The sequence below is a fragment of the Phacochoerus africanus genome, chromosome X (genome assembly GCF_016906955.1).
Source record: "Phacochoerus africanus isolate WHEZ1 chromosome X, ROS_Pafr_v1, whole genome shotgun sequence".
Lineage (NCBI taxonomy): Eukaryota > Metazoa > Chordata > Mammalia > Artiodactyla > Suidae > Phacochoerus > Phacochoerus africanus.
Window position 1 is genome coordinate 21,863,763 of NC_062560.1, and position 144,179 is coordinate 22,007,941.

The window sequence follows — 144,179 nt, forward strand, 5'->3', positions numbered from 1 at the left end:
ACTATGCTAAGTACCACTCCAAAACTGCAGCCACCCAAATATCTTTTGTAGGATCCTGCTATGCACAGTTCATGACTGACATAGAAAAGTCTAGATTTAAGAGATATGCATGAAAACATGTTGTTTCTCAGGCAGAAATGGTGATGTGATTATTGAAAGCTAAAGCTTGACATACTTGCTAGACCAGAGAAGACCTTTGTTTCTAGTCTTTTCAAACCAAATAAGCTTTTCTTTGGGGTCCACACTCTTTCCACACCATGATCAATCCCTTGGGCATCTCTGAGCAATGCTGAGCTAAGAGACTGATTCCAAGTGTAACAGATGATAGAAATTCCCCCCAGGTGGGAATATTTCATTTATTTGACCAAGAAATTAAATCTCTGCAAAGGAATGCCCTTGTCCCTTCCAATTTAACAATAACTAGAAAGGCATCTCTTAGGAGCTATCCACTTAAAATGTAGCGATGGATATTTGACCCTAAGAAAATAGAGGTGCAGTCTGAGATTTACCTACAGGATGTTCATCTCAGTGCTATTTACAAAAGCAAACGTTTTAGAAACCTAAATGTCCAGCAATGTGGTGTAAGCTAAAGTTTCAGCCATATGATGAATCCTATGCAGCCATTAAAATGTTTTATAGCAATAGTGACGTGAGAAAATGCTCATAATCTATTTGATGGAAAAAATGGTTATCAAACAATGTTTATTATGACTTTCTTATTTTAGAAAATAAGAGTGTATAAACATTGTATATGCATTGCCAAAGCCCTCTTGCCAAAGATCACCAGGAATATGACAGTAATTGGACAAGCTGGCTTTATTTTTCATTGCAGCAAGGGAGAAGATGCACTATGGAGAAGTGAGGGGTGTCTCAATAAGAAGGTGCTGGAAAAGATTTGTAGGATTTGGGCTTGTGTTAATGATTTGGGGTAAAGTTTAGGGCAGTGGGGCTTGTTCTGGTTTGGGTTCTGACAGGAAGCAGGTGTAGTTTCAGGACTGGGTGTCTTACTAAAATTTTTATTTCGAGAGAGAAAAGACTAGATCAAGGCTAAAGCTGCAATTTGGTTTTTTTTTATTTGGTTTTGTTTTTTGCTTTTTTGTTGTTGCTTTTTGCTTTTTAGGGCCCTAAGTGTGGCATATGGAAGTTCCCAGGCTAGGGGTTGAATCAGAGCTGCAGCTGCCGGTATACCACAGCCACAGCAATGCAGGATCCAAGCGGCATCTGATCCTACACCACAGCTCAGGGCAATGCCAGATCCTCAACCCACTGAGCAAAGCCAGGGATCGAACCCACATCCTCATAGATACTAGTCGGGTTTGGTACCACTGAGCCGCAGTGGGAACTCCCTGCAATTTGTTTTTAACACACCACAACAGCCACTCATATTGCCCAAGGTAGGAACATATTTGATCATTTTTGTGATTTGGACGGGGTTCCTGTTTTATCTTTGTTCGGACATGATTTTGGAGTGTTCCTAATTTTGTCTGGATCCATCACAGTCACACAAAAATGACCTTATCCACCATGTATTTGGGGGAATGATTTTTTGCTCAACAGAACACCAAAGCTTAGCTGTGAGTTACCAGGGCAGGTCCTAGCAATGCCAAGTCCCAGCTGATTATACCAGGAAAGCTTCTGGATGGCAGAGACTACCTAGTTCACATACATGTATTCATCCAGAGCAGACCAGAATTGTAACAAATATCATTCACTATGTGTTTGTGATATCCCAGGCACTGTTTTAAGTGCCTTATATTTTCAATTTAAGGAACTCTGTGGAGTAAACACAATTAAAATGCCCATTTTCCAGAATAGAAAAGTGTGGCATAAAGAGATTAAGTTACTCACCAAACATAAGTAACAGACAACTTAATTCAACTTAGTGGCTATAGACCAATAGTCTTAACCTCTCTGTTATATTATCTGTGTGTACAATAAATTATCAACAGAGGTTATCTTTGAAAGGTGGTGAAAGTACAGGGATATAGGCATCTTTGGGTTTCCTTTTCCTTGTACTTATTTTCTAGATTTTCTACAATTAATATGTATTAATTTTTAATCAGAAAAAGGAATAATTTACGAAGGTACTTATGGAAGCTCTGTGCCCAAGGTCACTGTCCTAAATGCCGCTCTTTGTTAGCCTCAATGCTCCCCTGAACATCTGAATCTAAAGAGAAGAAAAATCAAATGGGAAGAAGCAATGCCCTCTCTGTGTGCCTTCCTGCTCTAGCTCTCGCTCTCTCTCTCTCTCTCTCTCTCTCTCTCTCTCTCTCAATCTCTCTGTCTCTCCAACTCAATTTAGACGATACTAACTGGATTTCCCGCATTTAAAAGTGGCATGAAGACCAACTCTCAGGTAATACAGTCTCTGAATTAAAGCCAGTAGGATGGAAGTCTCTCCCCCCTCCCCAGTATACATAAGAACTGGGAACAAAGATGGGAGGGCTAGAAGCAAATGCCTAGTCTCAAAGGAAAGGCCTTTTCCTTGTTGGAGAAAAACACTCCCACCGGCCAGCTGAGCACTGCAGGGTTTGTCCCGCTCTAGGACTCAGCTCAGGCACCGAGCGAGAGAGGGGACGCCTTGCTCTTCAGCCTGCGTGAGGGCTTACATTAAAAGGCCGAAAATTCTAGGGGCAAGAGCGAACCAAGATTAGGAGGGAGCCATTTAGAGGGACAAAGACCTCAGCATGAAAAGAGCTTTGCCAAAATGTTAAAGCCTCCCCAGCCGACCTGCCGGCTAGTTTCCTTTTACTTCTGTCGCTGCTCTGGCATCTGGGCACAGGAAACATCTGTTTGCTCCCCGCCCAGAGACGGACTTTAGACCTCCTGAGAGGTGCCCACCCACCAGCTGCCGCCGGCTCGGCCGCGAAGAACTGGGCTCGCAGTAATTCCCACTGCCACCGCACCCCCCGCCCCCTTTCCTCCCCCGGCCCTTTCCCTCTTTCTATCTGCCCCGGCCGAGAGCCACGCAAGGGATCCACCCTGCCATTTAGCACCTCGACTGCGCAGTGGTGGGTGGTTTCCCAAAGCGTGTGCCCTCGCAGCCGCTCGCGCTCCCGTCGCCGCTTGCAGGGGCACAAGTCAATGAGGCTTTTCCCTCCTCGATCATCGTGAATCAGCAAAGCGCTGCAGAGCAGCGGCGTCTCCGAGAGCAGAAATTAAGATGATGGGGGAAGGGCAGGAGTGGAGTGTTGCGGGGGAACTCCTAGTCCCTCCCAAGGTGTTCCTCCCGAGAAAGGCAATTCGGGGAGGGGGGCGGGAGGGGGCGATGTTGACTGGAAGCAGCTGGTGAACCAGAGGGAGGCTTTGGAAACAGAGTGGTGTGGGAATAGCGAGGGTGAGCTGAGAAAGTAGACGAGAGTACGGCTGGGTCGAAGGATCTAGGGAGCGCAGACAGAGCTGAGCGGGTGCGCCCCCGGGGTGGGCAGCGCCGCAGTTGCAGGTATTGCTGAGGGAATACAGGGTGGAGGGTCTGGTGGGGGGGAAGGGAAGAGAGGAACCAAAAAAAGGAGGATTTCCCGTCCCACGACTTCCTGTTTCGAATGTGCAAGTTCCCAAGTTCAGTTTGAGAAGTGGAGGGCTTGGCATTAGGGAATCTGTGACGGGAACATTAGGGAACTACCTCCCTTAGCCGCGTTCTCCCACCCATTTCCCTCTCCCTCTCCTTCCCTCTCTTCATCCTCTCTCTCCTCCTGCTTTTCTTCTTCCTCCTCCTCCTCTCCCTACCCTGTCTACCTTCAGCTTTGATTAATATGCATGTCCATGCTCAGTAGTGCGGGCCACACTCCAAGAGCCGCGCCTCCTGTCACCGCCGCCTCTCGCTTGACCCTTGGCATTAAGAGGCCAAGCAAGAGCGACCCGAGGCATGGGATGGGAAGGCCAAGCGCTCGGAGCGCGAAACCTAGGGACCCCTCTCCGCGCCCCATTCCCCGCCACCCTGGCCGGACAAGAGCGCCTCAGTGGCCCAGACTCCGAGATCCCGCTCGGTCGGTGTTGCAATGGATAAACCCCGGGGCTTGGAGCGCGCAACGAACCGCGCCAAATTGTACCTGTGCGTGGCCGTTCCCGCCGCCGCAGGTCTATCCCGGGCCCAAAGCCGGCGCCCGCCTTCTCGGGGAATTCTCTGGAGGGGGTGTGCGAGGGGAACCACGGTGGCTGCCAGCTAGCTCACGGCTGGCGCGCACAAGCACACGCCCAACTTTGCCGAGCCGTCGGCGCCCCCCGGGTTCCCCCGCGCCCCCTGCGGCTCGACACTCTCGGAGACCATATCTCTCTCCAGGTCTGAGATAATGTGTCCCCCACTCCCACACTCGAGCATTTGAGGAGGAGAGGGCGGGGTGGAGGAGAGAAGGGGAGTAACGCTACTGTCTCCCTGACCAGCTGTTCGCAAACACTCTACGCCCGCAGGGGCGCCCGCTCCAGCCCCGCCGCACCAGGTCCCCCAGACCCGCCAGTGACGACAGAGAGAGGAGGAGGAGAAGGAGGAGGAGGCAGTGCGGAGAGGCGGGAGTCCGGGAGCACCAGAGCCCTGGCGAACAGCGGCTCTACCGACTAAGCATCATTATCAGCACTTTTATTACCGGGGGACCGAGTGGGGAGGTTGAGGGGCGCACATCAGAACTGTCCAACCCAGTTCGGAGCGACCCTAAATGAGAGCGAGAAGAAAGATTCTCCACAGGCGCCTTCGGAGTGGACGTGCCCCAGACGCACACCCGGACTCTGTGGTCCCGAGGAAGCTGCAGTGTTGGGGATATTTTAAATGGCTCTTACTTGAGAGGAGGCGTGATTTCCACGTTCGAGCGTCTTCGCTCCCCACCCCCTCTCCGCACCAGCCAGTGCGCGCCACCACCTGAGCCTGGCGAGAGCCGGGGCGCACGCAGTCCTCGGCCTCCTCCTTTCCGCCTCTGGGGGGACTCGGCTCTGAGTGGGTCCGCCCGACGCCCCCCGGGAAAACTCTTTACTTTTTGTTTGGAAAATCGGGGCCGTTTCTCTATTCATCTCTGGGTCTCCCCGGAGGAGGACAGGGGAGGGAAGGGGAGGGCGTGCGTGGCGGGCCGGGCCGGGGGAGGGGAGTGCGGGGAGGGGAGGGGACTGGGTGTAGCCTGGAATTCTCCGTCCTCGTGTTCCTAGGCTGGCGCGCAGAGTCTCCCCGCGATAGCGCCGCCGCCGCTCCCCGCGCCACCCCGTCGTTGGCCTCGGGGGTCGGGTGAGTGGGGTCATGACGCGCCGCGGGGGCTGCCCCGGGCCCCTCCCGCGCTGAGCCGGGACACTGCCCCGCCGCGCGGAGCCCCTCGGGCGGGGAGGCGGCGGGGGGTGGGGAGGGCGCACGGGGTAGGGCGGGGTGGGGGCGGCGCGGAGGCCGCCAAGCTGGGGGGCTCTCCGGGCCGGCGCGGCCGCGGGCAGGAGGGCGTGTCTCCGGCCCGAGGGGACCCTCCCGAGGCGCGGCGCGGGACTCCCCGATGGTGGTGCCGCGGCTCCGGGAGAGCACCGGGTCTCGCCTCCGCCGCCGCCGCCGCCGCCGCCGTCGCCGCCGCGGGCGCCACCACCGCCGCCGCCGCCGCCGCCGCCGCCCGAGCCCGCGCCGAGCGTGCGCCTCGCCCTCCTCCCGCGCCCGCTCTGCTCTAGGATGCTGCGGCAGGTTCTGCACAGGGGCTTGAGGACGTGTTTCTCCCGGCTCGGCCACTTCATTGCCAGTCACCCTGTCTTCTTCGCCTCGGCGCCGGTGCTCATCTCCATCCTGCTCGGCGCCAGCTTCAGCCGCTACCAGGTCGAGGAGAGCGTGGAGCACCTGCTGGCGCCCCAGCACAGCCTCGCCAAGATCGAGCGCAACCTCGTCAACAGCCTCTTCCCGGTCAACCGCTCCAAACACCGGCTCTACTCAGACCTGCAGACCCCTGGGCGCTACGGCCGGGTCATCGTCACCTCCTTCCAGAAAGCCAACATGCTGGACCAGCATCACACCGACCTGATCTTAAAGGTGAGAGGGGGGCGGGCGCGGCAGCCTCTGCGGGCGCCGCTGCCGCGGTTGGGCGGGCTGTGCGCGGGGGTCCGGGTTGAGAGCGCCGCCTCTCCCATCCCAGGCAACTGCCGCAGGGGCTCCGCTGCACCGCGCGCCCCTCGAAGGCCACCCAGAGCCGCCTAGCCTCCTGGGCGGGGAGCGTCCGGGTCCGGGGCCCGGCCCTGCCCTGGCCGCCGTCTCCGCCACCCCGGCAGCCGCTGCAACAGTTGGGGCGGCGGCGGCCACCGTGCCGTGGTCGGTGCGCTTGTTTTGGTTGCAGTGGTCTGGGGGGCGGGGAGGCTTTGGGGTAACTGGGCCAGAAGGAGCCGAACTACAGAAGACATTCTAGAAAGTCCTACTACTTGGAAACAAAATACTATGTTGGAGGGATCCCGAGCCCCCTCTCCCCTGTCCTCCTTTTTTCTCACTTCCTCTGGCCCCGGAGTGTTTGGAGAAAGGCTGCTCAAGGGGGCTGCGAGGGGGCAGAGGAATGTGAAGTGGGCTGGTGAAGAAAATGCCTCCCACCCCCAGAAAGCAGTGCGGTCCTGGCGAGGACAGGGGCTGCCCTGATGCCCTCGTCCCCGGGGCGAGGTAGCCATCTCTGTCTCCTAGGGTGGGAAATGATGTCTGTCATTTGCAGTTGTTTCATCTTTCACAGCACCTCCTCTCCTCCGAAATGCAAAAACTTGTTTGGGAAATGGGGGATTCGACTGATCCACTTTTGCATCTGGGCGAGAGGGTGCATCTGGGCGAGAGGGTGAGGGGCAGAGCCAGAAAGGTGAGGACAGAAGCTAGGCTGTGTGGCCCTGAGGGGAGCAGCTGCTTGGAGGGTGACACTCGGACAAACAGGTTGTGCCATCAGCCTGAGGTGGCAGTTTGATGTAAGCAGTGAGGTTAATGGTGATAACTTTCAGGAAGTTCCTAAGAAAAGCAGAGGAGTGAGGACTAGAGATGGAAAAGTGGGGACCTTGGGAGAGAAAAGCAAAAAATAGGTGAGAATGTTCCATCCAAGTCCTGGTGGGGATTATGGGTCTTGTTTACTTAAGATTCTCCTCTGGGGAGGGTGGATGGGAACCAGTCCCAGCTGGAGCCCTCGGGCAGAGGGATGGAAGGTGCTGGTTTTGTGTGGGTCTCTGGACCAGTTCTGGCATTGGAGGCTGGTGAGATTTCTCATCTGTTTACCCAACAAGCAGCCAGTGAACCTGAGGGATGCCTTCCTTCTCTTTTTGTCTACAGGTAACCCTTTATCCTTAGAGACAAGCTAATTTCCCTCTATTATTTTCCTCTCTCTATTTGTGGACATGTTGTCAATTAGCAATTAGTACTGAGGGGAATCTGACTAGGGACTCAGTAGAATTAGGACCTCCCCCATTGGGCGGCCCATGATATTTTTGATGGCACACACATCATCACACACACTCATCACAGATCCTTAGTAACATTAATCCCGAGTTGCTTGCTTTTCTCAGGACTATGCTTCCAACATCGAAGTGGTTTTTTTCCCCCCAGTAATGTTAGTTAATGTCTTTTGACACACAGATAAATACTGCTCCAAAGGCTTTCCTAAAAAAACAAGTAGTAGTTTCATCACAGGCTTAAGGAAACTGTAATTTAGCCAGTCCTGACAGTTAGAAAGCTGCCCCATCTTTTGATAGATGGTCTACTAAATGATGTTTCTCTTTGTATTTTCTGAAGTGATGTTTCCACTGGCTTTTTTTCTCCTAACAAACTGTCACGCCACTGTGACGGGCAGTCACCGGTTACATTCACTTTCAAGGTTAATGAGACATCAACAGGCACATCAGATCTCTTTTCAACTGGATTGTTTATCTCCTATTGGATTTTGATCTGTTCAGGACAGAAAACCATATTAGAAGAGAAAGTTGGGGCTGGAGAGAGAGGGAGGCTGGGCTTTGCCTCCATATCTAAAGGGCAACTTTAAAGGACGGCGGTCTTGTGAATGAATTGTTTTAAGGGACGGGATGTGTTTTCATGTTCCAGGTGTCTGGGGGAAATCAAAATCAAGTGTAATAGTGGTCAGAACTCATTGCTAGCTGATGGCTCTCCGGTGAGATGAATTCATAGAGCTTATGAAAAGCCAGACTCATGAAACTGAGGGAATTGCCTTCAATTGTATATATCCATTTTTCCTTCTTATATCCAACCCCTATTTTGGGGAGGTATGAAGCTGGGGAACAGAAAAATGGGTCCTCGGTCGTCATGGTAATATTAAGTGTGGGAACAAGCACTTACTGTTTTTTCTCTCTCTTTTTTTTTTTTTTCCTATTGGAGACATGAAAGATTTGTCCTCTACAAAAGGTACTAGGAGTGAGAGTGTCACTGTTTCTGCCCTTACTACATTATTCTGATACTTTGTTGCTGGCATCAAGGAAGGATAGCACTGACAGTTAACACTGTCCATAACACCAACCAGCCCTTGCCTGTTTTACAGCATTGCATTGGAAGTAAAGTGGAGGAAGCATAACCAGGGTTTGGGGCTTTCTCCGGCCACACTATAAAACTAAAGGAAGTAACTGGCAGTACTTACTCCTCATGGTGCTCTGAGGTGGAACCTGTTCAGGGAAAGAGATCCCTCCTGGGATATTAGTCTAGCTACTTTCTGATCAAAAATAGACTGGGAAGGGATTATGACAACAAATGAAAATTCAGGTTGCTTTTTTAAAATATAAGTGAGCGTATCACAGAAAAAAAAAATGATCCATGTTTGAAAATCCAGCTGATCTGCTTTGGAGGTGCTTTCTCAAATTAATGCCAGTGACATGATTGCCATACTCTGACCTCTGCAGCCTAGGATTTGACCACAATATGCGAGAGGGGTGACTCTCCCTAACAGTGGTTTCCTCTGAGGGCTGCGGGGCAAAGATGTAATTTGGGGTAAAAGTGGGTGGGGCCTGATGGTGCTGGTAATGGATCAGCCATTAATTTCTGAACACCTTTAAATACACGTTGATCTTCAAAAGTTTTCGTTTCTCCAGAAGATTAAATTTAAGTCATTGTTATATTTTAACAAAAAATCCATGATGCAAATTTCAGAATAGTGCCCTCACAAGCTTTTATGGACATATTTCTTCTTGATCACCTACAATGAAGTGTAAGCAGGTCTTCGTTGATAACTGATCTGCCTGTGATGGAGACAATACTTGCTTTATTCCAGAATTATCTCTGTAAAGAACAAGTTTAGCTCACTTCTTATAATTATGATATCATCTTTATAACAGCTTCTAAGCTATAAACATGTAGTATGTTTAAATACAGTAAACACCTCAGGGTAGGCAGGAAAAGTGGTGTTAATTCCATTTTATAGCTGTGAAAGCTGCTCCTTAGAAATTAACTGACTTGTCCACAGAAAGAAAGACAAAGACAGAACCAGGACTGTGACCCAGGGTTTTGACTCCCAGCCCAGTACTCTTTTCACTATCATTTACTGCCTCCCAAATGAAAAACTACTTGAATGATTTAATATGTGCATTTCTTCTATCCAAATAAAGTCTATTTGACTGACACCCCCATCCCATACCATTGTTTAACAGTGACTATTGGATCTTAAGGACATTCTCTTGACTGATACTGCTTGGTGTCAATGGAAATCCACATATAGAAACTCTACACGCCCAACGTGAAGACACTTGTAATTAGCAATATACAGAAATAGAAAGAATATTTTCCGGGAAAAGAAAAAATCTCTGCATGATTGAATGCAGCGATTTCCTGTCTGAGTGCTGTTCATTGGCCGGGTCCAGGTGGATTTGACTCCATTGCCTCACACCATCCGTGGCGCATAGTAGACCTTCGGAAACTATCTGCCTAGCGACCCAGCCCTAGTTTGCTCAGATGTTTACCACTTTAAAGGCAGGTCGTAGGCTTCTTTTTTTCCAAGACGCCATTCTTCCTTCCTTGATCACCTCTGTCGTCACATCAAGACACATTTCCGTTTTCAAATTGGGTAGGAGCATCTCCTTTGCACAGCATCCTCTTCTCCAGAGGAACATCATAGGACACTTTATGCCAAACCAAGGGAAGGACACATCCTCACTCTGCAGGTCGTCTTCCTCTTACTTACAGGGGTATCCCGTTTTGTGCAGATATTGAGTTTCTATTTTATTTCATCTTTTGGTGTTTAAACATATTAAGGAGAATTAAGCTGCAAATGAGATTGAGAGAATTTAACTCGGAGTTGTTTAATTCAAGCTTTCCACGAAGGGCAGCATAACTGCTAGCTCAGGGTCACAAAGACCTGGTAGCTGGCTCTAGATCCCAGTTTTTCAAATACTGTCTCAGCACTTTCAGTCCTTACAGGAATCGCCATCATTTCTTTCTCTATAGTCTAAGGATTGGCAAATTCCAGCCTAGTTTTGAGCTTAGGAGTTTCTACATTTTTAGAAGGGTATAACAAAACAAAATAAAAACAAAGAATGTGAGATAAGAGATGACTTCTGAAAGTCTAAAATATTTACTCTTTGTCTTTTAGTAAAGAAGTTCCTATATGCCAAATTCCCTTCCTGTATTCCAAAACTCCCTTCCTGGAGCAATTTCCAGAGGTTAATGCTGTTAAATAACCTCTAAGGCAGTGGTTCTCAACCAGGGGGTGACTGTGCCCTGAAGGAGACATTTAGCAGTGGCTGAGGGATGAGTTGCCCCTGGCATCTAGTGGGTGGAGGGTATAGATGCCGTTAAATATCCTCAGTGTGCAGGACAGCCCTCAACAGCAAAGAATTATCTGGCCCCAAATCCTGCTTAAAAGGCTTCATTTGTGAATTTCTTCTGTTGTGTGAGGATTGCTTTTTATCTGCATTGGTTATGTCAAATGAAAAAAATGCCAAAGAGAAGTTCACATCCAAAAACCTTTGAGAACTTTGAGGACAAGTACTGTGACCTCTGAGGAGATGCTCATTTGGGCATTCGAGCAAAGACCAGATTTTCAAGTGTCACCTTTCCTAAGAGGCAGGAATCTTGCCCTCCCTTAGCTCTGTCCCAGGGTAGAGGAACCCAGGACACTGGGGAAGGTCTAACTGCTTGAATGGCGAAGCTGCTGAATTGGCTCTGGCCTCGAGGCTTGTCGGACTACCCATTACTGGCAGGCTGACCCTCAATCTGAAGCAGTCACCCACTAAGCCAGGCTTCTCCTAACAGCACATGACCGCCCACTGTGAGCAGTGACCCGCCGAGGAGGCAGGAGGCAGCGCTTTGTTGCCTAGTCCAGCTGCTCTGCCTTTCTGAACAGAAAATGACAAAAGAAGAGCTTGCATCCAAAGAACAGGAGCTCAAAGACCCTTGGGTTTGGAAGGCACCTTAAAGGTCATCTCCACAAACACTGAAATCTGCTCTTCGCCTCTCAGGGCGCTTTGTCTGGTGACAGGTGCTATGATGCCTTGGGCAGTCCAGTCCCGTGGATGACTCATGCAAGTGGCAGGTACTTTTAGAAAAGACTGAGGCCAGGCCTGAAAGGGCAGCCGTTGTGCATCTGCTGGACCAACCATTTCTTTGCACTTAATTTTTGCACTAGGAGCAAAGTAAGGAGTGACATTGTGTTCCACTGTTCCTGCCTTTCAGAAGAGGTGCATCCAAAGGTGCATCCAAGTATCCAACCCTAGTATCATTCTAGGGTTGTCTGATTTCTAAGCACCTTTCATTTGTATGACTAGTACCCCCAAATGCCCACTGTTTTTCTCATTTAGACTGGGGGAGCCATCTTTTACTTCCCCTTGTAGATAAGCATTTGGGCCAAACTTCGGGTAAACTGCTCATTTAAACTGAAATTTCAACAGAAAGCTGAGGTGTAAGATGAAGCCCACCTTTTTAATGACTCCAAGAATCTTGAGAGATGCCAAATTAGAGTTAGAGAAGGATGATTATTTTTTAAACAAACCAAAAGACCGAACATCTCAGGATTCACCAGACTTGTAAGCCTCATACAATAGCTGAGCTTTTAACTAGTAACTTCTTGTGTAAACTAAAGAGAAGGAGAAGCAAGCTGAAAGGATCTCTTTGTTTCCTGCCTGAGAGGTTGCAATATTCCTTGGCCCGGGAGCGAGGGGATCTGAACAACTCTGACTTTGTGGTATATGCCATCTGGTACCTGACTTTGGGGCTCAGTGTGAGCCCCAAGTGATCCCTGAGATAGGCTTGAAGCAGACCTTTGAAGTCACCTGCTTGGTAGCACATCACAGCAAGCAGGCCTGTCTGCAGCACTGCCTGTGCTGCCGCCACACGCCCGGAAGGCCACAGAACTTCCGAGGAATCCTGCCAGACTGATTTAATGACCAGCAGGGGAGGTGAGTAATCTCTAACCTTTAAAAGACAAAAAAAAAAAAAAAAGGAAATCAACACTAGTTGTTACTTCATATGGGGAGCCCTGAATAATATGTTGTGCCTTCAACATCAGAATTCCTATTTTGACCAAAAGAAGGCAATGAAGGAAGAGGGAAGCTATTTTTATCTTCTCGCTCTCTAAGAAATGCTCTTGAGAATACTGTTCCTGGTATTGTGAAAGATCCCCATTGTCAGGTCTTCCACTTTAGGTTTAATGTGTGGCCTTGAAGTACGGTCAAGATGCGGATTTGAGTTCAAGCAGTTACCTTGGGAGGTGATATCTGAAAACATCGGTAGGGAAGTGAGGATGTGAAACAGGGAGTGGCAGGAGGCCAGTTCGGGGAGTGTTCTCAAGCAAGCATCCAGGGTGGCACCCGAGGCTCAGTCTCACTGGGGACCTCTGGGAGACACCGGAGAACATGTGTCCAGGTTATCCCAACTGTGGGTGACAGAGCGGATTTTCATTCCCCTACTCTCCAGCCATCATTCATTGATTCATCTGCATCCTGGGACATTAAGCAAATCTCTAGCAAATCTAGATGCCGTGTGTGTCTCTATAATCAGAACTGGTTTTTGTCATTGCTGTTGTTTTATAAAAGCCACAGGCAGAGAGGTGTAGGTGTTGGCAGTGAGTGGCCTTGACATGTCAAGCTGAGTGTGAGCTGAGAGAATATGGGTGGGACCCTGAGAGCATCTGCACTAAGGGTCTTACAGCGTCTGGAGAAAGACATCTAGGAGTTCTTTCTCAGGGGGCACATAGCTCAGAGATGTTCATCCCTTCATTCAACAAGATGGCTATGACCCAGGTAAGAATGATCCAGCGTAGCTGTTAAGTTATTCTTGAATTTGATAAGTAACTGCCGTTTTCAGTTTTGCCACTGGATAGTGGGAAAGATGATTCCAAACTGGGCCTGGTCTGCACCCGGATTTGTGGTTTGATAGGCCAGAGCCCCACGTCTTAGTGGCCTGCTTCCAGCCCGACTTCCCTTTATGAAGACAAGAGGGGTCTGCAGGCCCTCATTTCACAGCCCCCGTCTTCACACATCTTCTTGTGTTGCTCTCCTCTCCAGAAATGCACCCACCCCTTACAATGAAACGCATAAGCTCATAGGTCTCCTAATTTATAAGGCCTTCCCAAATTCATGGCCCCCTCCCTCCTTTATCTAGTTTGCAGTTGCATCCACAGTCTTTAATGCTTAACTAGATACTGTTATATAATTTGCTGTATTGTGACATAAGTTTCTCTTAAGCAAGACCATAATCTCTTCAAGGGCAAGAACAATGTTTTATACTCCCACATCTTTTCTAGAAACTAGTATAATGTGGACTGTGCAGCAGGTGCTTAATAAATTGTTGCTAGTTGATGGCTTGTAGAAAGCAAATTGTGCCCTCCCTTCCCTATTGATTTATTTCAGTCAAACATAATTTTGCCAGGTAGGATGACCATGGGATTTCTTTAGATGAGTCTTCATTTCTCATCCTTGACAAATTTTGGTTTCAAACTTGGTAACAAGCAAGAAGCACCCATTCTTCCTCAGGATCTGCTGGCACTTACTTTATATGAGGAGAAAATCTTAGAAAACCAAACACCTGATCACCTTTTTGGTTCAAGTACAGTTTGGAAAGGTATAAACTTGACCTCAGTCTCCAGAGGTCCATTCCCATTTGGGAGGGCAGAGCACTCTGCAGGTCCTAGCAAGTACCTTCAAAGTCAGCTCTGTACTACACATGTCCTTATTTATATGAAGTAAGGTCTCAAAACATTGACCAAACCGATACTCAAATGTAAACATGAAAAACATTTTTTTCAAAAAAGGACAAGTGATTTTCCCATCCGTAGCATCAGTGTCCAAGAGATCATCAACCTGATGTTACTCAGCCTTGCATTTCATTTCTTTTTTTTTTTTTTTTTTTGTCTTTTTGCCATTTCTAGGGCCGCTCCCACAGCATATGGAGGTTCCCAGGCTAGGGGTCCAATCGGAGCTGCAGCCGCGGCCTACGCCAGAGCCACAGCAATGAGGGATCTGAGCCGCACCTGCGACCTACACCACAGCTCACGGCAACACCGGATCGTTAACCCACTGAGCAAGGCCAGGGATCGAACCCGCAACCTCATGGTTCCTAGTAGGATTTGTTAACCACTGAGCCACAACGGGAACTCCAGCCTTGCATTTCTTAAGAGGGAGCCCAGGATAACGGAAAGACTTGTTCTAAGAGGTAAAATTTTAAAACGATGCCAGTACTAAATCACTGTACCTCTGGTGAGTTTCACGGAAACACTAGAACAGTTAATTTCTCAGCAGTAAAGGTGAGATTCCTTTGCCTGTTTGTCCTTGTGCTCCATGAATTTGTCAAATATTATGGCTTTTTCAGTTCCTTCTAATTGTCTCAATAAAAACTGCATCTCTGCTATAGAACTATCATAAGTGCTCAAAAAAGTATCTTTGTGATATGCAATACCTTAATTTTGTGAGTTTTGCATTGCTGCCTTTTTTTATTCCGGCTTTGGTATAGCGTATAAGCAAGTGGGCACAGTGAGTAAAGACTGCCTGCTCTTAGACTCTTTATGCCCATACATCACCTGGGCATCTCATCAAAATACAGCTTCTGGTTCAGCTTGGGGTGAGACCTGCAATTCTGAATTCCTGACAAGCTCTCAGATGATGATGATAGTGCTAGTCAGTGAAGCACACTTTGAGTGGCAAGGCTCAAATTTGGCTCTTGTGAACAGAACACCGGATCTGGAGCCAGGAAAGCCAAGCTCAGATCCCAATTCTCCAAAGTATGTGACTTTGCGTAAGTCACCTAACCTCCCTGAGAAGCAGGTTCCTACCTGCACTGAGTTTAACAGCATCCCCCACGCCCACTCATGGTAAGGGTGCAGTGAAGGAAGGTGTGTGAAGGCTTGGCGTAGCCATACCCTTCTGTAAGGTGTGTTATCGTTATTGCTATTTGCTTTGAAAAATGACTGTTATCTCCTCATACGTGCCAGCTCTTGCAGAGCCATGATTGCTTGTGGAGTAAATACTCATAGGCATTTTTTTCCCTCTGATCCAAGAGGCAATAATGGGTGCTCAATCTACATTCTCAGTACTCAGGTTGGCAATTTGTTGGTCTTTAATGACCCCATCTGAGTCATTACAGACAATTGGATTCATCGTATGCTGAGCATACAGCTCTTAAGTTCTGAGGTAGGCAGAGCTGTCCGTATAGACAGGCAGACTGCATTCCAGCTCATCAAGGTGGTTTCTTGGGGCTCAGAAGCACATCTTCATGCTTGACAGGGCTCTGCACACAAAGGAAGCATTCACTTCCTGTCCATAAGTGTCTTTGGAAGGAAAAGCTCTGGGAGGCTGTGGGTTCCTGTTTCAAGGTTCTCTTCATGGCTCCTCACAGCCTGACAAGCCAGAAAGGGATTCTCTCACAATTTAGGTGAGACGGTTGATAACTCTCCTCTCTCACTTAATTTACATGACTGCGGCATTTCCCTGGGAAATCTTGCCAACATAAGTAGATCTGCAAGCACTTCAAAGGGAAGAGTGTGTCGGAATTGCCAGTGATCAGGAGAACCAGGCAGAGTGATAATTGTAAAGCCCTTTGAAACTATGAAGTGTACGATTTTGCTGACTAGGGGGGTTTAATCATGTAGGTCAGTGCATTTCCCCACCTTTCCTTTTCTCAAATTTCTTTTTTTCATGGGGTTATGAAAGAACTCTGTAATTATTCAAGATCAAAATCAAATCCACCAAAGAAAATGCCTCTGCCTCCCTGGCTCTCTATGTCTAAACTCTTCAGACAAAACTAACTTCGGTTTAAGCGAAGATTAGCACGTCTTCTCAAATGCAAGTACTTTCAAATTTCCCTACGAATTCTTATTAACGTTCATATTCTGATTCGATAGGTCTGGGACAGCAGGCCTGAGCTTCTCCAATTCTAACAAGCTCCCAGGGCGGCGGCTGCTGCTGCTGCTGCTGCTGCTGGTCAGAGAACCACACTGACTACATCAGTGGACTGGTAGACCTAAGAAACCTTTGTATTTCCTGGCTACTTAGGGCCATCTAACTGCCCCCATACTCTAAAGCAGTGGATCTCCACCTTGAGTGGATGCCGCAGCCTGGAGGGCTTGTCCAAACACGGATGACGGATTGCATCCCAGACTTTCCAGTTCTGAAGGTCTGAGGCAGGGCCTGAGAGTGTGCATTTCAGACAGGTTCCCAAGGGGATACTCTTTCCACTGGTCCAGGGACCACAGATTGAGAGCTACAACTATAAAGCCTCCTAGTAATTAGCTGCCAGAACTAATTCTAAAAATGTGGGTTTTCTTCCTCTTTGTAGAAACCTGGCCGCCAGATGCAGCAGGGTGAAAAAGTTGTTAGTTTAGCCATTAATTTTGAATGATGCTGTCATGGCTACTGTGCTAAAGGTACCACATAAGCCGGAACCTCTAAGTTGGCAGTTCAAGGCAAGCCCTGCCCCTGCTGCCCGTCTCCAGGTGCTAGAGTGTATGAGAAAGGGGCTTACTAGAGAAAAGGACACTCCTAGGTGAGGGGGACAGAGAGAGCCCCACCCCACATGCATACATGGTGGTGGTCCTGCTACCATCACCATGTGATTGCCAGCATGTCCTTTCTTCCCAAGACTTCCCACACAGGCTTACCTGCCACTGGCCTTTGCAGAAGCATTCTTTACATCAGACCAGAAGGCACAGCAGGTACAAATAGGAGCTACACGTTGTGTTGCTGAGATGAGGACCCAGCTCTGTGGTTGACAGAGGTGAGGTGTCCGTGAGCACAGGGCCCTAATGTTCAGTTTCAGCCACTGACTGTGTCCGTGCTAAACAGAACGAGATGAAGGAAACTGGAGTGGAGTTCAGCGCGCACTGGTTTTGTGGAATTAGCCTTGTTGCAGAGCCCCAAAGTTCCGTGTTGGAGACTGTGAACCATGAATGTGTCCGTGATCAGGTCATTTAACTCTGGGGTCTTCATTTCGTCACCCATAAAATGGGATCAGCGATATCATCATCACGGCATTGGAAGACAGGAGAGAACATGTGTAAACGAACCTTATCAAGCACAGTGTGCCAGAAGCCCCGCAAATCTCACAATATCTGCACTGAATGCACACGTGGTTGTCTGGACAAAAGAACAAACCCCTGGAGATTTCCAGGGGAGCAGACTAAATATTTCAGGCACTCAGTTGATACATTTTGCATCACCATCTCCTTTTATAAAAAGTGCCTCTATAGTCAGTGACTACCTTTTACTAAGCAGATGCTGTGCTACATGGCCTCTTGCTCCCAGATGATGTAATATCACGTCAGTCTGTATTTTTACTTTGAATCACCCAAGGAGAATTTCAAAATAGCATATCTGATCATCCATCATCTACACTTGTAAAGCCTTGACCTGCACTGTCCAATTCAGATGCCACTAGCCACTTGTGGCTATTTGAGTTAAATTTAAATTAATTAAAACAAGAAATCAATTTCCTTACTTGCACCAACCACTTTTCAAGTGCTCAAAAGCCACATGTGCCTGTGATAGAATAGATTACATTTTCATCATCACAAAAGTTCTATTCGGTCGTGCTGCTTTTCACAAATAAATAACTGAAACATCATACAGCTTAACTAATATGCAGAAGAAGGACGGTTCAAACACAGATCTGGCTTCTCAAGCATCATTTAAAAAGTAACGACACCACATTGCCCCCATGAAATACAAAAATAGATGAGTAAGGCATGGCCCCTGGTGTCTGATGGCCTTGAAGGAGTATTTCAGTCAGTAACAGGATAGGGAGAAGAAGCTTTCAGTCTCAGTGTTGACATGTAAAGAGCTTGGAAGTTGTCACTCCCATCCCTACAACAGGAAAAACCTAGACAAACTGGAAATCAATGGCTTTCCTTGGACACAGCATATAACTGAGGCCAGAAGCTAAACTGCCATCCCCAAATCCATAGAGGTGCGCACATCCATTGAAACATGGACACAATCTGCTTACCTGGAGAAGCAGCCACTGGTAGAAACACTTAAATGGTAATTCTGACAAATTTCTGGAAGCTCAGTGTGGAGTAACAGGAATGTGAGAGACTCCCGGGGGCTGCAGTCACCGTCTTTGCGATGAGGGATGACGCAGCTCATACTTTCTTAAGCTTCCCTCCAGAAATCCCATCAGAAACCCAAGGTAAGGACCTGGCAGGGAGTAGAAAAAGGGTAATCCTCCTGAAATTCACCCATTCTTCTCCATAACAAAGCACTACTCTCAGAGAAGAGGACTTGGCCAGAGCACAGTTCTGAAACTTTATCCTAGGTTCTTCCTTCCCACTGAAGGCCCCTTCAGCGTTTCTGTCTCACATAAGTTGGAGAAGGAGTCCACAGGCATCAGGGCTTCGAGGAAATAGATTAGAAGTGCCATAGCCAAGGAAGGGAGTGGGGGAAGAAAACTATAACCACTGGGGAAATATTGTGAGGGTCATAGCCCCAAGGCACAGGCCCACTTAAAGACTGATTTCTGGAGTTCCTGTCATAGCTCAGCGGTAATGAACCCAACTAGTATCCATGAGGACATGGGTTCGATCCCTGGCCTGGCTCAGTGGATTAAGGATCCCATGTTGCCATAAGCTGTGGATGTGCCTTGGGTCCTGCATTGCTGTGGCTGCGGTGCAGGCCAGCAGCGACCACTGTGATTTGACCCCTAGCCTGGGAATTGTCATATGCTGCAGGTGTGGCCCTAAAAAGACAAAAACAAAACAAAACAAAAGACTGATATTTCTTCAGAAGATTATATAGCATTTCCTCTCCTTATACCTTACCACCACCCCAACAGGGATCCAGCATAATAATAGTGGATTACAACTGAAGAGCTGCAAGACAGACTCTTTCTATGGACGATGATTTAGGGAAGTGAAAGTTATTAGGAGAGACAAAAACAGTGACAACAGAGATTATTGATGCTTCTGGTACCTATAGCCACAGCAAATATTAAATATATCCAAACTCCTGGATTAACATAAGTCCTTATTACCATAAAATTCTATTTATCTCCATTCCTACTAACTGACACACATGTCCAGCTTTGGGGAAAAAATTACAAGGCATGCAAAAAAGAAAAAAAAAATGGCCTGAAAAGACAAAGAAAGCATCAGAACAATGCTCAGATATGACATAGATGTTAGCATTATCAGACATGAAGTTTAAAGTAACTATGATTCATATGTTATGGGCTTTAATGTAAAAAGTAGACAACATAAAGAACAGATAATATAAGTATTGCAATGAAAATTCTCAGCATAAATCAAAATGAAATGTTAGAAATCAACACTGGAGCAGAAATGAAGAACAGCTTTGATGGACCATCATTAGTCAACAGAGCCCAGGAAAGAATCAGTGAGCTTAAATACAGGATAAAAGAAACCTCACAAATTGAAACACAAAGAAAGAGAACATCCAAGAATTGTGGGACAATATCAACATAACATACAAAATAATTAAAATGTCAGAAGAAGAGAGAAAACAACAGAAGAAATACCTGAAATAATAATGGCCAGGAATTTTCTAAGAGTAATGACAGACCCCAAACTACAGATCCAGGTACATCAAGGAGGATGAATACCCATAAAATTAAACTTAGATATATCATAGTCAAACTACAGAAAACTAAAGACAAAGAGAAAATCTTGAAAGACGCCAGGAGATTGAGGTGGGAGGACACCTTACGTATAGAAACAGGGGTAAGAATTACATCAGACTTCTCATCAAAAACCACACAGGGGGAGTTCCCATCGTGGCGCAGTGGTTAACGAATCCGACTAGGAACCATGAGGTTGCGGGTTCAGTCCCTGCCCTTGCTCAGTGGGTTAAGGGTCTGGCGTTGCGGTGAGCTGTGGTGTAGGTCGCAGACGCGGCTCGGATCCCTCGTTGCTGTGGCTCTGGCGTAGGCCGGTGGCTACAGCTCCAATTCGACCCCTAGCCTGGGAACCTCCATATGCCGCGGGAGCGGCCCAAGAAATAGCAAAAAAAAAGACCAAAAAAAAACAAAAACAAACAAACAAAAAAAACCCCACACAGGCAGGAATAGCAGAATGAAATGTTTAAAGAGTTGAGGAGAAAACCTACCATCCTAAAATTCTATATCCAGTAAAATTAGGCTTCAAAGGGAAGGAGATATAAAAACATCCTCAGACAAACAAAAACTGAGACACTTCATAGACCTGTTCTGTCAGAAATTCTCTTCAGCAGAAGGAAAACTACAAAGATAAAAAACTCAGATCCATGTAAGAAGAGTGTTAGAGAAAGAATAACAGGTAAAATAAAATCTGTTTTATTTTCTTGTTTTTGATCTAAAAGATAGCTGTTTGTTTACAGAAATAATAGTAACACTATACTGATTGATTATAACAGATGGATAAGTAGAATGAACGTCAGTCATGTCACCAGGGGAAGGAGTGAGGAATTGGGACTACTCTGTTATAACTGTACTACAAATGAAGCATTACAGTATTATCTGAAGGTGAACTTTAGATTAGTTATAAATATATATTGTAGATGCTAGGGCAGCCTCTAAAGTTTTTTTGGAAAGCTGTGTTATACCAAGAGAGGCTATAAAAGGGAGTAATATAAATTTTCAATTAAAACCAGACAAGACAAAAAATGAATGGAAAAAATAAAGAACAAATGCAACAAATGGAGAATAGTTACAACCATGGTAGACATTAATCCAGCCATGTCAATAAATACTTTAAACATGAATGGCATAAATATACCAATAAGGCAGTGACTATCAGAGTGGATCAAGAGTAAGCAAGATTCAACTCTGTGTTGTCTGTCAGAAACTCACTTCAGGAGTTCCCTGGTAGCCTAGTGGTTAAGTATGTGGCATTATCACTGCTGTGTTGCAGGTTCAGTCCCTGGCCCAGGAACCTCTGCATGCCATAGGCACAGCCAAAAAAGAAAAAAAGAAAGAAACTCACTCAAAATATAAAGACACAGGTTGAAAATGAAGGGAAAGGGGAAAATATACTATGCTAATACTAATCAAAAGAAAGCTTAAGTAGCTGTATTAGTTTCAGATATGGCTGACTTCAGAACAAGGGAAATTATCAAGAATAAAGAGAGGCATTACATAATGATAAAGGGAGTAATTCTCCAAGAAGACATAACAATCCTAAATATATATACACCTAAGAGAGTATTAAAATACATGAGGCAAAACTGATACAACAAACTTAAAGGAATAATAGACAAACCCGCTATTATAGCTGGAGACTTCAACATTCCTGTTAATAATTGATAGAGCAAGCAGGCAGAAAATCAGTAAGGACTTGGGTGACTTGGACAAGAGTAATAAGGGCCAGGATGTCTAATACTCCAGGAAGAGTCATGACCCAAAATTTCTAAGGATAGTTCTTATAGAGTATAGAGGTTACATTGGAGAAGCAAGATACTGGAGAGGAGAGATCCCCTCTTCCGCCTAGGAAACTGATAGGAGTTTGTAAGCAAGAGGCTTTGAGTAGGATAGCTGCAGAAGTATAAAAAATGGGGCTAGATTACATCACCATTTTCCAAAATGTGTTTTAGTAAAATTTCCTCTGATACTGCAAAGGAAATTGGTTCTGTGACCAAATAACTTCGGAAAATAATAAATGTGGTATCCTCATATCAGAGCCCCATATTTAATGCATATTAGCATATCAAAGCCTTTTTAAAGTCCCTCTGTAAAGAAATCTAATTCTGTCCAGTTCTGCATTTCTCAAATTTATTTGATCATGGATACGTTTTACCTTTTTGGTAACCCCTATTAACATCCCAAGGAACTAAAGGTGCTTTAGAACATACATTAAAAATACAACCTCCAAATTAGGGAGTTGGAACCAACAGGACTTGAGGTTCACTGGATCTGTGAGTAAATAAAGAGAAAAGGATGATTCTGGCTTAGAAGCTTCCCACCTGGGTAAGCAGAAAGAGAAGGAGGATGTTAACCATAACAGGAAACAGGTGGAAGAACAAATTTGGAGGAAAAGATTCAGCTGTTGGATATACACCAGTTGAAATATTGCCAAAATTGATATTTGCAAACTTTCAGGAGGCAGATGGGAGTCCAGATTTGGAGTTTGGAAGGGAGGTGAGGTATTGATGTGAACGGGGGATTGGTTAGCATTAAGATGATGAGCCAGACCATGAAGGTGGAACTCAGGGCTCAAGAAGATTTTATGTCTGTTGACAAGATCAGAAGTGCCAGACGGAATCTTGAGTAATATCAAATTTACAAGGTAGGTAAAGGTAGAGCCGTCAGTGAGATACATATTGGAAAGCCCCGTCGAGAGGCAGGAGGAGAGGAGAAAGTTGTGTCACAGAATTCACCATGGGAAACAGGGAGGGTTTAAGTCACGCTACACAAATTGAGCATCTTTGTTTATGAGGCTCATAGTTAGGGATGCAGCAGTAAAGAAGCCATGCCCATGCCTTAACCGAGCCTACTTCATTCCCATGAAAATCTCAAAATGCTTAACAATCATAGATATTTTTAAAGTACTATTTTGACCCTGCATTATTGATCTAAGTGTGTATCTCTGCTGGGAGTTTAGGAATATGAGGGCTGAAAAGTAGTCGTTGGATTTACCTGCTTAGAAGTCATTGTGGAGTTTTGGTTGAGTGCTGGGATGAAGTCCAGAATGGAGTGGTTTGAGAAGCGAGTGGGAGGTGAGGAAATGAAGTTAGCGAGAATGAATCACTCTTTGAAGTGTACTTGGAGAAAGCAAATGTAAAGAGCTCCTTAAAGAAGGGGAGATGTGGCAGAAGTTGGAAGGAAAGTAGGGTCAATGAGGCCTTTTTTAATCGAGGAAAGACAGCATATTTCAAAGCTCATGAGAAGGAACTAGTAGAAAATCATTGAGGACATGGGAGAAGAGGGAATAAACAACACCAGGAAGGAGGGAAAGAAAGCCAGAACCCAATGGAAGGAGTGATCTTAGAGAGAAGGCAGGGTCATGACCTTGATTTTTCAAAGGAAGGGAGTATAGAGATGGATGGATGTGGGTGTTTTTATAGATAGGGTGGCAGCAAGTTGAGGGCAATTTTCATCTGATCGCTTGGGGTTTTCTCCTGTAAGAGAAAACAGGGTCAGTAGCTGAAAGTCTTGTTAAGTGCTGAAAAAAGTAAGCATTTGTCATTATAGTATATATGGGCTTAGAGGCCAATTGACAAGAGCAATCTCTCAGCATCTGGGTGTGAAAGCCAAGAGCCAGTCTCTTCCTCTCTTTTGTCTCAAGATGAGCAAAAGTACAGAGAAGCAATTAAAGTGGAAGTGAGAAAGTGAGAAGGAAGTTGAAAGAGCTCACATGCTGGATATGTTTACATTTCAGAAGAATATGGACTATATATAAGCAAAGATTTCTTTCTTGTTTTGTTTTGCCTTTTAGAGCCACACCCGTGGCATATGGAAGTTCCCAAGCTAGGGGTCAAATCACAGCTGTTGCTGCCAGCCTACACCGCAGCCACAGCAACGAGGGATCTAAGCCATGTCTGCGAGCAACATCACAGCTCACGGCAACACCGGATCCTTAACCCACTGAGCAAGGCCAGGGATCAAACCTGCATCCTCATGAATACTCATCAGGTTTGTTACTGCTGAACCACAAAGGGAACTCCAAGGATTTCTTAACTCCAAGAGTTATTTAGCATTTGAATGGCTCATCGGAGGAGGCTGAAATGACCTAGAATGGTTCAAACAGAGGTTGAGATGGTGTGATCTCCACGGGTGACACAGTCTTGGAATTCCATCCTGCCTCTCAGTGGTTCTCAACCCTGGCTACCTGGTAGACTCCGTGGAGGAATTCCAACATACCATGCCAAGTCTCATACCCATCGATACTCATTCCATTGGTCTAAAAACAGGGTTGTCTACTCCAAATCTTGTCCTCACGCTGGCAGCAGCAGCCCCTGGGACCTTGTTAGGACTGCAGGCTTCCCCCAGGCCTACCAGATCTGAATCTGCATTTTTACAAGATTCCCACTTGATCTGTGTACAAATTAAAGTCTGAGAAACACTGGATTAAAGATGGTCTAGAGCAGATCCAGTCATGGGTACTTTTTAAAATCTCCCCCAATAAATTCTAAGTCTTGAGAACCACTGCTCCAAAGAAAATAAGATCCTTTTGAAATTGTATTAATTAAGCTCATGTGATAAAATGTCGTAGCATTACACACACACACACACACACACACACAGAGTGTATGTAAAAATGGCCTGTAGTTGAGTTAATAGTATTGTACCAATCAGCTTCGTGGTTTTTATCATGAATTATGGTTATGTAAGATGTTATTACGTCAGGGGGAAGCTGAGTTGACAAATACACGGGAACTCTGAACTGCATCTACAACTTCTTGTGAGTCCCAAATTGCTTTAAAAAGTTAAAAAGAGGAGTTCCCCTCGTGGTGCAGTGGAAACAAATCTAAGAACCATGAGCTTACGGATTTGATCCCTGGTCTCGCTCAGTGGGTTAAGGATCCAGCATTGCTGTGAGCTGTGGTGGAGGTCACAGACGTGGCTCGGATCCCGCGTTGCTGCGGCTGTGCTGTAGGCCGGCAGCTGTCGCTCTGATTCGACCCCTGGCCTGGGAACCTCCATCTGCCATGTTTTAGGCCAAGAGAATGCCTGCCCAGGATGAGGAGCAGCTGTCCTCCATCCTCATCTAAGAAATAAACAGGCTCCATCATTCATTCGGAGCAGAGCCATTGGACGATTTAAAGCAGAGGGATGACAGGTTTGGATTTGTGTTCTAGAAAAATAAATCTGGTGGCAGTTTGGAGGATTGACTAAAAGCAAAAAAGATGAGTTAGGAACCTGTTTCTGTCATCCAGATAGATTATAAGGGCCAGAACCAAATCAGGAGCAATGGAAACGGAGCACGAGAGGATTCGTTTGAGAAACTTTGGAGGCAAAATCAACAGGATTTGATGAATGATTCCAGGATTGTCAACCTTGGCTCTGTGCATGGGCCCCTGGGAAGCTTTTTCAAATACAGATACCTGAGTGCTTGCCAAGGGATCCTGATTTAAAAGTGTGGGGGCGAGCTCAGGCATCTGAGTTCCCAGAGTTCCACAGGTGGTTCAAATGGGCAGGGCCGAGAGCAGCTGGCTCCAACTGAGGGGGTGGGACGCTCAGGGTAAACCTCACAGGTTTTCAATCCGGTCTCGGTCTCGCAGAACCAACAGAGGAGGAGGAGGAGGCAGCACAGAGAAAGCCAGGATAAATTAAGGAGGTAGCCCTTCCTCTTCCGTTTGTTTTATGTGGAGCAGAACTGTAAGGCGCTGCGTTAAAATGTGTAAAGCCATTATCCTTGCCACCTAGCTATCTTCCCATGGATTATCTAAACATGTATTTTTAAATGAAAATAAAACCTTAGTTCAGTTGTTTGTGCCATCCAAACATAACTTCAGCTTATTTCAAAACAACAACAGCAACTTCGTTAACCTCAAATTTTGAAGGATTTGTACAAACCAGTGTTCAGGAAGCTAGGCTAAATGCTTTGAGAGCAAGGTGAAATACTTTGTTTTTACTGCTGTTTAGTCCCACTGCACATTCTGGAAAGCCCCTCCCAACTTTTCTCCTAAATCCACTCAGACAGCCCTCCCGTTTTCCTCTAAGCAAGGCTTTCATTTTGGCTGGGTGAGGCTGTTCTGTGGAATCCATTCGGATGCTCGCTCCAGTCCCCACTCTCTTGGGTCAGCAGGGCTGCAGACGAAGTGAAGCCTTTGCAAGTCAGCACCCATTGCTAATAAATCCCCAGATGCCACGGAAGGGGTTCGGGGGCCGTGAACCATACCCTCAGAGCTTCAGGTGAGAGGCGGCCAGTAGCTAATGGCTTGCCTTTTTTAGGGTGACCCACCAAAGTCACCAGTCTCCCCCTCCTGAAAACGGTCTTGGGTTTCCCCACTGAGAGCTCTCCTTTAGCCTTTCAATTTTCCTCCATGAATGACATTTTGCCCCCCATTTTTAACTTAAAAAGAGAAGTTACAAAGCCTAGTAGTATCCATGATAATAACGCAGAAGCACCTCTGAACATATAATAAGCACACTGCAGTTGAACAATTATTTAAATGGTTCATGTGATAGAAAACACTAAGGTGGCATTTACAGGGATACTTCTGTGTTTATGTCTCAGCTTTCTACCAGCTCTCTTCTTCGCAAGGTAGCAGAGTAACGCCTAAGCCCATTCCGTTCTTAAACGAACCCAAACTTAGTTTGAGATCTGAAGGCTGGTTTATATTGATTCTGATAAAGCTACTTCGGCTTGGAAAAGGAAAGAGGAAATGACAGACTGAGAATTTAAAAGTCTCTTTTTTCCTAATTCCAATGTCCTCTTCTTTCTAGAACCGCATATATTAATATCTGCCTGTATATTCTCTTGAGAGCTGGGCTAGGAAGACATTCCAGTGCTGTTTCGTTTTGATTTGAGTTTAAATTGTCACAGCATCTTTGCTTTTAGACATAAAAGTACATATATTCATTGTAACAATCATCTTTCCCCACATGTTCTGGTTCCTCTTGCTTCTTTGGTTTTTTGTTTGTTTTGCTTTTTTCCCCCGAGTCTTTGAGAACCAGCTAGCTCTTTCATTTGATCACTTCTCAATATTTAGCTAGGTTTCAGGCCATACAAGTGCAAGTTTTTTAATGCGTGCTAGTGATGCCAAGGCGACAGGGCAAGAGCGTGTTCGCTTGTCCAGAACGTTTCTGTCTCAAGTCTTGTGTGTATGTGCCTGCACTGGGTTGGGGGTGGGGATATAACAAAGAGTAAGACTCAAAGAGCTGAAAGAAGATGTCTGTACAATATGACAAGTGATGAGACAGATGTGTCCACACACAGGGGACCAGAGAGGACCTCATCTGCATGGCAGGCTTCCTGGAGGAGGTGATGCCTGAGCTGAGCCCATCCCCACTCACGAGTCCAAACTCCTAGAAGGGAGGGCTGAGGGCCGCAACTGGGCTGCTCCCTTTGCAGCCCTTTCTGAAGCAGCCCTACTTTATTATTCCTGATCTGCAAAAGCTTCTCCCCCTAAACAGGGAACAGGGCTTTAAAAAGGCCTTGCAGATGCCCCCACCTCACAGCAAATAAGGAACTCCAGAATGGCACGTTTAATAAACCCTGCCATCGTGCCTCCCACAGAAAGAGAATGCTGCTTCTCACAAAGAAGGAAACCCTCCCATCATGAGACAGGCGGTAGCTCCATGATGAGAACACCACTAGAGAGCCAGCAAGAAGCTAGGACTTCCAGGCGTTAAATTAAAACCATTGAGTGCCTCATGAATAGAAACTCATAGGTGAAGATGCCAGCTACACTTGCTGACTGAGATGGGGAGAGGTTCCAACACTGACCAAGGACCTGGGACGTGTTCCTCTGCCAGGCACTCTACACTGTCTCATTCAGAAATCACCAGCTCTCTAGACAGTAATCCAATTTTGATGCCGTGGAAACCGAGGCTCGAAGGGAATCTGCTCTAGGAGTTCCCATTGTGGCTCAGCAGAAAGGAACCCAACTAGGATCCATGAGGATGTGGGTTCAATCTCTGGCCTCGCTCAGTGGGTTAAGGATCTGGCGCTGTCGTGAGCCGTGGTGTAGGTCACAGACACGACTTGGATCCTGCGTTGCTGTGGCTGTGGTGTAGGCCGGCAGCTGCAGCTCTGACTGGACCCCTAGCCTGGGAACTTCCATATGCTGAATGTGCAGCCCTAAAAAGCAAAAAAGCAAACAAAAAAAAAAGAGAGAGAAAGGGATCTGCTCAACATCATCGAGTGGTCACTAATTTGGCTGGCTATGAACACAAGTCTGTGCGACCCAGTGTCAGGCTCTTTTCAGCCTCCAGAGCTCTTTTTTTTTTTTTTTTTTTTGGCATTCTCTACAACCAGCCCCACTTGTCTTGAACTTAGATATTCCCTTACAAATCAATAAAGAAAGGACACAACAACTCAGTAACCAAAGGGAGGAACTGCTTTGATAGACACCAGGAAAAGAGAATAACCACATGGCCAGTGAGCCTGTGCAACGGTGCTAAGCTGCAGGCGTCATGGAAATGCACATTAAACCAAAATGAGATACCAGGACACACCCACCAGAATGGTAAATATTTAAAAGACTGATGACACCAAGTGCTGCTGAGGATATGGGGCAACTGGAACTCACACACTGCTGGTGGGAATGTAAAAATGGACAATCACTTTGGAAAGCTCAAATTAAATCTATGCCAACTCTCTGATTCTGAAATGCCATTCCTAGGTCTCTATCTCCAGTGGTCTGCTGAGGCTGGCTCGGCTCCCACAGGCTCCTGAAAGCTAACTGGGCACAGCTCCTCCTACCTCACATCCCCTTGGTAGCTTGAAATGGCCATGGTTGGAGTATTTACAAACTCTTACAAGTCAGAGCTATTTTTGTTAGAGAGCACACTATTAAGGATTTACCCACACACCACTATATATTCCTGAGAGAAATGAGTGCAGATGTTCACAAAAGGATTTGTACAAGAATGTCCACTGCAGTTTTCTGGATAAAAATTCCAAACTGAAACACACCAAAAGATCCACCAACAAGAGAATGAAAAAAAAATACCCCATGGTATCTTCATGCAACGAAATACTGTGCAGCGAAAATAAAAAGAACAAGCTACGGATAACACAGCATGGATGAATCTCACAAATCATGGGTTGATTCAAAGAGGCAGACGTAAGAGAGTACAGTTGAACTTTAAATAATATGGTCATTAGGGCTGCTGACCCTCTGCATGATGGAAAATCCATATATAACTTTACAATTTGGCCCCCCAAATCCAAGGTTCTACATCGATAGATTCAACCAACTGCGGATCATGTAGGTCCGTAGAATGTATTTACTGGGAAAAACCCAAATATAAGTGGACCCATGCAGTTCAAATCTGTGTTGTTCAAGGCTCAGCTGTATATATGGCATGATGCCATTTATTGGAAACGCAAGAATAAGCAAAATTAATCAACGTTGATAGGAGTGAGAATAATTTTCTCCTGGGGGTGGTGGGGGTACTGACTGGAAGGGACACGAGGGGGCCTTCTGGGTGCCATAGATGTTCTATGTCTAGCTCCAAGCAATGCTTATATAGGTATATACCTACAAATTCGCTGAGCTGTACACTGACGATTTGTGCACTTTACTGTATATATATTATTCCTCGATGATGAATACTGTACACACCCATACATTTCTGTTCCATAACCCACTTAATAAGGCGACAGAGACTACTATCCCAGCAGGGCAGTGCATCCAGCTGCAGTGAATACTGACATGAAGAAAAGCAGTCTGCGTCTTGGCAGACAAATCAGCTCAGTTTTACTGACATCCGACACACCGCCATCATGGAGACTGTCAACACCTGGCCTGGCAGCACTGCCGATGCCTGAAGACTTTGCCTCCACCAGCACATACTCCCCAGGCACATCACTGCCTGGGAAGGGATCCAGTGAACACATCAGCTGTCTCTCCCACACACCTACCACCGTAACAGCAGAAATCCAGAAATGTAAAGATAGGGACTCCCATCCAAATTGGGCAGGATTCCAGCACTTGCTGTCAACAGAGAACACTGAAGCCCAGGACCTTACCTGCTGAGATGTTCCAGAAGGATGCAAAGAGGCTGCTAACTCTGTGAGCATTTTTTCCTTTCCAATAAAGAAAAGCCAAAGAAATGCCTGTTTCCTGTAGCATCAGCAGAAAGACAAATGAGACATCATATCACCTCACAGTTTCCCATTCCTGGCAGGATGCAGGCTTCATTCTTTCTGGAGGAGCTATAGTGCACTCTTCTCATCAGTATACCCTGGGCCCAAAATGTGATTTGTTTTAAACCTTAAAGACAAGACTGGACTGTGCCCCAAATGGAGGAGAAATGCCATTGATAGCATCTGGACATTTACATTCATGAGCATATCAGAGCCACATAAAAAATATTTGCTGCAAACATACTGCATGCAAGTTGGCAACATCAAAGAAACGTGTCCACCATCAAAAAAACTAAATATAAAGAGACACTCGAAAGATCATAACTTTACTCCCAAAGGGGTGAGTTTTGACATTACCATTATCTGAACACGCAAGAAAGTGGGGGATTGGTTTTAGAATGACTTAGTGTCTTGAGGATACCAGGAAACTCTAATTCCAGGGGCTTTGAGCATTATTAGACATCTTAGTTTGGGTTCCCCCAGAAGCAGACTTTAAAATAAGAAATCAAGAAAAAGTAGTTTATGTGGGCAGTGAGATAAAGAGGAAGGAGCCTCAAAGGGTATGTCATCAAGCAAGCCATGGCTGTGGGCAACTAGAGCCAAACCATGCAGAAGCACTGAGAACCAGTTTAAAACACTCATCTATGAGTAATACCACCCATGGGGAGAGAGCTGGGTATTTCTATGCCAGCTCCCATCTGCCCTTGGTTGAGGTCTGTTCCTAGGGGGTATTCATTCCCCAGTACTTCTGGCCTGCCAAGCAGATGGCAAAGTGGGCTCTCTGACAAAAGGGGGTGGGTGCTGGCATTCGAAGTTAGGCAGGTGTATTCTCAAGAGGTAAGGGCTGGAGAATATGAACAAGGTGCCAACCACATCTGCTACTGAGGAACTTGAAGCACTTGGCCAAGAACGTCTTACCTGTATGGTCTATGACTGCACATTAGAATCATACATTCCAAAAAATGAAAGCCCACACCTAGATCAGTATCTCTATAAATCTGCAATTACAGATGCCACATTAAGACCAAACCTGGCAAATGCCGTTCAAATTTTTAATCAGTATTGCAGATTTAAAAGTGGTCATCAAATTCTACCATCTGGCTTACTCCCTGGGTGAAGCTGTCCAGATCTGTAAAAAGGTAGATATGCCAACCCTCTGCCTCCTTTATGCCAGTATGACCACTCACCATAGTTCAGATCTTCATTTCACCAATGGGCTAGTTATGGCATTAATGTTTTAGTCCATTTCCCTGCCTCCACACTCCAGCCTTCCCATTCCAGCTACCACATTGCAGACACAGCGATCCTTCCAAGAAACAGTTCTGGTCATCTCAAATGCTGTGTGAAACTCTTCATTGGCCCCCAGTTTCCCACAGGACAGAGTCTGTCTTCCAGGTTTAGCAGACAAGGATTCCTGTGGCTTGGACCCTGCTTGCCTCTTCAGCTTTCCTCTTAGTGCCCCGACCAGCTTGAATCACTCCCTTTCCCCCTGACATCCCATTCTGTGCCTCGACATGGCCTATGCTGTAGCCTCCACCTGATATACAATCCCCAGCAGCTTCATTCCCCCATGCCAAGCCTCTGCCTGGGGTTAATTTCTTCTCATGCTTCAGGTGCTAATTTAGAAGTCACTTGCTCAAGAAGTCTTCCCTGGTGCCAGCGAGACTGGTGTAGGTGCCCTTCCCTTAATATCCAGTAATTCTCCCATCCTAGAACTCCATGCAGATTCTGTAATTGCCTCACTTCCTATTTGTACCCCCCACAGTTTGAATGCTCTGTGAAGGCAGAGCCGTATCTATCTTGTTCACATAGTTTGTCACAAGATTTACTGGTAGTTGCTAATATACATTCAGTGAATGGTTGAACGTGAAGATTCTCCCTCATCTGGCCCCCATCCCCTCTTCAACTTGGTATTTAATTGTGCTCCCCCCACTGCTAAAGACACACATATGCCCCAACATACTAGACCCCATGTATCCTCATTACATCCTTTAGCTACTCATATCATAGAACCGTAACCCTTGACTTCACTTTGTGGTTCGCCTGTGCTAACCAATTCTGAGAATCTGGCTAAAGTCCCCCACTAGACTCTCTTAAGTTTATTGAGGACAAGACCACATCATAATATTCTGTATATACCCAGAGCTTATATTAGTGTCCAACATAGTGTAGACACTTAGTTCATAGTGAATAGATGGTTCGTTGCTATAACTGGTGAGGAAATGTCTAAGACTTTCTCTAAGTCATAGCAAAGCAAAAACGCTCTGGCCTCCCACCTGCCACCATGAGACCCATCACGACATCATATCTGAGACCTTGAAAAATGTCATCAGCCAAGTCTGTGAGCCACTATGGACATCAAAGCAAGATAGAATCACCCAGGGTGACATCCTCAGCCATAAAAGCAATCTCTGCTCCTAACTGGACAAAATCACATGCCAGTGAGAGAGCCAAGTTGCAGCAAGGCCAGTGTTCCCAGTGCAGGTAGATGCAGTGTTCTGAGGGTGCTATGGATGCCCTCCACTGGGCTATATAAGAGCTGAATCCTGCAAAACCTCAGAGCCTTGGCATAGGAGGAAATTGTGATGGTGGGAGGGTAGGTGTGCTTGGAATAGTTGGGGATGGAAGGAGTTTCTCCAGATTCCTTTCCCAGAGGCCTGACTGATGAGAGGAAAGTATCACCTGCAATAGTCTAGGTGCCATCAGCAGTGAAGGGTCTGCAAACCAAGGGACTGCCATCTCATGTCCATTGTGAGGCCCAAATGGATGAAGTCACATCAGTGCTCACATCCTCTGATCATAGACTGGGAGAACTTCCTGCTTTGCTCGCAATGGTCCCACTTAATGCCTGGTGTTCCTGTGAAATTACTAGTGCCCTCTTGCACTCTCATAAGGGTTCCAGTCTGGTTGATAAAAATTACATGGTCACCTTACACACTGACAACATTAACGGCAGGGGCAGAATCTTCCAATAGACCTGACGTTGGACACAGGTACATGGGGGATTTTATATTAAACTTTTATGTATTTTAAAGAAACTTTTCCCCTCCAAAAAAAGAAATCCAACAAACAAATATACTAGAAAAAATTCCAACTACTCTATAATTAAGCATAACACATTATTATTTCAGTACCCAATCTCCTACCTAAATTGTTTCTCTGCTCTTATATTTTTTTAGATTACAGTGTAACCATAGCCATTTGTCTAATGAGGTCAGCCATTTGTCTGCAGTGTGTAAGCGACAGGACTAAATTCAATGTCATCTGTTTATTTAAGATGGAAATGATATGCATGTAGCACAGTAGCCTTTGGGTACAAATGAAGTATCATTCAATGTCACCAGAGAAAATATAAATCAGCAAGAAGGAACAAACACTGAAGGTTCAGTCAGCACAGCTGGGTTGGGCTTCCACTATGTGCCAGAGGTACAGGACGGGGTGAAACAGTTCCCGCCCTCATGGAGCACATATATTCTGATGTTAAATTGCCTTTGGACAGGACTCATACCCAAGACCTGTAGCACCCCCAACTTCAATCCGATGTTTTGCAAAAAATCCCCAAATTGACAGCCATTTTCACAGATACATTCTATAAAGTATTTTTTTTTTCTTCTCTTTCTGTGGACGTGGGGTCAAGGGAGAGTCACATAGAAAACATACAAGATGCAAAGGATGCTCTTTGGACTGATGAAAGTCTGGTCTCTTCACACATCTGTTTTCCTCATCTCCAGTTTGTGGAACAGAATTGTAGCTTTGCTCTGAGGTCTCTGCCATAGATATCTGACATTTTGCAGGGCCGAACTGTTCAGGCCAGGTCAGAGTCTTGCTGCTTCCCCTAGGCTGCTCTGTCATGTGTGACTCCCTACAACATCGCCACTTTTAGTTCATAACTGCTGCCTAACCATGTCCTTCGGTGGCTTGACCCAATACCTCAAAACAAGTTTCTCTACATCCAAATGGCCCAAGCAGAGAGAGTAGGGGGTAAAGTCTTTACTTTGTCAAAGGAACTCTTATTAGGGGACAATCTTAGGAACCTAGGGTTTAAATCTGGGATGATCCACTTACTGAATGTGTTGACCATGGGCAAGTTATTGAAGTTCCTTGAGGTTCAGTTTCCTCACCTGTAAATGCAATATAACATCTACCTCTCTGAACTGCTGTGAGGATTGAATGAGATGAGATGGCAGCATGCTTTGCACAAAGCCCAATACTTTGTAGGCAATTAACACCTTTCGGTTTCCTTCGTTCATCCCCACCATAGTTTCCTTCCTGTCACTCAGATGTGCAGGTAATCTAACTGGGCAGCTAACCTGAAAAGGTGGAACAGTTTCAGGCTGGTCCATTATTTTGGAATTAGGGAGTGTCAACTTGTAAACATACACCATCCAGGAGTTCCCTTGTGGCCCAGCAGGTTAAGGATTCAGCATTGTCACTGCAAAGGCTTGGGATGCTACTGTGGCTCAGATTCAATCTCTGCTCCAGGAACTTCCATACCATGCAGGTGCAGCTAGAAAACAAACAAACAAACAAACAAAATCAAATAAACAAAACCCACATACCTTCCAGCTCTTCTCTTCAAATATTTGTATTGATGCATGCTATATTAACCCTGTTTACACTTTAGTCTCTCAGTAAAGATGTGAGCAAAAATCTGCCCCCTTTACATGTCATTGGATATACCTTTCAAGAACAACCGAGGAAGTTCAAGAACAAGGCAAAGGGACTCATGGCCACAGAATCCGCAAGTCTTACTTTTTGCTTCTGGAAAAGGGATTAAGTGGATACGTGAGATCTTTCCCAACTCCAGACGGCTGTCTTTTCCCAAAAAGCCTGTCCTGCTACCACCAAACTGGCCCTTGGCGAGCAAATCAAATTGTCTGTTACCCTCCTGCACCTGCTGAGGGGAGCTCTGGTTCTGACAGGACTCTTTCGAGGAGGAGGAGGAGGAGCTACAAGAGGAAAGAGCTGAAGTCATTTAGGTGACCCATCTAAACCCACCAATACTGAACCACTTTTTAACCTAGAGAAACGGCAATTTCATATGGTTTAACCCAATGTTAAATGCCAAACCAGATATATGTTATCACACTTCATCTTCATAATGACCCTATGAGGTCAGGCTTATCCACATTTTACAGATGATGAGGCAGAATTAAATGCCTAAAGTCAATGTCTTAGTTTGCACTCCCCCCTCAGTTGACTCGGAGTCAAGAAATTGAAGCGACTGGTATAACTGGAAGACAGGCCCGGGAAGCACTAGTGAGAGAATGGCAACACAAGAGGCGGAAGGGAAGATGTGAGTTACAGGGACACTGTCAAGCCTGTTATCTGTAAGCAACTGGAGCCTAACCCCACAGGGGAACTCTGGGAGACAGCAACACGTGCGCGGAGGCAGCCCACCTTGGGACAAGGGAGCTGGGCTATTTATACACACATTGTTTTTAGTCATCGGTCCAGGTCGCTTGGGATTGAGATCGTATGTTAATGCCTCACTGTTTCCACATCAGGCTGGAAATAGGGCTGGTGTGCGCTCAAGTGGGAAGGAGCCGGGGCAGCTCTCTGTGTCTGCGACACAGCCAGCTGCACCTGCCGCAGTCCCACAGTGGGAACGAAGAGGCAGCACGTGAACTGGTGGCATTTTGACCTCGTAACCCATGTATTTCCCACTAAAGCAGAAGACGTTATCAAATCCTGGGAAAGATCGGGAGAACTCTCCAGGAGAATTGGGAATCAATTCTGCAGTTGTGTCTGGACAGCTGTAAGGCACTTACTGAAGAAGATACCACTCCATGCTTCCCTGCTGAGTAAGAACTGCGTGTGGGGAGCCCTCTGGAGTTTATGATGCACTGCATGTCCATCAGTTCATTGGCGCTCATCATGCCCATGAGGCATGCTAAATTCTGTTCACTTACAAGATTACTGTATTCATGTGTTCACACCATAACTACTGAGAACACATTCTAGGAACTCTTCTAGGTAATGGAGATGTAGAAGTAGACCAGACAAACACTCCAGTGTGGTAAAACACATATTCAGGTGGAGGCAGCAAAACAAAGAGCCCAAAGAGACGTAGAATGTAATGCCATTATCATCATTGGTGCCATGAAGAACTTCAAACAAGCAAAGATGACGGTGATGCTCCGGGTGCTGTTTTTTAATTGGGAGTGGGGTTAGGGGAAATGATTACCTTTGATCAGGGGAGTGAAGCAAGTGAGGCTATGCGAAGGAAAGGTGGTCCAGGCAGAATCAAGAGAAAGACGGGCAGTGCAACTAGGGCACCGTAAGATCTGAATCCAGAGGGGTCTGCAAGGGCAGTATGCCATCTTATTGGCTACAGTCAGGAGTTGGATTTCTCCTCTCAGCACAATAAGGAACCATTGGAGAACTTAAAGCAGGGAAGTAGCATGATATATGTTTTCAGTTCATTTTTTTATATATATATATCTCTAAATCACGTGGCCAGCAAGACCCAGAACCAGGACTCAAATTGAAGTCTTCTGACTTGTGACCCAGTGTTTTTGTCACTCAGGTCCACCGTTGTTCTGTGGACCTTGATGTCTGCTCCTTGGGACTTCTCTTCGCCTCTTAGCCAATCAGCTTGAACATTCTCCCATTTCTGAGAGCATCCTGTTCTCTTAGAGTTACCCCGCAAAACTCATGACCCACAAACTTGCTCAAGCAGAGTTTAAAATTGACCGTGAAAGTCAAGTGAGGGCAGCAGTATTCAAAAATAACCATTCTAATCAAAAAGTTTAACTTTACGGATTTCCAGGGGTCTTCATATCAAGGAATTATTTTTGTAAAAAGAACAAGGCAAATTTTCTCCCAGACCCTGGAGGAAAAAAGACAGTATTGGACCTGTGGTTCACTGCCTTCTTTCTCATCTAGACCAACGTGGAATCAGGCAAAAGTTGCAATGAGATTTTGCAATTTTGCCTTTGCCTTCGTCATTCCTATTTTTTGTTTCAAAATCTCAGATTTATGTGCTTCATATCCAAAGCTGCAGTGTCTTTTCAGTCAAAGCCACAAAGACAAACAACCTGTTTGGGGAATTATAATGTGGGGTTTTCAGGGTCAACTACACACAATATAGTGTTTACCCCCTGGTAAAGCAAGGAGAAAAACAGAACCATTCCACTCTCCCATCCCTGCGCTGGCACTACAGTCCTGACAAAGGCGACCATTTGTCTTTTGTCACTGGAGCCGGTCAGCATGACAACAGGCCCACGTGTGTAGAGGGAGCGTGTGTAGAGATAGTTACTTGTTTAGTCCACAGCTTAAATGTGGTGCCCTCTGAACATGTTATGTTTCAAAGGCAGAATGATATTTCTGTTCACTTATTAAGGGATGACTAACTTGCTTTTGGCTGCACTACAAATGAATCACGGTAACAATCCCCAACTTGCGACTGATGTTCTGATGTAATGCATTTCTATTAAAAGAAGAGGAAAGAGAGTGGGTGAGAGTGAGATCATGCAGAGACAGAACATAACGCCGAGGGAGCTAGCGTAATTGATGAACTGCAGAGACCACATCCATCCCCATCAAGGTATTTTCTTGTGTCCTGGGTGAGGATACCTTGCCAGACGGTTCCTACCCACTTACAGTGGCAGAACACCGACCCTAGTCAAGGCCTGGAATTTGGAAGGATTCAGTGAAGAGAAGATTTCATTTGGGAGTGAAAACCAGATATTCCTTGAAAGCATTTTTTTTTTAAGCCATTTTGATTTAGTGTCACTTTGAAGGTAATACTCGGGGGCAGATGATCTGGATTAGAAAGGCAAACCAACAACCTCCTTTTTTCAGTTGTTTTCGTGTGTGCAGTTTATTTGGTGGCAGAAGGAGGGGGCGGGAAGGAGAGATCAGAAAGGAAGGCAGCCTGTTAAGGTGGTGTCAACAGAGTGGTCCCCCCTGGGGAACCAGGAACCCTGCCCCCTCCTCTGAGCCTCCCCTCCCAGCTGAGCTTGCTGGGGGCAGCTTGAGGTGTTAATTGCCCTGCCTGGTAGAATGGCCTTTCCGCCTTCTCTCCCCCGCTTTGCAGCAAGAAACAAATATAGAAAGAGCTGGAAGGTACTGGAAAAGATCTTCTTCGGAACCCACAGGTATTATCCCCATGTTAATTACCACTCCGGAGCAGACACTTCCTCCCCCCGCCCCAATCCCTTCTGTACTCTCCTCTACAAGGTGCCCTGCTGTCTTCTGAGGAAGATCTGAGTGTGCCAAGGAGAGGCAGAGAGGAAATTAGACTCTGGCCTGTCGTGACCGGCAGCCCACACTGGCTTTGTCCCAGGCTCTGGCAGAAGGGGATTATAAGAGCCAGTGCCTCCCCAGAAGGGGAAATCACCCAGAGAAGGGACTCTTTTTTTTCTTTTTTCTAGTAAACCTATTTTCCTACCCTATGGCATTCTTTTGGGGTTTCATCTACTATCGGATCTGTCATTGACCTAAAAAGAACTTCGATGTGATGGAAAAGCATACTTCAAGCAGCTGCAAGAAATCTCCAATTGCTGTTTATGAAGTTAACTTTCTCTCCCCGAGGATCTGATTGTTTATTTTGTGAATGTCACTCATCTTAGAATTTTGCCATGTTAGGACCAAGTGGTCTGTCTGTAAAGATTAGCTAGACCAACCTCCTTTTCTACTGTAAAATCTGAGACCTGAAGAAGTCGAGTGACATTCCAAGGGTCTTTGGCACTTCTACTTCAGCAGCAAAAGCCAGACTTGAAGTCCGGACTTATTACTGGATTCCATTACACCCCACGGCCTTTTTCCTTAGTAAGCCTGTTTCACAAGTTTTATTTGGCAACTAAAGAACCTGGACGTAGGATAAGAAAAGTCAGTAAGTTCAAAGCCTACCCCTCGTTCGCTGTGAACATTACCATGTACTGCTGCTGTCTAAAGATGAAGTTCAGCTACTTGGATTCTTTCTGGTCTCTCTTAATGGACCTCAGATCCCCAAGTGTGGCCATCCCATAGCTCAGTCACATCAAGACCAGTCGTTTTAACCAGGTGAGCTGACAGTTCTCCATTCTTCCCCATGTCCTCTTCATCCTCACTAAAGTTCTAAAGTTGTCCTAGTCTAGATTCTCTAGGCCTCAATTGCTTCAGCTATAAAATGGGAATGATGTTTTCACCATTTTCAGAGAGCCTTGTATTGAATAAAGTCTTAGGAAAACGGTACAGACAGTATCAGCAGACTAGTTACTGTTACTATCATCATTCTTAACCTGAAGGGTGATGAGAGTAAGGAATCTAGCAATATAAACACAGTATGTTCAAAGCCTTAGGATGCATCACAATTTAACATTGTGATTGAAATTGACATTGGGTTAGGCCCTGCCAGAGCACTCAGCATTGTCTACTGCTAGGATCTTTCCCTTGTTTTGGATGTCAGATGTCTTGTGTGATTTTCCATGTCTAAGTGTGAGCACACTAAATTCAGGGAAATTATCCTATCCTTGAGAACACATTAGATTGGATGAGCACTTACTGAATGTGTGTTGAGTGAATGATCCAAAATCTACACATAATTAGAGAACTGTGGATGATACGTTGATTCACGTGATTCATTCTGACTATATTAAGGGTCAAGTGTCATTTCCCTCTCCTTTCCTTTTCTGAGGGTCTCTGACTAATAATCAGCCTGTGTGTGGATGGAGACTCTCCATTCTGTGGACTGAGGTGTCTTGGTCACCATTTCACGGTCATGCTTTAATGTTTTCCCATCTTTCTGTGCCCCTTCTGTCCCCAAGAGCAAAGATTAATTTAAAGGCAAAGATGAAGTCACTGTAAACTCACATTGTTTTTACCTTCCTCTTCTTTTTCAGTGCAGAAATTAAAAGTAAGTAAAAAGGGGGAAAAAAAAAAAGCACATAGCTTCCATCTCTTGCTTCTGCTTTCCCCTGTGAATATAGTCTACGAACACTTTCTAATGTCTCTACTGTCCTGAGTCGGGATTCTTCAGGAGAGTAAGTCAAGGCATCCAAAAACCCTATCCAGGTAGATGTGCAAGTGGCATGTGCAGCGTGTCTGCCTGTGGCTCTGTGGACAGCCAAGAGTAAACTGTGTGTGCACTTGATGTGGAGGCGTGAGAACCAAGTACTGGCAGCAGTCACGAAAGCGAGTCTTGATTTTCCTTTCCCCTGCCTCTTATTCCCATGCCTCTTATTCCCCACAGTAGAAGCCCACACACTCCCACTGCTAGGTGGGTAGCTTCAACCAACACCCCCTCTCTGGCTGCTTTGTCACTCAGCATTTCCCTGCCACTGAGAAGCAAGAGTGACACATGTTCTACCCACCTCTCCTTCGGAAATTCAAAACAGGTGAATCTCACAGCAGCTTCCATGCTCACAGTTCAGAAATCTTCCCTCTTAAACTTCAGCAAGGTTCTCATTTTCTAAGCCTCCCTCCTATGATCTGGGGGTACAGGGGTTAACATAGTGTCTGCTTTCTTTGGTCTGCGGTCCCAGGGGTCATGGCAGTAGATCTGCAGAGTTGGCAGATCACTACATAGTTTACAACTCCCCACGCAGCATGGCATGGTCGCCTTAGAGAATGGATGGAAAATATCCCCTTGCTATAATTGGGTTCAGCCCTGTGGCTTAACACCATCTTATTTGGCAATCTTTTTCTCTTGACATATTTAGTAATCACTCTAAGGGAGATTTATTAGACTGTTCATGGGAACAAACAATGCACTAAATATTACACATATGCATGCTTTCAATACCACTCCTTTTCTAGCCTATTCTCCATCTTTCCCACAAAGTCTTTCTTTTAACTCTTATCACAACTCTCTCGTCTTTCAATTCCTCTTGGTTCTTCTCTCCTCCAAAGGAACCTTTCATATTTTGGAATTTTTTAATAGTTCTTTTAATCAAAATTCTCTGGGCCAAGCTTAGAGAAGAATGGATGAAAACACACTCCAAGAGTTCAAAACCATTGAAGACATTTTGCTCATCATCAATCCCTATGCATCAAAACAAAAATTTAGCATATGGTTAGAGTTTTGTGAAAAATGGTCTCCTAGGCGTCTCTGGGAGATCAGCTGTGTGTGTGTGTGTGTGTGTGTGTGTGTGTGTGTGTGTGTGTAGGAAAGAACTCAAAATATTTCAGCCAAATGTAGTTCAATGAAGTGCATCCTGAACCTCAGGGGTGAGAATTAGGATTAACAACTCACACTCTGTGCTAACTAAAGAACTTGGACAGCTGGTGCCCCTCAGACATTTTCAAAATAACATAATAAATATCCCACTCACCTGGGCATGTGCATGCACAGCAAAATGTCTTAGCGAATAGTCCATGTACAGCAGATTTAAGAGAAAATCTTATCAGGGTCATGGAACCGCTGAGAAGGTTATAGGTGCATTGGCACAAGACCGTATGGCAACTGTGGATGGGAGGCTTTTATTCCCTTCACATAGGAGATCTCTTCTTCGTTCATCAGGTATGTGGTAACGGGAGAGCCCACTCAGTGTCAGGCACAGTCCTAGACGTTCATTTAACACTCAATTACATGTCCACCACTGGCCGAGTTTCACAGAGAGGAGGCCTTCTTTTCTCACTGGATTACATGTGCTCCTACATATCTGAACTTGAGCACCTGTCATTTTCTAGGGGTGGGGCAGTGAAAGCACAAATTCAGGATTGAATTGCTAGCAAGAACCTTTATTCAGCTGCTGGCACTGCCAACCTAGAGGTGTATGGTGAGAGGCTAGGAGCACAGGCTCTGGAGCCAGACTGCCTGGAATAGCCCAGCTCTCTCTCTTACTAAGTGGGTGACCTTAGGCAAAGTCACTTTGCTTTTCTCTATCTCAGTTTCCTCATTACACTGTCTTCATTTCTGTAAAATGAGGCTAGTACTTGGACCTACTTCAGAGGCTCTTATAAGGATGAAATGACTTAGTCCGTATAAAGGGCCTAGAATTGTGCCTGGCATGTAGTGGGGATGATAAATGGGCATCTCTATTCCCATGTGCACTTCAATCACAGGCATACAGAACCTGGGCACAGCAACTTTGATTTAGGGCAAGGTGTGCAGAACAAATGCTGCTGTGCTCCTTTGGCATAATGGCAGCCCAGCTTTGCACTTACAGCTCCTTTACCGCATAGGCAGAGAACACGAGGGCCCTCAACGTGAATGCCTTATCTTCTGTGTCACAGAGCAATTGAATAGAATTGAATGGTGGTGCAATTCCAAGTGCAGAGGTCCCCTGGAGGCACGTGGAACTGCACTTGAGTTCACTTTTTGCATTACATTTTCAAGGCAGAGACTGAACGGTGGACCTCTATAAGATTTTTCAGACAGACCAACTGAAGTACAAGAACACATGTGGAAATAATGCTGGTGCTTCTCAAACTTCAGCTCTATCAGAATCCCCTAGAGGGCTTGTGAAAACCCAGAATCCTAGGCCCCATCCCAGAGACTGTGACTTACCAGGTCTGAGGTGGGTGTGAGAATTTTCACTTCTGACAAGTTCCCAGGTTGTGCTGCTACTGCTGGTCCAGGGGCCACACCATGGGGACCCCTAGTCCAGGGTGTGCTTCACATCCTTACTACCTATTTCTGATGTAAGGTTATATAACATTTAATTTGACCTCTTTAGTTTAGAGATGGTCTGACTCCCTTTCCCCTCCCCCTCCCCCCAAAACAGAGATATTTGAATTCCCAGAGCAAATGTCACTTATTAATGTCTTGTTTTTGGTAATCAACACTGACTTTCATTTTTTTTTTTTTTTTCCCCACAGTTGCATGCTGCTGTGACCAGGATCCAGGTTCCAAGGCCTGGATTTAATTACACATTTGCTCACATATGTATCCTGAATAACGATAAGACTTGCATCGTGGATGACATAGTGCATGTTCTGGAGGAGCTAAAGAACGCTCGGGCCACCAACCGGACCAATTTTGCTATCACGTACCCGATCACTCACTTAAAGGACGGGAGGGCAGTTTACAACGGGCACCAGCTCGGAGGCGTCACCGTACACAGCAAGGACCGAGTAAAATCCGCAGAGGCCGTCCAGCTCACCTACTACCTGCAGTCAATCAACAGTCTCAACGACATGGTGGCAGAGAGGTGGGAGTCCAGCTTCTGCGACACCGTCCGAATGTTCCAGAAGTCTAACAGCAAAGTCAAAATGTACCCTTACACGTCCTCCTCACTGAGGGAAGATTTCCAGAAGACCAGCCGCGTCTCGGAACGTTACCTGGTCACCAGCCTGATCCTGGTGGTCACCATGGCCATCCTCTGCTGCTCTATGCAGGACTGCGTCCGCAGCAAACCCTGGCTGGGCCTGCTCGGGTTGGTGACCATAAGCCTGGCCACCCTCACCGCGGCCGGGATCATCAATCTTACTGGTGGGAAATACAATTCCACCTTCCTGGGAGTCCCTTTCGTCATGCTAGGTAATTACTGCCCTGTTTTTCCGTTTCCTCCTTCTAGTGGTGGCGACTGGGTCCTAACACGCAAAAAGTAGCTAACAACTGTCTCATTTATAGCATCTTCATTTTGCACAGAAGCCCTGGGACTGATTCTGTAAGGTGGCGGTGGTTCACAAGAAGTAACCTGATTTGGCAAATGGGCTGGAAGTCTCAAAGTCCTGGGTTCTAGCCCTGGTTCTCCATTAAGTAACTGCGTGGTATTTAGCAGGTATTAATCTTCTCTGTGCCCCAGTGTCTTAGGCTGCGCTTCCCCAGAAACAGACCCTGAGAAAAGGCTGTAGACACGAGTAGTTTATTTGGGAGGTGAGGACACGAGATGGGGAAGGAAGGCCATGCAAGGCCCATTAATAAGCAGGTTACCTCGGTGGGCACCTGTGGCTCAGTCCCACTGGGGACCTTTGAGAGACGTCAGGTCTCCTGGCACGGTGAGGAAGCTGCGAGCTGTGTGGTGAATCCAGGAGCCCTATATATGATTCGGTGAGGGCTCCCCCCAGGGTCCTTAACTCCTGGGGAAGAGGGAGCACATTCCTGCAGGTGACCAGTGTTGGAGGTAAGAAGCCTTCAGTAAGTGCAAGGATGGTGAATGGGTGGGCACACAGGCCGGGCAAAGACGCATCCGCTACCTTCGGTTTCCCTCCCTGGTGGACAGAGTAGACGTGCACATTCACTCTGACAGAAGGGTCTGGTCAATGCACCAGAACTGTGAAGGCATAGTGAGACAGAAATAGGAAGGGGACTTTTTCCTGTTCTTGTTTTGAAATGACAGTGTGAGAATCCCACCAGATTCTCTCTGGGGGGCTGCAGAGATTTCCCAGTACCGATAATGGTCAAAAAATTAAGCCATAGTGGTCATAATGTAACCCCAATTGCCCTATCCTTCTGGTTCTGAAAATGGCATGCCCGGCAAGCCTGATGGCAGGGTTCTCACGGGCCAAGGACTCACACCGTTAGCTTTCCCCCTTTTCTTTGGCAACTTCTCATCAATTCCTTTAGCAAAATTAAAATGTCATTTGGAATCAGATAGTGACATGACAAATGAAGTGGCATTTCTCATTGGCTGGGAAATAACTACAGTTGAGTTCATTAGTATGCCTCATGCCCTCTTTGGGGGCAGCAGAAAAGAAAAGAATTTCCTCTGGAAATCTCAGCTGCGGGGCTGACGGGGGGTGGGGTGGGGGGGCATGGGTGGCAAAGAGGGAGCCAGGGTGCCAAGTGCTGCCTTCCCTCCTGGCCTGCAGGCTACGGGCATTGAGACTCAGGCAATAAACACACATTCGCAGCTTTTGTGGAAAAGTGGGGCACTGTGCAGAGATTGAGCATGCTGCGAATTTACCAGCTCTGTTTACTCATCACTGCTGAACACAACAGAGAAGGAGGCTGCCTCCTGAATTCAGTGTTTTAAGATGGCAGCAGAACCTGCCTCTTTAAAATACCCGCAAGGCGATGTGGGTCTGGAATACAGGGCAGCTCCTTGAAGAGTGAGTAAGGACTGGGTGTGAGTAGCTTCCACGGAGGCTTGAGTCAAGATTTAAATTAAGATGTTTTGCTCATGATTAGTCACATACTTGGGTTTTTCTTTTTTTTTTTTTTTAAGCTTTTCATTTCAAAAATACAGTGTTTTTTGTTGTAATGGTTTTTTTGGGAGGAAGATAAACATGGATAAGGGTTTATGGGAAACTGAAGGGAGACAGTTAAGATGCTTAAGGTAAGAAAAAAAAAAAAGATGTTGGGGCTAGAAAAAGGACTACCACTCCTGGTTTTATGACACTATTCAGTACTCCAAGAATGATAACAATGTTGAAAACTTTCTAAAAACTAATTGCTTTCAGTAAAATCCAATTATAATATTTAGAGCTTAAAATTAATTTCTATGTAAAACATTAATATTCAAGACCTCTTAAAATTAATTTCCTAAAAAAATCTATTTCACTATAAGTAAAATGAAAGTAAATACTCCAAACTTCTTAAATTTTATTAAATATAATAAGCCACAGTATTTGAAATTTCTTAAAACTGCTTCGGATACTTTTTACAGAAACTTTAAAATATTGTAAGTAAAAGTCAACAACCCGTCAACCCCAAAAGGAACACACCAGTACTATCTGGGGTGGGGAGGGATGTAAGCCATGAAAACATGGTGTTAGCAAGGGAGCGTCTTTAAAAGACAAATCCAGAAAGCCTAGCACCACAACTCTACAGAGACCGAGCCTCACTGAACTTGAATTTTTTCTGAATTCAATTCAGAAAAAGCTGGCACTTGTAGCAAAAAAAGATCAAGCGCTGCAGTGCCCAATACACCCTTGTTTGTAATTTGTGAGGAATGTTATATGCATTGATTTGATGGCAGTTTTCCCTGCTGACAGTCAGTAGGCAACCTTTCTGTATGTTTTCAGCTCAAAGAGATCTCAAATTACTTAGTCACAACATGAAAGGAAGCTACGCATTTTAGTAGTGAAGGCCCCTTTGCAATAAATACTTTGCACCATGTAATGGGTGCTTAATAAGCTCGTACAGCCAACAGTGTCTGGATTTAGGATGGTTGCCCTTCTGTATTGCTCAGATAAACTCTTCATTCTCGGAGTGTGATTGTAAAATGAAGTATAAGCAAGAGCATGTTCATAAATGTTGCATTTAGGGCCAATGTTTAATTCTGGTTTTTTGATGACCAATCCTAAAATGCCAATAAATATTTCAAAGGACCAAGAAGAAATGCGGTGCTGAGGGTTTTGCCCTACGAGTCAGTAAACTGTTTGTCCACTTTCTAAATGTGCCTGTCTATAAGATAAAATGGCTGGGCTTAGTTTAAGCAAAACTTCTTGATTTTCTATGATATTAATATACTATTGAATTAAACCTTAAAAATAAATGGTCTCCTTTAGAAGGAAAAGAATCTTAGAAAAAGGCTCTTTTTCCTTTCCAGACATTTCCTTGGCCAACGATAGGTCTATAATGTGATAAACATTATAGACTTAAAATTCAACCAACTAAATATTCTCAGTGTGATGCCGGTCGCATAAGGCCAGATCCAGCCAAATGCCAAAATGACAGAAGATTTAGAATGGAAAATTTTAATACCATGTGTGTCAGGCAGTATTAACCTGACAAAATTCCAGAATAGGAAAGAATTTGGATAAACTCTGAGAGTTCACCATAATGGGATGTGACTGGGTGTTTCTAGCGAAGACGATACATGACATCTCTGGCTTAATAAGAATATATCCTACACAGATGAATCATTTTGGCAATGATGTAAGCATAGCTACATCAGGATTTAGAGTGTTTTTAATCAGTGTCATGCATATTAGACAACTACACTTCTGCCAAAACCCCTGTCCATATGAGTCACATCAGCTTATTTAGAGCTGAAATTCTTAAAGGTCTACAGTATCATAAATGCTCATTGACATTTTTTAGTTATTATAATTTCAAGAGGAGTTTATTTCATCTGTACCCCTTATATGTAAAGTAGTAGCCTTTCTTTCCAAACTACATTAATGCCCAGGTATTGAGGTCCTTGAACTGCCGTTTGTTAACATTTGACAGTCATCGTGTTAATCCGTTACGGAATTTCCTTTAAAGGATGAGGGTTTACAACGTCGTCCTGCAGTTGGGTATGACTTAAGAAACTGGCATAAGTTTTGTACATGCAGGCTCTCCTTACAGGCTTAATATTGCCATGGCTTTGCTGACCAGACACAAATCCGAAAAGGAATGGAATCTTGGAGAATACAAAAGGGAACAGAAAGAAGGGTTTTTTTCCTTCTTCATATGACGGGTTTGGCGCTTCATGTACATTCTGTACAGCTAAAAGGGGAGAAGTGAAGTTGTAGTGAAAGATATGTGGGATATTAGTTTACATGTGGTTATCTAATGTATAAGGGTTTCTTTGCACTTACCAAGATACAAAAGCTTCAGAGATTTGAGTGAGACAAAAAATACTCTTCAAGAAAAATATTCTTCAAGCCCTTTCAAGTGTTTGAGATGTTGAGGTCAATGTCAGATTTAGGTTCCCTCTTCCTTCTAAATTATCTAGCCAGGCCACTCAAATTCAAGCATGAGAAGAGAAGAATGGATGTGATTAAGTGCCAGGAGGAGACTAAGAACAGGTATGTTTGGCTTCATTCAGGTGTATATTCTAAGATTACCTGTAGTTGGCAGAAACCAGAAGACCAGGTTCAGTTCTCTGAGAAATTGTTCTCATTTGCTGCCACCTGGAATCTGATGTGGTGTGTGGAGCTCAGGCTCATAAAGAGGTAAAAAGTTCTTGCATAAGAAATTTAGTTCTAAATGACAAATTGGAACTCTTATTTATCTTTGCTCTGAACTTAAGCAAACCTGGAAAGTTTTGCTTTCCTAATGAGTATTCTGGTATATTTCTAGTCATGAGAAATGGGGAGGGGGCATCAGCCAGATGATAATAAAGTTCAAACCATACAAAATCGTCAATATCCAACCATTTTTGACCCACAAAATTGGTACAAATATCTGACCCTTTTTAAACTACAAAAGTGGTAATTTCTTATAGTTCAACCTACTACATTATTGTAGAAGTCCATTATTTGCAACAATATGACAATCTACGTGATGGAGTAGAAGTGTTAGAATGCTGTGGAAATATTCTGCTTAGATATCACTTACTAAAAGGTTCAGTAGTTTCTAGAAAAAAAAATGATTTATAGGGGTTTTGTTCTTCTCATTTTTGTTTACATCTGATTTGAAATAAGATCGTAGTAATTCCATATACTATTTTCAGAGTTTTCTTCCTGAATATCCTTTTTGCAATGGCCTATGGTCATTGTGGGGCTAATATGCAAATATACTGTGTAATCAAGTTTTGTGGATAGTTGTTACCTTTTCATTCTTATGCTCCATCAGTCATATTACAGTAAGGCGGGGGGGGGGGGGGGGACCCGGTTGGCAAGAAATAGGTTTGAGGGGATGGATCAAACATGTTTCATTGTTTTATTCTTAACCACAAGGGAAGACAAGAGTGGAACTAGGGGCACAGGTACAGGAAGGCAGAGCTCAATTAGACAGAAGAATATCAGGGTGCTCGGCCTTTGACCCAGGTCTCCTGGGTATCCCCTGGGTGGTATAGCCAACTAGTCTAGGGAATAGGGGAGTGGCAGATTCCATGAAGGTTGGGCAGCAGGAAGCAACCTCAGGACACTGAGCTAGTTTAAAAAAAAAAAAAAAAAAAAAGACCATAAGGAGAAACACCTAGTTCGTTGTTGCATTTGAATTAGTATCTCAGAAAGTCACTGCTAGGCCAGGTAGCGCTGACCAGATGGGTCTATAGGAGCTCCCGAGGCAAGCAGATTCATAGTTATTGTCAAGGAGACCCTGCATTTCACCTAGGCTACTTCACCAGCCAAGAAGCAAAATGTAGATGGAACCTAAGGGATGGGTTCTAGCAGCTTCTTTGCACTGATTGGTGTAGCAGCACTAACATTTCTCTTTCTCACCAGTAAAATAAATTTCACATCAACCTCCTATTCATTGTGTGTGCGTGTGTGTGTGTGTGTGTGTGTGTGTGTGTACAAACTGAGTGAATAATATATATTACCTACATTATATATCATAATATATTACATAATATATATTACATAATTTCATATTTTGTTTATAACATATTGTGTACTGATATTGCTTGAATATAAATACTATACATTTCTCTCTATATTATATAGTGTATATTCACGCATTTTATATGTAAATATATAAAATCTGTTTGAATAAGATACACCATAGATACACATATTTATATATTGCATATGCCTTCTATATAAAAAGATACCACACAATCACACAATAACCACAGCATATATTATGGGACACAGGTGTACACACTGATTTTACATAGTGCACCCACACACAGTATCTGAATACCTTATCTTTAAACAAGAAAGAGCTTTTAGCAAAATCATTTCTTAGACTCTTATTTGTAGTTCTTTAGTGAAGGAAAATCGTTTCTCAGATTAAAACCCAACGCTGTGGAGTTCCCGTCGTGGCACAGTGGTTAACAAATCCGACTAGGAACCATGAGGTTGCGGGTTCGGTCCCTGCCCTTGCTCAGTGGGTTCACGATCCGGCGTTGCCGTGAGCTGTGGTGTAGGTTGCAGACGCGGCTCGGATCCTGCCTTGCTGTGGCTCTGGCGTAGGCCGGTGGCTACAGCTCTGATTCGACCCCTAGCCTGGGAACCTCCATATGCCGCGGGAGCGGCCCAAAGAAATAGCAAAAAGACAAAAAAAAAAAAAAAAAAACCAACACTGTGATTAGAGTTAGCAAAATGTGACAAGCCTCTGGTGGAAAGGCTAAGGCGTGTGTATTTGCCCTGATGTACAAATCCATCTTAAGTTAAGCAGAGTACACCTTTCCTCTCACTCTTAACTGTGAGACAAAACAGGCCATGATAAACCAAACAATTCGGCACAGAAAGTAAATGTTTATAACTGGCAAAGTATAAATGTAACCCAATTAATGAATGTCTCCCTGAAAACAGATGTTACTCAACCCAGACATATATACACTTTCGATTTCTTCTCAAAAAAACAAAAATCATGAATTTATGTCAATGTCATCGAAAGAAAAGCTTTTTATAAACACAAGCTACTTAGTGCAGCTCGTCTAAGAATAAAATGTTTTAAGCAGATTTTGCTCATGCGTTCATTACACTCGATGGATTTTCTAGAAGAATATAGTAACTTTATTCCCATATATGAAATTTGGCATTACCCAGGCATGCTCTAGATGGCTGCGTTGTCTCCTGATAGGAAAGATTTTCACACTGAAACTGAAAGATCATCCATCCGCAAGCCATCCCATTTCACCTCCTCATCTTCTCAGTTATTCCTTACTTTTAGGAACTCAGGATGAGGAAATCCTGCTAGGATTAAAGGATTAAAATGTGAGGAGTGCCCGAAGGCATTAGCCTCTGTGCTGGGGCCCTGTATGCCGGGGAAGGCAGTCTTGCAACATCCAAACGTACAGAGTAGATCAGTGTGCCTGTGATGCTCATTGACAAACAGATAAACAAACCACCCAGCCTGCCTCTGATAGCAAAACCATTCCATACATTGAAAAACATAATAGACTTTATGAACAACTTTCCAGAAGTGCATCTACTAGGTAAAGTTAGGTTAACTCTCAACTATTCATCTATGGATTCCTACATTAGTGCAGTGTAAACAACCCTGAAGGCTTTGGTCAGGTCCCAGGAAACAGTCTGGGTGAGAGTGAGATTTAATCTGTGAGTGTTCCCGAGACTCAGCCTAAGTGACTGGAGGATTAGCCAGTTGAGGGAGGTTTTTCCACCATTAGTGTTATTTATCGTCTGGGCTGCCTTTTCTCTTCATTGGCTCCAAAGTCTGAAAGTTAAGTGAACATAAAGATATAAAATTCTTTGGAAAAGAAGAAAAATTATTAGCCTGAATCCTTTAATATTTGATTTTTTTTAGCTGACGAGCCCAAAGTCTACTGCCAATAAAATTTAAATTGCATTCCTGGTACAAACTGTGTCTGAACATTGGTGAGGAGCTCTACTGTCCTTACCCCAGGGCCTGGCTAAAAGCTCGTGCTGCAGTCACTCAGGAATAATGAGAACTTGGACTTTGTGTGTGTGTTGACACATGCTGGGATGCGTGTGTTTTTATGCATGTAACTCTACGGCTCTGCAATGAGCCCAAACAGAAACAAACATCTTGGATGTGCTTTTAAAAGACACGTGAATACTCTAAAAGCTTCTTTTTCTTCAGAATCTGATTGAATCCATGTATGTTGTTTAACAGTTCCCTCTGGCAACTCTTCAGCCTTACATACGGGGACTGTAAGAGAGGGACCGCCCTGGGAGGTCACTTGGTTCCCGGCACGCTCACTATGACGCAGTCTTTTACTTTCAGGCATCGGGCTGCCCCAGGTCTTGGCACTGCCCATCCGATGATGAGCCCTGTTACCTGCAGGGCCCTGGCCACAGAGGGCCAAGTCTGTTTGGTGATGCTAAAGAAAGGAGGCAGCTGATGAGAGAGGAAAGTGGAGAGGAGCTGAACCTACCAAAATCTCTCTTCTCTGCCTTGCCTTGGTTTTCATTGGCCCAGCTTCTGCAATGGATATAAAAAGTAAGACCAGGGCTGGCTGGAGGAAAAACTGTGAAGGAGTGAGTCTCTGGGAACTCCTCCTACCTAGGATTTCCTCTGCCCTCCCTCCCCGTCCCCATGCCCTGTCCATTCCCCAGACCTAAAGGAGCTGCTTCAGTAGACAAACTGTTCCTGAGGGGGCTGCAGTGAAAAGAATACCCTTGAAGGCCAAACCAAAGGGAATTCAGCTGTGATTGTGGGCAGAGCAGACATTCTTGCGGGGTGGGGGGGGTGGGGACAGGGCTTTCCTCATGTCCTAGAGATCTTAGAACATGTCTCCCCTTGGGTCCAGGCCAGGACCCAGGGGCCTCATGGGTCAACTGTCCTTGAAGGTAACAGACCAACCTCTTCAACATAAATACCCCGCTGTGAATGAGGTCTGGTGCCAGGCAGGCACTCCAGGCTGCACACCCAGGGAAGGCAGGTGCAGCTATGGCGGCGCTCATCCCTCCCTTGACTGACAGCAGTAAGCAGGCCCAGGTACGGTGTCGGCAGTCGTCCTTGAAACCCAGAGAGCCCCTGGAAGGCAGTGCACAACTGCAATGTGGAGTTTATGGTGGAGGCAGCTGATAGGGAGGTGTGGCTTGAGAAATAAGAAGCTGGCCTTTCAGGAATAACGGCGGGGGCCATTGCAGGCAAGGCCTACAGTGACTAGCAACAAACACTGAGTGACCAGGTAAAACAGAGTCTTTCTCAAGGCCTCTTCTTCTGGCCTCTGTGTGTGTCTGCCTGCACTCCCGTGGCAAGAAGAATGAAGGAGAAGCAGAGTTTCCAAAAGCCCCTGTGAATAAAATTAGAAAACTCTGTGGAACTGCATCCAGGATCAAGAACAGGTGATGTGCAAACAGAGTCAGGACTCGATAAAAACCATCAAATTCCAGAAGACAAGCCATTTAAAGTGTGGCAACAGAACTCAAGAGACAAGCTAACAGCCTACTCCCACCTTTCCTTGAGTTTGATCATTTTCATTCTGGACCCTCAAGCTTGACCCTTTCTACCTAATAGCTCTGGTAAATTCAAATCCCTCTTCTCAATTAGCTTCTAAGATTATGCAACAGCAGGGTAAGAAATGGCTTCTTACTGTATTTTCCAACAAGAGTCAGGGGCAGAGCCTGTCGTTATAAAATATCATATCAATTTTGTCAAAGGACTGCAAAGCAGATTTAATTTAAATCCTACTATATGACTCATTCTAACCCTGCTCTATGTATCTTTATTTTCTTACCATATTCAATGACTAAGTACTAAAGCCCTGTTTTAAAAGTTTTGTGTTTCCATTGCTGTGACTGTGGCATAGGCCGGCAGCTGTAGCTCCAATTAGACCCCTAGCCTGGGAACCTCCATATGCTGTGGGTGTGGCCCTCAAAAGCAAATAAAATAGAAGTTTCGTGTGTCTATCAAGAAAACACTATTATACAATTCCATTGTTCTTTTCAGTGAAATTCTGAAGTACGTCTTGCCCACCAAAACTTATTCTACATGGCCACAGATGAAATGGTCAGTATTGTTTCCGTAAGGTCCAGATGCCTCAGAGGGACATTTTTGCCCTCATTTCCAGGAATCAATCACTTTTAATCAAAGGTCGGTTGGTCCTTCCTAAGAACACAGTGGAAACAGACTTAATAAATAGTTTTCCCTCACAAGAGTAGACGTTAACTACCTAAAACCTAATTAACAACAGTCTGCCAGTCAACAAGTGTGCTTTTTACTTCATGTCTGGGGAGTTTAGGTGCCTCCAATTTAATAGGGGCCATGGTACTAGTTATCAAATTGACAGTCTTGACCTGACCTCTAGAAGTAGCTGTAAAACGATGCCTACTAAATTGAGATGAATGCCAAATCCCTCTGAGGAAACAGGCCTATATCATGACTATGAAATGGGCCTTCGGGTTGGAGGCCAAGACTTCACAATAAGTATATAAATACCAGCCTGTGCATGAGGGAAGACAAGCGCTCAGTTATTGTACACACAAGGTAACAGTGACTCACTTCACTCAGCATTGTGCTTGGCTGGATATTTTAAATTCCTTTCTAGAAACAAGACTATCGTACCACAGGGGAAAGATTTTATTATCCTCAATGATGGGGTTGAATATACCAAGGTGTAGAAGCAGAAAATGAGATCTGCTGATTGCAGTGCCAAGACAGGGGAGACTGAAAGCCACAACAGATCACTTTGGGGTGGGGGTGGGGAGCGGATTTCAGTGTTGCAGTGGCCTGGAGACCCAGGGAGGCCCGTCTAGGAAGTGTCTGGCTCCAACCAGGAGAGCTGGGAGAAGTTAAACTAGATGTGGTCTCAGACAGTAAAATAAAGTCAAAACAGGGCACTCACTTACTGTACCTCTGCCATTCCAGGGTTACAGAAATACTAACCAAGCAGGCAAAGGCACTAAGTAGTTCAAGAGAGAGATTGCTGATCTGGCCCTGTCCCTCAGAGGCCACTGCCAAACAGTGCAAAGATGCCAGCAGAGTCACTGCCTTCTTGATACGTCATCTATGAACAAGCAAAACTGGTCAAAACATATCCCTGGAGACAAAAGACATAAATCTTGAACCTGAATTTTAGTTGTTATCCATTGCAGGGAAAATTCATATGAATCCTGATCCTTCTTCCACCCTTCCTGTTCACTCGAACTTGTCCCTACTTATTTTGCTTCCTTCTGTTTCTCAGATTTATTGCTTCCTGCGTTGATACTTGGGGAAGAGGAAAAAAAGAGGGTGTGATTTAGGTTTCTGTCAAGGCTCAAATGAAATACAGTGCTTCATTTTCCCTAAAGCCTTCCACTTGGCCAGACTTAACGAAGTGATGGCACGTTAACTGGGAACCCTCTGCCCATGCCTTGCTCTGTGCTGACCCCCAACCAGACTTGTGGGGATGACAGGCAAAATGATGAGTGGCCAGGCATCTTCTCTGGAGTGTTCCACAAACCAAGGCAAACCAATACTCTGCAAACTGCACCAACAACCCTAAGCTATCAATGCGTATAATCCTCAGGAGACAGAGGCATGTCTTCTCAGATTCCTATGGGCAAAAGGCTGCCCCGCTTCCTTAAGCCAGAAGGAAGCATGAAGACCTTAACGCCTCTATCTGCCCTCTATCCATTAACATTTATGATTCACCCAAACAGGAGTCTCTCTCTCCGCAGGAGAAGCCATTGACATTTACCTGTCACCTGTCACCACTGGGACGGGTTATGTTTCCTTGGACCCAGGAGTTCCCCGGGACCAAGGTGGTTCTCCCCGCTACAGAGAGGAGTCTTTTAAACTTTTGATCTGGTCTTTTTCTGCCCCCTCAGGTCATGGATTATATGGGACTTTTGAAATGTTGTCGTCCTGGAGGAAAACTAGAGAAGACCAACACGTTAAAGAGAGAACTGCAGCGGTCTATGCAGACTCCATGCTCTCCTTTTCTCTCACCACTGCCATGTACCTGGTCACCTTCGGCATCGGGGCCAGCCCTTTCACGAACATTGAGGCAGCCAGGATTTTCTGCTGCAATTCCTGTATCGCAATCTTCTTCAACTACCTCTATGTACTCTCGTTTTATGGTTCCAGCCTGGTGTTCACTGGCTACATAGAAAACAATTACCAGCATAGCATCTTCTGTAGGAAAGTCCCAAAGCCTGAGGCACTGCAGGAGAAGCCGGCATGGTACAGGTTTCTCCTGACAGCCAGGTTCAGCGAGGACACGACCGACGGTGAGGAAGCGAACACTTACGAGAGTCACCTATTGGTATGTTTCCTCAAACGCTATTACTGTGACTGGATAACCAACACCTATGTCAAGCCTTTTGTAGTTCTCTTTTACCTTATTTATATTTCCTTTGCCTTAATGGGCTATCTGCAGGTCAGTGAAGGGTCAGACCTTAGTAACATCGTAGCGACGGCGACGCAAACCATTGAGTACACTACTGCCCAGCAAAAGTACTTTAGCAATTACAGTCCAGTGATTGGGTTTTACATATACGAGTCTATAGAATACTGGAACACCAGTGTCCAAGAAGATGTGCTAGAATACACCAAGGGGTTTGTGCGAATATCCTGGTTTGAGAGCTATTTAAATTACCTTCGGAAACTCAATGTGTCCACTGGCTTGTCTAAGAAAAATTTCACAGACATGTTGAGAAATTCCTTCCTGAAAGCCCCCCAATTTTCACATTTTCAAGAGGACATCATCTTCTCTAAAAAGTACAATGATGAGGTTGATGTAGTGGCCTCCAGAATGTTTTTGGTGGCCAAGACCATGGAAACGAACAGAGAAGAACTCTATGATCTCCTGGAGACCCTGAGGAGACTTTCTGTCACCTCCAAGGTGAAGTTCATTGTCTTTAACCCGTCCTTCGTGTACATGGATCGATATGCCTCCTCTCTGGGAGCCCCCCTGCACAACTCCTGCATCAGTGCTTTGTTCCTGCTCTTTTTCTCGGCATTCCTGGTGGCAGATTCTCTGATTAATGTCTGGCTCACTCTAACGGTTGTGTCCGTGGAGTTTGGAGTTATAGGTTTCATGACATTATGGAAAGTAGAACTCGACTGCATTTCTGTGCTATGCTTAATTTACGGAATTAACTATACAATTGACAACTGTGCTCCACTCTTATCCACCTTCGTCCTGGGCAAGGATTTCACAAGAACTAAGTGGGTAAAAAATGCCCTGGAAGTGCATGGGGTAGCTATTTTACAGAGTTACCTCTGCTATCTTGTTGGTCTGATTCCTCTTGCAGCTGTGCCTTCAAATCTGACCTGTACACTGTTCAGGTGCTTGTTTTTAATAGCATTTGTCACCTTCTTTCACTGCTTTGCCATTTTACCTGTGATACTGACTTTCCTGCCACCCTCTAAGAAGAAAAGGAAAGAGAAGAAAAATCCTGAAAATCGGGAGGAAATTGAGTGTGTAGAAATGGTGGATATTGATAGTACCCGAGTGGTTGACCAAATTACAACAGTGTGATAGTGTCTGCTTGTTATACTTTCACCCTAGGTCTTATCAAGAGCCAAGAGATGATGTTAACGGAAACACCTTTAAAGTTATTCTTGGGTTTGTAAGGATAAGAAATAGGCAATGCCAAAAAAAGTAAAGGACAAGGCAGGGAAATGGGCACTGCGTATTTTCAATCTTTAAAATAAAAGGCTGTCATCAGAGAAAATCTAAAGACACACGAGACACACACAGACACAGATACATACACAGACACACACATGAGGAGACTCATAGTCTCTCAAACTAAGATCAAGTAAGAGGAAGCTTATTAGCAAGCAGAATCCTCTTATTCACACTGCAGATGTTGCTGGTTTGGTGACAAAAACCTCTGATTGAAAGGTCAGTTGCCAAGGCAGAAATAGCTTTGTGCATTTTTCAAACAATAAGGCTTCCAGAACTTCTGCAGAGCAGTAGCTCCAAGGAGGGTCTGTGGTTTAAGGTCTTAGCCATCTCATCCAGCACCCCAGGGAGATGCTTGTGAAGTTCTGGCCAGCAAAAGCAAGCCAGCATCTCAGAAGCAGGCACATAGTGGAGTAGCCATCACCTGGACTGAAACTGAGTCACCTCTGAACTCATCCACATAAAGCAGTTTTGTAGTCCGGAATGAACTTAGCACATCCAGCACCACCCCCATCAACACATTTTTAACATTTGAATAGTTTGGTTAATGTACCTTTAAACCAATGACAGCTCCAGTGCTGCAGAGTTGAGGCGATTCTTTTTTGGACTATCTGGTTGCTTGTCACCAAATGAATGTGCTTTATTAGTTAACAGCTCTTGGCAGGAGGTTCTGAGTACCCCAAACCACAGAGCCAAACCCAAATACCTGGCATGATGGAAGAAAAGCAGGTGTCTACTTGAACCCAGAGACAGTATTTCCATTTTAACACAGAAAAAAATGGCCAGTTGGTACAGCTGTTTGTGGTTTGGCCCTACGTGCACTTTTTGTGTGGATGCCCAGAAACAACATCTGCCCACGCATAGCCGAGGAAGGAGAAATAAACACTGACATGGTTATTTGCCCAGCTTCCCACTTGTAGTGCCAGTCTGCCTCCGCTTAGGAGACATGCTTACCCAGACACACAGAGGAGAAAAGAAAGTCCTTTCTGAGTCCTGAAACTGAGAACTTCAGGCAGGCAGATAAAGGGCTGAAAGTGAGATAACTGGAAATGAGAGGAAGATATAATCACCAATATAAATCTATCAATGATGACAGTCAAGCTTTCCTGCTCAACTGGCTGCACTTCCATCTTCCTGGTCCCCCACACCTTCGTTGGCGCCCCTCTACTTCGCTGCACGGCCCTTCTGCACATTATCGAGCCTAGATGTTTATACTGTTGACTTGCAGTATCTACAGGATCTAAACAGAAGTGGTTTGATATGAAGAGGCTGTGTATGTTGCCCCAGACCCCTGCATTCCTTTATAAAGATGAAGCTAAAACCTGGTCACACTTGAGGCAAATGTCTACAGTATTTTTCCCTTTTAGAGGCGTAGCTTATTTAGACAGCTATAGTGGTAATAAGCATTTCCCCAAAGGACCCTACCTTTGCAAACCTTAGCGGACGTACTGTGCAACTTCCCCATCCCCTGCAGAGGAGGAAACTGAGACCTAGGAGAACAAAGCGACTCACCCAAGGTCACACCACTGGAGGGTTTCCATCATTTTAGCATGCCTAAGACAGGGCAGGCCAATTTTAGATTTTCTCATAAGAGGGCTATTACTCCCTTCAAGGTTCATTTCCAAGGAAGAAACATAAGGACTTATTGGCCACAAGGCAGACTTTTTTTTTAACGTCTGGGTAATGTTTGGGATTTAGGTTTACCACTGTCTTTCCAAACAGCAAAAATGCCCAAATGATTCAGATGTAACCACACCAAGTGCAAACCTGTGCTTTCTATTTCATGTACTGTTGTTCACAGAGTTCTAAATATATGTGCAGGAGATCATAGCTAGTGCATTACACACTTGTTCAGTCTCTCCTGCAAACACACTAAGTGATCATACCAACGTGTTATGCACTCAACTAGAAGATAATGAGCTTTAATCTAAGGACAAATGCAATCCTCGAAAAAGGGCAAGTTCACATAATAGATCTGCGATCAATTCTCTCTCCAAGGGGCCTGCAACTAGGCTATTATTTATAAAACAGCTGAAGAGGGGATTGGTTTTATTCTTAAATCATATGTTGCTAAATCATTTTCTGAAGAGTGTGTTCTAAATCAGCCATTGATTTAGTGCCACGTGGAGCACCTCGGGTTACAATGACTCCACAAAACTGATACAACACGCATACCAATTAAGTGGATTTTGTTGAGAATTTAACCGTTCAGTTTGGTCAACCAGAATGACTTACTGTGGAACTTTGTTTTATGACAGATAGTAGTTTTCCAACTTGACTGAGTCTCTGTATACCTTGAGATATTGTATTTTTAAATGAAGGGCGTTTTCAAACTTGTCAACTTCTCTTTTCAGCACTTGAAATCAAAGCTTATGGAATTCTGACTGTGGAATGAATGAATTTTTTTACCGGGGAACTCTGCATGCCAAGATTTACTACTTATTATTTATTGTTAGTTCAGTGTTATTTATTTGTTAATATTGATATTAATAATTGCTCTGATAGCAATGGTTTAGCCCCACCATGGAGAAGACATTTTAGAAATAACTCAGACTCACACTCCCAGAAAATTTAAGTCTTTACTTCATGAAGTTTTACTTTTTCAATTGCTATAAAGAGGGAAAGAACAGTCCTAGCAAAGACTTGCAAAAGTTTTATTTTTCATTTAATTCCAACCAAGGCATTAATGTTCACTTTACCAAAGAAGCTTATTTGGTTGGTTTTGAGTTGGTGTTTGTTGTTTGTTTACCAAAGAAAATATTCCATTCATCAGAAATATTTCTCCTGGTCAACTAAAATAACTAAACTGTGATACTTGGGCTTTCTTGGCCATTAATAAGAAAAAAAGAAAAGTCAGCCTAAGGGTAATAGTCTCTCATTGAGCAAAACTCAGCAGAAGGTGTGAATTCACAAGAAACTTGGGGTATGAAAGAAAGAAAATGATACTTGAAATAGGGCATTATTGTTAAGTCCTATAGCAATGGTCCAAGAAATAGCATGAGGGCTCCTCAGGCTAAAAGGAGTACATTTGTTCCACAGAAAAATATACGATAAACACTGACAAAACTCCTTCTCCATTGTTCTAGCTGATAAGTTTCATTTGGGGTGGTGGGAGGGTTATGTTTTAGGGTTTTGTTTTGCTTTAGTTTGATTTGTGATGTTTGTGTTTGTTTTGCTCCCATCTTGCCTACAATTTTTAGCCCCTCAATTTTCCAGCAAAAGTAAGACAACCAAATGCCATCGTCCATGGCTACAGTTATTTGCACAATATGCTGCTCTGAATAAGGCCCTTGATAACCCTTTTATTTTCACTAACCACCAGGCAATTGTTCTAAGTGGCGTTCTGGGACCATGACATCACTGTCCTCCAGCCCCAGCAATGGAGCTTGGCTGTGTCTATCTCAAGAACAGGTGGGCTGGGCAGCCGCCTTGGGGGTGTGGCATGAGGCAGAGCCTCTTGGACACAAATGATATCCTCCTCATGATGGCTTTTTATTCCTTCGGATCCTATTAAAGTAGCCCTGCAGCTTATAGTAGTGTTTGATCTCTGTGAATCTCTGTTTTCTCATCTGTAAAATGGGGATACTAACAGTAACAATCTTTAAATTCAGCAAATACTTTACTGAGTGCCTAATATCGCCCGGATACTGTTCTGGAAACTGGGGATGGCAGTGAACAAATCAGAAAAAAAAAAAAAAAAACATCTGCCCTCGGAGAGCCTACATGCGAGTCATGCTGCAGATTTACTCTAAGAATTGAATGAGAAGATGTTCAGAAAGCACTTGTGGTGAAGCCTGGAGTAGAGAAGGAACTCAAGACATTATTATTTGTAATCTGTCCATCCCACACAGTAGCCCTAGAGCTCAGGATGTATGCTGCAAAGAAGTGCTTTTCTGCAGATTTGGGCCCAGAATTAGGGCTATATAAAGATGCAATGAATTGTCCTGGTCATTTCAGGACATTCAGAATTTGGCTGGATCACCACTTAGTAGGCTGAGTGTAAAGGGGGACACAAGTGCTAGATGGTGGAGTTGGACTGTAATCCTCAAGAGAAAGGGCTACAGGCACTTGGCGATGGGGCGGGGAGGGGAGGGCGCTTATTTAAGTACTTATGGCTGCCTTGTCTGAAGTCATCTGAACATCCCTCCTGGGTAATTTGCTTTTAAGTTTGTGCTACACAAAAAGTGGCAGGTATCTGAAGACCAAGTTCCTGTTTTTTAAAGCATGGGAAAGCTGCAACATGAAGGAAAATATTACATTCGTACTACCGGATTCTCTGGCAAAGAAATGAGAATGGCTTCAGCCAACACATTGCAGAGTTCCTCCCCGTGGTGGTTACAACTGTTTAGTTCTGTTTCATGCCAGTCCAGGAGAAAGCAAAGAGGAAAGTGAATGAGCTACGATCCATTCACCTGAATAGGCAGTGTCAGGATGTCCTCCCCAGCCCGCCTCTCACCTGCCCCCCTTCTGCCCAGGTGATCTGTTTGAAGTCCCCTTTGATATCTGTGAGGGTGCCATGCAAGGAAGAGGAAGTGAGGTGAGCACAGAGCTATGGCCTCTGTATAGAGTTTCACGTTCGCTTAAAATAAGCAGGGCAAAGGTTTGGAGGAGCCTACCTGGGGAAAGAAGGCTTCTTTTCAAAGTACAAAGAAAGGGATGTGCACCGAGGAGGCAGCCCCCAGAGGGACACTGGTGGAAGGAATGGTGTTCCTGCGGAAAGGGCCAGCCTCTTGTCCCTCCCAAATGGTGACACCAGATGAATCTAGATAGAATTACGCTTACCCTCTTCTTTTTCACTCAAGAAAATTGAAACCTAGAGAAGTAAAATTACATGCACAGGGCTAGTCAGAAGCAGACATAGGACTACGAAGTCTCCTAGTTCCTAGCTCCAGTCCTTTCTCCATTCTGGCACGTGACTGCCAAATTTTATGTATCTAAATTACAGGGTCCTAACCTGGGGACCATGAATGAGTTGGTGGGAGGGCAGGACTCTGAACTCCCTAAAATTAAATTATATGCTAAAACGTGTGTATGTGTTCAACATGTGCATTTTCCTAAGGACAGTTCATAGTTGTCATCAGATGCCAAAAGAGGTCCGTGACCCAAAAAGGGTGAAGAACCACTATCCTAAGTTAATAAAGACTTCATTGGGAGTGTGACCCTGGTGTCCTCATTTTGGCTAATGGGCAATCAAGAATGTCTCAACTGTCTTTTCTCCAAGGAGCCAAAAATGCTTCCTACGTATTGGTCTCTTCATGCCCAGCCAAGTGCCTACCTGCATTCCTTTATTCCTCATTCATGCATTTGTTTATTTAATATGCGAACATGTTTTCATTGTCCAATTTATGTTCTAGCACCAGTTAAACACACTCTCCAGGGCAAAACTGGGAAAAGGACCCCTCTGCATCATACTCTTACTGGCAGAAAGAAAACCAGAATGCTACCACATCCTCACTGTTGCAGCAAAGTACACAGAGCCTCAAAATTACAGCAACCACTCCCCACACACATACACACGCAGAGGGGGCAGCCAGCAAAGGCGACATGTGGATGGGGGCCTGTTAAAGAATATAGATACAGGCTGGTGGCAGCAGCATACCACATCCTTGGAAGGGGTGCTTTCAGGTGATCCCCATTCAAGAGAGAGAGAATGTGTCTCATTCATCTTGGTAATATTTGTAGTGGGCAAACAGGAAATCATGGCCATGGAAATAATGGTTACGTTTAAGGAGAGGTGTGTCTTCGACACAGGTTTGCAAATTGAAGCCCCATTCTCTTGACTCCTAGCCACAAGCAAGAATGTACATGGATGGAGAAGCTGGGGAAGAGATGACTTTCTTTGTCCCTGTTGGTTGTGCTGCTTCTGGCATAACTTTGGGCATCAGGAACTGCACCTGGGCAGTCCTGTGGGCAAGGTTGGGGAAATCACTGCTTACTCCTCCCTCAAATACAAAGGAGGCACTGGTAACAGTACCATTTACACAGTCCTCTGCCCAGCCATGACAGGGGAAGCCTTCTGTTGAGACGGAGGATTATTAGCCCCACTTTGTAGCATCTGACAACAAAGTTTTAAGATTTTGTTCACTGAGATCTATAAAGTGCATTGTTTAATTCCTAGAAAATGGCAAAGACTCGGCCCATTTCCATTACTCATTACAGGTTCATACTGAGGAAAACCCACATGATTCTTTTTGGCAAAACGATGGACTTATTTTCCAGGGTGAACCTTCAACACGTCTGGCTCAGACTTGTAGATCTTTATTCTTTAAATAACATTCTGCCAAAACTGCCTTTGCCCCCTGTCCAGAATCACCAAGACAAATTTCATGATGCCTCCCAGTGCCATGAGTGACTGGCCAAACTTGGTAAGGACCATTAGCTCTGCTTCACACACACACACACACATACATAGCGCACATACACTCAACACATCTGTAACACACGTGCACACATAAACATATACATACAAGCACACACACACACGCACACTGCCTTTTACAACATACCTGACACAGCTGAAGCACATTAAAATGCCTTAGCAGGCCCAGCCCTGTGGCTTTGTGGAGTTTGGCAAATCAAAGGCTTCAGCTATCTGTAGGGAACCATAAAAAGTATTATCTACCCCTTTTATATGTCCCCTGTGCCTGAGCACATCTGAGGCTAGCCAAATAGTATATTTTAAGAAAAAGAAACCCAAGGAAGTGAATATTTCTTGGAATTTATGAAGTGCTAACTAAGTTTTATAGTCAGAAACTGTATTTGATGGAATTTTTCTAAGTCATAGGTGAGAACAGCAGAAACCCAAAACCAGAGATCTCTCCAAAAGTCTAAAATTGTGGAAATTTATCTGGAATTTTTGCTCTGTGATTCAGACAAGAAAAAAGAAGTGGAGAGGAAGGAAGAAGAATCTATGGGGTGGTCACTTCGTTTTGCCAACTCTCAGTCTTAGGAAGCAGTGGGCCTTTTCCATTAATCCCTAGCACTAGTTTGATGGGAAATCCAATACCTTCCACCCTCAAGGAAAGAAGGTACCAAGCAGGAAGACCTGGTGATAAGAAACACCAGTTTGGGAGAAAAGTCACACAAGTAACAGAAAGAACTATCCAAGACCAGAGACTTACAATGCACACGCATGCATGCACACACACACACACAAATACACACACAGGGAGTGGACACTCAGAGAAGCTGGAGAGAGGAGCCCTATTTCAGTTCCTAAGATTTAGACAGATTATGGCAGAAAAAAAGTAATTATTGAGAAGGTGAAAATGGATCAAATTTCTGTGGAATGAATAAAAATATGAGCTGAGAACAATACAGTTGTTCAGGAATCTCTATAAGATAAAAATACGGGCCTGAATCTATACTTTTCTCAAAGTACAAAGACCCCCACATTTTCTTTCGAATTCTCAACCCATTATTCCTCCTCAGTAACTTGGTGAGAACACACTCAGGTTCTATTTCTGTTGTCTATGACTCCATAATTTAACCACCCATGGTTGAGTACTCACACTCCAGCTTAGAAGCTATGAGCAGAACTGTTGAACACCAGGCCCAAACAAGGAAAGTTTCAGCTTGGGTTTAATAATTCCTTGGCCAAATTTCTCTCATTCCTCTAAATGTGCAAATGTTTCAAAGCTATAAAAAGTGTATCTAGATAGCCAGTGCACTTCTTTTTTTTTTTAACATCAAAGGGTAACCCCTGCCAACAATTATTAACAAAGAAACAGTCATGACAGCAAAATGTTCCCTTAGCAGTCCAATTTCAGGGGGCGACAAAAGGGGAAGAGGGTCTATCAAACATTTAGTGATGTTGGAAAAGACCCTCACCCTAGACATTAAAAGGTTTACATACCAAAATGTGGTCCCTCTATTACTGTCATCGCTAATGAAAGAAGTTCCTGAAATCACATAATATTCTTTAAAGTTTGGGACTAAATCACAGTATTTTTTTTTTTTTTTGCTTTTTGCTTTTTAGGGCCACACCTGTGGCATATGGAAGTTCCCAGGCTAGGGATCAAACTAGAGCTACAGCTGCCAGCCTACAGCACAGCCACAGCAACTCAGGATCCAAGCCAAGTCTGTGGCCTACACCACAGCTCAGGGCAAGACTGGATCCCTAACCCACTGAGCGAGGCAAGGGATCAAACCCACATCCTCATGGATACTGGTTGGGTTCATAACCCACTGAGCCACAAGAGGAATTCCCCCACAATGAATTTTTAAGTTGTATCCATGGCAATTGATCAGAAGATTACATCTTGTTAATCAGATTAACAACGAAATGCAGCATTCAGAAGTCTTATCTTTTTCTCTAACAGAGACCCCAGTGTTACGTTGAGTTTCCCACTAATTTACTTTGGTTTCTTCACAATAGGAAAGAAGGCAATTCTGGGAGCAATCATTTTTAAACCAAAAAGGAATATTCAAATCCTAGAGCATATAATTAGCCCAGCTTGGTCAGATTTGAGATGGATAAGCATCAAACCCTTACTGGGAAAAATACCACAGTTGCACTCCAAGCTGGATAAAGTGTGAGTCACACCACTTTGATGCATGGCGGGCAACACCTGCTCAGGTGGAATTAATTGAAAACTTGCCCAGGAAAATTTCCCATGAAGGGTTAAAACACTTGTCTCTCAAGGAGCATTAATAAACTATACTTTTTTTTTAACCTAAAGTCGAGACAGTTTAAAGATACTTAAAGAAAATCAGTAATAAATGACCACCTCCTTCAGGAAAAAATGATGTCCTATATTTTGTACCACTTGAGTCTTTCTGACACCTAAAATATGTATTTACGTCATCCCACACCTACACAAAAACAAAATCAGCAGGGAAAACCATCCCACTGATGATTGGCAATCCCACAGTTCCTCTCCATCTGACCAGCCTTCACCAGAGGGCAACGTTTCAGGCTTACACAGGGAATTTAGAGGCTGGAGCAGCCCCCAAGTCACTTAGCACGCTAAACCTGGGAAGTGCCTCAGGCCAAATACATGAAGCCCTTGCTTGACTATCCTTTCATATTAAAACCCATCTTCCAATAAAGCATCCTGTTTTCGATCTTGATATCAAACCCCAAGTATAAAGATTTCGAACTTATTGCTTTCACTTTTTCATGGGGTTTTCTAATCCTCTGATAGACGTACGCCAAAGAGTGAAATGGCAGTGGGTCAGGGAAGTATCTTTTTTTCTTTCCCTTTCTTTTGTACATTCAGATATTTCATTGCTCCTTAAGGGCAATTAGTATGTGTTCTTTTTGTTTTGTTTTGTTTTTTCCAGATGAGCAATCAAAAAGGTTTATATGACAATGTCTTACAGAGAGAGGTCTGGAGTTTTTGTTTGTTTAGCAGCAGATGTCTTTTTTTATAAAACCTTGCACATGGCGCCTTCTTTGGCTTTAATGGTCACAATGTTACATCTTTGTCTCTGGAGAATTAAAAGGAAAACCCATTTCCTGGCCTTGGTTTAATACATGATCACTTGTAGCAGAAAGAATCTTATATACCTATATGCCTGCGTTTAAGGGAAGTCAACAAAGACCTAAGAAAAATATGTTAGGCCTCTCCTTTGTGTAGAATTCTGATCTTCCACAGATATTCAGAGTGGAGGAGGAAATGCTAGGTGTGTTAGTTAGAGGTCAATGCCTGTATGGAGAGAGAGGAAAAAAGCCTGAGAGGGGAGTAACAAAGCAATACACATGCATGTGGCAAAGCAATTGTCGGGGGATCGGTAGTGAGGTTTCCTTTTAGCTTATTTCACAGGGCTAACTGAACCGACGCCTGATTTCACTGTCACAAAGAAAGTCTGAATCCAAAATTATGTATCACAGATACCAAATTACAATATTGATCTCATAATGTAAAGGACTGGGATGATTTCGGATTTTCTCTCAATAGTTCTAAGCTGGGAATAGCAAAGTTGCACTCATACTCCTGTCTGTTAAAGTCCTTATTTAGTCCATTTCCATGGAAACTAAAATCAGATCTCTCCCTCTCCTTCTCTGTCTCTCCATCTCACACACACACACACACACAGAGAGAGAGAGAGAGAGAGAGAGAGAGAGAGAGAGAGAGAGAGAGAGAGAGAGAGAGAGAGAGAGAGAGAGAGAGAGAGAGAGGCTGCTTAGAGTTGGGGGGGTATGTAAACATCCACAGGATAATTACTGTGTAGACACTTTCATCAGTAATAACTCTCCAATAAACAAAAGAAAGGTCAGAATGGCTTCCTTTTTCAGAAACCAACCTGTAATGCAGATAAAGAACCCAGGTCAGAAAAGTAAGTATATCACATCAAGCCTTCACTAGCAAACCCTGAACAATTTCATTTTAAACTGCATGTCCAATTAATTTAGTTAACTAACCTGGAAATATTTTATAGTAGGAAGGCATACATAAGAACTAAATTTAATCCCTTGGATTTTTGCCCACTTTGCTTTACCTTCAAGCATCGACATTTCCCTAAATAGCCTGGAAAATAAGGACCAAGGAAAATGAGAAAATGGATGAGCTCATTTTAATATTTCAACATATACTTAGTTACGTTTCCATCCTAACGGCAAAATAATATGTGCACATTCCAGACTTACGGAGATATTTAGTAAATGATTCCGTCTCAGTCCAAATCTCCCTTGAAGATAGGCCAACACTCAAGCTGCTGCCTATAAAAGGGCACTGCTAAAACCTACAGAAATAAGGTTGGAAGAAGATGAATACTGCCTTTCCCCATAGTTCTGCAACGATGTCATCAGGCAGCCTGAATGCCTTCTACACGTGGACAGTCTCTGATAGAGCAGAATATTCCACTTTCTATTTCTGTCATTTTTTCTGGTAAGAAAAAATGAAAATGGGATTTCTTTGAAAAGAATTTCACTTAAACATGGATTGTAGAGGATAATTTTAGATCTCAAATTAGATTCTCCTACCATATTCCTCAATAAAGGTGGTGAGTTTTGCTCTTGTTGGAATCCAAAACGGAGTGAAAAGCTGTATGTTTTAGCTGGCAAAGATCAACAGGGCATCAGGACAAAGCTCATGTTACACCTTAAACATGAGATTTTTTTGTTTCCAAACTCACTGCGGCATATTCTCATTTGTGCTTTATGCTTTAATGGGTAGTCTTATATAGGAATGAGGGTGTTGACAGTCTGGAATCAAAAACCTGCAGTGGGGGCGGGGATGGACAATGATTTTACTTAACAAAATGGAAAAGTCATTTCCTAGGATTAAAAAAATAATCAGGAGTGAGGGGTGCAAAAATTAAAATCTCTCATCACCAAGGCTCAAGATTCCAGGCCCCTTCCTCTTGGGGGCAATGGTATCTTCCCCAGGGTATGAAATGTCATCTTAATGGAAAACCTTCATCTCTTCAGGGAAAAGCAGTGATTCATAGGAATATAAAAACAAAAATCCCCTTAAGTCATAGCACTAGGTCACCAAAGTGAAAAGCATCCATTGAGAGGGAGTCCTAAAAGAATGTGTAATAAATACTTATTAAACAGCTTGAAGAGGAATACAGATGTTGGAACTGTAAAAACACTGAGTCCCATGAACTGGAGGTCATCAAATAAAAGATCCTAGGCTCTTATATTTGTTGACATTTATATGAATTAAGAAATGTGCGGTTGTTGGCAAAGGAGCCCACTTAATCTTTCACTTCAGTTGACCTCGTACTGTAGAAAAATGACCAAAAAAAGACAAAGAAAAAAACCTTGGAAGTCAAACTGAATGTTGTTAACAGGCCTTGGCAACTGACCTTCCATGGTTAAAACGCGAATTTTATAAAGAATCAGTACTACTGAATAATTTTAATAAATATACATACTGAAGCCAATGCTTAAACTTGAAATAATTATTCAAGTTATTCTGAGATATGTACCCCTGCATGCTTCTCATGGGTGCAAAAAGAAAATCCTCTCCATCCCTTACTCTTTTACTGCTTTAGATGTTTCTAAAAATATCCGTAGACTTCAGCCAGTGTGGCTTCCAAACAAACTTTTGCAAGTGTAGGCACTAGAGCTTCCAGGCCGACTGTATCCTAAAAGTTACAGAATTATGCACCAATGGCAGCTAAAGGATGTGATTACAAGCTGAAATATTGTGACACACTGTGTAATGCCATACAATCAAATGTGATGTTCAGTAAACATACATCTTTTTGTCATCTTCTATTTATTTATATTAAAAATAAAGCACAGGACTAAAAACAATTATGTGTGTATCCCTTTTACCTTACTTTGATGGCAGCAAAGGGAAAAACAAGCACCACTGTAAAATGTTTGGCCATCGCAGAGCATTAAATATAAGGAGATGCCAATTTGAACATATATATATATTGTCTTTTTGCCCTTTCTTGGGCTGCTCCCGTGGCATACGGAGGTTCCCAGGCTAGGGGTCGAATCAGAGCCACAGCCACCAGCCTACCCCAGAGCCACAGCAACACGGGATCTGAGCTGTGTCTGCAACCCACACCACAGCTCACGGCAACGCCGGATCCTCAACCCACCGAGCAAGGCCAGGGAGCAAGCCCACAGCCCCATCGTTCCTAGTCGGATTCGTCAACCACTGAGCCATGACAGGAACTCCGAACATATATTAATATATGACCTGCCAACCAAGAATCTTCTTACTCAGGTACTATAACTCAAGCATTTTTCATAATTGATTCATAAATGCCTTCCATTCTGTTGTTGGCATAAAAAAATGAGGGAGATGAGTGTCTAAGGTTGGTTCTTCCCTGGAATCAGGCCCAGAGACAAGGATGTATGTGCACTACCTCATTTAGGAAGTGATCCCAGGAGCAGTGGCAGGGGAGAGGGAAGGGGATACAGGGGAGGATGGTCATGGGGGATACATTCATGAAGCAGTTACCCTATGGGCAACTGGGGCTCAAGCCCCCTGGAGACTGCTGGGAGATGGTTGTGGAAAATGTGCCTGAGTCGTTCCACCTGAGGAATGAGGAAGCTGAGGTGTTTAACATACAACTGCCATCAGACACTGGCATTAACTTGCCAGCACCTCCAACTAGCCGCATCCATGAGCTGAACAAGAGCCCTTGCAGGAAGAACTGCAGGTGTTCTGTAGCCTCTGTTGGCATACACTAAAATGGTGAGCGCCAAAGGCTATGGACAGAGCACCAGCAGTGTCTGCTACAATGAGAAATATTCTCCAAGATATACACAGGGAATGAATACAATCTTGTAATTCTCTGAGACATCATGGGTGTTGGGGCTTGAGGGTCATAATCCAGGACCCAAGGCAGCCAATCTGAGGCCTAGTTAAGTTCTCCAGAAGAGTAACACCACCAGGGGAAAATTTAAAACTGGTTAATGTGATAGAAGAACTAAAGCTATAGGCATGGGCAATGCAGATAAAGATCATGGCCCATCACATGTTACGGAAGCCAGGTTATCCTGAAGTATGAACAAAATTAAGAAACCGAGTGACTCCAGAAAAACCAGGTCTTTGGTGTCAGGACCAAGAAGAACTCCAATTCCAGGTTTATCTTTGAATATATAAGAAGCTTCATATCCATTGGTGTGCTGAGAAACTTTAACCACAGGCTTTCTGGGGAAGGGGCTGTGGCACCTAGCCAATTTCAAGCTATCCACAGTTTAATAACTAGCTCACAAATTCCTAAAATTTTAATAATTGTCTTACAAGCTGGCATGAGCCAAATTCAGCACACCACTGCCTGCAGGTCTCCACCCAACATCCAGCCACTGCTTCAGGTTTCAAAGGCTAAGGGTTAACCATTAAAACATATCTGGATGCTAATGTTAGAGGTTGTGCCTAACTACCTCGGTGTCTGTGTGGGTAGATGACCCTACTGATTTGGATCTTGGGGTTATTTACTCAGTGGAGACTAACTTCTTGGCACTCTCTGGTTTGCCTTCACTGAAGCGCTTTGTGTCTGGAATTAAGGTGCTTGCAGAAGTGCCTCTGGGTCAGATTGTGGCAGTCCTTAACTCCCACCTGCACACTGCAATCTATAATGTGTCTATTCCATTCCATGTATATTCCAATAGCTTATCCCTTAACATTTGCACCATGTAATTATAAGTAAAACCAAACTATACTCATACCCAAAAGCAGAAGAACCTGGGAATATCATGAGTACTTAGGTACCAATGCTTACTGCCAAGCCCTGTGCATTGCCCTCTTCTGGATATTGCAGTTAACGCAGATTTTGTTTGCCTCTAACTATGAACAATATGCAATTCAACAGAGAGACATGTTCAGTTCACAGAACATCTAGCTTTTACCTCAAACCAAGAGGTCAAAGATTCCTGTCTCTCCCCATCAGAGTCACTGTCAACTTAAAAGCTTTGACACAGCAAAGGAAACCATAAACAAAATGAAAAGACAACCCACATAATATGAGAAAATATTTGCAAATGACTCTACCAATAAGGGATTAATTCCCAAAATATACAAATAGCTCATATACCTAAATATGAAAAACTCAATCAAAAATGCGCAAAAGGGAGTACCTATTGTGGTTCAGTGGGTTAAGAACCTGACATAGTATCCATGAGGATGCAGGTTCAATCTCTGGACTCACTCAGTGGGTTAAGGATTTGGTGTTGCCTCAAGCTGAGGCATAGGTCACAAATACAGCTTGGATCTGGTGTTGCCGTGGCTGTGGCATGAGCTGGCAGCTGCAACTCTGATTCAACCCCCAGCCCAGGAACTTCCATATGCCACAGCAGTGGCCTTAAAAAGGAAAAAGAAAAAAAAAATGGGCATAAGACCTAAATAGACATTTCTCCAAAGAAGGCATACAAATGGCCAATAGGTACATGAAACAATGCTCAACGACATCAATTATTAGAGAAATGCAAATCAAAACTACAATGAGGTTTCACTTCACACCAGTCAGAATGGCCATCATCAAAAGGACTACAAACAATAAATGCTGGAGAGGGTGTGGAGAAACAGGAACCCTCCCACAATGCTGGTGGGAATGTAAATTGGTACAACCACTATGGAGAACAGTATGGAGGTTCTGTAAAAAGTAAAATATAGCACTACCTACCATATGATCCAGCAATCCCACTCCTGGGCCTATATCTAGAGAAAACTTTAATTTGAAAAGATACATGCACCCCAATGTTCATAGCAGCACTATTTACAATAGCCAAGACATGGAAACAACCTATGAACAATAGATGAATGGATAAAGAATATGTGGTAATTATATACAACAGAATATTACTCAGCCATAAAAAAGAAGGAAATAATGCCATTTGCAGCAACATGGATGAACCTAGATATTATCATATTAAGTGAAGTAAATCAAAGACAAATATCATATATCACTTACATATGGAATCTAAAAAATGATAGAAATGAACTTATTTACAAAACAGAAATAGATTCAAACATAGAAAACAATTTATAGTTACCAAAAGGGATAGTGGTGGGGAGGGGAAGGGACAGGAAAGATAAATTATGATCTGGGGAATTACATATAAACAATACAATATATAAAACAGATAACAAGGACCTACTATAAAGCACAGGGAACAATATTCAATACCTCATAATAATCTATAATGGAAAAGAATCTGGAAAAGAATATATATATATATATACGTCTATATGTATATAACTGAATTACTATGCTATATATCTGAAATGAACACAATATTATAAATTAACTATACATCAATTTAAAAAATGGTTTTAAAAAAAGAAGCAGCATCTAGGAGTTCCCAGTGGCTCAGCAGTAATGAACCCAGCTAGTATCCCTGAGGACAAAGGTTCAATCCTTGGCCTCACTCAGTGGATTAAGGATCCAGCATTGCGGTAAGCTGTGGTGCAGGTCCCACATTGTTGTGGCTGTGGCGTAGGCTGGCAGCTGCAGCTCCAATTTAACCCCTAGCCTGGGAACTTCCATATAACTTTTCAAGCAATAGCTGAAACAGCTACATGCCATTAACTGGCATTCACTATAACCTTCACATTTTGAAATAATTATTGCCTTCCAAGTGATTTATATCACCAAAAACCTGTGTTTCTTCAACTATTAAGTTCTACATTTTTCCAAACTCCCTGAGAGCCACACCAGCTATGCTGTGGATTCATGGTGAACTGTGTTCCAATTTCTTGGTTGGTTCTGTATTGAGAAAGAAAGATCTGGCAATTCCAATCGTGGCTCAGTGGTTAATGAACCTGACTAGCAACCATGAGGACTCAGGTTCGATCCCTGGCCTCGCTAAGTGGGTTAAGGATCCAGTGTTGCCATGAGCTGTGATGTAAGTCACAGACATGGCTTGGATCCCATGTTGCTGTGGCTGTGGTGCTGGCCATCAGCTATAGCTCCGATTCAACCTCTAGCCTGGGAACTCCATATGCCAAAGGTGTGGCCCTAAAAAGACAAAAGACAAAAAAAAAAGAAAGAAAAAGAAAGAAAGAGAAAAGAAAGAAATATCAGTTTTCAAAGTAAACTATTCCCCTTTCCCTGGTCTTACATAAGTTTAAAGTTACTAAAAGACCTCTCACACACTCTTCAGATTCATTTGTACCTTAGTAAATTCTCCTCACACCTCTCCTCTGCAAGGTGGCAAAATGGAGTTGAATTCTTCTGTTCTCATGTTTTATGATAAAGAACTTTTTTTTTTTGGTCTTTTTTTGTCTTCTTGGGACCATACCTGCTGCACATGGAGGTTCCCAGGCTAGGGGTCTAATCAGAGCTGTAGCCACCAGCCTACGCCAGAGCCACAGCAACTCGGGATCCGAGCCGCGTCTTCAACCTACAACCACAACTCACAGCAACACCAGATCCTTAACCCACTGAGCGAGGCCAGGGATCAAACCCACAACCTCATGGTTCCTAGTTGGATTCGTTTCCGCTGCACCACGACAGGAACTCCTGACAAACAACTTTTAAATTATGTGTCTTGGAGTACTATATGATGAAAGAGTACAAAGTTTCAATTATTTGTATATGGCTCCTTTGGAAGTTCTAGCATTCAGAAGGCATCTCAAGAAAGGCCTGGAAAGGGAGGAACCATCCAGTTCACAATTCTTTATCATTCTAGGGCTTCTTTTTATACTAGCTGCTCCTGGGTTCTGTTCAAGGCTATGATTTTTAAACTCCTTTATATAATTTTCTGTTCTCATCTGAAACCTAGTAGCAGAAAAGAGCAATGTCAGTAACAAGAATTTTTTTTTTTTTTTTTTTTTTTTTTTGCTTTTTAAGGCTGCACCTATGGCATATGGAGATTCCCAGGATAGGAATCGAATCAGAGCTATAGCTTCTGGCCTCCACCACGGCCACAGCAACTCGGGATCTGAGCTGCATCTGCAACCTACACCATACATAGCTCATGGCAATGCCAGATCCTTAACCTACTGAGCAAGGCCAGGGGTCAAATCTGGGTCCTCATGGATGCTACTCAGATTTGTTAACCACTGAGCCATGACAGGAACTCCGATAACAAGAACTTTTTTTATATAATGATTTTTATTTTTTCCATTATAGCTGGTTTACAGTGTTCTGTCAATTTTCTAATATACAGCATGATGACCCAGTTACACATACATGTATACATTCTTTTTTCTCACATTATCATGTTCCATCATAAGTGACTAGACATAGTTCCCAGTGCTATACAGCAGGATCTCATTGCTTATGCATTTCCAAGGCAACAGTTTGCATCTATTAACCCCAAATTTCCAATCCATCCCACTCCCTCCCCCTCCCCCTTGGCAACCACAAGTCTGTTCTCCATGTCCATGATTTTCTTTTCTGTGGAGAAAAGGGAACCCTCCTGCACTGTTGGTGGGAATGTAAATTGGTACAACCACTATGGAGAACAGCATGGAGGTACCTTAGAAAACTATATATAGAACTACCATATGACCCAGCAATCCTACTCATGGGCATATGTCAGGACAAAACTTTCCTTGAAAAAGACACATGCACCCGCATGTTCATTGCAGCACTATTCACAATAGCCAAGACATGGAAATAACCTAAATGTCCATCAGCAGATGACTGGATTAAAAAGATGTGGTATATATACACACAATGGAATACTACTCAGCCATAAAAAAGAACAAGGACTTTTCAATTAAGTTCCAACATTTCCTCAAGATATTTTCAAAGAAAATCATTTATTTACTACTCCCTGGCAGATTTTCCTTTGGAAAAATTGTGACCTGCAAAAATAGTTCATTTTCTACTACATCTCTCACATCCTTTCTTCCATAGCAGGCAGAGTACTTATTCTAAGAAGAAATAATCAGACAAGAACAACTGCCCTTTGAACAATGAGAAATACTGCCTGATATATTTTTCCTAGTACTCACTCTTGGTTCCAGGTAGCAAGAATGTGTCAATTTTAACATTCCCCTGCACCTTAGGTCCCAAGGCAACATTCTGAAACCCTCAGCTTCTCAAAATGAACTGAACTTCAGGGACAGTGACAAGACTCAAGACATCAGGCTGTCACTTAGGAATTACCATGGGATTAGAGTACCTGAACAAGCAAGAAGGAGATGAGACAGGGGGCAGGGGTGGAAAGAGAAAGAGTGGAGCACTAATCTGTATTTAAATAAACTTCCGTAACATGTTGTTTTTTTACAGTATTTTGTCTCATCAAGTGTTTGGCTATTTGGAGCTGTCATTTCTAGCTATCCTAGAACTTGTCATTGGTAGGAAAAAAAAACCTTTTTAAAAAAATACGTATTACTGAAAGATATCTCCTATTTTTTTTTTTAGGTGAAGGAGATTAAGAGGTACAAACTACTAGATATAAAATAAATAAGTTACAAAGATATAATGTATTGAATATAGTCAATATTTTATGGTAACTTTGCATGGAATATAATCTACAAAAATACTGATTACTATGTTGTATACCTAAAGTTAATATAATATTGTAAGCCTATATCAATTAAAAAACATACCTAAATGGATTTTTTTCTGTTGAAACTCTAATGATTTCTATTATACTTCCAGAAGGCTTTTTCTTAATTTCAAAATTAATTTTCAATTAAGTTCCTCTTGGGTTTAAATTGTTTTGCCCACCAGTCTTTTGACTAATGACTGCCAAACACATTCCTTAATGAACTAGGGAGCCTGCTATTTCAAAGACTCCCTTGCTTAAATGGAATCACAACATATACCACTATAAAAGAGAGATTCTACAGAGCAAGGTTATTTTCCTCAAGTGACAGGAAGATTGAACAAAAAGACTCTGTTGATGTGATTACAAGTTTTACATCTTAATTGGTCCATGTAAAAAACAGCATCTCTAGTAAAGTGGTCCTCTGTAACAAATGAACTTTATTACTAGCTACTGAACATAAATCATAATTTTCTGCTACTATTAACAATTCCTCTTTAACTCCTTGCATCCACTTGCCATCAAACCTTCCAACCTCCTACACAAAAGTCACCTAAATTTCCCTCAAACCATCCACCAAAGAAAACACAGAGGATACTCAGAATCTAGGAGACATGTGGGGAAATGCAGTGGGAAATTGCGTGGGACTTAAATATTTCTCCTACTCATATTAGCTTCTAATTCACTACTAAGATAATAAGTTGTTTCAGATGATGAAAAATAAGTAACAATTCTCTAAAATCAAAGAAAATTTTCATATCTCAAGGAAAAGGGTATTTGTAAATTTTGCCACCACTAGGAAGCTCTATATTTAGGTGAGTTAATTGCAGTAATGTTAGCTTTTACATCAGTCATCATTTTTGATACTTTTCTATATAGCTATGAATATAACATGAGGTCAATATAAATGTTATAACATGAATCATTAACAATTTTATTTAAATCTTGTATAAAAGCACTACCTGTTACATTTATAAACTGTTTATCTTATATAGAAGTACATTTATGAAAAATTCAAACCATACAAGAATTTTTTGGGATACTTCATATATTGAGAGTCTTAAAATTGTTGCTTGACTCTAACCTGGTAATTCCATAAAATAGATTACATTCATTGCAGGATTAACTTGGATGCCTACTAAACCATTTGTTTTGGAAACATACACTAAGTAGATTATTTTTAAAGGCAAGTCTACTCAGATCAACTGTTGGCCCCACGTTGTGGTGGGTATGAGTTATGAGGGGACCCATGGTGAGGACAAGAGGGTGAAAAGGGTAACATGGGACCCCCTCACCCAAGAGAAACACATCTTAGTCATCTTACTGGCACCAACCACATACTAACAGCATCTTATAGGAGTGAACAGAGTGTTATTTGTTCTTGACCAATTTTACAGAAAATGGAAGTTCTTCAATACACATTCATTCAGGAATAATAAGTATACACCACAATGACGCTGAAAGATACAGGAGTCAATACAGCTTAGAAAAGAATTAAAAAGGACAAGGAGGTGACAAAACATTGTGGAGGCAACTATAGCAAGAATGAAGGCTTAATTTGTGCTGTCTGCCCTTCTTCTGCTCTGTGACACTATCTGTTTTCAATGTCTTGCAAAGGGTCATCACCTCATCCCAAAGATCTTCTCTTCACTAAAAAGCCCAAATGACTCAGAATCTGATGGACTGTGAAAATATGACCTCTACTAAATAAACCAAGAAGTGAAGAGAGGAGGTGTACATGCTTTCCCAGTGGCACAGAGTTGGTTTCATTTCATTAGATGTGATAGTCACTGAGTATCTGCTCAATAACAGGCAGCTATGGGAGAAATTCAGTCTACAGGGAAACCTATACCTAGACAGAAAAGGAAGATGCACACATCAATGATATCGTCCAAGAGCTTCATTCATGTCTGCAATGCTTTCCACCAGCCCCCCTATCTTGACCCAAGACCTCTCCTCTACTAATTTGGAAGCACAGTGGAAATTTGTCTTAATTTAACCACACCCCTCAAATTCCATATCCACCTAATGTATTATTAGGATGAATTAGACCACAAGTAACCAAAAAGCCAAAGCAAAATAGCTTAAACAATACAAGGCTTGTGTAATTGGAAAGTCCAGAGTTGATGCATTCAAGTTCCAAAGTAGGTCTGATTCAGCAGTTCAACAGTAAAATTGAAGTCCTAGGTTCTTTCCTCCATGTGTCAACTTTGTCCTCAGACTCTTTCCCCCTTTTTGGTCTCAAGACAGCTCTAGTGACCCCCAGAGCTATAACCCCTTCAAGATTGGGAGAGTGGCAATCTAGCTCTAAGGAGCCTGGAAGCTTCCTACCCAGGAATATTCTAGTACCTTGTCACAATTCCATCCTTGAACCAATATCTATGACCTAGAAATGGGATTACTCTGAGCAGTTCAGGCCTAAGTGACAGACCTCACCCCTGGTGCCAAGGGTAGAATCAGTTTCCCCAAAAGCAATTGTGGCAATGGAACCAAAACTCTCAAGATTAAGGAAAAGCTATGCAAAAATAACTGTGGTTACTAGGCTGAAGAAGGAAGACCAAAAAGGAGCAATTTTTCCCTACAAGGAGGAGCTACCATCCACACTCTGTCCTTCCTCATTGCTCTCCTTATACCAAAAGCATCAAGGGAGCCCACACTGGGTGTTTTGTGTTTGGAAAAATAAGAAATAGGTGAGGGCATGGCATTTACAGGCCTAAGCTCAGAAATACTCCTTTCGGAGTTCCTGCTGTGGCTCAGTGGAAATGAATGTGACTAGCATCCATGAGGATGCAGGTTCAATACCTGGCTTCACTCAGTGGATTAAGGATCTGGCACTGCCATTAGCTGTGGTATAGGTCACAGACATGGCTCATACCCTGTGTTGCTGCGGCTGTGGCATAGGCCAGCAGCTGCAGTTCCAATTCAACCCCTATCCTGGGAACCTCCATATACCGTGTGTGACTCTCAAAATACAAAAAAAGAAAAAAAGAAAGAAATATTCCTTTCCTATTTAACAAAATAAGCCACTTTTTAAGGCTAGATGATTTGCGTCAATAGTGGCTCATAGGCTAGACAGTGTCAGAAGGTGCTATGGCTACTACGAGACTATGACTGACACATTTAGCACACCAAGCAACTCTACACACGAGTGATTTGGGGAACATGAGCACACAGAAAGGAGCTTCCCAGCAGAATGGCTGTCAAAGGACTTAAGAACATGGGACGGTTCTATACCACAGCCAAGGATGGAGGCGAGCAGCCTTGAAGAGTAATTCCCCAATCGCACCGCTTGTCTTGGAACCTGCCACTTTCATCTACGGCCATCGTCTATGCTCCACTTCCTTGCCATCCTCACCCTTCTCGCTCCTAAGGCTTCACAACTCTCTGCAGCGAGGACAAGAGCACTTTGTGTCAATAGAGGGGGTATCACACTATCAGACATGGCCTCACATTAGATATTTTAATCCTTGTACTTATTTTTCAAGCAAAAATTGGAAGACCTACAAGTGCCCCATTTCATCAATGGATGAAGTCATTGAGCAGCAGGAAGATATATAACCAGTCATAGGAATATCTCACTGGAAAAAAGAGGGAAGCCAGCCCCTCTTGTGGTTTCTGCCCCTGACTGACATTTCTCCAGTGTCCAAAATGCATACCAGGCCTTGCTTCCAAAATACTTCCCTCTGAAAGGAGCTAAGCCAGCTGGTAGTGAATGTCCAAGCCATAATTTTACCTATTCCCTACTGCTGAAAAAACTACTCAAATGACCTATCCTGCTAGGTAACAGAATCACCAACAGGAACTCTATATGGAGGCCACATGTAACAAGGCCATAAGAAATTACTTCCTTTAGGGTATTTTCTCTACGTTCTCTTGTCTGTGTCCCTCCAGATCCTTATTTGCTTTTCAAGCTTGATAAATGGAGGGGTTCGTGGTCATAATAGTTATTTTCTGTTATGAAAAATTTAATAGCATTCAGTTAATTTATAGGAAACAGTAGTCTTCATCAAATGCTGAAGTCTGCCTGAATCGTTAACCTCTGCAACAGCTGATAGGCTGTTTTTGGTTTCGGCTGCATCACACCAGGTTACCCTGATATTACACATTGCACCAGAGGACTGAAAGCTAATTCAAGAGGGATCTGTGCCGTGAAAGTGCAGCATGCTGTGTATTTATGCGGTCCTACTCTGACTTACTTGTCGTGTCTGGTTTGTAAGGAAACATATTTACATTAAGAATTATAATTCTAGGAGTTCCCATTGTGGTTCAGTGGTTAACAAATCCAACTAAGAACCATGAGGTTGCGGGTTCAATCCCTGGCCTCGCTCAGTGGGTTAAGGATCCAGCATTGCTGTTAGCTGTAGTGTAGGTCACAAATGCGGCTCGGATCTGGTGTTGCTATGGCTCTGGCATAGGCTGGTGGCTACAGTTCCGATTAGACTCCTAGTTTGGGAACCTCCATATGCTGCGGGTGCAGCCCTAGAAAAGGCAAAAAGACAAAAAAAAAAAGAATTATAATTCTACAGACTACAATTAAGCATGGGTTTAAAGTGAAAACAAAAGGACCAGTCAGGTTTATATGTACAATTAGTGACACAATTATAAAATACACCTGGCCGATACTGAGGACAGTGATTTTCAAACTTGGAAAGTTGCGCCATCCTTTTGTAAGTTTAGTTTCCAATGGTTCCATATTCTACCCCAGAGTGGCTTATTCAATGATATTAAAATTAACTTTGTTTTGAGGTTTAATTTTTTTTTTGAATTCCATGACAATCTTCAAGGTCACTGAAAGCTCCAGGATTGTAATAAAATCTGAAGTGAAGACAGAGTGATTTAGTTTCAAGAATTAAACAAATTTAAACTAAGCCAACATTCTTTAGGTTTTCATGGCTAAAAATAGAGTTGGGGTCTTTCTCAAAGCATTTTGTTACAAATCACCCAAATTTGGCGAAATCTTAGATTGTCAGCCTTCTCAAACTTTGGCACAAGAATCACCTCACGGGAGACTCCTTAGTAGGTCTGGGGTGCACTGCAAGAATTTGCATATCTAATCAGCTCCCAGTAGATGCTGATGCTGCCAGCCCATGGATCACAGACTCTAAAGGATTCTTCACAAAACTGAGGTATACGCTGAGTGTTAAGATGAAGCCCCAAACGCCAATATTTACTCTCATTGTCATTGTCATGAGAGTATAGGGATACATCTAGAGATGATGACCATATCCACTGAGGATGCGGAAACAATGGCAAAACTAAAAGCAGGTTCCAGAAGCAGCCATTCAGGTTAATGCCATAACCCCAACAAAGAGCTGACCATTTGGTTCAGGTCAATTTTGACTACTGACTTTCCTTCCTCCACTTCACAAACTCCCATTCTTTAATTTAGGGCAGGAAATTCTGTGGGCATAAGAATATTACCTTGAAATGCAAATGTTCCCTATGAAGAAGTAAACAAACCTAGACAATAATGGAAGCAATGCGAATCCAGCCAGTTGCACAGTAAAAAATTCAAGCAGCTGTGTGTTCTCTCTCTGGGATGCTGAATAGGTTGATTAATTTTATCTTTACCAAAATTCCACTAAATTAACTAATTACCAGGGGTAGGGAGGTGATGAGGAAATAACATATTAGCTTCATTAAAATAAGCAATAGTTGTGTTTTTGTTTTTGTTGTTAGGAAGAAAGAAAACAGACATTTGTTAGCACCTCTAAGTACCAGCCTTGCACTCATTCCATAAGCAATTCAGCCCACAAGTTGGTATATTTATTACTTTCCCCATTAACTACAAGGAAATTAAGACTCAGAAAGCTTAAGTAACATGCCCGAGGTCATCATGCTACTAAGTTGCAGATCTGGGTTTCACAAAATCATGCCTTTTCCTCTTTACATACTAGTCCTGCTGATGCAGCTTATTTTACTATTAATAACTAACATTTACCGAGTGCTTTCTGAGCCCTTGATATATATTATCTTCCAATACTCACAACAACGCTCTAAGATAGGCACTAATATGAATTCATTTTACACACAAGAAAACAGATAATGAGAAGCTAAGTAACTTGCCCAAAGTCGTCTGGGGAATGAATGGTATGGCTGGGATTTAGGAGATAGGTCCATGGTCTCAACTACTCCTATACTGTTACAATGTAAAACTGTCACAACGGAAACAATATAGGACATTTTGAAGAGGTATGTTTTTGGCCAGACAGTGAGACAACTGAAGGATGTGGTGGGTTGAGTCAAGGTCCAAAGGCAGAGGAGAGAGTGATTCACAATTGGAGGAACATTGAAAAAGTAAGAATCATGATTATAAAGGGAAGACAATTCTGGGAAATATCTTGGCTTCATTAGAAGGGTATAAAGTGAACTAGAACTGCAGCATCTGAGGAGGAAATATTTTAAGACTACAAACTCTTTTGAGAAACAAAGCAATCTGCACCCATTCCACTGAGGTGTAGCCATTTTTTACACTGCAAAGCTACTTTTCAATACATACAATAGCTTACTGGGAAAGACACCACTCAACTTGTGTTTCTAGAGACTCTTTTTATCCTCTTTTCCTAAGCGGCCATTGAGACGAGTCTGTGTGTGCTAAGAATACTTTATGCCCTGTGCCATGATTCGAAAGAAGTAGACCCACACTACTGTAAGTTCAAAGCTGCAAAACAATTTGCCAGAAAGAGCATTAAGTGACACTGTCTGTCTTTGGGACCTGTGCTTTGACTGTTGAGGAGCTTTGATTTCTAATTTCACTAAGTCATTTTACTCCACTGTTTTCCATGAGTTCCCAATTTACACCCACAAATGCAGTTTCTAATTTCATGTGAGACCTCCTGGGGCAATTATACTTTTCCCTTCACCTGCAGTATTTGCAATCCTCTCACCCAGAACATCCAGCTTTGGGAAGCTGGAGATGTGATTACCATAGTCCCAAGTGGTTGGAACAGAAAAGCAATACTCAATATGGCAGAAGAAAGCATGAAAACATTATGCAATACATACACATGGAATAAAGACAGGATGGGTGTGGCAGGTCACACACCTAGGGGAGGTTACCTTGTTTAACTACAAACCATTAATGCCAGAATCAGGCCCCACCACCAATCTCACTCAGAATTCTTCCTGCATGCTAAATAACTTGCCTTGTTTTCTCCTAAGAACCTAATTTGGCTTGCTCTGAAACAAGTCTTTGCTCTCAAGAAAGCATGTATAGATTTTTGCCTGGGACAAAATTTGCCTTTTTCCAGGATCTCCTTACTATAGTCTGATCTCCTGTCTTGACATCTTGCCTCCATCTTTGGATCCTATCTGTTCCCTACCCCTGTCTGCTATCCTAAGTCATTTAAAACATTGTCTTTACTCTTTTTCAAGAACCGTTCTTTAAAGTCCTATATTTCAATTATTTTTCCTTTTTATTCATAAGTTTTTTGTTCTCTTTTCAAACACCTCTTATGTGATTACCGATCTATTAACAATTTTCTTCTTCTTAACTTTTTTTCTGGTCATGCTTGCTTGCAGCTTGTGGAAGTTCCTGGACCAAGGATCAAACTTTAGCCACAGGAGTTACCCAAGCTGCTGCAGTGACAACGTTGGATCCTTAACTCTACTACATCACAAGAGAAATCCCTCTTTAACTTTTAATGATATTTTCTGTCCCAATTTTGATCATATTACATGGGTAATTTTGTTTTTTTTCATTTTTTTTATTTTACATGAGTGATTTGGAATTTGACTTTTTCCACTAAGAATGAGAATGTATGCATTTTGCCATTGTGGTGGTTTAAAAATACGTCCACTAATTCTTTCATACTCTCCCATCCAAAGACTAAGGCCTAATTACCCCCTCTCTCTAGAGTGTAGTAGGCTGTATTTAGTGACTTGCTTCCAAGGAATATAATATGGTAACGCAAGGTATAGACTAGGTAAATAAAAGGCACCGTAGCTTTCTCTTTGCTCATTCTTCTACATCACTCTTTCTGGAGGACGTCAGCTGCCATGTCACAAGGACACTCAAGCAGCCCAATGGAGAAATCTCCTGACAAAACCAGCACTAACCTGCCATGCATGCAAATGAACAACCTTGGAAGTTCATCCTCCAGCTCCTCTCAAGGCTTCAGATGACTGTCGACCAGGATCAACACCTTTACTTCAACCTGAAAGAGAGACCCTATGTCAGAACCACACAGGTAAGCTGCTGCCAGATTTCTGACCCACAGAAATTGAGTCCAATAATGTGCACTGTTTTAAGCCACTAAGTTTAAGGACCCTGTGTGATATAACAGTAGATAATGAACACAGCTATGTTATAAATTTTTCAGAAACATTATTTTAATAACTATGCTTTATATATGTTTTATATGTGCATTTAAGTATACAAATCTACTTGGACAGGAAGTTATCTATGTTGACAAGTATAATGTCAACAACATGAGGAAGTAATAGAAAGTGTTGTTTTTTCCTAATACCTTTTGTTTCCTCTCTAATCAAAATACTGAAAGGGTACTTTCCAGCTATTATAAAATGCTAGTTTAAATCTTCAAAAGTCTCTTTCTTCCCATGCTGCACTTAAAAATACAAAGAAAATTGTAGTTTTCATATCAGCAAGGAGAAAATTTTAAAACAAAATGAAAAAATAATTTATCTTAAAATATTTTATGTTATGATCAGAGAAGTAATCTACTCTTTCTATTATCTTTCAAGAGCTGAGGACATATATGGCTTTTTTGATAATTACATTGTAATTTTGACTCATTCAACTTGTCCTAAAGAAGAAAAAGTATGAACCATATACATACACCACTTCTGGAATTGCTGTAGAAACATATCTGCCACACGAACTACTGGGATAAAACATTATTCATCCACACATCATCTCTGAACACTTAGTTATATGGTAAGCATGGGGTACAGTTGTGAATATGGCAGCCATGTTACTGCCATCACAAATCTTATAGCCCAGCATGATATGCAAAGAAGTAAACAGGTTACTAAAATAAAGAGCACTGAATATTCTAACATGGATGGAGTAGGATGCTATGAGAACACACTGATGATGCACCTTATCTAGGCACCAGAAATAAGGGAACACTCTCTAGGGGAAGCGACCTTTAAACTAAGGTAAATGCAGTGAGGTCTTCATAAAATGGCTTTCTAGGAAAAAAAGCAAAAGCCCTGATTTGCTACAAATGGTATTATTTTGTTCTTTTTATGGCTGAGTAGTATTCCATTGTGTATAAATACCACATCTTCCTAATCCAATCATCTGTCGATGAACATTTTGGTTGTTTCCATGTCTTGGCTATTGTGAATAGTGCTGCAATGAACATGTGGGTGCATGTGTCTTTTTCAAGGAAAGTTTTGTCTGGATACATGCCCAAGAGTGGGATTGCTGGGTTATCTGGTAGTTCTATGTATAGTTTTCTAAGGTACCTCCATACTGTTCTCATGGATGGAACTAGAGACGCTCATACAAGTGAAGTAAAACAGAAAGAAAAAGACAAATACCATATGATATCACTTATATCTGGAAACTAATATATGGCACAAATGAACCTTTCCATAGAAAAGAAAATCATGGACTTGGAGAATAGACTTGTGGTTTCCAAGAGGGAGGGGAAGAAGTGGGATGGATTGGGAGCTTGGGGTTAATAGATGCAGACTATTGCCTTTGGAATGGATTAGCAATGAGATCCTGCTGTGTAGCACTGGGAACTATGTCTAGTCACTTACGATGGAGCATGATAATGTGAGAAAAAAGAATGTATACATGTATGTGTAACTGGGTCACCATGCTGTATAGTAGAAAACTGGCAGAACACTGTAAACCAGCTATAATGGAAAAAAATAAAAATCATTATATAAAGAAATAAATAGTGAAATTTAAAACAAAAGGTCCTGATTTGTGGTGTTTGCCAATTTCCATAGTGTAAATACTGTCACCACGGCCAATCTTAAGCCACAACGTGAAGTCACTGATCATGGAGTTGGGAAAAGAGGTACAGAATCAGCTATCACAAACTAGTACAAGCCAATTCCTGCAAACCACTGGAAATGCGTCATGAATTATTTTATCCTCTCTTCACCCTTCACCACAGCCTGTGTTTAGACCTGTATCATACCTCAGCTAGATTATTACAATAAACCCTAACTGACCAACCATGGCAGACTCCTGGCTCTTTTCCTAACCTCCTCCCAGCTGTACTGTTATCATGCCTCTTCTGTGCATAAAACTTTGAGTGACTCACTGTCTTAATCTGTGTGCATTCTGTAACAGAACACCATAGACTAGGTGGCTTATAAACACTAGAAATTTCTCACAGTTCTAGAAGCTGGGAGTCCAAGAGCAGAGCACCAGCATATCAGGTTTTGGTGAAGGCCCTGTTCCGGTCTGTAGACTGCTGACTTCCTACTGTGTCCTCAAGTGGTGGAAGGGGGCAAGGGATCTCTATGGGGTCTCTTTCATAAAGAAACTAATCTCATTCATGAGGGCTCTGTCATCATGACCTAATTGCCTCCCATCGGCTCCACTTCCTAATACCACCACCTTGGTTTTCAACATATGAGTTTTGGAGGGACAAACATTCAGATCATAGTACTAACCACTATATATAAAATCAAAACTTCTTAGCATAGCATATAATATTCTTCATGGTCTGGCCTTGCCTGCCTATTAAATCTCAACTCTCACCACCTCCTCCCATGCCTTCTAGGCACTAGCCAGTGATGACTAGGCCTGTTAGTCCTAGACCACACCATCTGTTCTCCCCATTCCTTCAAGGATCCTAACATAAGCTAATATTCACTGAGAAGCCAGGGGAGGCATTAAACACCAGAAACACAAATATAAGTAAGACACAATCCCTGAACTCAGCAATAGTGGGATGGGCAGAAACATATGGAAATTCCTTATTATAATGGTTTGAGATGAAGACTACCTATGGGTGGATGCAAGAAAGAATTAGGAACAGTAAATACTAAATGAACCTGTAACAGAGCCTGCAATGTATTAGGTGCTAAATAAATATGTGTTAAACATGAATGAGTGATATAATCCAGATCAGGGAACCATTTGAGTAGTGCAGTACATACAAGAACTGCTATAAGCATTCAGAGAAGGGAGAGCTCACTGCTAATTGTAGAGAAGGCCGAAAAACAAAATTTTATATTATTTGTAAATAAATTAGTCTTGAAAGACATCTTTAGGAGCCTAATGGGCCACCAGCTCTTCAAAACTTTGCAGGCTTATGAAATAAGCTATAGTTTCCAATAGTTTCCAGTGCCATCTGACCATGAGACTCACCTAAGGAATGTTTAAAATGCAATAGATTCCAGAAATCTGGCCAAATCTCTTAGAGTTACTTCCCAGGTATCTTTATATCTAAAAAATATTTTCAAAGTTCTAATACACATCCTTGATTTAAAACCACTGCAGAGACCTTACACCTCCAAGTAAAAAGCAGCATTCTGATTATTTATTGAGAGAAGAAATGAAGGGACATGGAGGGACTTGGCAAGGCCAAGCTTTGGATGGGTGACCTCCTTTCTCTAACGGCAGCTATTCACAGATGTTCCATGTAGCAAAGGATAACCTGCTGAAGGCCTCCGCCAACCAATATTTCAGGTGAAGCTTGCTGTCATTACAGCTGCCTTAAATTGAAGTTGGTGTGGGTTATTTATTCATTTGGGTTCTCTGAGCATGCAAAACAAGATATTGTCCAGAGGTCCTTGAGAAGATAGACTCAAGTGCCTGATCTTGTTACAATGCTACTGTTCAACAAGATAGGCAAAAAGAAGTGGAAAAACAAGGGAGTAGGAGGGAGTAGCAAAGAAAGAATTCAGCGACACGCCCACCCCAAAAGACCCCTGTCAAGGAGTGTGTACAAAAATACAATCTGATCTGGACAAAGTTATGAGTGTCTTTCAAAAGGGATAAAATCAGATAATTTTTGGTCCTTCCCCATTTTTCTTTCTGTGAAAGCTCGTTAGGCCAAGGATTTCGCGTTTAATTATTTAAAGTGATTGAAACAAGGCCCAAGGTACCCAAGATAATTATATAAAATACAGGTACTTTAGGGAAAATGGTTACTTTTAATTTTCAATTTTACTCAAAATGCAAACTTTCAGTGTCTTTTCATAGTTCAAAGTATTATGAATTCACTCTAAAAAAAAAAACTCAAAAAATGAAAAAAATGAGAGTAAAGCCCAGTTCATTGCCAAGAGAAACTTCTCTGCTGTCTGTTAGTCTTCCTATCTTTTATATGCATGTAAATTAAATGTGCCCTTTCCATACACACTATTATACAGTCTTTTTTGGCCACGCCCACAGCATGAGAATGTTCCCCAGGCCAGGGATCAGACTTGAGCCACTCCAGTGACAACAGCAGATCATTAACCTACTGAGTCACCAGGGAACTCCTCTGCAGTCTTTTTTAAAGGTACAAAGTAGATTGTGGTATTACTCCCATGTCAAATGATACATATATCAAATATCAAATATATATATATATATACATACCAAAATGATTACTATAATCAAGCCAATTAACACATTATCTCCTCACACAGTTACCTTTTATGAGTGTTGTAAGAGCATCTGAAACCTTCTCTCTTAACAAATCTCCACTCTACCATACAGTGTTATTAACTATAGTCATCAGGTTGTGCATTAGCTCTCTAGGTTTATTCGCCCTTCATAACTGCAACTTTGTACCCTTTGACCAACATCTCCCAATTTCTCCCACTTTCTCAACCCTAGTAACAACCATTCAATTCTATCCTTGTTTGTATTTGACTTTTTTTAGATTCCACTTATCAGTGAGATCATGAAACATTTTTCTATCTGTACCTGGCTCATTTCACTGAGCATAATGTCCTGTAGGTTCATCCACGTTGTTGCAAGAGTCAGGATCTCCTTTCTTAATGCCAGAATAATATTCCATTGCATATAAATACCACAATCTCTTTATCCATTCATCCATCAATGGACACTTAGACAGTATTTTAAAGTGAACACTTATTTTTCTATTGGATGGATGGAAATTTGGGTTCATACCAATTTTGCTATTATATACAACACTAAAACAAAACAGCTTTGGGATACTTATATGATTATCTCTTTAGAATAATTACCTAGAAGTGAGTCAAAAACAACAATGAAATATTAGAAAAGGAATACAGAAATACAATACCTTTTAAAATAACACCCCAAAAAATCAAATACCTGGGAATAAACCTGACCAAGGAGGTGAAAGACTTATTTGCAGAGAACTAGAAAACATTAACCAAGAAAATTTTAAAATGGTAAATACACTTTAATGCAAGCTTGCCTTCCAGGTTAGCCAATTTAGAATGCCTTCACAGTGCAAGAGATTGCCTGCTTCCTCACACCTTCATCCACAGGCTATTAGCAATCTTTTTCATCTTTGAAGTATGGTAGCTGAAAAAACACCACCATATTGTCATTTCGATTTGTACCTCTCTAATTATTGTGAAATTAATCATATTCTCTTGTTTATTGGCCTCATATATGAATTTTTATTTTGAAAATTGCCTATTTCAATCTCTTGCCCATTGTTCTATTTAAGTGTTTATCTATTTTATCAATTTTTAAAATATCTTTACATAAAAAGAATATGTTCTTAACCCATGACATCTTTGTTTGTTATGGGTTTTTAAAATTTGTTTTAGTCTTGTCATGTAAATGACTTTACTATTATTACTAATATTACTACCATTACTACTACTACTATATGGTTACTACTATATGGTAAAACTGATCCAGTTTTTCTTTGATGTGGTAAAACCTTGGGGCCGAACTAAGAAAATCCTTTCCCTCCCCCTCTCCCAAATTGAAAATGATTTCTTAATTTTTCCTCTAATAATTATATGGTGTTACTTTTCACATTTAAATATGTAATCCTCCTGGAATTTATTATTGTTAGTTGTATGAGGAAGAAAACAACTTTTTCTTTCCAATGAATAGTCAAATGTCCCAACACAATTATATTTTATTTTTCTTTTTTTTATTTAATTGTATGGTTGCATTATTTAATTATAATTATCATAAATTCTTTGATGGAGAGGAAATCAGAATCAGGTGTAAGAAGACTTCAGCATTCCAAGAATGATGTCAAATGACCCCCTTCATGGTGGATTATGCACTTATTTACTATGAGATATATTTCTTCTTCAGAGATTCCTTGTTTGTATATCAATTGTAGATTTTTGGTTTGCAGTTATTCTGAAGTTTTGATATAAGAGTCTATATGTATATGAGTTTTTTTAAGTTGTTGTTCTCTTAATTGCAAGTTCATCTCCAGTGTCCTGCATTTGTACCCATCTCTTCTCATGATTTCTGATTTTGGTGGTATAATTGTGCATGGATGATTTCGTATCTTTACTGTGTGTATATATATATATATATATATATATATATATATATATATATATATATACCTTTACTGGTGAGCCTTGTCATTTGTGGAATTTCTGTTTCCTGTTGCTGTCTTTTCTTTTCTGCCTAGAGAAGTTCCTTTAGTATTTGTTGTAAGGCTGGTTTAGTGTTGCTGAATTCTCTTGGCTTTTGCTTCTCTGTGAAGCTTTTGATTTCTCCTTCAAATCTGAATGAGAGCCTTGCTGGGTAAAGTAATCTTGGTTGGAGGTTTTTCCCTTTCGTCAAGTGAAGTATATCATGCCACTCCCTTCTGGCCTGCAGAGTTTCTGCTGAAAAATCTGCCAATAGCCTCATCAGGGTTCCCTTGTATGTCACTTGTTTATTTTCCCTAGCTGCTTTCAAGATTTTCTCTTTGTCTTTAATTTTGGTTAGTTTGATTATTATGTGTCTCGGTGTATTCCTCCTTGGGTTTATTTTATATGGTACTCGTTGTATTTCCTGGACTTGAGTGAGTGGTTCCTTTCCAAAGTTAGGGAAGTTTTCGGCTATTATCTCTTGGAATATTTTTTCTGTCCCCTTCTCTCTCTCTTCTCCTTCTGGCACCCCTATAATATGGATGTTGGTATGTTTAACGTTGTCCCAGAGTTCTCTGTGACTCTCTTCATTTGCTTTCAATCTTTTTTCTCTTGTCTGTTCCACATCCGTATTTTCCACTAATCTGTCCTCCACCTCGCTTATTTGTTCTTCTGCCTCCTGTATTCTGCTGTTAGCTGCTTCTAGTGAGTTTTTAATTTCAGTTATTGTATTTTGCATCTCTTCTTGTTTAGGTTTTATATCTTGTATCTCTTTGCTCAGTGTTTCCTGTAAGTTATCCATCTTTGCCTCTAGTTTATTTCCAATGTCTTCCATCATCTTCAGCATCAACAATCTAAAGTCTCTTTCCTGGAGGCTAAGAATCTCCTCATCACTTAGCTGATTTTCTGGGGTTTTTCCTTTCTCCCTCATCTGAGTTATAGTTCTCTGTCTTTTCATTTTTATAGGTTTTTGGTGTGGTGACCTTTTTACAGATAATAGGGTTATAGCCTCTCTTACTTCTGGTATCTGCCCCCCTTGTGGCTGAAGTCTTTTTGGGGGTTTGCTCCCAACACAATTTTATGAGCTACCCTCCTTTTATTTTCAGATAGGTTCATATGTTTAGCTACATTCATTTTATAGGAGAAGTTTCAACATCAGTAGATTTAGTCTCAGAAATTACTTTTTTTTTTCCAGTTTTAGGCATTATACCCTGTGGGTTATAAGGCCAGGAATAAATTTAGTAGATCTATCTATCACACACTGACTTCCACAGAGGTAAATGGTCTTATTATATAATCCATTTGTATCAGGTAATGCTCACTAGAAAGAACACTTACATAGTCTACTCAATTGCTTTTCAAACTGCTCTGAAAAGATACCAGACACATAATACCAAGTAATGTAAAAGAAATTACACTGATACTTGATGCAACTGTAACACTGAACTAGCTTAAAATTGGACATTTTATCTTTAAGAAAAAAACCCTAGTATCTTTTTTCCTTAACTTACTTTTCTAGATAAGGCTTCCCATCTTACAGTATGAGACATTTAAAAGCAAGATTTGATCAAAATAAATGTCAAAGGTCAAATGATATTATGAGAATTTATAAGTATCTATAATACATTCAGTAGTCAATCTGGGTATTCAGAAAATAATTCCTGGAAATACATAACTATGAAAATAATCGAGTACTAATTTCTGAACATAGTGAAATACAAGTAAATGTGATATATATATATATATATATATATATATATATATATATATTTACCCATTGCCTAGATACCAAACTTTTTGCAGTCAATATGTGAACTCTGGCCTGCAGACAAAATCTTTCAATAATAAATCATCACTGGGCTTCAAAGAACTGGTTCCACTAACTCCTTAATCACAGCCAATTTTTTTACATTTATTAAGACAAGAAGAATTACTTTGGTCTCTAACACCAATGGGCCATAGATCTTTGGGGTTCTGAAGAATAGGTATGAAGCTTTACAAATTTAAACACATTCACATGTCTCATAGATTTTTTCAAATATATATAGGTACTGTTTGGTTAATAAAACAAATTTATATTAAAACAATTTTAAAATTGTAGTAGCTTTGGGGATTAAGTATTTTTTTTCTTCTTAGGGCCTCACCTGCAGCATATGGAAGTTCCCAGGCTAGGGGCTGAATCAGAGCTGCAGCTGCCAGCCTACATAACAGCCACAGCAATGAGGGATCTGACCTGCAACTGCAACCTATGCCACAGCTCACAACAATACCAGATCCTTAATCAACTGAGAGAGGCCAGGAATCAAACACACATCCTCAAGGATACTAATTGGGTTCTTAACCCACTGAGCCACAACAGGAACTCCAAGTATTTTTTAATTAGCAGGTTAAGATGATTTTTAATGTTAAAATAGTTAACAAAATTCACTTTAAAATGAGTTGCATGCTTTATAAGTCTGGGACATGTTATTTCAATCCACTACTTTGGTTATCGTTGCTGTATAACAAATTGCCCTGAAATTTAGCAATCTAAAACATGAGACTGTAAAACTCCTAGAAAAAAATGAAGGTTAAAAGCTACCTAACATTGGTCTTGATGATGATTTCTTGGATAAAGCACTAGAACTACAGGCAACCAATGCTAAAATAAACAAGTGGGAGTACATCAAACTAAAGAACTTCTGTACAGAAAAGTAAACAATCTATAAATTGAAAAATCCGCCTATCAAATGGAATACATGCAAACCATATATCTGATAAAAGGCTAATATCCAAAATATATAAAGATATCATACAACACAATGGCAAAAAAGCAAATAATCCAACCTTTAAAGGAATGAAGAACCCAAATAGTAATTTTTCAAAGAAGACATACAAATGGCCAATAAGTACATGAAAAGGCACTTACATCACTAATCATCAGACAAATGCAGATCAAAATCATAACAAGATATCACCTCACACCTGTTAGAATGGCTATTACCCCAAAGATAAAAGATAAAAAATGTTGGCTAAAATGTGGAGAAAAGGGAACCATTATAACCTGTTGTGGGATTGTTAACAGGCACAGAAATTACGGAAAATAGTACGGAGGATCTTCAAAAAATTAAAAATAGAACTACCTTATGATTTAGCAATCTCACTCTTGAGTATATACATAAAGCAAATGAAATCAGTGCCTCAAAGAGATATCTTCATCCCCAGGTTCACTGCAGCACTATTCACAATAGCCAAGATATAGAAACAACCTAAATGTCCTTCAACAGATGAATGGATAAAGAAAATGTGGCATATAATGATACATTGGAATATTATTCAACCAGTGTAAAAGAAGAAAAGTCTGCAATTTGTGACACCATGGATGCACCTGGAGGACATTATACTATGTGAAACAGGTGAGACAGAGAAAGGCAAATACTGTTTGGTATCACTTATATTAGAATCATTTTTCAAAAAGTGAATTTTGGGGAGTTCCCACTGTGGCTGAGCAGTAATGAGCCTGACTAGTATCCATAAGGATGTGGGTTTGATCCCTGGCCTTGCTCAGTGGGTTAAGGATCCAGTGTGGCCATGAGCTGTGATTGTGATGCACATCACAGACATGGCTCAGATCTGGCATTGTTGTGGCTGTGGTGTAGGCCAGCAGCAACAGCTCCAATTTGACCCCTGGCCTGGGAACTTCCATGTGATGTGGGTATAGCCCTAAAAAGACAAAAAAAAATGAATTTCAGAGTTCCATGGTGGCCTAGTGTTTAAGAGTTCACCATTGTTCACTGATGTGTCTCAAGTCACTGATGTGGTATCGGTTCGATCTCTGGCCCAGAAATTTCTGCATGCCACAAGAGCAGCAAAAGCAAAAAAAAAAAAAAAAAAAAAAAGCAAATTTCATAGGTTGTAGCCAAGATGGCACAGTAGGGAAACCCTGAGCTTACCTCCTCCTATAGGCACACCAAAATTAAACAGGGTGAACGTTGATGAGAAATACCTGAAGTCTAGCAGAAAAGATCTTCTACAACTAAAGATTTAAGAAGAAACCACAGTGAAATCAAGAGGGGCAGAGATGAGGTATGGTCAAGACTCATAATACCAGGTGGGCAACCTCCAAACAGGAGGATAATTACAATTGCAGAGGTTCTCTCTAAGGAGTGAGTGGTCAAAGCCCAACATCTGGCTCCCCAGCCCAGGGGACCTGTGCTGGGAAGACATGCCCCCAGGATATTTGGCTTTGAAGTCCAGAGAGGCTGTAGAGCCAGAGGGCTGTGGAAAATAGGGACTCCACTCTTAGAAGGGCTCACACAAAGTCTCACATGCTCCAAGACCCAGGGCAGAAGCAGTAATCTGAAAGGACCCTATGTCAGACCCAGCTACTGATCTTAGAAAGGCAGGAGGCAATTGGAGCTCACCTTGGGGATACAGATGCCAGCTAAAAGCATTTTTGGAAGGACACTGGTGCTGGAATACATTTTGGAATTCTCCCTCTAGCTTATTACCACCAGACCTGGGCACATCTACTAGCCTGTTGGCACCGATTCTAGGATGCCTCACACCAAGCAGTTAGCCAGGCAGAGACACTGCCCCACCTACCAGAAGGCCAGCTGCCTTAGGACTCCCTGAGCCTTCAGCTTCTCCAGGACCTGGCTGAACTGAAAAGTAGACCAACACTGACTCTAGGACACAGACAGCTGTGTAATCAAGACCTAGTTCCACCCATCAGAGGCTGGCACTATATCAAGGATGCTCTAGACCTAGGCTGTGACCACTATTGAGCTGACACCAGCTCCAGGGCACCTAGGCCTTGGAGCCAGAGATCCTAGGACGTGGTTCTGGCTACCACTGGTCCAGCATGAGCCCCAGAACCCATCCTCACCCACCAGTGGGTGGACATCAGTCCAAAGACCACTGTGGCCCCATAGTTTACCATGTTAGTATACAGCCCACATAACAGCAGCCCAGCACCAGCCCTGGGACTCCCAGAGACCTGGCTCCACCCATGAGCAAACCTACACCAGCTCTGGGACAACTCAGGACCCTCAGTCGATGGCCCCACCACCAGTGAACCAAAACCAGCTGTGAAATATTCCAAACCCAAAGCAAGCAGTGTTAGAAACAAGCCTTGCCCACCAGCCAGCCGACACAAGCTCCAGGGCATCCAGAGCCCTGCAGACTGAGGTCCTAGGACAAAGCTCCACCTACCAATGGGTGGGCACCAGCCCTAGGATCCCTATCAGCAGGCTAATATCGGTCCAAGGATCACTACAGCCTTGCAGCCTACCATGTCAGGACATAGCCCAACCACCAACTGGCTAGTACCAGCCCTAGGACTCCCCAGAGCCCAGTCCAATCCATCAGCAGGCCAGGAGCAGCCCCAAGACCATACCAGATCCTGGTCTCACTCACCAGCAGACCAACACCAGCTCCAAGATACCTTGAGACCTTTGGCTAGCTGCCCCATCATCAGGCCCAACACACCAGCAGGCTGGCTCCAGGTTTGGGATACCACAGACCCTGCAGCTAGCCATGTTAAGAACTGGCCCTACCCACCAGGAGGCCAACACCAGATGAGAAACCAATGGCCCTGAAATCACACACCTCAAAACCTGGCTCCACACACCAGTGAGCCAGGACTAGCCCCAGGACCCATGCTGGGGTCCAGCTGCCTTGTGACCTGGCCCTGTGCATCAGTAAATGCCAGCCTCCACACAAAGCAAGGCCTAGCAACCTATTGGACCAGGGTCCATCTATGGCTACCAGACAGTCCACTTATGTCAGCCTGGTACACCAGAAGGGTGCATGCAACCCACATAGAAGGCCTCCTAGATGATATATCTCTGGTGACCAAAGGGGAGTGAGCTGCTGGGATGCATAGCACATTGCTTTAAAAAGTCTACTTATACAAGATCAGGAAATATAACTGACTTATCAAATACACAGAGGGAAAAACAGCAAATCAGGCAAAATGAAATGAAAGAGAAATATATTCCAAATGATGTAACAAGATAAGACCCCAGAGGACAAACTGAGTGAAATGGAGATGAAAATAATCTACCTGATAAGGAGTTCAAAGTAATGATCATAAAGTTGCTCAAAGAACTTGAGAGAAGAATGGATGAACAGAGTGAGAAGTTAGAAGTTTTTAACTAAGAGAAAATAAATTTTAAAAAACAGAGTGGAAGAATACAATAATTTGAAACAAAAACACACTAGAAGGAATCAGTAGTAGACAAGATGATAGAGAGGAATCAATCAGCAAACTGGCATAGGAGAAATCACTCAAGTTGAACAGAAAAAAGAAAAGAGTTTTTTAAAATGAGGATAGTTTAAGAAACCTCAAAGACAACATGAAGTGTACTAACATTTGAATTACAAAGGTCCTAGAAGGACAAGAGAGAGAAAATGGGGCAGAGAGCATATCTGAAGATATAATACCTAAAAACTTCCTTAACCTGGGAAAGGAAACAGACATCCAAGTCCAGGAAGCACAGAAAATCCTAAACAGGATTAACTCAAAGAGGACTACACCAAGACACACAGTAATTAAAATGGCAAAAATTAAAGATAAAGGAGAATTTTTAAAGCAGCAAGAGAAAAGCAACAAGATACATACAAAAGAACTCTCATCAGTTGACGGGTGGTTTTCAGGGGCTGAGCAGAGGAAGAAATGGGTAAGATGTAGGTCAAAGGGTATAAACTTTCAATTATGAGAAGAACAAATTCTGAGGATCTAATGTAAAGCATGGTGACTGTAGTAAATAATACAGTACTGTATACTTGAAAGTTGCTGAAAACAGGAGTTCCCGTCATGGCACAGCAGAAACGAATCCAACTAGGAACCATGAGGTTCCGGGTTCAATTCCTGGCTTCGCTCAGTGGGTTAAGGATCTGGTGTTGCCATAAGATGTGGTGTAGGTCGCAAACGCGGCTCAGATCTGGCATTGCTGTGGCTCTGGTGCAGGCCAGCAGAAATAGCTCTGATTAGACCCCTAGCCTGGGAACCTCCATATGGCACTGGTGTGGACAAAAGACAAAAGACAAAAAAGAAGAAGTTGCTGAGAACAGATCTTAAAAGAGTAATTATGTGATAGATGTGTTAATTATCTTGATATTGGTAATCATTCCAGAATATATATCAAATAATTATATTGTATACTTTATTTTTTTATTTTCCCAATATATTATTTTTTTTCTACTGTACAGCATGGTGACCCAGTTACACATACATGTATACATTCTTTTTTCTCATATAATTATGTTTTTCATTTTTTTATCAATAAGTTGGAAAAATTATGGTAGCAATATTTAGTTATTTTTATATAACTAAGTGAAAAAATATGAACCATAAATAGCATAGTTTGGATAATCCCATTTAAAAATTTTAATAGGTTGGTAGATAGGTAGAAAGACAAAGCATAGACAAATGAGAAAAAGATAAAGAGAGTAAGAGGGGCTTTCTCTTGGTAGTGCGTAGTGTACCTTCACCCACTCTTTTTATAAGCTTTTTCCATACACATAAGCAACATACAAGTTTCCTCTTCTTTACAAAATATCCTCATCTGAATTCATGACCATCCCCAAACAAGTGATTATTTTGTCTTTCTCTTTTTTTCTAAAAAATCATGAGATTCTAAAAAGAGTAATATACAATCACTTTCAGCACCTCAGCACCTCTCATTCATTTTTGGCGATATAGTTTCCGCACCTACCACCCCAGAGAAACAGCTCTTGTTCCAATTAACCCCTCTAAGCCTCTGACACTGGTGATTCTGCTTATCTGACTATGGTCTTCCCTGGTTTTCTTTTCTTCCTCTTTAGTCACCCCATTTTACTTGCCTTTCAAAGTGTTCTCTTTACATGTTTATATTTTTAAATACTTGTTTTTCCTAGGGCATTAATTTTGACCACTGAAGGGACAGCTGTCACTCTTTACGTTTGGTCTTTCTCCTCTATCATTTGAACACAGCCTGATTCCCAGTATACATTCTGAAAATGTCAGTGGCTTGCTTCCTTCCCCAAGTTCCCTAGAAATCAAGCCATGGTCAAATAATCTAGGCTCTGCCAACCACAATCTGAACTGGAAATTGCGCTGGGTATTTCCATTTACCCCTTTGGATTCATTTTCCACCCTGCTCTGTGCTCAGGAAGCAGACCTCCAGAAACTACATCTCCCAGGCTTCCCTTGCCAGTATTTTTCCATTGTGTTTGGCCAATGAAACACACTGGCAAGAGATAAGAGGGCAAGAGGAGAGTGAGATTGAGGTGTCTATTCCCTCTGCTTCTTCCTTGCTGAGATGCAATTTAGCAATAGTTGTATTCCTCTAGGTAAAGCCATAGCCTTTCTCCTACAGTACTAGATCTTGCTGGCTTCCTGTAATTGCTCCCTTCTTTCCCCCTTCAGACCTAAGAGTGGTAAAGCCTTCTTTCTGTGGCTAGCTCCTGAGTGCTTCATTGTCCCTTCCTGTTCCTTTGCAAATACATAGTCCCTTCTTCAAATTCTCTTTTGTGACCCTTTTGAGCATGCCATCTACCTCCTGTCAGAACCCTTCCTGGTATAAAAACTAATAACAGAAATCAGCACAACACTGTAAATCAACTATACTTACTTACATACATACATACATACATACATACATACATACATACGTACACACATACATAAGCTAAAAACAAAATAAAGTGGGACACTTTATTGCTAAACCCATGCTGGTAAAAAGTGAATCAGAGTTGGTAAAATCTATGAGACAAGCAGCAACGGGATCTGCAGCCTAACAGTCACTTGGCATGATTTGGAGCAGTTATTTTGGTTGTGAAACCTCTATGCTTGGTCCTCCTGACCTCCTGGTGATTCTTGTTAAAACAACTAGGGCTCAATCGCAATTCTTATTACTTGGAACTAAAACCCTGACTGATTTAGGATTCCTATTTTCTCAGATGATATTTTTTATTTCTTTCTACCTCCATCTGTCTCTCCCTTATGCCTTCTCAATCTCTCATTTTCTCTCCCTCTCTCCATTGAATTTAATTGAAATCTATACACTGGTAGTTGTCAACTTCCCTTCTCTACTACAAGTTTACTGAACTCTAAACCTAGTTAACTTGGTTACCTATTAGACATAACCACATCACCATTTAAGTGTCAAATAAGCTCCTTAAATCTAATATTTTAAAACCTGTTACTCCACCTCTCACCCTAGCCTTAGTCTTCAGCCCTTTAACCTGGTACTCTGCTTCACCTGAGTAGAAGATACTACTATCTATTCACACAGATGAGAAACCCGCCAATTCTCCTAGACTTTTCTATCTTCCTCCTTCCCTTTGGCCCCACCACCACATGCAAGAAGTCGGTTCCTACTATTTCTACTTATCCTACAACAATGACATCTAACTGCCAATTGCTAAGGTCATAGTCCTCATCATTTCTCACCAAAAGTGCCCTCTCTCCACTTACACTCATTGCTTTACTCTTCCCCCTCAAATTAATATTCTAAAACTCAAATATAAAGACCAAGTGCCTCCATCAATGTCTTAAACAAGACTCTCCATGACTTGGCCTTACTCACCTCTCCAGTATCATTTTCTAGAATCATCATCGTAGACTCCAGCCAGCTCACAAAAGGCTCAAATGATCTTCCTAACCTTCACACTACATATCATGTAGAGATACCTGGTATTTCCTCAGTCTCAAATATCTACTGCTGAGTTAAATGACACTCCTGCATCCTTCAAGATTCATGTGTCAATTCCTGACCACCTTCATCCTATAGATAGGACATGTCTGTGCACACCAGGAGTGCCTCTATCACAGCATTTATCACAGCACACTTTAACTCTTGGTTTAACTATCATCCCCTCTAGACTGTGAACTTATTAAGAGGAGGCACAGTGCCTAACATCCAGTATATTATACACTGCAAAGATTTTTGTTGCAGAAGTTACCTTTCTCAACCCAAATTATAAAAATGTAAGCTGCCTGTGTTAGAGAATAGGAAAAAAGCCAACACACAAGTGCTGCCTCTAATGAGGGGTACAGAAAAAGGAGCAGAAGCAAGACAGAACTACTGACCAATGAATCAAACATGGAAGTAGTTCTCATGGGGAAATGTGGAGCCCTGAAACACTACAGTAAAGATCATTTTGGAGCAGAAAGAGCTTCTTGGAGTTACCTGAAGCAACCTCATTTACACAGTCCCTTGTGTGAGGTTAGCCCTGCCCTATGGACAAATTTGATTCAGTACCAAAAAGCTCATTTGTCTAAGACTACTCTTTCTTAGCCAAACAGGAGAAAAGGAGAGCAGCATCTATGTTGTCTCAGAACAGAAAGGACAGTGATGTATTCTCACTGCTGGGTGTTTCACTAACTTAGAGCCCTTGTGAGAAGTGTGGCATGCCTGTATTTTTGCTGGTGTCAAATGGATGATTTCCAGTGACTAATGATGATGCCAACTGGCTCACAAAGATTTCATATTTTATGAAAATAATTCAGAGGCATAAGGTCCTAAAGACACCATAAGGATATTTCACCAAAAATAGATTTTCCCAAGACACTGAGCAATTTTAAATAGAGTAGGGTTTTTTTTCAAGTGTCCCAACAGGATTCAAGTCAAAAATTATTTATTCATTTATCTACCCCCCAGCTGTCAACAAACAACTATTAAACAGTTCTTATGTGCCTTGATGGTACAGTATAAACTATAGAAATAAACACATAAAATGTATTCCCTGCTTTTAATGAATTAATAGGTCAGAAGGACAAGACAAATAAACAATAATACTATATAAAAAAGTAGTGACTATGACTACAAACATGACATAGTCAAAGTGATGTGGGGAATTGTTGAGTTGATTATATTAATATTCTGTATACCAGCTGCTCATTTCAGGTCCAAGATGGCAGCATAGGAAGATCATGAACTCATATCCTCTCATAGACACACTGAATCTACAACTACATATGGAACAATTCACCCTGAAAAAAGGCCTGAAAGCTAATTGAACAGCTCCTTCTCAATGAATGATAAAGGGTCGATGTTGAGAATGGGTAAGAAGAGGCAGAGACACAGTCTCACCAAGAACCTCACCCCCAGCATGGTGACCCACAACAGAGAGAGACCTCACAAATCTGAAGTATCTCTCTGAGGAGTGAGGAGTCTGCACTCTTCATCAGGTAACCCGACCCTTGGGACCCACACTGGAGAGACAAGCCCCCAAAGTGTCTGGCTTTGAAAACTAATAGGGTTTATATCCAGGAGATCCAAAGGACTATAAAGACCTGGGATACTGCTCTTAAGGGGTCCATATACACACTCATTTGCTCCAAGGCCCAGCACAAAAGCCGCTGTTTGAACAGTGCATAAACTATTTCAGAAGATTCGTTTTCTCTTCTTGGAATAGCTGCCAGAGGGGTAGGGGCCCTTTGGGAATCTCGCTGAGGACGAAGGTACTAACATGTGCCATTTTTGCACTCTCCCACTACCTTGCTAGTGCCAGCAGGCTTGTACGGTACTTGGATTCTCCCACTGCCCTGATAAAGCCAGCAGGTGCAGCCTGCTCCACCCCTGTGCTCTACTACTGCCTCACCAAAATCAGAGGGTGGGCTTAAACCCTGCAATCTCTCACTGCCTCGCTAAAAACAGCAGGTGGGCCCCAATCCTATGCTCTCCCTCTGCCTTGCTCAAGCTGGCAGGCACATACATGCAGTGCACACAGGAGACACCTCTTCTTGCCTGGCTCTGCTAGCCAGGGAGGTCTGCATTCCTGGGTCTCACAGGACTATGACAATCAAAGAGACAGTTCTAGGCAGGCTATCCTCCTCAGGGCACAGCAAAGACAGCAAACTGAAACACACTCACAGTTTCTTTGTGAAAAAGGTCTGTTTACTTGTCCTGGAGCTTCAGCCTGAGGGACACACTTCAGTTTTGCCACACATCTAGAAGTTACAGTGGTGCTCTCAGGGAATTTAAGCCAGGGGATGCCATCTTTTCATACCCTCAGCTTCACTATAGCTTACCGGCATCTCACAGAAAGGAGCTTATACACTCATCAGGAGCCTCAACTTTTGCAACTGTCACCCAAGGGACACCTCCAGATCTCCTGGTATAGAAGCCAACAGAGTTTACAACTGTGCTCCCATAGGATTGTGTATATTTGCATACTCTGAAAGTTACTGCATGAGGATCTGGCTTCCAATCAGCCTGAAACCACATGCTGACTGAGATCTCTCCCTTTGGAATACTGACAGAAATATATAGAACACTCCATCAAAAAGTAGCAGAATACATATTCTTCTCAAGTGCATTCTCCAGAATAGGCCACAACGAAAGTGTCAATAAACTTAAGAAGATTAAAATCTTTATACAAAGCATCTTGTCTGACCACAATGGTATGAAACTAGAAATCAAGTATAATAAGACCGGAAAAATCACAATTAATGTGGAAATTAAACAACATGATACTAAACAATCATTGGATCAGGGAATATATCAAAGAAGAACTTAAAAAATACCTTAAGACAAGTGAAAAGGAAATACAATGTACCAAAATCTATGGGATGTAACAAAAGCAGTTTTAAAAGTGACATTCATAGCAATAGAGGCCTACCTGTTAGAAGGCCTGTATGAGAAAAATCTCAAATATATAATATAACTTTATACCCAAAGGAACTGGAAAAGAAAAGCAAATGCAGGCCAAAGTAAATAGAATGAAGGAAATAATACAGATCAGACCGGAAATAAGTGAAATAGAGACAAAAAAGACAACAGAAAAGATTAGTGAATTAAGAGTTGGTTCTTTGGGAGTTCCCATTGTGGCTCAGTGGGTGACAAACCTGACTAGTTTCCATGAGGATGTAGGTTTGATCCCTGGCCTCGCTCAGTGAGTTAAGGATCCAGTATTATTGTGAGCTGTGGTGTAGGTCACAGGCACGGTTCGGAACTCATGTTGTTATGGCTGTGGTGTAGGCCAAGAGCTGCAGCTCTGATTCGACCCCTAGCCTGGGAACTTCCATATGCCACAGGCATGGCCCTAAAAAGCAATTTTTAAAAAAGAGTTGGTTCTTTGAAAAGATAAACAAAATTTATAAAACTTTAGCTAGACTCACCAAGAAAAAGAGAGAGGGGGCTCAAATAAATAAAATCAGAAATGGAAGAGAAGTTACAACTAATACAAAAGAAATACAAAGGATCATTAAGAGACTACTATGAAAAGTTATATGCTAACAGACTAGACAATGAAGAAGAAATGGATAAATTTCTATAAACATACAATATGTCAAGAATGAATCATAAAAATAGAAAATCTGAATATACTGATCACTAGTAAGATTAAATCAGTAATCAAAAACCTCCCAACAAGTAAAAGTCTAAGACCAGACAGCTTCACTCATGAAATCCACCAAACGTTCAAAAATTTAATACCTATCGTTCTCACACTCTTCCAAAACACTGAAGAGGAACACTTTCAAATGCATTTTATGAGGCCAGTATTACCCTGATACCAAAACCAGACAAGAATACAACAAAAAAAGAAAAATTACAGGGCAATATCTCTGATGAACATAGACACAAACATTCTCAACAAAATATTAGTAAACCAAATTCCACAAAACAGTAAAAGGATTACATACCACAATCCAGTAGGGCTTATTCAAGGAATGCTAGGATGGTTCAATATCTGTAAATCAATAAACAGGATTCACCACATTAATAAAATGAAAGATAAAAATCATGACCATCTCAATAGAGGTGTAAAAAGCATTTGACAAAATTTGATATCCATTTATGATTTAAAAAAACTCAACGAAGTGAATATAGAGGGAACATACCTCAACATAATAAAAGTTATATATATGACAAACCCACCACTAACATCATACTTAATGGTGAAAAGATGAAAGCTTTTCCCCTAAGATCAGGAACAAGACAAGGACGTCCACTCTCACCATTTTTATTAAACATAGTACTGAAAGCCTCAGTCATATCAATTAGTCAAGAAAAAGAAATAAAAGGCATCCATAATGGAAAAGAAGAAGCAAAACTGTCACTATCTGCAGAAGACATAATTTTATATATAGAAAACCTTAAAAACACCACCAAAAAACTTTTAGAACTAATAAACGAATTCAGTAAAGTTGCAGGGTACAAAATCAATATACAAAAATCTGTTGCTTTTCTATATATGAACCTTAAACTATTAGAAACAGAAATTAAGAAAACAATCCCATTTATGATTGCATCCAAAAGAATAAAATACCTAGGAATAAATTTAACCAAGGATATAAAAGGCCTGTACACTGAAAACTATGAGACACTGATGAAAGAACTTGAAAACACAAATAAATGGAAAGATATCTCATGCTCATGGAATAGAAGAATTAATATTGTAAAAAATGATCATATTACCCAAAGCAATCTATAGATTTAATGAAATTCCTAAATTCCAATGTATTTTTCACAGAAATAGAGTAATCTTAAAATTTGTATGGAGCCACAAAAGATCCTAAATAACCAAAGTAACCTTGGGAAAGAAGAACAAAGCTGACAGCATCACACTACCTGGTTTTGAACTACATTACAAAGCTATAGTAATCAAAACAATATGGTATTGGCTTAAAAACAGAGGATAGATCAATGGGACAGAATAGAGATCCCAGAAATAAACCCATGAATATACATGCATATCTCAGGCAAATTGTGGATTACGTTCCCAGATGAATAAAAGAAAGCAACTATCAGAATAAAGAGAGTCACACAAATTCTGTCGTTTCTCAGTGCATATAAAAGTTATATATGTGCTATACTGTCATCTATTAACTGTGCAATATCATTGTGTCTAAAAAATGTATATACCTTAGTTACAAAATACTTTTTTGCTAAAAAATGCTACCATCAACTAAGCCTTCAGCAAATCATAGTAGTAACATCAAAGATCACTGATCACAGATCACTTTACCAAATATAGTAAAACAAAAAGTGAGCAAAAGTTGTTGGAAAAAAGGTGCTGATAGACTCCATTGATGCGAGGTTGCCAAAATTCATCAATTTGTAAAAAAAAAAAAAAATCAGTGTCTGAAAAAATGTCTTTAATCAAAATCAATTGCAATAAAATGAGGTATGCTGGTTTGGTCAATTCATTTATGACAAAAGAGGAAAGAATATACAATGGGGAAAGTACAGTCTCTTCAATAAATGGTGCTGGAGAAACTGGACAGCCACATACAAAAGAATGAAACGAGCACTATCTTACACCATACACAAAATTTAACTTGAAATGCATTAGATTAGAGACTTGTAAGGCCTGAAACAGTAAAATTCCTATAAGAAAACATAGTGTAAAATCTCCTTGACATCTGTCTTAGTGATTATGTTTTAGATCTGACTCCAAAAGCAAAGGCAACAAAAGCAAAAATAAACAGGTGGAAGTACATAAAATTAAAAAGCTCCTGCGCAGCAAAGAAAAACATCAGCCAAATGAAAAGGCCACCTATGGAATGGGAGAAAATATCTGCAAATCATGTATCCAATAAAGGGTTAACATTCAAATATATAAAGAATTCATGAAACTCAATAGCAAAAAAACAAGCAATCTGATTGAAAAAAAAAGTCAGGAAGGAATCTGAATAGACATTTTTCCAAAGAAGACATACAGACGGCAGATGGGCATATAAAAAGATGTCCAACATGATTAATAATCCAGGAAATGTAAATGAAAACCATAATGAGATAATACATCACACCATTAGAATAGCTATCATCAAAAAGACAAGAAATGACAAGGGTTAGCGAAGAAGTGGAAAAAGAGAACCCTCGTGTACTGTTGGTGGAAATGTAAATTGATGCAGCCACTATGGGAAAAAGTATGGAGGTTCTTCAAAAAAATTAAAAATAGAGCTACCATATAATTCAGCAATTCTACTTCTGGGCATTTATCCAAAGAAGCTATTTAATTAGCTTAAAACATTAATTAGGTATAATTAGATATATGTACCACTAAGTTCTGCAGTATCATAATGGCCAAGATATGGAAAAAACCTAAGTGGTGTGTGTATGTATGTGTGTGTAATTGTTGACTGTAGGTACAGAAGATCTCTAGAGCTAACTCATCTTGTCTTTATATAACTTTATGCTCTTTGAATATATATATATATATATATATATATATATATATATATATGAACTATTACTCAGCCATAAAAAAGAATCAGATCTTTCCATTTGTAAAAATATGGATGGACCTTGAGAGTATTATGCTAAACTATATAAGTCAGGCAGAGAAAGACAAATACTGAATGATTTCAATTATATGTGGAATCTAAAACAAATGAACAAACATAGCAGGACAAAAGAAAACTTACAGAGAAAAGAGTGGTGGTTGCCAGAAAGGAAGGGTGCTGTAGGTGGGCAAAATGGGTAAAAGGGACCGTGAAGTACAACCTTCCAGTTATAAAATAAATAAGTAATGGGGATGTAATGTATAGCATGGTGATTATTTACAGCAATATTATTGTGCATATTTGAAAGTTGCCAAGAGAGTAAATCTTTAAAAGTCCTAATCACAAGAAAAAAAAGGTTGTAATTCTGTATGGTGACAGATGGTAACAAGACTTACTGTGGTGATCATTTCACAGTGCATACAGATACTGAATCATTATGCTGTGCACCTGAAACTAGTACAATATTATATGTCAATTATACCTCAATTATAAAATATATATCAGCTGCTTCTCTTGGGGTGTATATTATACTTCCTCATTCCAATGACTAATGACATAGGATTTCCTGTGTCCAATGAAATATGAGCAGAATTGACATTCTCCATTTCTGAGCTAAGACCCAGTGCTTTTCCCCATGCCGACTGACAGCTATATTCCAGACAAAGGCTGCTCTGCCACTCTGGGCCCCTGAGCAAAGATGATTCAGAGGAGAGACACAGCTGACTTGAGATGGACATGTAACATAAATGAGAACTTAAATCACTGATATTTAGAAGTCATTTGCTACTGTAGTATAACCTGGCCTATCTTGACTGAAACAACTGTTAAAAAAATTAATTTGGGGATGAGGTATAAGTCTAATATATGAAAGAAGTGACATCTTTATTTGGACTTTGAAGGCTGTAGAAGTAGGTTAGGGAAAGTGTCTTCGTGGCAGAGTTACTGATATGAGCAAAGACCTGGTGGTGTAGAAGCACATATCCCGTGCAGGCAAGTTAACCCACCATCCTGGATCAGAGAAAGTAGGCTGGAGTCACATAAGAAAGATCCAATGGCCAGGCTAAGGAGTATAAATTTTACCCTGCTGATGTTTAGAACCATAAAAAGTTTTTAAAGATTCTAAGTATAAAGCCTTGGTTATCTTTTGATGCTTTTATCTGTAATGCTCTAGGCAAGGACCAGCATGAACAGAGATAACTTCTGGGTCGTGGGACAAGAGAGAAAGCAAAAGAGTAGGCCAACACTGATTATGCTCACATGATTTCATTTGAGGCCAAAATCAGGTTGAAATCAACTGAAAGTCGACAAAGAAAACATTTGAAGGGTTTTTTGTTCCCTCAAGGTTGGAACCCCTTAAAGTGAAAAGATGCTAAATAATATAACCATAGAGCAACAGAGGTGGAAATGGAGCCCAAATAGACTTGTAGGACACTTGACTCAGCTCAGAGAACAATAGTAGAGGGGAACAATATTAAGTGGCCAGTCTATACCATTTCCAGAGAAAAGAGCTTCAGGGCACAGGGTGAGCTTTCAAAACACTCCAGACTTGGCTCTGAATGCAGAACAGGGGAAGAAAATAAAAACAGGGAAGCAGAAGCAAAGAAAACAAAGTGCTGACAAGCACAATTAAAAGGAGCTCATGCTGCAATACAGGCCTTAGCCTTGGCAACAGTTCTTTCTTCCCTTGTCCTACTTTATTTCTTAATAAAAACTCAGTCTAAGAGTCCTTAAAATTGTTTGCTGCTCAAGTTTTGCCCAGTGAATTGAGACAGCTTGCTGGTTTTTCTTAGCGTGTTAGATAGAGATTATGTATGAAAATCTGAGATTTTTTTTTTTAAATGTCTATCCATTCTATTTAGGACCCGATGTCTCAGTGAGATAAAGATACTAAAAGCCACCTTAGAAGTCACATTACCTAATTTCCCAAGTAATAGCAAGACAGGCATTCAACATCACTGCCCAGAGTCAACCTAGATTATCATGAAGTTCAGCCACAGGCTAGTTACCATTTTTTTCCTACAGAAGTATTTCCTCTTTGTCATCAGTCTCTTCACATTCTTTTATGTACATCACTGGTTGGGTTCTGGCCTACCCCAAATAATTATGTGTCCTCCTGTGAGTTCCCAACATTACCAATTGACACTTGAGAAAGGATTTTACAAGGATCTCAATAAAGTTCTGGAGGCTTAACACTGAGATGAGGAGACGGTACACATAGGGTCCTCAGATTCAGGGCATTCTCTTAAAAAAAAAACATAAAAAACCAAAACACAAGATCCTAAAAGACAGAAAAATGCTACCCTCTCTTCATTTTCTATCTAATTCCTACCGTTTAAGACCACTCTAACCCACCTTGAGAAGCTGTTTGGCATAAACAACTTATTATTATCGTTCTCTTCCAGGAGTATTTGTTTATCCCTTTTTTCTGGTACTTACATCTTCTCTTGATTCAATGTAGAATCATAACTCTATAATGATATAGCTAACTTAGATGTGAAAGTATTGTTTCACAAATGTACTAACAACGATTTTGTGCTCTTTTACAACTCTCTTTCTCAAAAGAGGTATGATATATATGTAACACCTCTCCATATATAAAGAGGCACAAGAGACAAACATGAAGGTTACCGAATATGTTTAAAGCATTCAATAAACTTGAGTAACTTGCTAACTTGACTTTCAAGTTCAACTTCAAACTTGATAACTTTGTTATCTTGTTTAGTGACTTTAAAAGGATCAGCCTTTAGTCTGAAAATGAAGTATTCCTTTGTCTCATTACACTGATTTAGTTTAAATCACATTTTAATTTTCTTAGAAATTTCAAATAACATTAATGGAGGGCATAAGATTTTTATGCTTATTAGAAAAAGAAATGACTTGGAAAAATGATTAAGAAACACTACTCCATGTTATTTACCTAAATTTGTATATCTAGTAATAAAACAAGAGGGAAAATGCCCCATGTGTCCCTTCAGCTTGATTTAAACACAGGCCCCTGAGGTGCCTGCTGATGGACTTGAAAGGCATTTATCCCATTGAGAATATACCACCTGCCATGTGCCACTTTTCAATCAGCAGCACTTTCACAAGAATCAATCGCGTGCTCAAATCTCCCCAAGGGATTTTCCATTTTTTTGACTCAGCATGTAAGCAGGCAGACTGGCTCTGGTGTCTCACCCATTTTAGAAGCTTCTTATATCAGCAATAGCAGGGGCATTTTGTAGACAGTATAACTACTCACTCTCAGTATGACACAGCTGCTCTGAGTACATTTCCCTCTTGTACTCAAAAAACAAACACAGAACAATTGTCTGACTTGGTGCCCATTTTGTCTTCTGTCTCTATTATCCATGAGAAGGCAGCTGTCATCCTTCTTAGGTGCTACTACATGAATCCTTTGAGTAAATACAGTTGTAACTCTTGTTGGAGAAGCTCACCTGAGTCATAGCTACCATCTTTTCATATAGAGCCTTTCCACTATGGTATACTATTGCAAGTAAAAGAGGAATTTACATGGCCCAAAGATAAATTTAAATTTCCACTGTGCTTTGAATTTGCCAAACAAAAACCAAAGAGGGAAACTGCTTATCTGTTAAGGATGAATAAATCCAGTCATATCTGGTATTTGGAACTATTTTTCACATGAGTTGGTTTCATTGGACACATTTGCTCTGATGTTTTCCTTTTCATTATTAATGTTGGTGGCCTTGTAAGAGAAATATATGCCATGTTAGGAAGGAGACTCAAACACATTGCATAAATGTCTGAGTAGTTATGGAAGCCTTTGAGAATGGTGCCAGCTTCCAAATGAGTTCTACAAGTCGTGAGAAACAGGAATTCATACAAGGAACTTTGATAAGTGGGGTTTGTTATACACAAGCACTGGAAATGGAAAGACAATGAGAGCCAAGGAAAATCTGGGGATTGGCTGTTATGTCTTCTCTCACCAACCACATGATCTCTTATTTATGGCTTCTCTGTAGCTCTTAATATCTGTTTCCTAAATATCTACTTTCTCAAAACTTGCCATGAGGCCCCCTGGCTGCTGTTTCTAAATCATTAGACCTCCCAAAATGCACAGTATTTTCTACAAAATAGTACAAAATAGCCTCAGTTCTTGATGTTATTTGCTTCGTTTTCTCAGTTCAGATTCCCAAGAGAGGTGATCTGTTTTACTAACAAAATATTTTCAAGCCAAGTTGTGAACCAGGTACACATTCCTTGGTCCTAACAACTATGGTCAAAAAGGTGGAGTCACCTGATTTGTGTAATAATAGGGGTGATGGGTGGGATGTTTCTCTTAAAAGGAACTTTATGATAAAAGCTTACAAAAAAATTGTGGAATAGGCAGCTCCAAGCTTTCATTCTCCCACAGAAACTTCATTTTTGAGCAGAAACTATAAAAAAACAATTGTCTCAGAACTTTGGAAAACAGTCAAAGGTTTACAGCAAACAATGAATTATGAAAAAAGGAACCTCAAAATAGTAGGAAAGCTTTGTGAAGTTTTTACTTGCTTTATCCCAAGCCCTCTCTGCTGTGGCAGGTGTTGTAGCCCATGTTCAGTACAGGACTGCAGTTCCTGGTGCAAGAGAAAACAAGGCATTTGTAAGTTATTTATGGATGTCAGTTCTAATTACGTACGTATGTATGTCTGGGAGTTATCTGAAGGATTGATAAATATGAACTATTTATCTCCCTTTCATCTAATTCAGACTAAGGCCAGAAAAGCAAAGTGCGTTGTTCAAAAACAATGGAAGCCCAACTAACAACCCACTGGTACTTGGGGCAAAAGATTAATGGTGAAATATACAACAGACTGCCTAAGTCCCAGGAGCAAAAGTTGGGGAGAATTTCTTTGGCATATTAGGACATTCAGTAGCACCTGTGTATATGGGTAATTGAAAAGCTTTGCACATGCCCAGGGCAAGATACATGCTCAGAAAATAACTGAGGAGACTCTAATCTTTCACCTTGGGACAATTCCTAGCCTCAATGTAAGTCAAGTTAGGAGTGGAAGGAGAGGGCTGGGAAGAAGATGGCAGAGTAGTACGATGTGAGACTCACTTACTCCTACAAGTATGTTGAAAATCCATCAACATGTGGAACTATTCACACAGGAAATTTGTTGTGCGAAATAAAAGACCTCAGGATTCTGATAGAGCAAGAGAAACTTCACAACACTGGGTAGGACAAAAGAAAAAAAGAAAGAATAAAAAGAAAATGAGAAAGAAAGCAGGACGGGACCTGCACTCCTAGGAGGGAGCTGTAAAGAGGAAAAGCTGCTGCATGCTGGGAAGTTTCCTCAGCAGTGAAATCAGCCAGGACAGAGAAGGAACTTTAGAGTATTGGAGGAGAACACAACAATCGGTATGAAGCAGTTAAGACAGAAAGAGTACTCCACAAATGGTCAGTGCTACCACCGGCACTTCCCAATCGTTTTATGCTGGTGCAGGCAGGGGTTGGGAAATGAAACTCTGCCTTTAGAGATCAGACTCAAAGAGAGAGGGGGAGCTGGCTATGTGAGAAAATATTGAGGTTGGCCATGTGGAAACAGCCTGGAGGGACTAGAATCTGCAGTGACCACATTTGAGGGTGTAAGCTAAGGAAACCCAGTTGAGCTTGGAGGCTAGGCGCCATTGTTTAGGGGTGCTAGAGGGAATGGATGGGATCCACCACTACAGCCTTGATCCCTATATGTGCTCTCAGGCTGCACAACAACAACTGCCATGACTCCGGGAGCCACCCAGCAGGAGCTGCTGCCTAGCAACATCAGGGGAGAAGCCCCACCCTTAGAACTACAGAGAAGCTGCAACAGGCAGAGTAACCACCCAGGGGAATAGCACAAGCTCCATGGCTCCTGCCAGCACCCTTGCAGGGGCCCACATGAGCAGCACACATTCCACGGCTGACCAAAATAGCCAAAAGATGCCAAATAGCCAAATCAATATTGAAAAAGAAAAACAACTGGAGGAATCAGGCCCTCTGACTTCAGACTATACTACAAAGCTAGAGGCATCAAAACAATATGGTACTGGTACAAAAACAGAAATATAGACCAATGGAATAGGATAGAAAGCCCAAAATAAACCCAAGCACCTGTGGTCAACTAATCTATGAAAAATGAGGCAAGAACATACAGTGGAGGAAAGACAGTCTCTTCAATAAGTGGTGCTGGGAAAACAGGATAGCTACGTGTACAAGAATGAAATTAGAACATTCTCTAACACCACACACAAAAATAAACTCAAAATGGATTAAAGACCTAAATGTAAGGCCAGATACTATAAAACTCCTAGAGGAAAACATAGGCAGAATGCTCTTTGACATAAATCACAGCAACATCTTATTTGATCCACCTCCTAGAGTAATGACAATAAAAACAAAAGTAAAACAATGGGACCTAATTAAACTCAAAAGCTTTTGCACAGCAAAGGAAATTGGTTAAAAATACGAAAAGACAGAATGGGAAAAAATCTTTGCAAATGATGCAACTGACAAGGGACTAATCTCCAAATTATACAAACAACTCATACAACTCAACAGCAAAAAAACCAAACAATCCAATCGAAAAATGGGCAGAAGACCTAAATAGATATTTCTCCAAAGAAGACATACAGATGGCCTGTAGGCACAAGAGAAAATACTCAATATCACTAATTATTAGAGAAATGCAAATCAAAACTACAATGAGGTACCACCTTACATTGGTCAGAATGGCCAACATTATTGATGTCAACAAATAACAAATGCTGGAGAGGGTGTGGAGAAAAGGGAACCCTCTTTCACTGTTGATGGGAATACAAATTGGTATAATCACTATGGAGAACAGTATGGAAGTTTCTCAGAAAACTGAATATAGAACTACCATATGATCCAGCAATCCCACTCCTGGGCATATATCCGGACAAAACTTTCATTCAAAAAGATATATGCAGCCTATGTTCATTGCAGCACTAGTCACAATAGCCAAGACATGCAAACAACCTAAATGTCCATTGACAGATGAGTGGATTAAGAAGATGTGGTGCATATACACAATGGAATACTATTCAGCCATAAAAAAGAATGAAATAATGCCATTTGCAGCAAAATGGATGAGATTCTCATATTAAGTGAAGTAAGTCAGAAAGAAAAAGACAAACACCATATGATATCACTTACATGTAGAATCTAAAATATGGCACAAATGAACCTACCTACAGAACAGAAATAGACTCAGAGACATAGAGAATAGACTTGTAGTTGCAAAGAGGGAAGGGGGAAGATAAACAAAAGCTGAGAGAGTTCATCACAACTAGACCTGTTCAATAAGAAATTTCAAAGTCTCCAGTCTGAAGTGAAAGGATACTAGACAGTAACTCAAAGCTATATAAAGAAATAAATATCTTCAGTAAAGGTAAATAGATGGACAAATATAAAAGACAGTTTTATTGTATTTTCTGTTTGCAACTCCACATATTACTTCCTATAGGATTTAAAAGACACATGCATGAAAAATTATTATAATCTATGTTATTGGGCACACAATGCATAAAGATATAGCTGCAACAAAAAAAACCCACAAAGGGTCATAAGGAAACTGTATAAGAGTAGTTTCTGTAAGCTACTGAATTAACATTGGTATTAATTCTTAAATTTAAGCTATTAAATGTAACATCCATGGTAACCACAAAGAAAGCATTTTTAAAACTATACATAAAAGGAAATGAGAAGGAAATTTTAAAAGTTCACTACAAAAATCAAGTAACACCGAAGAAGGCAGAAAATAAAGGATTAAATAGGTATAAGAAATACAGGAAATAAATAACAAAATGTAGGAAGTAATTCCTTCTTTATCATTAACTACCTCAAATATAAATGGATTAAATCTACATCTTAAAGGTAGAGATTGATTGTAGAATTTAATCCATTTATATTTGAAGTAATTAATGATAAAGAAGCAATTACTTCCTACATTTTGTTAGTTTCCTCTACTTTTTATACCTTTATAAAGCAAAATAAACAGACTCACAGATATAGAAAACAAACTAGTGGTTACCAGAGGGGAGAGGAAAGGGGGGGGACAAGTTAGGGGTATGGGAATAAGAGATTCAAACTACTATGTATAAAATAGATAAGCAACAAGGATATATTATATAGCTCAGGGAGTTATAGCCATTACCTGGCAATAACTTAATGGAGTATATATAATCTGTAAAAACACTGAATGACTATTCTTTATACCTGAAACTAATGTAATATTTCAAATCAACCATACTTCAGTAAAAAGCAAGAAAATTTTTAAAAAATAAAAGCACAGATAGGCAGAAATGACTTTAAAATATGATCAAACTATATGCTGTATTCTAGAAACAAACTTCAGATCCAAAAACTCAAATAGATTAAAGTTGAAAGAATGGAAAAAGATAGTTTATACAAATAGTAACCAAAAGAGAACTGCAGTGGTTATACTAACATTAGACAAAATAATCTAAGTGAAAAACAACTACAAGAGACAAAGAACATTATACATTGATAAGAAGATCAATTCATCAAGATATGAAAATTATAAATATATATACTACAAAAGAGCCCCAAAATTCATAAAGCTACACTGACATAAGTGAAGAAAGAAATACACAGGTATATAATAATAGTTGCAGAATTCAATACCCCACTTTTAATAATGGACAGAATAGATATAAGATCACTAAGGAAATAGTGAAATATCACTATAAACCAAGTACACCTAACAGAAAACACATTCTTATCAAGTGGACATGGAACATTCTCCACCACAGATCATGTGTTGGCCACAAAACAAGACACAAATTTTAAAAGATGTATAACTGGGTCACTTTGCTGTACAGCAAAAATTGGCAGAACATTGCAAATCAACTATAATAAAAATAAATTTTTTAAAAATGTTAATCACACAAAGTATTTTCCCTGACCACAGTGGAATGAATATAAAAATCAGTAACAAGAAAAATGGAAAATTCACTCACATGTAGAACTTTAAACAACCAGTGGGTCAAAGGAGAAATTACAATGGAACTTACAAACTATTTTGATAAATATTCCAAAGTTTATGGGATACAGAGAAGGCAATGCTCTTGGGGAAATTTATAGCTATAAATGCATACATTAAAAAAAGAAGAAAGATCTTGAATCAAAACCTAACTTTACATCTTGAAAAACTAGAAAAAGAAAAGCAAATAAACACAGGTCTAGAGTCCTAGAAGCACTAGGTGGAGGAAGAAGACAAGATGGCGGAGTAGAAGGACTTCAGCTCACCTCCTCTCACGAAAACACCCAAATCACAACTAACTGCTGAACAACCATTAACAAAAAAGAGTGGAACCTACCACAAGAGATATTCCACATCCAAAAATGAAGAAGAAGCCACAGCAAGATGGTAGGAGGGGTGCTTCTGCAATATAATCAAATCCCATACCCACAAGGTGGGTGACTCACAAATTGGAAAATAATTATACTGCAGAGGTTCTCCCACAGTGACAGTTCTGAGCCCCACATCGGGCTCCCCAGCCTTGGAGGTCTGGCATCAGAAGGAGGAGCCCCCAGAGAATTTGGCTTTGAAGGTCAGCGGGGCTTGAGTGCAGGAGCTCCACAGGACTGGGGAAAACAGAAACTCCACTCTTGGAGGGCACACAAAGCTTTCATGTGCACTGGGACCCAGGACAAACCAGTGACTTCATAGGAACAATGGCCAGACCTACCTGTGGGTCTCGAAGGGTCTCCTGGGGAGATGAGGGTTGGCTGTGGTTCACTGTGAAGGCAAAGGCACTGGTGACAGAGGCTCCAGGGTATATTCTTTGGCGTGAACTCTCCCAGAGGTGGCCATTTTGGCACTGAGAGCTGGCCCCACCTAACAGCTTGCAGGCTCCAGTGCTGGGAGCTGGAGGCCAAACAACCAACAGGGTACAGCCCCACCTATCAGTAGACAGGCTACCTAAGGTCGTCCTAAGCCCACAGCCACCTCTAAACACATCCCTGTCAATAAGAGGGACAAGATCCAGCTTCTGGGCAGGCACAAGTCCATCCCACCACAAAGCCTGCATGAGCCCCTGGATCAACCTCACCCACCAGGGTGCAGACACCAGAAGCAAGAGGAACTACAGTCTTGCAGCCTGTAGAATGGAGACCAGGAACACAGAAATTCAGATAAAATGAAATGCAAGAGAAATATGTTCTAGACAAAGGAATAAGATAAAACCCCAGAAGAACGACTAAGTGAAGTGAAGATAGGCAAGCTACCTGAACAAGAATTCAGAGTAATGACAGTAAAGATGACCCAAGATCTCAGAAAAAGGATGAAGGCATAGACTGAGAAGATACAAGAAATGTTTAACAAAGAAATATAAGATTTAAAGGACAAACAGAGAGGAACAATACAATAACTGAGATTAAACACAAAACTAGCAGAAGGAATAAAATAATAAAAATTACAGCAGGGACAAATAAAAAAGAGAATTTTTTAAAGCAGTTCAATGAAACCAAGTTTGTTCTTTTAAGAGAGCAAAAGAAATGACAAACCATTGGTTACACTGAAAAAGAAAAAGAAAGAAGACACAAAAAACAAAAATTAAAAAATGAAAGTGGAGATATTACTACAACTTTACAAAATAAAAGGATTATAAGAGAATATTATGAACAACTGTGTGCCAAAAAGCTAAACAATCTAGATGAAACAGGCAAATTCCTAGATGCATAAAATGTATCAAAACTGAACAAAAATCCAGAAAATCCAAAGAAACTTATAAATGAAGGAAATTGAATAAGTAATCAAAAATCTCCCAACAAAGAGCTAAGCCTAATGGCTTCATGGTGAATTATATCAAACCTTTAAGAACTAACACCTTTGAGAGGTAGTCACATCATGAGAGTGGAACCCTCATGAATGGGATTAGCACCTTTATAAGAAGAGACATGAGAGCTTGCTCCTGCTCTCTGCCATATGATGATACAGCAAGAAGGTGGTCATCTTAAACCAGGAAGAGAGCTCTTGCCAAACACTGAATAAGGTGACAGCTTCATCTTGGACTGCTCAGTCTCCAGAACTGCGAAAAATAAATGTTTGTTAAGTTTAAAAAGAAGAACTAACACTAATCCTTCTTGAACTCTTCAAAAAAGCTGAAGACAAGGGAATACTTAATAACTGATTCTATGAGGCCAGCACTGTCCTGATACTAAGCCAAAGACACTACAAGAAAGTAAAACTACAGACCAATATCCCCTATGAATATTGATGCAAAAATCCTCAAGAATATACTAGCAAACTGAATTTAGCAACATATTAAAAAGATTATACACCATGACTGAGTGAGATTTATTCTTGGAAGGCAAAGATGATTCAACAAATAAAAATCAATCAATGTAATACACCACATTAACAGCATGAAGGAAAAAGAATACATGATCATCTCAACTGATGCAGAAAAAGCTCAGCCCAGCAAAAACTGATGACCCACAGAAGGAACATTTTAAAATAAACCTAAAAATAGATGATGTCAAGTGAGAAAGACATATTGCCAAAGAATAGGTATAATGTTCAAGTATTATTAAAAGCATACAAACACCATATATTTATTGTTCACATTATATATTACTTACATGTAATAACATTATTTAAAATATTCTCAGAAGTGAAACACACCAAATACAGATAGCAAAAGAGGTGTACAATAACGTTTTAGCACTTTAAAAACTACATCTGTCTGATGGTTGAAGTTGGGTGATGGAATACTGGGTACATTATACTATTTCTTTCCACTTTGGATTATATTTGAAAATTGTGATAATAAAAACTTGCTATAGCAAACAACAGTTAAAAAAATCTGAGGAGGTCCCATTGTGGCTCAGCGGTAACAAACCTGACTAGTATCCATGAGGATTCAGGTTAGATCCCTGGCCTCACTCAGTGGGTTAAGAATCCAAAGGCTATTGTAAATAGTGCTGCAATGAACATGGGGGTGCATGTATCTTTTTCAGTGAAAGTATTGTTGGGCTGTGTGTGTGTGTATACATATATGTATATATGTATAACTGGGTCGCTTTGCTATAGAGCAGAAATTGACAGAACATTGTAAATCAATTAAAAAAAGAATCAGTGTTGCCGTGAGATGCAATGTAGGTCACAGACTTGGCTCAGATCTAGCGTTGTTGCAGTTGTGGCATAGGCCAGCAGCTATAGCTCTGATTCAAACCCTAGCCTGGGAACTTCCACATGCTGTACTTGCAGCCCTAAAAAAAAAAAAGAGAGAGAGAGAGAATTGGGGAAATGTGATTATGAGCTGAGAATTAGGCAATTTTAAGAAATTTCCACTATTTCTGTTAATTATAATAATGGCATGGTGGCCCTGTGAAACAAACAAACCTCAGTGATGCATACCAAAATATTTACAACTAAAACTACTTGAAGTCTAGGATTTTTTTTTTATTTTCCCACTGTACAGCAAGGGGGTCAGGTTATCCTTACATGTATACATTACATTTTTTCCCCCACCCTTTGTTCTGTTGCAACATGAGTATCTAGACATAGTTCTCAATGGTACTCAGCAGGATCTCCTTGTAAATCTATTCTAAGTTGTATCTGATAAGCCCAAGCTCCTGATCCCTCCCACTCCCTCCCTCTCCCACCAGGCAGCCACAAGTCTCTTCTCCAAGTGCATGATTTTCTTTTCTGTGGAGATGTTCATTTGTGCCGGATATTAGATCCCAGTTATAAGTGATATCATATGGTATTTGTCTTTCTCTTTCTGACTCCTTTCACTCAGTATGAGAGTCTCTAGTTCCATCCATGTTGCTGCAAATGGCATGATGTCATTCTTTTTTATGGCTGAGTAGTATTCCATTGTGTATATATACCACCTCTTCCGAATCCAATCATCTGTCGATGGACATTTGGGTTGTTTCCATGTCCTGGCTATTGTGAATAGTGCTGCAATGAACATGTGGATGCATGTGTCTCTTTTAAGTAGAGTTTTGTCCGGATAGATGCCCAAGAGTGGGATTGCGGGGTCATATGGAAGTTCTATGTATAGATTTCTAAGGTATCTCCAAACTGTTCTCCATAGTGGCTGTACCAGTTTACATTCCCAGCAACAGTGCAGGAGGGTTCCCTTTCCTCCACACCCCCTCCAGCACTTGTTATTTGTGGACTTATGAATGATGGCCATTCTGACTGGTGTGAGGTGGTATCTCATGGTAGTTTTGATTTGCATTTCTCTTATAATCAGCGATGTTGAGCATTTTTTCATGTGCTTGTTGGCCATCTGTATATCTTCCTTGGAGAACAGTCTATTCAGGTCTTTTGCCCATTTTTCCATTGATTGATTGGCTTTTTTGCTGTTGGATTGTATAAGTTGCTTATATATTCTAGAGATTAAGCCCTTGTCGGTTGCATCATTTGAAACTATTTTCTCCCATTCTGTAAGTTGTCTTTTTGTTTTCTTTTTGGTTTCCTTTGCTGTGCAAAAGCTTGTCATTTGATTAGGTCCCAGTGGTTTATTTTTGCTCTTATTTCTATTGCTTTGGGAGACTGACCTGAGAAAATATTCATAATGTTGATGTCCGAGAGTGTTTTGCCAATGTTTTCTTCTAGGAGTTTGATGGTGTCCTGTCTTATATTTAAGTCTTTCAGCCATTTTGAGTTTATTTTTATGCATGGTGTGAAGGTGTGTTCTAATTTCATTGCTTTGCATGCAGCTGTCCAGCAGAATATTTTTTAAAATATTCTAGCAATACAGGAAACAGAGGTGGAGGATAGATGAAAATAGTTGGGAAGTTCTATCCATGCTGCTGCAAACTTGCGAACTATTTTCATCTATCCTCCACCTCTGTTTCTTGTATTGCTAGAATATTTTAAAATATCCTGAGTGAAGTAAGTCAGAAAGAGAAAGACAAATACCATATGATATCACTTATATCTGGAATCTAATATATGGCACAAAGGACCCTTTCCACAGAAAAGAAAATCATGGACTTCGAGAATAGACTTGTGGTTGCCAAGGGGGAAGGGGAGGGAGTGGGAGGGATTGGGAGCTTGGGGTAAATAGAAGCAGAATGTTGCCTTTGGGATGGATTAGCAATGGGATCCTGCTGTGTAGCACTGGGAACTCTGTCTAGTCAGTTATGATGGAACACATAATGTGAGAAAAAAGAATGTATACATGTATGTGTAACTGGGTCACCATGCTGTGCAGTAGGAAAATATATATATATAAAGAAATAAAGAAATAAAAAATAAATTTAAAAAAATTGTTGGCAAAATGATAATTACTAAAGCTGGATAAGAGGCTACATGAGTAGTTGGTATATTACATATTTAATGGGGTTTTTGGCAATACCCATGGCATGTCCAAGTTCCAGGGCCAGGGACTGAACCTGTACCACAGCAGCAACCTGAACCTCTGTAAGTGACAATGCTAGATTATTAACCTCCTGCACCACAGAAGAACCCCAATTTGCTTTGGAGTATTTTTGAAATTTTTTTCTAGTAAAAAAAATTTAATATACCAGATTATATTATATTATATTGTAATTACAGTATATTATTAAGATTTATAAAAGCCAGAGGCAGGTATACAGTTATTCATTATATTCTCCTCTACTCTTTTCTGTATATTTGAAATATTGTTTAATTTTATTTTTTATTTTTTTTATTTTTGTTGTTGTTGTTGTTGTTGTTGCTATCTCTTGTTTCTTGGGCCGCTCCCGCGGCATATGGAGGTTCCCAGGCTAGGGGTTGAATCAGAGCTGTAGCCACCAGCCTACGCCAGAGCCACAGCAACACGGGATCCGAGCCGCGTCTGCAACCTACACCACAGCTCACGGCAACGCCGGATCGTTAACCCACTGAGCAAGGGCAGGGACCGAACCCGCAACCTCATGGTTCCTAGTCGGATTCATTAACCACGACGGGAACTCCGAAATATTGTTTAATTTTAGAAAGGAAATTCTACATCTTTCCCATGAAACCTTTACCAGTTTCACAAACATCTCTGTAATACCACTCTTTAAAAACTCATCAGAAGCCTACAAGTCCTGCAAAGTAGTTTTTTGAAAGATTTCTATCTTAGAAATAAGTCATATGTTCCAGAAAAACCCCCAAGAACTCAGAATTCATTTCCAATCCAAAAGGTACAAGATTCAGGAGGCTTCTAAAATTGTTTTCTATTTGTATTTCCAAAGAACTGTCGTGCCCTTTTAATACAATGCCTTCTTTATCAAACAAAGAAATCCTGCTGCTTAACATCTCTGTGGAACTCCCATGGTGCTATGAAGTAGGGTAAATAAAGTATGCTCCCCTTGGAGGATAAGTGCTTGTCCATAAGAAGTAATTTACCTCTTGGAGCCAAAACACACCATTTCGCTGCCAGAAAACTGTTTGCTTTGTCAAGTCAAAAGGAAGGACTGTGAATGAGGATGGAGGGAGGGAAAGAGGGAAACAGAATTTGCCAAGGTAATGAAGGAGGAAGGATAGTATAAGAGGAAAATACAAGCCTAGAGCGAGCCACCCCATATATAGCTGTATAGACTTGGGGAATCTGGTTTAATATCTTTACATTTCAGAAAATTACAGTTGGTTTATATTAGCACGACCCTGGCTGCACATCTGAATTCCTGGAGAATGCCCAGGCCCTTCCCCAGTTAAACACCTCTGAGATAAATCTTGAGCAAGGACCATGCTTAACACTCCTCGGGTGATCCTAATGTGCGGCCAGGTTTGAGACCCACTGGTTTAGATCTCTTAAGGTCTCTTCCAGCTTTTCCTTCTACCTGGGCATATCTATAGGAAACTATGGTAGCTATAGTATTTGTCTTTCTAGAAGCTTACTCAATACCTTCTTCCAATAATAACCACCTTCTGTTAAAGAACATGTTCCAAGTGGTTCTGTGGGGCTGATGCCTTGCTCATCTTACACTGAGTATTTTCTGGTTATTGTTATATTAAATTCAATATGTATCATTCAAGAGAATCAGCCAATGGTTAGGGCTGTATTCAAAAGACACCTCCAAAGTCTGAAGGGCCCACAGGATGAAGGACCCAAATAAAACATCTTGGAATCATGTTTTTTGTTTGATTTTTAGAGAATTCAGCAAGAGATCTATTTGGTGATCAAATGTCTATGGTTCTATAAAGCTTTATTAATGACAATGGCCTTTTCTACTACACCCCTAAAGTTTCTTCTGTTAAATATTATTTATAGAAGTTCCTGCTGTGGCAAAAGAGGATTGGTGGCATCTCTGGAGAGCTGGGACTCAGATTCGCTACCCATCCTGGCACAGTGGGCTAAGGGATCCCACTGTGGGTTAAGTTGCAGTGTAGGTTGCAACTGAGGCTGGGATCTGACCCCTGGCCCAGGAACTCCATAGGCCACAGGACAGCCAAAAGAGAAGAAAGAAAAGAAAGGAAAGGAAAGGAAAGGAAAGGAAAGGAAAGGAAAGGAAAGGAAAGGAAAGGAGAGAGAGAGAGAGAGAGAGAGAGAAAGAAAGAAAGAAAGAAAGAAAGAAAGAAAGAAAGAAAGAAAGAAAGAAAGAAAGAAAGAAAGAAAGAAAGAAAGAAAGGGAAAAGAAAGGAAGAAAGACAGACGAAGAAAGAAAGGAAGGAAGAGAAAGATCATTTCTAAAGTGGGCTTTGATCCCAGAAAATTTGAATCCACAGTCTACAACTCAACTACAAAGCAATGTCATCCCAAAATAAGTAGCAGGGTATTCTGTTTATTTATTTGCCTTGGGGTTAGTAAATGGGTGGGGTGGTGGGGTAATAACGCTTTCAGAACTGTCACTAGTTACGCAAGTAATGTTAGCTATTTGCCTGAATTTAACATATTATAAATTATTGTTTTAAAAAATCTATGTTGCCATTTGGACACTCATTTAATGTTTTCATTGAAGTATAGTTGATATACAATGTTGTGTTAGTTTCAGGTATATAGCAAAGTGATTCAACTATATCTACATAAAACTGAATACATATATATAACTGAGTAAAGTGATTCAATTTCATACATATACGTGTGCATGTGTATGTGTGTGTGCATATATATATATGTATATATATATATATGCATTCTTTTTCAGATTCTTTTACATTACAGGATAAGATACTGAATACAGTTCTCTGTGCTATATAGTAGATCCTTGTTGTTTATCTATTTTATACATAGCAGTGTGTATCTGTTAATCTCCAACACCTAATTTACCCCCCACCTGATTTCCCCTTTGGTAACCAAAAATTTGTTTTATAAATAAGTCCATTTGTATCATTTTTTAAGATTCAACATACAGGTGATTTCATATAATGTTTGATTTAGTTTACTTAGTAAGATAATCTCTTGATCCATCCATGTTGCTGCAAATGGCATTATTTCATTCCTTTTTATGACCAACTAATATTCCATTGTATATATACACCACATTGTCTCTGAATACTCCTTTAATTTAACAAGTAAGTTCATGTTTAAGGGGCATAAGTCTCTTGTTTCCAGGTAACTTCCATCCAAAAGGCTTCATCTATTTAACTACTAACTTATCTTCCAAGTCTAAACAATTTATTGAGCACATTTTGACTCAGTTTCTCTCTTTCCCTCTGATCACTTGGGTAGACACTTGAGACAAGGAGATAGGAGCTACACTAGATGCTGTATTTAGTTTCAGCATTACAATGCACCTAAGATGCTTAAAAAAAAAAAAAAAAAAAAAAAACGGCCAGCACTGTTTAAGAGTTACATGAAAGGTCCATAAAACTATGCATAACTAGATGTGTTTTTATTGACTACTCACATCACAGGAGACCTGAGGGAACTGTTCCTTCAGAATTGCTCTATAGTTAAGTGATGCTCTAGACACCTCCCCATACATCTTCCCTTCAATTTCAATGCCATCTAATTCTTTCTCTCTGCAAATTAAAACTTGAGATGAAGAAAGAAAACAGAGAAATATAGTAAGAGAGATCAGAATGCCACTCCGAAAGATGCCACTTTGGCATGAGGATTATTTTGAGAGGAAGACTACTAAGAAACAGCAGACACAAGAGGAACTCTCTGTCCTCCTCCTTTCTGCCTACAAGCAGGACATAAATTTCCATTCATAAAGGCATTCCCATCTCCTGTACCAAAAAGAGAATGACTCTGTACAACAAACTTTAATAAACAACCCTTATCTGCCATACATTTCCTAGTTACCTTGCCACAATTTACCACTCCTAGAAGCTCAAATCACCCTTTCCTTTGTCTAGTCACTTCTCCACAATTTATCACCCTTTGTTAAGGTGGCATATAAGCCCCAAAGTATAACCATCCCTTTAAGTTACTTATCATTGAGTTCCCCCACATATATGCATGTTGCATGTGTAAATAAATTCTGTGGGGGTTTTGCCCTGTTAAAACGCCTTTTGTCAATTTAATTTGTAGACTCCATTTACCAATCACAAGAATATAAGTGAAATTTTTTCCTCTCCTACACTGTATACAGACACTCACATTGAACTTAAGGCAAAAATGTCCCAAAATAACCAGGAGAAGGGTAGGAGGAAAAAAGAAGCCATGTACTTGGTCCCAATGTTGAGGAAAGAAAATAGTCCTAGCCTTAATTCCTCTCTCCTTCCTAGCCCCCACTTAACTCATTCTACCTAAAATTCTCCCATAACATTCTAGCCAAGTTCAATGTGCCTAAATAGTTTTCATTTACTGCCTACTGCTATGAAAAGATGTTCTCTTGGGTAAAAATATGAACAAATCTCCTAATCTCTTCTTTCCATAATCACTAAAAACAGTACGTAAGGTTTTCCCAGGTTGGAAAGTATCCTCACAAAACAAACCCTTCTACTTTCTTTTTTCTTTTTTCATTTTTTGACCAACCCATGGCAAATGGAGCTCCTGGGCCAGGGATCAGATCCAAGCTGCAGTTGCGACCTACACCATGCTGCGGCAACACCAGATCCTTTAACCCAGTACACTGGGGAGGGGATCGAACCTGCATCCTGGCACCGCAGACTCCTCCAATCCGGTTGTGCCACTGTAGGAACTCCAACAAACCCTTCTTTTTTAACCTTGTAAAAAAGTGTAAGATCAGGGACAAAAATAAGCAATAGCTTCAACTCTGAAACACAAACAATGGCATAAGTTAAACCAAACTTTAAATTTAAAAATCAAATTTATTCTTAAAATTCTCCCCCATGGAGTTCCCATCGTGGCGCAGTGGTTAACGAATCCGACTAGGAACCATGAGGTTGCAGGTTCAGTCCCTGCCCTTGCTCAGTGGGTTAACGATCCGGCATTGCCGTGAGCTGTGGTGTAGGTTGCAGACGCAGCTCGGATCCCGTGTTGCTGTGGCTCTGGCGTAGGCTGGTGGCTACAGCTCCGATTAGACCCCTAGCCTGGGAACCTCCATATGCCGCAGGAGCGGCCCAAGAAATAGCAAAAAGACAAAAAAAAATGTTCCCCCAGGTTTATAGAGATAAAATTGACATTTAATATTGTATAAGTTTAAGGTATACAATATGATGATGTATATATTGCAAAATGTTTGCCACAAGGTTAATTAACATATGCTTTACCTCACATAATTATCATTTTGTTGTTATTGTTATGATGAGAACATTACTCTCATAGCAACTTTCAAATATAAATTATAGTATTGTTAACTACAGTCACCATGCTGTACATTAGATTCCTAACACTTATTCATCTTCTAACTAAAAATTTGAGCCCTTTAACCAATATATTCCCATTTTCCCCAGCTCTACCCCCACATAACCATCAAACTACTCTTCTTATGAATTTGACATTTCTATACTCCACATATGAGTAAGATCATACTGTATTTGTCTTTCCCTGTCTTGCTTATTTGACTTAGCATAAAGCCCTTTAGTTTCACCCATGTTGTCACTATGGCAGCATTTCCTTCTTATTTATGGCTGAATAATATTCATATATAATATTCATATATATATATATATATCACAGTTTCTAAATCCATTCATTCCTTGAAAGGCATTTAAGTCATTTCCATGTCTTGACTATTGTGAATAATACTGCAATAAACATAGAGGTGTGGATATTTTTTTGAGTTAGTGTTTTCATTTTCTTCAGATAAATACCCCAAAGTGGAATTGCTGGATCAGACGGTGGTACTATTTTTAATGTTTTGAGGAATCTCCACACTGTTTCCATAGTGGCTATACCAATTGACATTTCTACCAACAATACATGAGTTCCCTTTTCTCTACATCCTTGCTAACACTTGCTTCTTCTTGTCTTTTTGGCAATAGCCATTTTAATAGGTATGAGGTGAGGTGATATCTCACTGACATTTTGATTTGCATTTCCCCAATGGTTAATGGTACTGATCATCTTTCTCCGTACCTGTTGGCCATCTGTATGTCTTCTTTTTAAAATGTCTATTTAGATCTTCTGACCATTATTTTTTATGCATCTGCAGCATATGGAAGTTCCCAGGATAGCAGTTGCATCAGCTGTAGCTGCTGGCCTACACCACAGCCACAGAAACACTGGATCTGAGCCATGTCTGCGACCTACAGCACAGCACAGCTTAACCGACTGAGTGAGGCCAGGGATTGAACCCACGTCATGGTTACCAGTCAGATTCTTTACTGCTGAGTCACATGGAAACTCCTTCTGACCATTTTTTTTGCACTATAAAGCACTCTATCCATATTTTTATTTATTTTTTTCTCACTGCAGTGTTTTAAATTTATTATTTTTATTGTTATTTCCCCAATACAATTTTTAATCAGATTTTTTTTACTATTGAGTTGTATGAGTTGTTTATATATTTTGGATATTGACCTTTTATCAGATATATGGTTCGCAAATATTTTCTTCCATCCCATAGGCTGCCTTTGCATTTTGTTTATTGTTCAGTTTGCTGTATAGTTACAAGTCTTACTTTAAAATCCTTAATCCTTAATTTCAGATTAATTTTATGGGCGATGTAAGATAAGTGTGCAATTTCATTCTTTTGCATGTGAATTTCCAGATTTGCCAACACCGTTTACTGAAGTGACTATTCTTTCTACAATGAGTATTCTTAGCGCTCTCGTCAAGTAGTAGCTGCCTTATATGTAAAGGTTTATTTCTGGGCTCTCAACTCTGTTCCATTAGTCTGTCTGTTTTTATGACCATACTGTTGATTATGATAGTTCTGTGATATACTCTGAAACCAGGAAGTGTGATGCCTCCAGCTTTGTTCTTTCTCAAGCTTGCTTTGGCAATGTGGAGTTTTGTTGTTCTATACAACAAAGTTGACGATTAGTTTTTCTATTTCTGTGAAAAATTCCATTGGAATTTTGATAAAGAGTACAATGAGGAGTTCCCGTCGTGGCGCAGTGGTTAACGAATCCGACTAGGAACCATGAGGTTGCGGGTTCGATCCCTGCCCTTGCTCAGTGGGTTAACGATCTGGCGTTACCGTGAGCTGCGGTGTAGGTTGCAGACACAGCTCGGATCCTGCATTGCTGTGGCTCTGGCGTAGGCCGGTGGCTACAGCTCCAATTCGACCCCTAGCCTGGGAACCTCCATATGCCGTGGGAGCGGCCCAAGAAATAGCAACAACAACAACAACAACAACAACAACAACAACAAAAGACAAAAAAAAAAAGAGTACAATGAAACTGTAGATGGCTTTGGGTACTATGGACTTGTTTAACAACACTAACTCTTCCTATCTACAAATATTGGATATCTGTGCATTTATCAGTGGCTCCTTCAGTTTCTTTCATCAAAGTCTTATGCTACTGGTGTATAGATCTTTAATGACCTTGGTTAAATTTATTCCTAAGTATTTCATAGTTTTTGTTGCTATTGTAAGTGGGATTGTTTTATTTCTTTTTCAGATTGTTAGTGTATAGAAAAAGAACTGATTTTTGCATGTTGATTTTGTATCCTGCAATTTTACTGAATTTTGTATTAATTCTAACAATTTTTGTGTGCAATTTCTAGGATTTTCTATATACAGCATCATGTCATCAGCAAATAGAGACAAATTTACTTCTTCCTCTCTGATTTGGATGCCTTTTATTTCCTTTTCTTGTCTAACTGCTTTGGCTAGGATTTCCAGTACTATGTTGAACAGGATTGGTTAGAGTGGGCGCCCTTATGTGATACACTACAGAACATGTCTCAGAGTTATCCTATCAAAGGGTGAGCAAGTGTCAGAATTTATACACCAACGTCTCATCTATCATTTGCTGAAGGCTGCTTCGGGGGCATTCACTTGCCCTAAACATGAGCTGGGCATAATTCTACCAGAAAAAAACCATAGGCAGGAAGCAGAAAGTAGCAAGTGTTCCTAATAAGAAGCCAACATTTGTGTTTACATGAATCAACAGTGTGTGCTGAGGACCTATATGATAGAGATGTTGACAGTGTCTGCCAAAGGGGGCATATGATAGATGCCAAAAAGCAGCTCAGACAGAAAGATAAGCTCAGCTGCAAGAAAAGTAGAATTAATCCTTAAAGGAGGAGCAGGATGTGACCAGAAATCACAATCCCAATGAAATGAGGCTCCTGGGATATGTGAATTCATCAGCATCACACTTAGCCCTTGATGGGCACACCAAAAAAAGTTAGTTTTGACCCTCTCCCCTGGCAAGAATATGGAGAGCTTTGCAACTGCTATTCTGTGAGTGTCCTAACTCAAAATGGCAGAACGGAGAAGGCATGGCATGAGTCAAGTCCTACAGTTGGGCATGTGAAAGGAGTACTCAACAGATGAGAAGAAAACAAGGTTAGTTGGATCAAGTCTCTTCATGGCACCATTATTATCAATTTCAGTGAAACAGGGGAGAGGAAGAAACTATGGCAAGCAGGAAGAATGGCAATTTGGGGGCTCATTTGGGGCCTCAAATCAAACACCATAAGGAATATTTACAGAGAATTGTGTTAAACTATCTTGTATGAATTGTGATCCATTGACATGTGAAGAAAAAAATGGCCCTTTCCTAGCAAGGACAGATTACAAAGATGAGACAGAAGTAGTAGTGGTGGGAGATGACAACACAATGCTTAGTCTTTCCTGCTGAGAAGCTTATAAAGCATCCTCTGCCATCACTCACTCACATTTGAACCAACAGTCAGAAGGGGCTTGGCAGCCAGAATAGAGCCATCTTCTCTAAAGCTTTGACAACTCAGCAACCAATGTGAGGATCGGCTCTTCAAGGAGACCCAAACCATGGTCACTTTACAGTCATCAGATCCTCACTGCCTTCACAGAAATCCCAGGGTTTGTGTTGGGCGGGGAGAGACAGGATGTAGGGTGCAGTGAGTCAGAATTCTAGGGGAAAATTGAGTGAAGAAATTGTGACAGCCTGTTAATAACTAGCTTCCTGAGCTGGAACTGGAAGTCAGAGCCCTCTGTTTATGGATGCTGGATTTCACATACCCCTGAGAACAGCTGTTTTATGCACTTTTTTCTGAGTGGGTGTGTGCGTGTGTGTGTGCACGCGCGCGCATGCGCAGACTCACACACACTCAGACACCAATGCAAAAGTTTCAGGGACTTAGAAGAGTATATTGTTTTCTCCCTAATTCTAATCCTTGGTTACTCTTGATCATTTTCACTTGAGATATAGTGAAAAGAACCCTGAACATATCATCAGCTCAAACCCTGTTTCAGCTGTGCTACTCCAGTCTAGCTGTACCACTCCAGGCAAGTTAAGAAATTCTTCTCTGTTAAACACTGTTATCACAAGGCTTAATGATAAATATAATCTGGTCCCCACCATTGCTGTAGTTGCTCATTTCAGATTCACCACAACCTTGTTAGGTAGGTGCTAATATTATATCCTTTATACCCTTTATCCATATGAAGAAATGAGGCACAGTGAAGGCATGCAACTTGCCCAGGGTCACACAGCTGTTAAGTAGTAAGTGTGAGGCTTGAGCCCACACAACCTGGCTCCAGGGCTTTCCCTTTTAACCACCATGCTCTACTACCTCCAAGAAGGTGAAAGTGCCTGGTCAACAAGGAGGTAAGAGTCAATACTTTACATTTTATGTTTTAAAATGTAACATGGTACAGTAAGAGAACTTGGGCTTTGGAGTCAGATTAAGCTGAATCCCATTAAACTGCTGTATGATCTTGGGCCAATACATCATCTCTTTGAGCCTCAGTTTCCAAAATGGGAAATTGGAATTATAATCCCAACGTCAGAGGGCTGTGGAGATATACGAATTTACCTGCACCACACCTGGCATCTGATGGGTGCTCAGATAAATATTAGTTATTATCCTCTCCCTAATCAGGTATCTGTAGAGCCTTGAAATTGCTCTTTTATGAGTATACTAACACTCTAAGCCTTTCCTCCCTCTAATAACCCAAAGGGACAAACAAACAGGAAAAATAAAAGTCATAGGGCATAGTATCTCAGGCTCTCTCTGAAAACTTCCTGGAATCTTTTCTGATGGGAGTAAAATGAGAAACAGGAAAGATGTATATGGAGGTTCCCAACCCCAAATGTCATAAGTGACACCAAGTAAGACAGACTGGCAGCCAGGGTGATAAGCATCTTGTTAATATGATCAGCTGGTATTCTGCCAAATTCCCCTTTCTCTTACTAAACTTACTGCACAGTATATTTAACCTCTGAAAAACTATGAAATGCTGCATTATGATAGAGCATTTTTTTAAATTTTTATCTCAAATACCAAATGCTTTAAGACAAATCCACTTCCTCCTTTCATCTTAGGGTAATAAAATTGTTATTCAAACCCCATTTTTCCTCTCCTTGCCCCCTGACTCTCCACAAAGACAATTTTACCAACTAATATATACTGTAAAGAGTGGGCCTATTGTAGCACTGCATCCAAAAAAGCTTTTCACTAAACTATTTTCTTGCAAGCACTGCATCTTGCCATAAAGGAAATAACTCCCAAGATCTTTTTTCATAACCTCTATTAGAATGTAAATCATAAGACCAACTCTGCACTGACACAAACACCCTATAGGTTAAGTTTCTATCTTGCTAGAAATTGTTATAAAATCCAGATCAAAGTTTTCAGTTTGGGGTAAGATTCTAAGACTTAAGAGAAATTCATAGGCAATATTTTCAATGTATCCCTGGAACTCACAAAGCTGTATTTGCTACAACTATAAAAAAAATCCATGGAATTAATTTCACCCTCAAAATCAAAGCAGTTGCATTAATAAACATAATAAATTTCAAAGCCATCTCAATTGTGCCTACAAATCCAGCACAAATTGAGATGAAACCTGAGACACAGTTCGATTTTCCAAACTACGAAAACCAAATGCTGATGGAGAGTGAAAGTGTTGACCTATATATACCTATCAGATGAATATCATTATCACAACCATCATCACCATCACCATCATCATCCTGTCCTTGCATGAGAAGCTGACACCTACTGACCTACTTTTAGTAGGTTGTGCTCTTGAAATGTTTTGTTTGTTTAAGTACTGAACTTGCTTTACACATATTCACTCAATTCCAATTCTGATCAACATTTTCAAGGACACTACCTAGGGTTAAGTGAGTGGTCTATAGCAAGAAACAGCCAAGTGTTTGACCAGAGAATCAAATCCATGACTATGACCCCATAAGTATCTAAGCAGTCATAATGAATCATGCATAAATCAGCAGCATAACTACTATAGAGCTCCTCAAGAACAACCTCAGAACACTGAAGAAAGCTAAATGAAAGACATACTACTTTATCATTAACTTTTCATAGTTGAGGTTGGAGCCATGTACATAACCACAGGCTATTCAAAAATCACAGGACACTAGATGACCCCTGAGTTTATTGAGGGATTTAAATTCATGGCTCAACAGAATGAAAAACCACTCAATTCCCTTAGGAAATAAAGTGTTTATCCATCTCAAGAAGAGCATATAGTATCCAACTCTGATGGGACCAGATTTCAGTGAAGCTCACTATGCTATGTATTAGTTTCTTACAGCTGCTGTAACAAATTACCGCAAAGTTGGTGGCTTAAAAAAAGAAATTTATTCTCTCGTAGTTTTGAAGCCCAGGAGCCTAAAATCAAGGTGTCATGCTCCCTATGTAGGCTCTAGAGAAAAAGTGTTCCTTTCCTCTTCCTAGCCCCTAGTGGCTCTTAGCAATCCTTGGAGTTCCTTGGATTGCAGGTATAGCACTCCAACCTCTGCCTCCATTTTCACATGGCCTTCTTCCCTGTGTGTGGGTATGATTACTCCTCATCTTATAAGGACACCAGTCATTGGATTTAGGACCCACCCAAACTCAATGTGACCCCATCTTAACGAGTCACATCTGCAAAAGCCATAATTCCAAATAAGATCACATTCTAAAGTTATAGGTGGATATGAATTCTTGGAGGACACTATTCAACCCACTACAATGGCCATTTTCAGTTTGCCAAAAAGTCACTGCTTTTACCAAACTGATCTCCTATAAGTCGTCTTGGTTCTATTTATGGGTAGGAGACTATAAACTATTTTCCTTCGAGGTCTCCAAACTCCAGTATAATTTGATAGTCTACAAACAATATCTGGATCAAAATAATGTATTAAACATATATGCAGTTTTTACCTTCTTTTATTTGCCAAGACATCTACATCTAGATACAGGTTAAAACTGACATATAAATCAGCAAAAAAATGAAAGTGGCAACATAAAACTATGATTCTTTTTAAAATTTTTGACCAAACATTAAGTTCACAATAGCCAAAGACAAAGGTGATTCTAATGTTTAGCCAAATTGAGAACAACCCTAAGGTAGTGCTTTTCCAAGTGTGATCCCCAGACCATCAGCATGGGCATCAGCTGGGAGTTCCATAGAAATGGGTAAGTTCAGTCTCCAACCCAGACCCACTGAATCAGAATTTTCATTCTAGCATTATTCTCCAGATGATTCATATGCTCTGTTCTAAAACTCTGATGCCAAAAGTAAAAAAGAAGTCTAACCCTCCCATACAATTCCATACTTTGTGGCAGGAATGGGTATTTGTTTTGCTGAGGGTTGATAGAGAAATGTTAAGCATGTGCGCGCTCGCGCGCGCGCACACACACACACAGGTCCTTTGCCTTCCCACAGAGTGTCAGCAGCTTTCCAAATGAACAAGCTGTTTCCATGACATCAAACCCTTAATTCGAAGCAGATATACCAACCATCCAGGAGTGTAATAGCACAATGCACCATTTCATATATATTTAATCCATGTTCTTGATCTCAAACATCTCTTCCTTGAAAAAAAAAAATCCTTGTGAAAAAGAAAAACCTAATATTTAGAGCAACACTCTTACTGACAAATGCATCACCCTTTTCTCTCCTATAAGTAGGGCACTCTGAAGTATTCTGTGTTAAATCTCTTGTCATGGTTAATCAATCTGGGATAATAATATGAATGACTAGTAAATTAATTATACTACTATGAATATATGTTCTCCCCCTCTAGTGAATGTTTTCCTTTTCCCCAACACACTTTCAGGCCATTTTATTCTTAATACAGTTTGGAATTCAGTTTCTTTGCTGTGAACATGCTTTTTTCCTCTTATTCCTCTGAACAGATGATGGGAAAATCCTCCCTTTTGCAGCATCTGTGCTTAATATCCTGACGTGAGAGAGAAAGGCCTGGGAATGTGACTACAAGAAATTCATTTGCATTAACAGCAGCCTGAAAAGATAGTGAATCAAGACCTAGCCTCTCCCTAAAAATCCCCTCTTAAATGTTTATCTCCACAGCTTTTCGCAATTAATTTACCCAATCAGCAAATTTAAAGGAGAAACCACATCGTGTTTAATGCCAACCATTTAAAAATAGTCAAGTTGGTGCTGCAGGGAAGAGATCAAATTCAAAAGTGTGGAAAGGAACCAAGAATAACGAGGGCGATTAAATAAGCACATACTCCATAAAGCTGGAAGCCCCAGAACTATAGGCTCAGATGCAAACTGGCTTCACTGTGGAAGGTTCAGGCTGGAGCTGTTAGGAATTCTTCACAGCATTTTTCTAGCCCGTGACACCTACCAGGCTCTCGCCCACCTGCTCACACAACAAGTAAAATGCAAGAAAAAGAGAGCGTTGCTTGAATGCATAATTCCCAAATGCTTAAGGCAACTAGATGTCTGAATTTGAGGGATTCAGCCCATCCTTCGCTCCTATGCTCCCAGGATTCAGTCATTCAATCCCAGGGCTGCAGGGTATGAATCATTGCCGTAAATCATCTTCGATTTCCAAATATGCAAGGAGAGTTTAGGGAAAAAAACAAGGTGACATTCTCTCCACAACCTTCATGAACTGGCTGCGTGACAAAAGCCAGCGCCAGGGGAACATAGCCATCGGAAGGAAGAGACAGCCCAGAAAATCCCTTGGAGACAGACGGAGGGATAACAGGAAACAAGGGAAAGAAGCTGGGAGTGAAGCAGGGACTGACAAAGCAGAGTTGAGCTTACAGCTCAACCAGCTGCCTCTCTAGCATGTAAGTTTCTCAAGGAGACAAATGGGCTGCTTTTTCTATACAGGTGTTTTAGCCGCCCTACCATCCTACCTGTGGGGGAGAGGAGATGTGGCCTGTGTCTATTTTAACCCCTTTAGCACTGGGCACAATGATGGACTCATGGTAGGAGCTCCATGTATGTTTGTTGATAGAATGAACAAACCAATCCAATAACTGAATGAATCCAATAACTGATGAATGAGACAAAAAGGTTCTCAACGAAGTTTATCAAATAATATTTTTGGAGAATTATCATTATAAAGTGAAACCTGGGTTCTTCTGGGGGAGGTGTGGGGAAGAATTTGTCTCCTTAGACAAAACCATATATTGAAATATAAGAAAAACTGTACACTTCATGAAGGGAAATGATTGTGCTTTCCTAATAAAATAGTGTACACAACGTAAGTTGAAGCATAAGCAAGAAATCCAGTCAGGATTGTTTCTGAGTTTGTCTCTGATTTATCCTGCACTGATAGCCTAGCTGAGCAGAAAAGCTCAGAGTCGCTGAGTTTTTATCCAAGTCCCTGCCCAGCTCTTTGCCTCTGAATTCCACAGTAACTTTCAGGTTTTCCTGGTTCCTCAGATTCAAGCACAGTATGGAAGCCAATAGTGGTGATGAGTAAATTTCCCTGGATGGATGAATCAAGCAGGTTTATGAACCAACATGCAGCAGCAATTAACAAGCATATGAAAAAGATACTGACTAGAATATACGAAAGAGTCTGGGAAAGAGGCACGTTTTTAGCATAACCACACACAGCAGAAATTTAAGAGGGAGTAAATCTTGGCAGCATAAAAGGTCTGCTTGTCTTGCAGATGCTATACTGTGTAAGAAATCTTAGTAGCTCTTACACCATCCCAGCTCCCAGCCCCAGCCCCAGGCCATCCAGCCTCAGCACACAGCCCACATAGCAGACAGAGAAGCAGAAGACAGACCCTGTACAGGTGAGATGGGTGCCCAATGCTCCTGCGAGCACTAAAATTCTATGGAAACATGAACTGCCCAGGCCACAATGGCCTTTATACACAAAAGCAGACCATGATAAAATGTCGTGGCTCTCCAATCCCTCTTTAATGCCTTCCCAAAGTGGGGGTGTTTCTAGGGGACACCCCACATGGGCTCTGCATGTCTTCTCTGCTACCCTCCCTGGGGGAACTCAGCCGTGGGTGGCACCAGAGCTCATTTCTTAGGCCCTGCTGCTCACTGCAAATCACACACAGAGGTCACCTCCCCACCGCCACAAAAATGGCTGTCATTACTGCTGCCCTGGCCACACTAGGTGTAACAGAGAGAAGCCAGTGCCCTGACTCACCATTCCTCTCACTGCCAGGGCCCAGCATCTCCACATGAGTGAGGGCTTCTCTGCCTATGAGAGGGGCAGGTTATCCCAGGGGATAAGCTGGCAGTCATTCTCAGCTGCTAAAGATTGAACTGGATGCCCAAACCCCCAGCCTCCTTGCTGCTGGGGTGGGATAACTCTGAAGCATGTTCTATATTCGCCTTCAAAATCCCCGGGAAGACTGAGCTTCACTTAGCCACACTCGTGACCTTCTCACCAGTGTGCCCTAAATTGACATTCCTTACCAAACACGCTTTTGCATTTTATAACACAGGCTTCATTTTTCAAGCAAGGAAACACTCAACTGCTTTTGCTCCCATGCAGACAAGTACTGTGCCAGTACAATGTCCTGTGAGAGGAGGAGTGTGGCAGATGTGTCAGAGCCCACCTACATCACCTCAGGCCTTGCCAGGGTCGTGAACTCCTGGCCTGCTGCTGAATGCCAGCCCACGCAGTTCTCCGCCAGAGGAATTGTTCTGGCTATCGGAGCCCAGCAGAGAATCGGTGCCCCCAGGAGCATCCCTCAACCTCAACCGGTGACTGAATGAGATAGCTCGAAGTACGAATTCTATACCTGCTCCCAGTGCTGCCAGGAGAATTATGCTCCAATTACCCATGGTGCTGACTTGCTTGATAACACACCCTTCCCTTCCTTAACCCACTTCCCCACTCTCCTGCCAATGCTTCCTGGGGTCACCTTCCAAACCAACTACCTGTACTGCAATCTGTGCCTCAGAATTCGACTTCTAGGGGAAGACTGACTAAGAAAGGGAAGCGATACAAATCCAAGTGTCTGGGATCCTAAATAACAGCCAGAGAAGGACGAACCCTCAAGTCCCTAAATTCTGTCTCCTAAGAAATTTGATAGGAAGGCAAAGCAAAGCCCTTAAGATCCAAAAGTCTCAGGCTTACTGACCAAAAATTTAAATCTAAAAGAACATTTCTGAACCCAATACTAGATTGTCAAAGATCCTCATCTTCCCTGATCCTTCAGCATCTTCCCTTCTGTCTGTTCCACAGATTTGACGGGCTTCCTCAAGGAACACTGCCTACTCTATTTTATAAAAACTTCAGGTCGTAGTTAACATTCACTTATAAAATACTAAACCATTGCATCCATTTGTTCTTCACCTTTCAAAGTGTACTTTAATAAGATCACCATATTATTTTATTCTTCTTATAAATGTAATAGAGGCTCATTGTAGATAACTGAAAAATACTGAACAGTGAAAAGGGAAAATAAAAGCTCCATCACCAAAAAGAAATCCACTATTAAATTTTGATGTGTTTTCCTACATATATATGTGTGTATACACACACACACACACACACACACACATACATGTATACATACATATATAGGTTATAGTTTTTTGCAAATTTAGGATCATTCTATATAATAATATTTTAAATAGAAGTAGCGACGACTCTCAATTTGCCATTTTCACTACAACTTATGAATATTATTAAATCAACAAATAGTACACCAGGAGTTCCTGATGTGTCACAGCAGGTTAAGATCTGACATTGTCTCTATGGGGGTTCAGGTTTGATCCCCAGCCTGGTGTAGTAAGTTAAGGATCAGGAATTGCTGCAGCTGTGGCACAGGTCGCCACTCCACTTGGATTCGATCCCTGGCCCTGGAACTTCCATAAACCACAAGTGCAGCCAACCCCCCCCCAAAAAAAAACCAAATAATACACCAAAAAACAGTTTAGTTTTCTTTTTTTAATCTCACCCCTCTCCTTTACTATGATTAAACCATTTTTATATGAACTGATTTTTTAAACCTAAGTAGACTGATTAAAATGTTAACAACCTTTTCCTTCTCTGCCAAGCTTTGTAAAAAAAAAAAAAAAACTGTTAATGAACAGTGAACTGGTCAATCAGTAGGTGAGAGCAAAGAAAAGGGACAGGGGCCAAGCCGATGGAGATGATAACTAGCTTCAGATAATCAAGGCTGATTGTGCATTCACTTTCCCATGAATGTCTAAAACTGTGAAGGGCAATTACCGGGTACATTAAGTGAAGGGAGTTCTATGTTGCTTCTTTCATCGTCTCTGATCATCTGTTGAGCTGTTAGAGACCACTTTCTGGGACTCATTTGTAATCAGTACATAGAAGGAAGAAGGCCCTCAGTAGGTGTGCCCCTGAATTTGGTGAAAGGTTGGAAAATAGCCCCTCTGAAATTAAAGTTAATAAGAGCTAGCATGTAAAGGATAGAGGCCTTCCCAATACATAAATCACCTAAAAGATAACTTCTAAAGACACTGGTTGCTGATAAAATGATTTGCTAAATCTCATAAAGAGGCATGTGTTCTTCCCTAAAATGAAATTTAAATATAATGACTATAGTGAATAAACTATACTCTTAGAAACCAACTTCTCTCAAACAAAAGTGTGTAAAGCCAGAAAATTGTGATAACCAAAAAAGGATGGATGAAGAGGGCTGTGGTGAAAACTAATACTAATGAATACTATGATGTGGGCTGCAAGCTTTTTATCAATTAAGCTTCAAACTACCCCTTATATTTACATGCTACTCATTTATATGCTAAATTTTACTCTTTCTACTTTATAGATGCAAAAGTGAGGCCTCAGAGAGATTACGTCATAAACAGCTAGTGGGTGGAAGAGCTGACCTTCTAATCCATGACTGCATTATTCCAAAGGGTTGGACGGTAAAATGCCACTATTTATCAGAATTATTTCCAGAGAGAAGGATGCTCCGATTCTGATAATTCTGCCATAGTTATACAGACCAAAATACTTTTACAACTAGCTACAAAACCTAATGAGAGTATTCCTTAAGTCCACTCATTTTCTATTTCTTATCAAGAAAACATGTAATGTCTCCTCCTGAGTGGGCATCCCCAGTATAAATTGCTGTGAGCTATTATCCTGCCAGAGATAGTTCTCTATATAAATTAATAAACTGGCAACTTATGACTTTGATTAGTGCAGAAGACTCTGGATTTGCTACCCAGCAACTATTTACTACACTGTTTGCCTTGCCTTTATCCTTTCTTAACTGAACCTCTAAAACCCTATTCTCCATAATCATGTTCTTCACTAAATCAAACATAGAAATCCCATTCCTCTAACAAGAGTATTTGAGGAACAAGTATGCAAGGCAGTTTTAACTAATGAAATGAGAGGTGAAGTACGCTAAGGGGCTTGTGGGAAAAGTTTCTTCACTTTTAATGAGAAATGTGGGCTCCTTTAAAAAGTTACTAATTTCAGATCCGGGGCAGAGAATATACAAAGTACACCTAGGAAATCTTGTTTTCCTAGAAAATAAAAGAGCTTTCAAAGATGAATGGTGTTGTGGGGAAAAAAGCAGGAGGCATAACTCTTCCAGACTTCAGACAATATTACAAAACTGTAGTAATCAAGACAGTGTGGTACTGGTAAAAAAAAAAAAAAAATCAGACATATGGATCAATGGAACAGAATAAAGAGCCCAGAAAAAAAACCAAATAGCTAGGGTCTTTTAATCTTTGACAAAAGAGGCAAGAATATAAAATGGGAAAAAGTCTTCAGAAAGTGGTGCTGGGAAAACTGGACAGCTGCATGTAAATCAATGAAACTAGAACATACCCTCACACCATGCACAAAAATAAATTCAAAAGGGCTTGAAGACTTAGATGTAAGACATGACACCATAAAACTCCTAGAAGAGAACATAGGCAAAACATTCTCTGACATCAACTGTACCAATGTTTTCTTAGGTCAGTTTCCCAAGAAAATAGAAACAAAAACAAAAATAAACAAATGAGACCTAATCATACTTACAAGCTTTTGCACAGCAAAGGAAACCATGAGGAAAATGAAAAGACACCTATGTAATGAGAGAAAATAGTTGCAAATGATGCAATCAACAAGGGCTTTATCTCCAAAATATACAAACAACTCATACAATTCAACAGCAACAAAACAAACAACCCAATAGAAAAATGGGCAAAATAACTAGACATTTTTCCAAAGAGGACATACAAATGGCCAATAGGCACATTTAAAAAAATGTTCAACACCACTAATTATTAGAGAAATGCAAATCAAAACTACAATGAGGTACCACCTCACACCAGTCAGAATGGCCATGATTAATAAGTCCTCAAATAACAAATGCAAGAGAGGGTGTAGAGAAAAGCGAACACTCTTACAATGCTGATGGGAACGTAAATTGGTACAACCATTATGGAAAACAGTTCCTCAGAAAACTCAATATAGAACTACCATATGATCCAGCAATCCCACTCCTGGGCATATATCTGGACAAAACTACAATTCAAAAAGATACATGCACCTGTATGTCCATAGCAGCACTAGTCACAATAGCCAAGACATGGAAACAACCTAAATGTCCATCGACAGATGAGTGGATTAAGAAGATGTGGTGCATATACACAATGGAATACTACTCAGCCATAAAAAGAATGAAATAGTGCCATTTGCAGCAACATGGATGCAACTAGAGATTCTCATACTAAGTCAGAAAGAGAAAGACAAATACCATAGGACATCATTTATTTGTGGAATCTAAAATATGGCACAAATGATCCTATCTCCAAAACAGAAACAAACACAACAGACTTGTAGTTGCCAAGGAGAAGGGGGGAGGGTGTGGGATGGACTGGGACTTTGGGTTTGGTAGGTGCAAACTATTACATTTAGATGGATAAGGAATGAGGTCCTACTGTATAACAGGGAACTATACACAATCTCTTGTGATAAACCATGATGGACGATAATATGAGAAAAAGAATGTATATATATGTATGACTGGGTCATACATATATATAAAAATAAACCCAGTCACTAGCACAGAACAAAAAATATATATACAAATGGAGTCATAGCAAAAGGACATACGGCAGCCACTAGGAAGAGTCTCCCCCAGACCAAAATTGGGCCACCTTGGGTATCAAAAGAATAAGAAGTATAATTTATTAAAACCTTTTGAATATATAAAAATATGTGCTCAAAATAATATTTTTAAAAAAGGAAATCAAGGAGTTCTCTTGTGATGCAGTGGGTAAAGGATCAGGTGTTGTCACTGCACCAGCCTGGGTGGCTACTGTGGTATGGGTTTGATCCCTGGCCCAGGAACTTCCACATGCTACGGGTACAGCCAAAAAAGAAAAAAAAATTCAAAACAAATAAACTCAGTTTTCACCATTATACCAAAACCTTACTATGAAAACTGGTTATTAAAAGTTAAGAGTCAACCATTTATCTCACCTTTCTAGTACTTAAGGGCAACCTAATAAATAGTCCTAGTTGATTCTCCTTTTTCTTCTCATAAGAATCTCAGCTAATAAATATCATTTTATAATGATAATGGAATACTGGATTCAGGCAACTATCTTCAGTGGAAGCTAATGCCATTAGGTATAAAACATTAATGGGGAACAGGATAGTTACATTCAGTAACAAAGTTATCAAGTCCCAAATTATTTACTGGTTGCAAGGAAAATGTTACTATAAAATGTCATTTCACAATGGAAAGATCAGGATGAAATCTCCTTATTTTACTATCACTAAGAATGGGACAACTGGACATTACATGATTAATAATATGATAAGTACATGACATCACCTATGAAGTATTTCTTTTTTAAAATGTTTAATCAGGAGTTCCCATCATGGCTCAGCAGAAACAAATCTGACTAGTATCCCTGAGGATGCAGGTTCGATCTTCGGCCTCACTTACTGGGTTAAGGATCTGGTGTTGCCATGAACTGCAGCGTAGGTTGCCGACACAGCTCAGACCTGACATTGCTGTGGCTGTGGTGTAGGCCAGCAGCTGAAGCTCCAGTTTGACCCCTATTTTGGGAACCTCCATATGCCACAGGTGCAGCCCTAAAAAGACCAAGAAAAAACATTTAATCTTAATCTATACCACTCTTTAAATCTAACATCCAGTTTATAGGAACTATGGAGGACAAAAAAAAAAAAAAAAAAACACTTCAAAGAAACAATAAACCAAAGTCTGAATTTGAGTCATTTTGCAGGACAACAGACTGGGCCTTTAAACATTTCAATTTTATGGGAATAAAAGGAGGGAGGTAACATTCTAGAATCAAAATTAAAAGAGATTTAGGAGATATAACAAAAAAATATGTAATGAATGATCCTTAATTGGATTTTACATTGAATAAAACAGTCATAAAAGATATTCTGGGAAAAACTGTGAAATTTGAATATGGGCTGGAAAATTAGATGCTACTAAAGAATAATTATTAAATTTTAGGTATGATGATGGTACAGTGATTAGGAGGATATCCTTTTCCAGAGATGCATTCTAAAGAAATTTCATGATGTTAGTAATTTAAAATTATTCATAAGAGAGTTCCCACTGTGGCACAGCAGCTTAAGGATCAGGTGTCATCTCTGCAGAGGTGTGGATTTAATCCTGAGCCCAGCCTAGTGGGATAAGGATCTGGTGTTGCTGCAGCTGCAGCACAGGTTGCAAATGCACTCAGATTCGATCCCTGGCCCAGGAACTTTCATATGTCATGGGTGTGGCCAAAAAATTAATTAACTAAATTATTCATCAGAAAATAGATGAAGCAAATATGTCAGAATATTAACAGCTACATCTGTGTGCTAGGTATGGATAATTTTTATATAATTCTCTCTACCAAAAAGGGCAAAAGTTAATGATAAAGAGAGGATCCTAAAGGCAGCAAGAGAAAAGCAAAGTGTCAATTATAAGGGAACCCCCATAAGGCTATCAGCTGATTTCTCTACAGAAACTCCACAGGCCGGGAGGGAATGGCAAGAGATATTTAAAGTGCTGAAAGGAAAAAAATATGCAACCTAGAATAGTCTATCCAGCAAGAATATCATTAAAAATAGAAGGGGAAATAAAAAAATTTTCCAACAAACAAAACCTAAAAGAATATAGCAATAAAAAACCCATTCTATGGCCCTCATTAATAAGTCCACAAATAACACATGCTGGAGGGGGTGTGGAGGAAAGGGAACCCTCCTGCACTGTTGCTGGGAATGTAAACAGGTACAGCCACTATGGAGAACAGTTTGGAGATACCTTAGAAATCTATACATAGAACTTCCATATGACCCCGCAATCCCACTCTTGGGCATCTATCCGGACAAAACTCTACTTAAAAGAGACACATGCATCCACATGTTCATTGCACCACTATTCACAATAGCCAGGACATGGAAACAACCCAAATGTCCATCGACAGAGGATTGGATTCGGAAGAGGTGGTATATATACACAATGGAATACTACTCAGCCATAAAAAAGAATGACATCATGCCATTTGCAGCAACATGGATGGAACTAGAGACTCTCATACTGAGTGAAAGGAGTCAGAAAGAGAAAGACAAATACCATATGATATCACTTATAACTGGAATCTAATATCCAGCACAAATGAACATCTCCACAGAAAAGAAAATCATGCACTTGGAGAATAGACTTGTGGCTGCCTGGTGGGAGAGGGAGGAAGTGGGAGGGATCAGGAGCTTGGGCTTATCAGATACAACTTAGAATAGATTTACAAGGAGATCCTGCTGAGTACCATTGAGAACTATGTCTAGATACTCATATTGCAACAGAACAAAGGGTGGGGGGAAAATGTATACATGTAAGAATAACTTGATCCCCATGCTGTACAGCAGGAAAAATTTTTAAAAAATTAGAAATGAAAAATGAGAAATCACAATGGATACTGCAGAAATACAAAAAAACATGAGAGAATAATATGAACAACTATATGCCAACAAATTTGAAAATCTGAAAGAAATGGACAACTTTCTAGTGTCTTACAGCCTGCCAAAACTGAATCAAGAAGAAACAGACCAACTGAACAGACCGATCACTAGCAATGATATTGAATACATCACAAAAACACTTCCTACAAAAGAAGTCCAGGACCAGATGGCTTCACAGGCGAATTCTACCAAAGATACAAAGAGAATCTGGTTCCAATCCTCCTGAACCTTTTTCAAAAGGTTGAAGAAGGATCACTCCCAAAGACATTCTATAATGCCACCACCACCCTAATTCCAAAATCAGACAAAGATACCACCAAAAAAGAAAACCATTGGCCAATATCCTTG

General features: G+C 41.4%; 1 protein-coding gene across 1 annotated transcript; it reads left to right on the top strand.

Annotated features, from left to right (window-relative positions):
* Window positions 1-5,588: 5,588 nt before the first annotated feature.
* Window positions 5,589-60,277, top strand: PTCHD1 (patched domain containing 1). Its single transcript, XM_047765546.1, has 3 exons — window positions 5,589-5,977; window positions 42,816-43,476; window positions 54,942-60,277. Exons 1-3 carry the CDS (start codon window positions 5,627-5,629, stop codon window positions 56,594-56,596), a joined length of 2,667 nt encoding a protein of 888 aa, XP_047621502.1. The 5' UTR covers window positions 5,589-5,626; the 3' UTR covers window positions 56,597-60,277.
* The last annotated feature ends 83,902 nt before the right edge of the window (window positions 60,278-144,179 follow it).

Coding starts and splice junctions, on each gene's coding strand:
- PTCHD1 (XM_047765546.1), top strand. CDS start 5,627: ATGCTGCGGCAGGTTCTGCACAGGGGCTTGAGGACGTGTTTCTCCCGG. Junction 5,978..42,815: donor ACACCGACCTGATCTTAAAG/GTGAGAGGGGGG, acceptor TTTTCCCCACAG/TTGCATGCTGCTGTGACCAG. Junction 43,477..54,941: donor AGTCCCTTTCGTCATGCTAG/GTAATTACTGCC, acceptor CTGCCCCCTCAG/GTCATGGATTATATGGGACT.